Source organism: Ceratotherium simum, chromosome 26 (genome assembly GCF_057802395.1).
Source record: "Ceratotherium simum simum isolate JZ-2026a chromosome 26, ASM5780239v1, whole genome shotgun sequence".
Taxonomy (NCBI): Eukaryota; Metazoa; Chordata; class Mammalia; order Perissodactyla; family Rhinocerotidae; genus Ceratotherium; species Ceratotherium simum.
The window spans coordinates 19,827,836-19,943,305 of NC_141925.1; the positions used below are offsets into that span (position 1 = coordinate 19,827,836).

At 45.5% G+C, this 115,470-nt stretch overlaps 2 protein-coding genes, 1 non-coding gene and 1 pseudogene across 3 annotated transcripts; 3 read left to right on the top strand and 1 right to left on the bottom strand.

Annotated features, from left to right (window-relative positions):
- Positions 1–3,425: 3,425 nt before the first annotated feature.
- Positions 3,426–27,535, top strand: SCNN1B (sodium channel epithelial 1 subunit beta). The gene is made up of 12 exons (XM_004442702.3): positions 3,426–3,737; positions 6,106–6,379; positions 8,498–8,688; positions 17,930–18,033; positions 19,827–19,990; positions 20,322–20,429; positions 22,684–22,801; positions 23,886–23,961; positions 24,062–24,119; positions 24,795–24,856; positions 26,182–26,257; positions 26,525–27,535. Exons 1-12 carry the CDS (start codon positions 3,427–3,429, stop codon positions 26,903–26,905), a joined length of 1,923 nt encoding a protein of 640 aa, XP_004442759.1. The 5' UTR covers position 3,426; the 3' UTR covers positions 26,906–27,535.
- A 4,094-nt stretch (positions 27,536–31,629) lies between these two features.
- COG7 (component of oligomeric golgi complex 7) lies at positions 31,630–110,626 on the bottom strand. Its single transcript, XM_004442701.2, has 17 exons — positions 110,280–110,626; positions 106,277–106,425; positions 105,853–105,969; positions 102,081–102,249; positions 86,247–86,329; positions 85,361–85,483; positions 73,437–73,635; positions 68,008–68,135; positions 66,873–67,027; positions 62,217–62,333; positions 59,910–59,975; positions 54,657–54,843; positions 52,638–52,778; positions 46,894–46,977; positions 43,253–43,367; positions 34,958–35,101; positions 31,630–32,039 (listed from the first exon to the last, which is right to left on the bottom strand). Exons 1-17 carry the CDS (start codon positions 110,446–110,448, stop codon positions 31,873–31,875), a joined length of 2,313 nt encoding a protein of 770 aa, XP_004442758.2. The 5' UTR covers positions 110,449–110,626; the 3' UTR covers positions 31,630–31,872.
- On the top strand, positions 77,965–78,572 carry LOC101388549 (peroxiredoxin-1 pseudogene; annotated as a pseudogene).
- Positions 89,575–89,700, top strand: LOC147913604 (U6atac minor spliceosomal RNA). Its single transcript, XR_015548654.1, has one exon. It is a non-coding gene; the product is annotated as a U6atac minor spliceosomal RNA (small nuclear RNA).
- Positions 110,627–115,470: the final 4,844 nt, after the last annotated feature.

Here is a 115,470-nt window from a genome sequence, read left to right on the forward strand (position 1 = left end):
GGTCAGATGAATAGCATTTGTGTGTCTTCTGTCAAAATATTAAGTAGAGACACACGCTGGGTTCCTAATTGTCCTTCTGCCAGGAGACTGAGTCAAATCTCAGGGAAAATTCATCTCCAAAAGTGAGTGGATGTTTTCTCCTGTAAGAAAACAGCAACGGTTGTACACAACACGTATTGTTTTTGCGTTTGCTGCCAGGAACGTTTACCGTGAGTTGGAGGTCAAAGTGTAGATAGCGATCTGTGACTTCCTGAAGCGTGACGGTGTCCGTGTTTCCTGCGTCCATACGTGGACCCAGTCTCCACTTGCCTTGTTTGGGTTGGTTTGTTGGTTTAAGCTGTAAACCGACTTAGAACTTTCTACGCAAGCTGTGTATACATTCCAAACACAGACCATTTATCACCTTGGGGGTAAAATCTGACAGGAACAACATGAAGTTGTTTGGAGCATTTATTGATTTTTACTTGGCAAAAGGCCCAAGGGACCAAACTAGTTAGGAGATAAGCCAGGACTCAACAAGCTTCTGTTATTTGCCTACCATTGTCACAATTTTTGCTGCACGTAATAGTAATGTTTACTGAAGATTCTTCTTTAAATGCATCTTCTTTTTCTTTACTTAAGTGTATTTATGAGCCCAAAGCAAAGGCAAGTATCTCTTGCCGTAAACAGAAGGTCTCTCTTAAAAATAAGCCCAGTGCAAACGGAATGGTGTTAATTCTAACTAGATCCTGTTGCCTGACAAGGCTCTGGACCTGAGGCCTCATTGTTCAACTGGGACTTCAGCAGGGGTTAGGTAGACGTTAATGACCCATTGTACCAAACTGAGACTTTCTCCTTGACTGAATCAGAATGGCTGAATGAGAATGGGAAAGGGTGGACATCGGAGAGGCCCTTTGTCTGTTTCTTTCACAACTATTTATTGGAGCCTCATGTGCTGTTCATCTATTAGGCCTTCGGGTGCTGGCCAATACAAGACAGACGAAGCCCCAGTTATTTCCAAGTTTGTAGTTGTGGATAATAATGTATAAGAATGAAGTAACATATGAAGCACCTTGCAGGGCCTAGATCGTAGTACTTTGATGTAGCTCTTGTAGTTGTTATTATTATAATTATTGTTATTTTATTATCCCAGAGCAGGGAATGGGCCCTCTGGGGAACGGCGGTGGGTGGATGAGTCTGTGAATGTCCATCTTATAGCCATGATGGCCTGGGAAGGCACGTGGACCTTGATTTCCATCAGAGAGCAGAGGCATTGGAGTTAGAGGAGAAAGGCTTTAATGCTTTGGCTGGAAAGGTGAGAGATGTTACTGTGTCAGAAAATTAGGTCAGGAGTGAACACGCTTGGACAAGTTGAAGATCTCTGTTTAGATATGAAGGTCTGTAATTATGCATTTGGCTATCCAGTGGAGCTCCAGGCACTGTGCTGGGCTTGTCGGGGATACAGAGCTGCTACCCTCCAAGGGCTTATGATCTCATCAGAGTGAGAAGCCGCAGGCAGAAGTAACTATGACACAGGGTAGAAGAGGTGAATTTCTTGTTCTGTTAGGATTCTAATGGTTGCAAATGACAGGCACCCGATTTGGATAAGCAGAAGTAAGAAAGAAAATTTATTGGTTCCCATATCTGATGAGTCCAAGAATAATAGCTTCAGGAATGGCTGGATCCAGGTGTTCAAATGATGTTGTCAGAAATCTCTCTCTCCATCTTGTGGCTCTGCTTTCCTCTGTGTTGTCTTTGTTCTCAAGCCGTCTCCCCATTTGTGGTGCCAAATACCACCAGCTTAGTAGCCTTAGCTAAAAGGGAGTCTCTTCCTCAGTTATTCCAGCATAAAGTAATGGAATTGAGTCCCAGTGCTCAATTCAAATGGGGCTCATCTGAGCACCCCCCCTAGACTAGGGGTGGAGGTCAACCTGGCAACTCACACCAACTGAGGCTGGGGGAGGGGCAGTTCACCTGAGGAGACATCAGAGCCAAGGGGAGAGGATGCTGGACGAGCAGGCACCGCACTGCTCACCACAGTGCCCCCAGGAAGACAGAGGCTCCGAGAGGAAGGCGGGGGTCATTCTGGCCAGGAAGTCAGGATAGCTTCATGAGGAGGCAGCCTTTGGATAGGGCTGGGGTGCTACTGCAGCAGGTTCCTGCTCTGTATCTGGGGAGAAGCAAGGAGGAAACAGGTCTTTCCTGAGAAGCCATCCTGTGCAGGCTCTGCGGCAAGTATCTTGGTTATCTTTACGAGAACCCTGTCTGCTCGTGCAGAGGGGAAACAGGCTCAGAAAGGCTGGCCCTTCCTCAACGACCCACAGCTGGCACCGGGGACTCCCGGCCCAGCCTCCTGTGTTCCAGGCCATGTCCACAGAGCAGCTGGAGTGTTCTTTTCAGATCACAGATTTGATGGCATCACACCTCCACGCCTCCAAAGGTTCCAATTCTCTCGGGATTGAAACCCAAATCCTCATCATGGCCACGAGGCCCTGCTCACCTCTACAGGCTCCCTCCCCGCTCACAGCCTTTGCCCCTGCTGTCCCCTCCACCTGAGTGCCCCCAACTCCTTGTCACCTAATTAACGCTGCTGTCCTTTAAGTCTCTGCTTCTCCCAGGACTCTCAGACTTGTGGGTCCCCCCCTTTGTCATAGCCATGGCTGACACTGAGGTGCCAGGCACTAATCCACACACTGCACCCGTTCCTTCAGTCTTCCTGGCAACCCTGTGAGATGGAGGCCACTATTATCCTCATTTTACAGGTGAGGAAACTGAGGCACAGAGAAAGTGATGGGCTCAAAGTCACACAGTTAGAAAAAGGCAGAGCGAGATTCAAAGCTAGACGTTTCAGATGCAGCACCCCCATTCTTCACCACCACTCTTTACTGCCTCTGGGACCTCAGAACACAGGCTCCAATCCTTCCTCCCATGTTTGGGAACCATGCATCTTTGATGGGTTATTTGATCAACATCTGTCTCACCCACTAACAGCTTGTCATGACGGCAACTAACAGATTGAGCTCGTCATCTGTGCTGGGCACTGCACTTAGCACTTTTTATGCATCACCTAATTTCACCCTCTCAGCAATCCGATAAATTAGGTATAATTATCCCCGTTTTACAGGTGGAGCACCTAAGGAATTGAGAGCTTAAGTAACTCTTCCGCTAGGCTGGAAATTCCTAGAGGGCAGAAACCGTGTCGGTTTTGCTCATCATTGAGTCCAGAGGGACTCATTCAGGGCGTGGTGTACAGTAGGCACTCGATAAATGCTTTTTGTCTGTGTGGATGGATGTGTGATAGGTGGCAGGAAGGGAGGGGCGGGGGGCTGGGATGTGCAGCCCGGTCTGCCGTCTCCAGTGCCCCCGCTCTGGCCATGACTGAGACACCCTCGGACGCGAGGCTGATGTCGCGGCTGTCCCGTGTGTTTCCGTGTGGCAGGCGCCACGATGCACGTGAAGAAGTACCTGCTGAAGTGCCTGCACCGGCTGCAGAAGGGCCCCGGCTACACGTACAAGGAGCTGCTGGTGTGGTACTGCGACAACACCAACACGCACGGCCCCAAGCGCATCATCTGCGAGGGGCCCAAGAAGAAGGCCCTGTGGTTCGTGCTCACCCTGCTCTTCGCCGCCCTCGTCTGCTGGCAGTGGGGCGTCTTCATCAGGACCTACCTGAGCTGGGAGGTCAGCGTCTCCCTCTCCGTGGGCTTCAAGACCATGGACTTCCCGGCCATCACCATCTGCAACGCCAGCCCCTTCCAGTAGGTGGTCCCCGGGCGCGGCGGCCTCCGCGGGCCGCTTCTCCTCGTTTCCCTTCCCTCCTTCCTCCCCGGGCTCCCTCTCTCTTTCTCCCCCTCTTCCCTCCTTCCTCTCCTTCTCTTCTTTCTCCTTCTCTCTCTTTCTCTCTTTGCTTTCACCCCTTTGCAGCCAGTAAGATTCAAAATTCATGAACTTTCTAGGGTTAACGAGAGCATGAACATATCTGGTGGGCCCTGCCTTCAGGCACGCCGGTGCCTAATTCTTGATTCATTTCTTGAGCACCTACTGTCTGCCAGGCACTGGGACCAACCACATTAGTGAATAAAACAAACCCCGCCCTCTTCACAGCCCACCAGAGAAAACAGACGTTAATCTTTTTCCCCCGTAAATATTAATTAATTATAATTGTGATGATAAAAAAATATATAGCAACGTGCATCGCATGTCTACGAGATGCCAGGCAGTGTGTTGGGTGTTCTTTGGGTAAGTTGTGTAATTCTGATCCACAAAGCCTCCCTAGGGCTGGGCACTACTGTGATGGCCCTGATTCACAGGCCAGGAAATGGAGATTCAGAGAGGTGAGGGAACTTGCCAAGAGACTCACAGTGGGCAACGGTAAGAGTTGAACCCAGGCCCAATGTGACTCCAGAGCTGCCACTGTTTAACTGCTTGATGGCAAGGCCTATGACAGGGACACACGGTCAAGGGGACTGACTAGGGGAGGTCCCCTAATCAAGGGGACCTCAACTTTGTTGAGGAGAGGCAAGGGGTCAGTCAGAGAAAAATGCCCCAAGGAATGAGTAGACATTAACTAGGCAGAATGAAGAGAGTGTCCCAAGTGGAGGATACAGCACATGCAAAGGCCCTGGGGTGAGACAGAGCTTGGTGCATTCAAGGAATTGAGAGAAGAACCAGTGTAGCTGAGTCACAGAGAACATTCTTGTCCCATAGAAGGTCCTGGAAGGGAATTCATACTTCCTGACTACATTTCCAGTTATCAGAAAGTCCCTCCTTTCTAGTAATAGGGCTCCTGCCTGCTTGGGTGAGTCCTCAGAACTACTCAAGAGAATCCTTAATAATTATAATAACGATGCTGTTCCATCACTGTTCCAAGTGCTCTATGAGCATCACCACATTAAGTCCTCCCAGCCTCTGGGGTACATATTTCAGTCCCCCCACTCTGTAGATGAGAGAACAGAGCCTCAGAGAGGTTAACTTGCCCGAGGTTGCACAGATATTAAGTGTCATGCCAGGATTCGAACCCAGAGCCCATGCAATGACCCTCCCAAGCTTGACCGCAGCTGCTGCCCTCTAGGCTGTAATAGCAGCCCCACTTCGCAGCCCCCTACCCTTCCGAATCTTCCTGTTCCTGTGTGCACACAGGTGGTGGGTGTAACGGTCAGGCCAATGTCAGGCCGATGTCAGCCCTGGCTGCTGGGCACCTTTGTACCAGACCCTGGGCCTGTGTTCAGGGTCTGATGCTTTCACTCTAGGACGCCCCCCAGCCAGAGCTGACACACACCGCCCCAGAGGCCACACTCTGGGGCAGGCTCTGGGGTAAACTGGGTATGGAATGACTGGAGTGCAGGGCCCGGGGCCCCCACATGGCGCCTGATGGGGACGCTCCCCCGTATGGACACATTCCTGCCAGCCTGACTGGTCACCATGTCCAATATGGGAGCCTCCAGGGGCTGAGAGAAGATTCTGGAGCCCAGCTCCACAGTCCTATCCACCTTCTCCCTTCTGAAACTGGCTCCTGTTCCCAAAATCGCTGCTGAAGAATTAGGACCTCGGGATCACAGACCTGCCCTCCTCCCTACATCTTCTACCCGCTCCTGGGAGGGAGAGGTCAGAACCGCTGTGCACAGCATGCCCTCTGGAGCCCCAAACCCGGGTTCTGATCTCAGCTCTGTCCGTCGTCAGTGGGGCGAACTTGGGAAATCAGAGCAACTCCCAGAGCCTGTTTCCTTATCTATATGTTGGGATGATCATAGAATTGTGGCAAAGATTAAATAAAATAAGACACAGACAGCACCTGGCACCTGGCACATGGCCAGCGATCAATAACCATGAGCTCTTAGGATTCTTCCTCACGAGAACGTGAGTTTCGTAGGGAAAGAGACCCAGTCTGTCCCATTTGCTACTGTATCCTCTGTGCCTTGCATGGTGCCTGGCACATAGTAGGATTCATTAAATATTTAGCGGGTGGGTGGGTGGATTGACACATGGGTGCGTGGGTGGGTGGGTAGAGAGGCGGGGCATTCTCACACGTGGTGGCAGCCACCCCGGAGTAGGAGGGGATCCCAGACTGTAGTTGCTCTGCCCCACAGCTGCCCCTTGCCCCCCTGACCCGCCCTCTCCCCCACCCAGGTATTCCAAAGTCAGGCATTTGCTGAGGGACCTGGATGAACTGATGGATGCAGTTCTGGAGAGGATCCTGGCTCCCGAGCTGAGCCATGCCAATACCACCGGGGCCCTGAACTTCACCATCTGGAACCACACTCCCCTGGTCCTTATTGATGAGCAGAACCCCTACCAGCCGGTGGTCCTCGACCTCTTTGGGGGCAACCATAATGGCTCAGCAAGCAGCAGCCCAGCTGGAAGGACCTGCAATGCCCAGGGGTGCAAAGTGGCCATGAGACTGGTAAGTGGGCCTCGGGCACATGTCAAGCAATGGGCTCTACCCAGTGAGGCTGGTGGGAGTTTCTTGTCTTTGATAATCTGGGTCTTACTGGGGAAAAGGCAGGCTGGAAGCCAGTGCCTATTTTGTATGTTGGCTGAGCTCTTTGAAGAATAGAAATGGCTGGTATGTTAGTCAAGATACTTTTGGATGCAAGTGACCTAGCCCAAACTAGCTTAAGCAAAACAGGGAATTCATTGGCTCACATACTAAGAAGTCCAGGGGCATTGGGTTCAGGTATGACTGGATCCAGGTGTTCAAATGCTGTCGTCAGGACTCGATCTCTCTCCATCTCGGCTCAGCTTTTCTCTCAGTTGACTTCACTCTCTGGCAAGCTTTCCCCACATAGAGGGCCCTGACGATGCCAAATATACACCCCACCAGCACGGCACTCTCCCCAGAAACAGAGCTGCTCTTTCCCAGTAGCCCCAGCAAAAGCCCTGGGGCTGACTCATGGGGTCACATGCTCACCCCTAAATCTATCACTGTGGGATGGACAATGGGCTCTCATGATCGGCCAGTCCTGGGCCATGTGCCCTGGAGCTGGGGGTGATGTCAGCCTCCATCAGACCACATGGACTTCGTGAAGGGGAAGGGATGGTTCCCTGAAGGAGGAATTACATCTGTTATCAAAAGACAGGGGCATAAATATTGGGCAGGTGAAAAACCACAGCTGTGCAGTACCGTCAGATGCCACACTGCAGCTGCCCTGTGCTGGGATGCTGGGAGCCTGCAGCCCACAGGCGGGAAGAAGGTTCCCTGGGCCTGGATCCCCTGAGGGCTGTGTAACTATGCAGGTACCTGGGCCCCACTCCTGGGGAGTCCAAGTGGGCAGTTCTGGGCCTGGGCCCAGGAATCTGTATTGTTCACAGGCTGTCTGGTGATTCTGATGATCCCTTTTGTTGGGGACCTAGGCTGGGCCTCCCCTCACTTTGCCACACAAACCAGCAAATAGCATGAGGCTCCAGAGCCCCAGAGGCAGCTCTGACCCAGAGCCCGACTCCTTTTTGGTGCAGTTACCCAGGTTCCCGTGACTGTGTCCTCATCTGTAAAGCAGCCTGGTTGCTGGTGCTGCACCAGCTCCCAGGGTCGGGCCCATGTGTGCGTGTGTGTGTGTGTGTGTGCGTGTGGGCATGTAGTGTGTGTGCATGTGCGGCGGGCGGTCTGCTGCTGTCACGCCTTACTTAACCTCTCTTACCTCTGTGGGCCTCAGTTTCTTCATGACGGTGGCAGAGGGTTGCAGTGAGAACTGAAGGGGTTAATAAAGCCCTGAGAACAGAGTGGGCATTGAGTATTATTGTCATCTCCCTCATGGGTGACAAGGAGGCCTCCAGGACTGGCCCTGACAACAGGGCCCTGGCTGGCCCCGGGAGGGCTGTCCCACAACGTCAGGAGGAGCTTCTCCCTCTGGCTTCCTGGCTTTCGGAAGGGAGGCCCATTATGAGTCGCCAAGGCCAGAAATCAGGGCCAAGTCTGTCCTGTGTCTGTGGGGGACCTGGGCTTTGTGGTGAGCTGGCTGTGGCGAAAAGGGGTCCTTGCACCCCTCGGTGGGCTCAGGCTGACAAAGCCCAGGTCCTTCCCCCAGGGGAGGGGGAGGCAGAGCCTTGGACTCGAGTCCTTCATGGTCCACACAGCCCCAGGGAGCTGCCCCAGAAGTCCTGCGGGGCTGTCTGTTGTATACGCGCCCACGTGCGCACAAGGGAGGTGCCACTGTGGGGATCCAGGTGCATGGGCTTCGGGGGAGTATGGATACGTGTGTGCGTGGTTGTGACCATGACTTCGCGGGGCTGGGGATGTCAGAAAGTGGGCGTCTGTCTCTGTGTACATACTTGTGTATGTGTGTGCGTGGGTTCTTGGGCATACGTGTGCGTGTGTGTGTGTTCCCTGTGACCGTGCAGCTGTGTGTGAGGGGGCAGCCCCTTAGCACGGTGAGCGAGAGTGTACACGTGGTCCCCACTGGCCCCAGGGTGCAGCCAGAGGCAGGGCAGCCGGCAGAGCCCTTGCTGCCCTTGCTCTGGGGGCAGTGGCTGGGGCCCTGCCGGCGGCTCCCGCACCCACAGGAACCCCTCTTGGCCTCCACAGTGCAGCCTCAACGGGACCGTGTGCACCTTCCGGAACTTCACCAGCGCCACCCAGGCCGTGATGGAGTGGTACGTCCTGCAGGCCACCAACATCTTCTCGCAGGTGCCTCGGCAGGAGCTGGTGGCGATGGGCTACCCCGCTGAGCGGCTGATCCTGGCCTGCCTGTTCGGGGCGGAGCCCTGCAGCTTCAGGTGAGAGCCGCCTGCCGGGTTCACAGCCCCGCTCTGCACCACAATATTCTGCGCCTCGGTGTCTCCGCTCGGGTTTCCCGGAGGCAGAGCCTGAGGCAGGGATGCGTTGAAGGCCCCAGGAGGTACTGAGGGAATCACGCTAGGACAAGTCTGTAAGGGAAGCGGCATAGGGAGGGAGGGCAGAGCGAAGCGAGGATGGGCTCTCAGGAGATGTCTGGCCCGGGCCTGATCCACAGGGGGTCCTGGGGCCCGAACCACACCAGCGAGGGCCAGCCTTTGTACGTGCCCCCGTCTCTCACTCATCGGCCGCGTGCCACGCCAGGAGGATGGGTCAGGGTCCCCTGACTTCCCGGGCAAGGGGGCTGGAGAAGGGGCAGCCGTGCACTGTTAGCCTCCAACACCTAGCAGCTGGGGCCCCAGGCGGGCACCCCAGCCTCGATGGCCCTGAGTTTTCTCGTCTCTAAAACAGGGGCAAAAACTGTGCCCACCTCCTAGAGTTAGATGAGAGTGAATAAGTTGGCTCAGGTCAGCACTTACAGCAGGGCCCTGTAAGTGTTCGCTGTAACTATCCTTTTTCCCAAACAGCCCCCAGTGTGGAGAGGATGACAGAATGAGGGTAACATGGACCCTGAAAGTCTGGGTTCTCTGACAGCTGGGCCACAGATCCCCACCTTCTTCACCTCCCCAGCTCCTGACAAACCAAGCCTGGGCCTGAGAGCCAAGCTTTGTCCTGCCTCTGGGGCGGCCGGCGGACGGCTGCAGGCTCCCCTGGACGTGGCAAGGGAGGCGCCCTCCCTGGCCTCGGGGCCAGGCCTCCAGGTGTGGGGGGGGCCACACCACCTTGGCCCCGCCCCAGCCTTCGGCCAGTCCTGTTTCCCAGAGAAGCTGATGTCCTCTTGGTCTGGGGCTTCAAATTCTCATACTTTAGGCTGCTGGAGATAAGGGGCTTTTTGCTGAGTCTTGCCACTTTGGACGAGTGACAGGCTTTTGGTTTCACCCTCCTGGGGACTGTGGCCTCAGCCCAGCTCTCTCAACTCATGAACCTTTGGGAAGCTCTGCGGAGAATCTGCTGACAGCCCTGGACCCTCTGTCCCCCAAACGCACGGGCGCACACGGGCAGGCATTTTGCAGGTAGTGTCAAGGAACCAAGGCCCCCCACAGGCAGAGCTGCACACCTGGCCCATCGTGTGAATCAGAGAAGGCCAGCCCTGCAGGTGGGAGACCAGCAAGATGGCGCCCTGCTGACCGGACATGTCCTGCCTTGTGCGCTGCCGCTTGGCTGCTTGTTCAGGCTGGATCCCAACCCCTCTCTCTCGGCCAGGGGCCTTCGCTCAGGGCACCCCTGCCCAACCACTCCTGGCAGCCCTGCGTGAGGCTGGGGGTACCCAGTGGACTGGTGTCATGCCCACAAGTTCACCTTGACCCTCTCAGCTAAAAGAGAGGTGTGATACTGTCCCTTCAAATATACGGCCCATCGGCTCAGTGAGAGCACGCCCTGGAGTGCGAGGGAGGTGGGCAAGTGGGATCCGCTGTCCTATCCGTGGTGCCTGAAGTGGGCGCTTCTCCCACTGAGGGGACCCCAGTGTTCAAAGGCGTGCATTCTGCACACAGCTCGGCCCCTAAACTGAGCCACTACTCAGGGGCTGTGCCAGCCCTGGAGGCCACCGGGCTGGGCTGGACCAATTGGGGATGGTGTGCCTGTTGCCAACATGGCGCCCTCCAGAGTGAGTTCTAGAACTTTCCTTTTGGGTCATATGGACTGAGGGTGAGGGGTGATCCCGCAAAGAGAACCCAAGGAGCTGTTAGCAGGAGAAGGGGAAATTGGTGGTTGATGGGCAGCCAAACACCCAGTGTTAGCCACATAGCTTCTGAGGTATGGCTGTGGTCAGGCAGCAAGTCTAGTGAAGGGTCAAGGCTGGGCTCTCTGGTGAGTCCATTGGGTTCAATCCTTGCTCTATCTTACAAGCTGTGTGACCTTAAACAAGTTTAACCTTGATGTGCCTCAGTCTTCTTCCTCCCTAAAAGATGGTGATAACAATGTCTCTCTGTTATGAGAGGTTTGGGGATTTGATTGGAGACGTAAAAGAAACTTTCCACTCCAAACAAATGGACTGAAGGTATATTTTATTATATAGAGGATAGTAAAGGCGATAGTCCGCAAACAGATCCGAATAGGTCAAATAATAAGAGGGAAAAAACACCAGCTCGACTGGAAAGGGAAAACATCCACATCGGCTGAGATAGCAGCAGATCCGAATAGGTCATATAATAAGAGGGAAAAACATCAGATCGATAGGAAAGGGAAACACCAGATCGACTGAAGGGAAATGACACAAATCAACCGGAAAGAGAAACACCAGGTTGACCGAAAAGAGAACACATCAGATCAGTTACTTCACAGTAAATCAATTACTCACAACATCCACGCCCCACTGCCGGGAAGAGTCCTGTCAATCGACACGGCTGGCCAAGGATCACACGTCCTGGCAAGGCGTCCCTTCCACAGGTGGAACTCTCACCGGGTCTCAGTCTCCAGCAGTTTATATAAGCAGTTACAGAGTTTACAGAGCAAGCATCTAGCGTTCCCATGCACAAAATGGTTATCAGTGGCATACGTGCACTGAGCCCCTTGGCTAACGTCCCAGCCCAGTAGTTGTGTACGTGCATTGTTCTCTTTGGTTATCGTCTTAGCCCGGCACAGATGGCCAGTCCATCCCGTGCTACGATGCTCCAAGAGCCTTGAAATGTTACAGCTTGCAACTCTCTCCGTGGGAGAAGGGCCAGTTCCCACCACGCAGAAAGCAGCTTTTATATTTCTTTTTGTGCTGGTGGCTGTAGGTCAATGGAGCGGCCAAACACGGCTGTACTCATGTCAAGACACTCTCCTACAGGGTTATTTTGAATATTAAATGAGTTAATATGCATGAGGGGCTGACAATAGTGCTGGGCTCAATCAGCTGTTACCATCATTAAACCCACATTTGACAAGGAACTCATTATTTAATAATACTGCTAGCATTTATTGAGCCCTTCTGATGTGCCAGGCGTTGTTCTTAGCAGTCTACATATATAAAATTAGTTTAACCCTGGCAACAAGCCCATGAGAAAGATACTATTACTTCACCCCATTTTATATGATGCAACCGAGGCCCAGAGATGTTAAGCAATGTCTCTGAGGTCAGCTGGTGAGTGGCAGAGCTGGCAGTCCGGGCCAGGCCCGTCCCATGTGACTCTATACCACCTCATCAGAAATCGAGAGCATCACCTCCCCTCCCCACCCACCTCTCCCAAGCCTGTTGCTCCAGCCCTCAGCAGGCCTGAGCGGAAGGCGCACCGGCCACTTGGCACAGAAACCTCAGTCCATCAGTCTCTGTGCTCTCTTCACTCCCACAGCCAACTGGTCACCCGCCTCCTTGAGTCAACCTCAAACACGGTGCCAGAGGACACGGAGGACATGCGCCTCTCTGCCCTCCCAACGCTGAGCTCCAAACACCAGCTTCCTCACACTCTGTCTGACTTTATCCTCTCACCCTTGCACATGGCAACTGCTCAAGACAGCAGCTGCTGTCTTAGGAAAATATGAGCCACATTTGGACCCGACACCAAGCCGCCTGAATGTGAATGGCAGCTCTGTGTGCTCTTGGGCACGCTACTTAGCCTCTCTGGGCCTCAGTTTTCCTGTCTGGAAAGTGGGGACAGTGAAATGACCTCACAGGGCTCTCATGGGGATTAAATGAGTTAATGTAGATAAAGTACTTAGAACAGTGCTTACTTGGCTAGCACAGGGTAAGAATTATATGAGAACTTTAAAAATCAACTTTTAGTTGTGGAATAATTTTAGATTTATAGGACAGTTGCAAAGATAGCACACAGAGTTTCTTTACCCCCCTCACGCAGTTTCCCTGTTGTTAACATCTTCCGTCGCTGTGGTCATTTGTCAACGCTAAGCAACCAACATCGGCACATTACTGTTAACTAAACACTTATTCAGATTTCATCTGTTTTTCCCGGCGACCTTTTCCTGTTCCAAGACTCCATCCAGGAGACCACACGGCACTTAGTTATCCTGTCTGCTTAGTCTCCTCTGGGCTGCGGCAACTGCTCAGACGCCGGTGTTTTAAAAGGATGACTGTGACAGTTTCAGAGCACTGGTCAGGTGTTTTATAGAAAGTCCTCCCTTGTTTTTCTCAACTGGAGGCGTGGGTTCGGGGGAAGAATATACCGAAGTGAGGGGCCCTCCTCATCACATCGTATCGGGGGTCACGGTAACCACACGACACGCCCACGACGTTGCCCTTCCTCACCTGGTGAGGTTCTGTGGTCAGGTGACCTCTTCCCCTCCCCGTGCTCTGTGTGGTGGAACTGGTCTCTAAGTCCAGCCTGTACTCAGGGGGGCGGGGGTCTTTGGGAGAGAGGGGCTGAGCTTCAGCCCTCCTAAAGAGGGGCATATATACTGTTTGGAATTCTTCTGGAAGGAGGATTTGTCTCATCTCCACTTGTTTATTTATTCGATCCTTTCTTTACACCAGTGTGGACTCGTGTGTATTTGGGTTGTAATCCAATACCACATTATTTATTTTCTTACTCAGATTCTTCCAGCCTTGGCCACTGGGTGCTCCTTCAGTTGGCTCCTGTGTCCCCTTGACATGTCCCCATCTATTTATTTATTTTTTTGAGCACTTCCTTACTTTCTGGCACTACAAGATGCCCCAGCCCTGGAATGGACCATTTCTCTGAGGAGCCCTGTTCCTTTTGTTGGAGAATGGTATTTAGAAACCAAGATCTGGGCATAGATAAGCATTATTAATATTATTATTGCCTCAGGGATTGGCTAGCTAGTTTCTGCCCTGGGAAGCCTTCCCTGACCCCTACCACACAGTACCACTGTTGTTATACTGCTTCCTGCTAGGATGCTCTATTTCCCGGTCTTTTCTGGAGGCTGGCTGGTCTCTGTCTGCATGCCTGGCCCCTGTCCCAGGAAAGGTTTCTGGAGGGAAATGCCTTGGGAGCAGCCTCTCTGGGTAAAGAGCATTATCAAGGAGCAAATAGTTGGCACACACGGGAGACCAGGAGTGCAGACCCGGGCAGGAGGGATGGGGCCACACCCTGAGCAGCCTCCTGCTCCTGGGCTGCAGATGTCCCAGACAGTTTCTCGGGAACACAGCGTCCCCGCGCCTCTCGGGCGGGTCTCTCCTTCTAGAGCAGCGCCCTGCTCGAGCTGGTTTGCTCCGCTCTGTTCCTTCCTTGTGGCCACAGCCCTGATTCCACACAGAGTGCAGACTCCACAGCGCCCGCCCGGAGCTGTTTCCTCCCTCCGGGCCTTTGCCTGTGCCTCACCACCTGCCCGTGTGCCCTTTCCCTTCCCCACCCCCTAGGTTCACTACCTCTTAGAGTCTAGCTCAGGCCTCACCTCCTCCAAGAACCCTTCCTTGACCCACTCCCCACACCCCACTCCCAGGGGAATTAGGTGTCGCTCCTCCGTGCTTATCTCTCTTGATGCTCTTATCACATATTATAATTTATCCAACAAATATTTACTGAGTGTCTGTCTGCTGGGTGCCAGGCTCTGAGGACAGAGCGGTGAGTGGTGGCAGCCACTCTGTTGAGTGCTTCAGTGTGTTTGGCATCCAGCCCTCATCTCAGTCCTTTTGAGTGGGGGCTGTTATTACCCCAGTGTTACAGGAGGGGAAGACGAGGCACAGAGAGGTGCATTAACTTCCGCTAGCTCACCAGCTAGTAAATGACAGAGCCAGGATTTGAATTCAAGCAGGCCGGCTCCCAGGCTCGGGCTCTTAGCCTCCAAGTTCTTTCTCCCCAAAGACAGACAAGACCCCTGCCCGCACTGGGCTTACATTCTAAAGCAGGAGGAGCTGATAAGCAAGCAATTCAATAGAGAAGATGATTTCAGATTCTGATGGCTGCTATCAAGGGACTAGCAGGTAGAAACGATCGAGGAACTGGGTAGGCAAGTGACTTTGCATCGGGAGGTCAGGGGAGGTCTCAGAGCAGATGAAACCTGAGGGACGAGGAGAGACCAGTGATTTGAAGAACTGGTCAGAGCATATTCCAGGCACAAGGAGTAGTGGGCATCAGGGCCTTGAATTTGGAAATATGTTGGAGTTTCGCTGGAGTGTAACAAACAGGGGAGATAAGGCCAAAGTAGAGAGTTAGCATTTTATTCTGTGAGCAGCAAGGATCTTCTAGAAGGTTCTAAGCAGGGGCATGCTGTGGACTGAGTCACAATTTAAACAATCGCCCTGACCGCTGTGCAGGCGGAAGATTGTGAGAGAGCAAGAGTGGGAGCAGAGGCTCCTGCAGGAATCCAGGCCCCGGGGGCTGGTGGCTCAGACCAGGGTGGGAGCCTCAGAGATGGAGAGAGTGGACAGGCCAGAGACACACTTTGGAAGGAGAGAATTGCTGTGATGCTGCTCCATGCCCTCTGCCACGCCGCTGAGCTTCCAGGGCTGTCTTTCTGGCCTCAATAAACATTTTTGGGTGAAGAAATGTGGTTTGCTCCTGATTTCCCTTCCACTGTTGGGGAAACCAAAGCTCAGAGGCTGAGGAAGCAGCTCAAATCTGTGTGACGGGGTCAGTTCCCAGATGGGATTTCACAGCCTGCCCTAGATCCCCCTCCTTCTGCTGGTGCAGAGCGTGAGGCGAAAGATAGAGTGGCCTCCTGATCTGAACACAGGGACCAATGGCAGCTGACCTCATGGGGTTGTTTTGAGGATTAAATGAGAGAATGTATACAGAAATAGTCTGCAGGGGCATGGCCCTGTAAGAGTTGCTCAGCACATGTCGTTGTGAAATATAAGGCTCAGGGGACAAGACTGCATTTCAGCTGATGTTTCCAGAGCATTGGATGCACTTAGCCCCTTTCCTCCCCTTTTTTAATAAAATAAGAAAAACAATATAAAAACATCCAAAGACATTTTTAAAGCTAGTTCTTGTGGAGACTTGAGAACATGCAGAGAGACAGAACAGAGTATGATGAACTCACAGGGACTCACCACCCAGGTCCAACAACCATGACTCGCTTCCCCTCCTGTGCTATTTACTCTGCAGCAAATCCCAGACACCACACTCGTTCATGTGTAAAGAGTTCAGAATGTATCTGTAAAAGAGAAAGACTTTTTTTAACAGAACCACAATACCATTATCCCACCTGAAAAAGAATTAACAATAATTCCTCAATATCCTCAACTATCCAGTTGTGTTCACACTTGTAAATGTCATTTTTTTGTTTGCTTGTTTGAATCAGGATCCAATTAAAGTCTGCACACTGTGATTATAACCAAGTCTTTGAAGTTCCTTTTAACCTATAGGTTGCCTCCCTTTCCCTCTTTCACAGTTTATTTGTTGAAGAAATTGGAGTGTTTATCCTCTAGAGTTCCCCAAGGTCTGGAGTTTGGAGATTGACTTTCTGTGGTGTCTTTGAACCTGTTCTTCTGTCTCCAGTGTTTCCTGTAAATGGTAGTTGGAGACAGATGCTCCATCCTGTTCAGGGCTGATTTTTTTTTCTTTGGCAAGCCCACTTCCTTGCATGGAAGACACACAGCGTTGGTCACCACTGGTGCCTGCTGCCCAAAGTCATTCATTCGTCGGACATGCAAAATGGTGATCCACTAATTGTATCAGTGCCTCTTCAGTTATTAGCTGGATCAAACCAGAACTCTTTTTACAGCTATATTGCAAGGAAAAAAAAAGTCAGACGGAGGGAGCCATAGGTTAAAAGAGACTTAAGAGACTAACTAATCCCATGTTAACATCATTTGGATCCTGATTTAAACAAATAAATTGTAAAAATGAAATTGACATTTATGAGACAACTGGAACTTTGAACTGAATGTTTAATAATATTAAGGAATTTTGGTTAATTATTTTTAACATGGTAATAGCATTATTTTTTGAGTTCTTTTAGAGATACATATGGAAATGTTTACAAATAAAATTATGACATCTGAGATTTGCTTCAAAATGATATGGAAGGGAGGGTGGGGGGCGGGCAGAGATGAAACACAACTGGCTGTGGGGTGATGGTTGTTGAAGCTGGTGGTGGGCTTTGTTTTCTCTACTTTTTTGTGTTTGAAATGTTTCATATAAAAAAAAATTTTTAACTGAATTCTTTGAAACTACACTATGCTGTTGCTACTTGTATGCACATCTTTATGGAAACGTTTCTTATTGTTGAATTATTTCCTTAGGAAGTATTTCCAGGACATAAGAGAGAATCTCACACAAGGCTCTTCATGCCTCATTTTGAAGCTCTCTCTTTCCTTGGCCTGTGCTTCCACCCCACCCTGATTCCCCTCCCTCCCTCACCCTCCCTCTCAGTCCACTTCCCTCTTTACCTGAGTCCCCAGGTTCCCACAAGCCCACCTGTCTGGAGTCTGCCGGCTCCTTCGACCACTCACTGCCTGGCCTGGCCCCGCCCTCTCTTGTGATCTGTGTTAGTTTCCTGTGGCTGCTATAACTAAGTACCACAAACTGAGTGGCTTAAAACAACAGAAATGTATTCTTTCACAGAGGAGGCCAGAAGTCCCAAATCAAGGTGTCAGCAGGCCTGGGCTCGCTCCAAAGGCACTAGGGGAGAATCCTTCCTCGCCTCTCCCAGCTTCTGGTGGGCCCACGTGTTCCTTGGCCTGTGTCTGCATCCCTCCCATCTCTGCTTCTGTCTTCGCGTGGCCGTCTCCTCTGTATGTGTCTCCTCTTCTGTCTCTTCTAAGGACACTTGTGATTGGATTTAGGGCCCACCTGGATAAGCCAGGATAACCTCATCTCAGGACCCTTAATGACATCTGCAAAGACCCTTTTTCCAAATAAGGTCACATACACAAGGTCCCTGGGGTTAGGATGTGGACATATCTCTTTTGGGGCCACCATTCAACCCACTACATGGTCTTATAAGACCTTGTAGATGAGACAGATGAAAACATCAAAGAAATGTATTTCTCGTAATTCATGGCTAAGCAGAGAGCCTGAGCCCCGACCCCAGAGAGACTACTTGCGGCCCTCCTTCCCAAGGGAGTCTGGGAATCTCCTCTCTGGCTTGTGCACGGATGCAGGGGGCTGGATGGAATGACCTATTGCTCCCCTCTCGCTTCCTGATCCTCTCTGAGCAGTAAGTGAAGGGCGGGGAGCAGCTGCCAGCTCCCTCTGCCACGAGCCCTGGACAGCAGACTGTCCGGGCAGGCAGCGGGTGGGGTGGGCCCTGCCCCCCAGCTGATGGTGTTTCTTTTAGGAACTTCACGTCCATCTTCCACCCTGATTACGGCAACTGTTACATCTTCAACTGGGGCATGACAGAGAAGGCGCTCCCTTCAGCCAACCCCGGAGCTGAGTTTGGTAAGTCTTGGTTCCTCCTGGGGCCACAGCCTTAAGGCTTTGAACTCCCCACCACCTAGGGCCGAAAGACCAAATTTCCATCAACCATTGAGGGGCAGGACCTGGGTGAGACGACGCCTGCACAGGAGGGCGGCCAGGAGCCCCTCAGCCATCCCTCACCCAACGCTCATCAATCTTGGGCAGGGACTGGTGCCTCCACCCTGCTGATGAGCAATGCGAGGATTCAGCGGCAGGACAGCCTAGTGGTCGAGAGCTCAGGCTTCTGTGCCTGGGTGTGATCTCAGCTCCACCATTTACCCTCTGCGAAAGGCTGAGTCAAGACCCAACTTCTGGAAGCCTTGGTTTCCCCACTCAAAGATAGTCTATAGTAGCATAGCATCCAGCGTACACCTCGCTGAGTCATTGGGACGGAGTGCGGGTAAACCGCTTAGCGCAGCACCTGGCTGGTGGTAGATGCTCGCTCTGTGCCAGATTTTCTGAGAAGTCGTACAGAACTCGCCCAAGTTCACACAGTCAGCACGGGACAGAGTCCTTCCTCAGCCTCGTTGCTATGTGGTTCTTGAGAGAGAAGAGAGAGGGCCAAGGAGCGAACAGAAGTCAGGAAGTGAGAGGTGGTGATGCCAGAGGCGCTGCCTCGGCCTGTCTTGGGGGAGAGGCTGGCAGACTCAGGACGGCTGCGGCTTTCGGGCTGCAAGCCAGGCACATGTGGGAGCAAATCCTTCCCCCTCAGGTTCTGACCTCCCCAGCCACCAAGAGGCGGGTTGTCATTCAGTAACTATCAGGGCTGTTGGTCCAGAGAGGCAGGGGTGGACTGACCGCCCTTCACCCAGTCTCTGTGCCCCTGAAAACAGTGTGTATCACAGAAATGCTGGTCACTCACGTTACAGGAGGGGGATTAGGATCAAGGAGCCGGCTGCCTGTATTAGAACCCCAGCAACTTCACCTCCTTGCTGGCTGACTTCGCACAAGTCCCCTGGCCTCTCTGTGCCTCCATTTCCTCATCCATAAAATGGGGATAATAGTAGTACCATTGCTCTTGTGAGCACCAGTGAGACCATGTATAATAAAGCACTTAGTCTAGCACTCAGCAAGCAGCAAGTGCTCAATAAATGCTCCCCTTATTGTCCTAACCACCTGCATGGTCCTGTGGTGCATAAAATATTGGATCTGGTCTCTGCCCTCAAGAAGGGAACAGTCGAGTGGGGAAGGAGGACAGACAAAGAAGAATCACACGAGTGAGGCAGGTACTGGTAAGGAAAGTTCCAGAGCTAGGAGAGCATATAACAAAGACCCTGAGGCCTAGTCTAGGTAGTCAGGGAAGGCTTCTGGAGGAAGTGACACTTGGGCTGAGATGTGAAGAAAGAGCAGGAGTTTCTAGGTGAAGGGTGACAGCGAGGTCAGCATTCCAGAGTGAGGGAGCAGCATTCTCGAGGGAACAACATTGGTGAAGGCCCAGCAGCAGGAAGGAGCATGGAAGCTAAGAGGGACTGAATGGAGAGAATCAGGACCCCTGTGATTTGAGGTGGGGCTCTGCTGTACCCCTAGATCTACCTGCCATGTGGAAAAGAGATTATGGGAGGAGAGAGGGGCCCAAGTCAGACACAGTGGTGGCTTGGACTAGGATGGGGGCCTTGGAGAAGGCAAGAAGTCTGGATTTTCGCCAAGTGGAGCCAGCTTGCTGGGCAGGCCCTGGAGGCCGCTTGGCTTCGGGGAGCTTGGACAAGTGGGTGGTGGGTCTCCCCTCAGCCTTGGGGAGCGCGTTCAGGCAGCCCTTGGCCTCACCTTCCCCACAGGCCTGAAGCTGATCCTGGACATAGGCCAGGAAGACTACGTGCCCTTCCTCACGTCCACAGCCGGTGCCCGGCTGCTGCTTCACGAGCAGAGGTCGTACCCCTTCATCAAAGAGGAAGGCATCTACGCCATGTCGGGGACCGAGACGTCCATCGGGGTGCTGGTGGTATGGCCGCAGCCCAAGGGCAGCCTGAGGGAGACTGAGGGTGGAGGCCCACCTGCCCAGGACCGACCTCCCACGGTCTGAGAGGAAGGGGTCCGGGCCTCCTCAAGACCTGGCCCTCCCCCTCGGTTCACTGCTGCCTTGCTTCTGGCTGGAACCCACCAAGGCGGCCACGCTGTGGGGGAAGATGAGCACCCTCTGGCACCTGCTGGGGCCTACAGCTCTCCAACCCCTTTCAGCATCCCCTAGACCCACATGCTTGATGGGATGGGGGTCCAGAAGGGGCTTCCTAGAGGGGACCAGGGGCCCCCACGAGCCACCTCTCTGGATACAGGACAGGCTGGAGCGCAAGGGCGAGCCCTACAGCCAGTGCACCAAGAATGGCTCTGACGTCCCCATCCCAAACCTCTACAGTGACTACAACACAACCTACTCCATCCAGGTGGGAACATGGTGCAGGCCTCGTGACCCTTGGGCCCGTCCATGTCAACCTGACCTGACGCTTCAGGTCTCTGGGAGAGCTGATCCCCGCAAGGCTGGCTCTGCTGGATTTTGTGACCACAGGGTGTCCTTGGGGCTACGGAGCCAGCCCAGTCCCTAGGTTCTCACTCGGCAGGTGTGCCCTTGGGGATGCTCAGGATTATAGGGTCTCACTTGGGGTCTCCCAAGAAGAACCCTTATATGTGTGAGACACTGTGCTAAGGGCTTGCTTGTGTTACATTATCATTTGATTCTTTCAATACCCCCCCGAGGCAATACTACACTAACAATAATTATTAGTTATTGTTAGCAATTATTAATGTACTGATAATAGCAGGCTTATCATGGGCTGGGTAGGCACTGGTCCAAGTGCTTTACATATATTGACTCATGTAATTCTCACAACACCCTGAGATATGGATACTATTATTAGGAATGAGGAATAGGGATTTACAGCCCCCAGGCTGAATGCCTCATTAACGTACCTGAGAAGTCCCTCTTTGTATCTGGCCTCCATCCCCTGGAGCTGCGGGCTTCCCTCTTGCCCTGCTCTCCAGGGTCAGCCCAGGAAGGCTGTCCCCAGACCTGGCCCCAGTGGAGAAGACAGTCTGAATCTTTGCAAAAGTGACAGAAGTGACCACTGGCTGACACTTCCTCTCCCAGCCCAGTCTGCATAACACGGGGGCTGCCTAGTGCCTGCCTCCGCATCTGAGAGCCCCGAGCATGGCGTGGTTTTCCCTTTGCCTTAGTCACAGGAAATCCACCTTCCTCCGTGCCCACCCGCCTGCCCGCCCCGTCCAGCTGACCCCATCTACCCCACACTCTGACCCGGCTGGTTTGGCCACCTCCTGTCTGGAGGGGCTTCTGCCTGCGATGGAGAACGCGGGGAATCTTCCGATCCTCTGGAGGGACAGACAGACAGACAAGGCAGCGCAGCGTAGTCGGAGCATGGAGAGGGAGGCCACAGAGGCATCGGGCCCCAGCCCTAGGGACCTCCATCCAGAAAAACCTCAGTTTTGCTTCGTCCAGTGCAGTAGCCACTCTGGCTGAGACCTTGGCAAACACCCAGGCCCTGGTCAGGTGCTCTGTCGGAGCCCGTCCTGCCCCATCCCCAGGCTCAGTCTTGGCGCCTGGAGAGGACTTCTGCCTTCCGGGTGAGACAGTGAGTTCTGCAAGAATGGAAGACACAGACCCTCCCACCCCACCCCAGATCTGCTCCTTGGGCTGTGCCATTTCACCCGCCAGTGGCAGGGAGCCCACGGGTTTGTCGGGGAGGACAGAAGGACGGGACATGTGAGCCTGGGAAGGAGGAGTGGGAGAGAAGCTCGTGGCTCCTTGGCTGCTGGGAGCTGAGGACGGGCCGGGTGGGGCAGGACTGAGAGAGGTGGAGAGAGCAGGCAAGGGTTGGAGCGAGGAGTCCCCCGTAGTCAGGACTTAGCAAACTGGACAGACGGAGAGGCATGACTAACAGCCGCTTCCACTCCCCGAGCGCTTACTGAGTGCCACATGCCGAGCCGAACCTCCTGACCTTACGGGACGGGTGCGACATGAGTAAACTGAGGCTCAGAGGTTAATAACCGGCCCGGGACACATAGCTCCTTTCCGAGTGGACTGAAACCAGGTTGGAATGACCTGCAACCCCAGTCTGAGTAGAGAGTCATCACATTCATCACACCCCTGGGGGGCCTGAGGCCACTCTCGCCCTCCCCCTCCCACCAGGGGACATTCTGCTCACTTCCTCCTCTGTCGGCTCTGAGCATCAAAGATCTCCTTCCTCTCCCTGAGTGTTTCCCTCCAGGAAGGAGGAGCACAGAGCAAGCCTGCCTGGCTTCCTCAAGACTGCCCTTCTGGGGCCTTCTGTGTAAAGGGCTCGGAAGGCTGCTGGCAGCCTTGTAACAGGAGCTATCTCAGTGATGGCTTTAGTGTTTGGAACAAGCCCCCCATCCCCATGTCACCTATGGGGCCCCAGGTCTGAAGGGTGGTGGGGGCCATCCTCAGAGAGCTGGGGTGCTGGGTTCAGGCCTAAGTCCCTCCACGGGGGCCAGGGACGGGGAAGGACAGCCGCACCCCGACTGCGGGGTCAGTGGGCGCAGCTCGGCCACCTCACCACCACTTCCTAGTGGGAGGGGCACTGCCCCTGGCGCCCCCAGCTCCCTGGCCTGGACGTGAACCTCCCTGGGCCCCATCACCAGCCATGTCTGTGTCCTCTCCCCCAGGCCTGTATCCACTCCTGCTTCCAAGACCAAATGATCCGTAACTGCAGCTGCGGCCACTACCTGTACCCGCTGCCCCCTGGGGAGAAACACTGCAACAACCAGGACTTCCCAGACTGGGGTGAGTGCAGAACCCTGGCATCGGTGCCCTGGCCAGCTGGGCCACTGCCCCCAAAGGCTCCGACCATGAAGGAGGGGGCGGAGCTCCATGCCCTGAGCAGGGCCCAGGGATGTGCCGTCCACGGTCCACAGCACCCCCCTCCGGCACCCCCCCCTCCTCCAGTCCGTGAAATGCACACTCGAAATGTGCATGTGCGAGAGTGAATTTGTCCTCCTAGGCAGTGTCTCTGTGCCACGTAAACGCCCACATGTGCGTGAGCCTGGGTGTGCGGCTGCTGGAGAGTGCACGCGTGTGTGAGCATTTACGTTTTCACGTGCACGTGTGAAAGGGCATTTGTGGGTTTGTGTCAATGCACAGGAGCACTCGGGACTGCCGTGCGTGTCTGCATGTGTGTCTGTGCACGGACACGGATTGCTTCCATGTCTGCGTTTGTGCACGTTGGTGTGTGTGCACGTGTGTGTGCATGCACGCACAAGGCCATGTGTATTAGCCTCAGCACGAGTGTCTGGGTCTGTGTGGGCTCACCTGGTCTCTCTGTGGGGTGCTGGGGTGGGAGGAAAGAGTGAAGTGGCCTCTGAGGGCTTAAGACCTGATGCCACAGGGGCAGAAGCTCCTGCTGGGCTCACACCAAGCTGGTGTCCAGGCCTGGAGCCCTGGTGGCCTGGAGTCCAAACACTGACGGATGTGGGTGGCAGAGAGAGTCCCACCGCCTCTGAAAACCAACAAAATGTGTAGACAGGAAGGGAACCATTCTCCCTTCCAACCACCCATCCCTTCTACGTGACCCCATCACCCCTTCCCCGGCGAGGAATGGGGATGACAGGCAGAGGGAAGGCTGCCTGATCCTGCTGGGCTGAGTCTGGGATGTTTGGGAAGAGGGCCGGGCACAATGGCTGGAGATGGAGGGGAGGGATGGGGGCAGTTATCTCAATGCGAGAGATAACTCCCCCCACAACCTAACCACAGGACAAGGTGGCCCAGGGCCAGGAGGGCAGAGGGCAGCCAGAGGCTCAAAGGGGAGAGGCAAGCTCCTAGAATCCCCTGATCAAAGTCTCCTCCCCCACACCACCTCTCTCCTGCTCAGCCTATTGCTACTCAGACCTGCGCATAAACGTGGCCCAGAGGGAGACCTGCATCAACTTGTGCAAGGAGTCCTGCAAGTGAGTGTGAGCACAGAGACTCGGGGGGCGTGGCGGCAGGCGGGGGCGTGCAGGGGCCGTGCTGGCAGGGACAGCCACAGGGCTGCCTTCTCTCTTCCAGTGACACGCAGTACAAGATGACCATCTCCATGGCCGACTGGCCTTCCGAGTCCTCCGAGGTGAGACGGTGGAGTGGCCAAGCTCCTGGCCGCCCACCATTGGGCTGGGGGCAGCTGTGGGCATAGGTCTGCAGGCCGTTTGGGACTTTGGAGAAGGTGCTCCCTCCCTCCCTTCCTCCTTCCACCAGTGTCCCCCCAGGCACTGTGCTGGGGGCCCAGCAGTGAACGAGACGGACATAGTCCTTTGCCCTTACGGAGCTTACGTTTTCGTGGGAGAGACAGACAATATACAGAAATAAGATCATTTCACAGTGTGATAATGGCTGTGTAGGAAGTAACCTGGATGATGAGAGAGTCACCGGGGAAACCACGTTAGACAGGGTGATCAGGGAAGACCTCCCTGAAAAGGAGACATTTGAGTTAAAACCAGAGGATGGGGCTGAGCCAGCCTGGGCAGAGCTGGGGAGGAGGATCCGGGCAGAGAGACAGCAGGTGCAGAGGCCTGAGGTGGGAGACAGCTGGCACGGGATGGCTGGGCCTCCGGGGGAGGCCTTCTCTCCACAATAGCAGCCACAGTGTGCACCTTTCCCCTCCTCCCTGTGCCAACACATGGTCCCCAGGGGGCTTCAGGAAGATATGGGGCTATGGTCTCTGCCTCCCAGAGGTAGTAGGGCCCATGATCAGGAGGGAATGCTGCAGGCATCATTTTTTTTCAGCTGCCTTCTTGGTTTCCAGGACTGGATTTTCCATGTCTTGTCTCAGGAGCGGGACCAAAGCACTAATATCACCTTGAGCAGGTGAGCCTGGAGTCTGGGCAGGGCTGGGGAAGGCAGAAAAGGGGAGGAACCAGAGCCTCAGGGCAGGGGTTTGGACATAGGGCAGCTATTCAGACACTGCTCAGATCCAGGAGGAAGCCTGGGGGAGGAAGCACTGGGAGTGAGAGAGAGGCCAGCCAGGGGGACTCAGAGTCTGCTGCTTCCTAAAGGAGAGCCTGTTCCTCTGTCTGTCACCTGTTCATCCACCCACTCACTCATCCACCCATCCACCCATCCGTCATCCATCCTTCCATTCTTCTCCCTATCCATCTATCCACCCATGCATCCATCCATCACTCATCCTTCCATTCTTCTCCCTATCCATCTATCCACTCATGCATCCATCCATCACTCATCCTTCCATTCTTCTCCCTATCCATCTATCCACCCATGCATCCATCCGTCACTCATCCTATCCACCCATCCATCCATCCATTTTCCATCCTTCCATTCTTCCACTCACCCATCCTCCATCCACTCAACACAAATATGCATTCAGCACAGGAAACACACAAAGTCCAAACTATCAGGAAGCTCGAGTCTAGACGACAGAGATATGCAAACAAGGCTTATGGTGATGAGAGTCTGTACAAGGCCCTCCCTGTAGAAGCACAGCAGAGAAGGGGCCTCTGTCTGCCTGGGACATAAGGGAGGTCTGTATAGGGAGGTGGCACTTGAGCTAACCCTCCAAGGAAGAAAAGGATCTGTTCAGATAAATAAGAAGAGACAAAGGTATCCAGGCAGAAACCTGGAGGTCTGAGAGATCATAGCCTTTCTGAGGATCAGATGTAAAGAGGAAGCCCATTCAGCCACCCTTCTCTGCCCCACGGCCCCTGACAGAGAGGCAAGGTTTAGGACTTAGGACTAGGATGTCCCCAGCCAGGCTCCAGAGACCCCGGAACTCCCGCCCCTGGGAGCAGGCCACTTCCCTCCCAATGCCAGTCACCGCCTGCTCCAGAGGTGAACAGCCTCTTGCATATGGGCTGGGCCACCCTGGGGGTGGGAGAGGGGAGCTCAGAGCCAATCCTCAGTCTGTCTTGGGTCAGAGTATCCTTTAGGAAGCTGGTTCAGAAAGGGGCCCACCAGATGGGTGCTAGGCAGAGATGCCATTTGTGGCCTCAAGGCCCAGAGGAGCCAGGAAGGGCAGCATTGTTGGCTCTTGCTCAGACCTCACCCCTCATGGGAGTGGGCATGTGAGAAGCTTGAGCCACAGGAGGGCTGGGGCGGCCCCTTGGCTGCCTTTCCTGTGTGTGTGCGTGTGTGTGTGTCGGGGAGAGGGCACCAGCCCTTCTTGCTGCCTCTTGCAGGAAGGGAGTTGTCAAGCTCAACATCTACTTCCAAGAATTCAACTATCGCACCATTGAGGAATCGGCGGCCAATAACGTGAGTCTGGGGGCTCCTGACACCTCAGCCCTGCCCTGCCACCCCTCTGCCCTGCACCCTGAGGGTGGGGAGGCCTCCAGCCCAACAGAGGAATTAGGAAGACCCCTAAAGCAGTGCCAAATTGTTTCCCTGGGCCGAGATAGTCACCCTTTCCCCCTTCCCAGCCAACAACCCGCCCCACAGGAAAGTGTGAGGCTGGGGTTGAGACAGGAATCTGTGGCCTGACCCCCAGCCCCTACTAGGCCCTCAGCCCACTGCTCCCCACAGATTGTCTGGCTGCTCTCCAATCTGGGCGGCCAGTTTGGCTTCTGGATGGGGGGCTCGGTGCTGTGCCTCATCGAGTTTGGAGAGATCATCATCGACTTTGTGTGGATCACCATCATCAAGCTGGTGGCTCTCTCCAAGAGCCTGCGGCAGAGGCGGGCCCAGGCTCGCTATGCTGGCCCACCTCCCACTGTGTCTGAGCTGGTGGAGGCCCACACCAACTTTGGCTTCCAGCCTGACGTGGTCAGCCACCACCCCAACACCGATACCTACCCTGAGGAGCAGCCCGTGCCCATCCCGGGCACCCCACCCCCCAACTACGACTCCCTGCGCCTGCAGCCACTGGACGTCATCGAGTCTGACAATGAGGGCGATGCCATCTAGACCCTGCTCCTGCCCACCCTGGGCAGCCCAAGAACTTGGACCTGAGAAGCGAGATCATTCCCCAAGGCCTCATTTTATGGTGTCCTCTCCAAAGGGCCGGGACGATAGTTGACCAAGGCCGGAGTCTGTGACCCTCTACGGAGAGACCAGCAGCTCCTGGCCGGTCCCAGGCCGAGGGCGCCGTAGGGTCACGGTGCTGGTACGGATGTGCTGGTACGGATGTGGGAACTGTGTACTCATTTGGTTCCTGCCCACATCCCCAACCCGACCTGATCCTTGGCCTAGGGTGTCCCCAGCCAGGCTCCAGAGACCCCGGAACTCCCGCCCCTGGGAGCAGGCCACTTCCCTCCCAATGCCAGTCACCGCCTGCTCCAGAGGTGAACAGACGGGCCCGCCGTGCTGTCTGTCCGTGGAATCAGCGGTCTTCTCCTTCCTGGCCCTGGCTGCCCTCTGTGAACGGGCTTGGTGAGGGTGGCGGTCGTGGAGCGTTGGAAGAGCGTCAGGCATGGGGGGTGGGGCGCCTGCCAGGTGGCACGTTTTGTTCTAGAAAATAAAACTAGAAAACACGAAGTCGAGCCTGGTTCTTTGTCGGACTGGGCGGCCGGCGTGCCCTGATGCATCTGTACTGGCTTGAGAGGAAAGGCCCCCAAGCAGGTGATTTTTAAAGTCCCCTTCAAGTTGTCCCTAATGCAGTGGCCTTATGACTTTTTCAATGCCACCCAACTTAACTTCTTTGCGTTACAAGAACAGAGAGGGAGAGAAAGACAGGGAGGGAGGAAGGGAAGGAAAAATTCTCAAGCAGCTCAAAAGATGTCTCGGTCTCTCTCTGCTTTCCCAGGCAGGCTCTCCTTACATTGCAGCAAAAAAGGCCGCAGGCAACTCCAGGCTCCCTCTCTCCAGCTCAGCAACCACAGCTAGAGGAGAGCACCTCTGTCCTAATTATCACAGCAAGTTCCCAGGCTGACTCTCATTGGTCACTGATTGGGTCACATGCTTGTCTCTGAACCAATCAGCATGACCAGTGGGTAGGCTGCTCCGATTGGTCAGACCCTGCCCATCCCTGAGGCCAATTGGCCCCCAGCAGAATCACATGTTCCGAGGATGGTGGGGACGCGGCTCCTAGGGATGCCGGATAAAATACAGGCCGCCAAGTTAAGTAGGAACTTCAGATAAACAATAAATTTATTTTTTAGTAGAAGTATGTCCATGTAATATATGGGGACATATTGTATTAATAAATCATTCGTTGTTTTTCTGAAATTTACATGTAACTGAGCAGCCTGTGTTTTTAATAGCTGAATATGGCAACCCTAGTGGCTGCCCAAAGAGAGATCGGGAGCTGTTACCAAAGAAGAATGGGCCCTGCTGTCATCGGCCGGCCCCCAGAGGTGAAGGAGCTCTGGTTTTAGAGCCTGGACACCCCAGGGCCCAGCCCTGCTGGTCTGGAACACCTGGGTTCTTGGCCTGAAAGGCAAACAAGCTGGCCTCCCATTAAGTGCCCACGGTGGCACCTGTGGAGGAAGGCAGTGCCATGGACTTGCTGCCGCTCCGGCCAAAGGCAGCACTGCTAGGGAGTGAGTGGGGAGGGCCCGGGCGAGCTTGCAGGCTTGAGTCACAGTTCTTGGTGCTTACCATTCTTACTATGATGACTGCAACTTTATTATTAGCAGTAGTTGTCACCACACAAATGATCATTTGTTGTTGTTGTTGTTAAACAATGGCTACATTGTATCAAACAAACACACACCGCATGCCAGGCACCAGGCCATGTACTTTATAAGTCTTATTTCGTTTAATTCTCATAACCACTGAGAAATATTATCGTCTCATTTTACAAGTAAGTAAATTGAGACTCAGAGAGGTGAAATAAGGTCCCCAGGATCACTATTCTAGTAAGTGACAAAGGTGAGACTCCAGCCTCATCCTCTTGCTGCCAGTGGTCAGGAGCCCAGGGCTTTCATATTTATTGTCTCATCTGATGCTCTGGGGCAGGCAGAGCAATGATTGTTATCTGGCTCCTTTTGCCAGCTTGTTGGCCAAAGTTAATTTGAACTGACTTAAGCTAAAAAAAGGGAATTCATTGGTGCATGTAATAAAAGTCCAGGGATTTCAGGCATGGCTGTATCCAGGGGTTCACCTAGATCTGGTGATTTCTATAGCTACTGGCTTTATTTTCTTCTGTGTTGATGTCCCTCTCAAATTGATTCTCTCCATCTGCTCCTCTTCCCCCTACAGTTCTAGGCCCCATTCCCTCAGCTCAGCAACCACAGTGGGAAGAAAGCTCCTCCTTCACAGTGTCCCAGCAAAAGCCCCTAGAATGAGGCTCATTGATCAGCCTGGGCCACATCTTCATCCTGAACCGTGAGAGGTTCTGTTCAGAGACACTTTGAAGCAGGAGTGAGGAGAGTGCTCCCTGCCCCCAGAGCTGCCTGTAGACTGTGAGACAGGGATCAGGCTGACGGTGGGCTCAGTTGCCATCCCTGCTCTCAGGGCAGCATTGAGGGCCAAGGTGAAGATGGACGATGGCCCATCTCTGAAAGCAGGCTCTGCATCAGACAGGCATTTCTTCCGTTCCTCCAGATCTAGAAGAGACAATTGCTGTCCTCTACACTGGGGCCCCGTTGGAGCCTTTTAGGGCTCAAAAATTAGGCTGGCAGAGCCCAAACTGCCCAGAAAATGGCATTCTGTAATTCCCACCTCTACCCCAGAAGGGAAGGTAGGTTACAGATGCTGGAGGACTAGGAAATTCATGTTTATTGTGCACTTATGACATGCATTGACCCCACTGTGTTTCAGTGGCTCTTCAAATAACCCTGTGAGTTAGGTACCATTATGACCCCCATTTTCCAGATTAGGAAATGAGGCTCAGAGAGGTGAAGTGACTTTCCCAAGGTCACAGAGCTGGGAGGTGGCGAAGCCAGGAATCAAGCCCACGCCTGTCCCCTCAAAACCTAGTGGCTCTCATGGACACTGGCACAAAGGTCACCCCAAAGCGCTTTCCACTTCACAGCAGCACATTTCACCTTCCAGGTTTCCAGCTCTCACTTCTTCAGGGCAGGAGCCAGGCTCGACTGTGCCAGGGACAGTCTGTGAGAAACCAAAATATTTTTCTTGGTCTGGGTTCGCAGCAGATGCTCTTTCCGGGCCAGCAAAACTGGTTCCAAGGATGTGAGGACAGAATGTGTGGGAGCCCCTGGACGACAGACCCAGCCAGACACTCGCACTGGCAACTGGCGGGCTGGTTCACAAGAGGCCATGGGCATGGCGCTGCCACTCCAGACGGCTGGCACAAGCAGGCCGACCCGGCTGGGATTAGGTGTCGCGCTGTGTGCCTCCTGCCTGACGGTCAGGATGCGGGCGCCACAGTCCCAGGCTTGCTCTGAATGCCAGCCCTGCCACGCGGTAGCTGAGTGACTCCGGGCAAGCTCCTTAAACCCCTCCACGCCTCTGCCCCTGGGTGTGTAGAATGGGGACAATATTCCCTGCCTCCCAAGGCTGATAAGAGGCATGGGGGAGAGACAAGCAAAGCTTAGCCCGTCCAGAATGCGGTGTTCAGTGCATGCTCAGCTCCGATAAAGGAGCCCTTCCCCTCTCCTTTGCTAACAGAAACCTGGTTTGTTCAGGGCAGCAGTAAGTCCAGCCCAGACAATAAACCCCGATTGGGCTAAGCCAGGGTTTCTCTACTGGAGGTGATTTTGCCCCTCGGGCCATGTCTGGAGACATTCTTGGTTGTCACACCTAGGGGAGTACTACCGGCATCCAGCGGTAACGGCTAGGGATGCTGTTGGCCTCATAACAAACAGCTATCCAGCCCAAAACATCAGCAACGCTGGGGCCAGTGGAAGCCAGTGCTGCTTCAGCCTCCCTTGCAGCAGGGGGGGATGCCTGGGGACCAGGCCAGCGAGGCCTAGGAGAAAGTTGGTGGGGACTTCTGGGAGGGGTCCTGGCGGAAGGGACAGGATTGCCGCTCAGCCATGCCCTCTCTGCTTTCCTCCTCCCTGGCCGCGGAGGCCACACGTGCAGCTGCAGGAGTCGCCCTGCGAGGATGAGGCCTCCAGCCCACGGGGGAAAGGTCAAGACCACAGAGAGGCTGGTCCTGGTCCTGACTCCGTGCAGCCACTACATCGGCGCCCATACCCACCACCGTTTGACTTCTTGTTACTGAGAAAAATCAATTCCTATTTGTTTGCATCACTCAAATTACGTTATTCTGTTACTTGCCAAATACAATCTTAAGAGATACAGAAACTACTGGCAAAAAAACTGACAGAATCCACATCATCCCGTGAGTTTTAAAAAAGGAAAAAGGAAAAGCCCAAGTCCTTCCCTAGGCCTACGGGACCCTCGGTGATCCGGCCCCCTTCCTCTCTGACCTCACCTCCTACTTCCACGCTGCTGACCTGGGACGTGCCCCAGGGCCTGCTCTGCGCTGTTCCCTCCGTCGGAACACTCCTCCTGTGGCTCTTTGCCATACACGTCTCTCATCCTTTAGGTTTGGGGGTTGCCCACCCACCCTACCCCAGGCAGCCTTGCACCCCGACGCCCTCTTTCTCCCCAGCACTAACATCTGACACGATCTCCTCTGTTGGTTTACCTGCTGATTCTCCCCCTCCCTCCTTCCCACCGCCGGCCTACTTCCCGGCCATATCCCCAGTGGGGACAGCATACACGTGGGAAGCACCAGACACTCACTGAAGAAAGAAGGAAAGAAAACAACCTTCTCTCATTTCACAGTATTTATTAATTCCATTTTCAAGATCAGATTACTTAAAAAATCATCTGAAAATTCCTCTCTAATAAATAATAAACCCCTAATTTACAACTTTTTTCTGATTATACAAATGAACCAAGTCTTTTTGAAATAAACTGCCCCATCCCAGGCAGATTTCTAGAGCAAATCCATTCCGGAGAGTTGCTATGACCCCAGCACCCAGCCCTGAGCATCTTCTCCGTCGGACGCGTGGGGGTCAGTAGTCCACGCTCCGCATGGCAGCCACCGTGGCAGTGAGGCGGCGGGGCAGGCCTTTGCTGACCTGTCTGTAGTCCTCAGGTTTGGTCTTCAAGAGCGTCACAATGTTCTGGAGGGTGCGGGACGGCTGCAGGCCCAGGGCGTCCATCACGTTGATCAGGTAGTCTGTGGGGGTGGGGAGCAGAGAGACAGCCCGACAGGCTAAGCACAAGTGGAACAGAGCCCTAAGAGGCTGCCCCTGAGTGGGAAACAGAGACCGGCCCCCAAGCCCCCAAATGCTGGGTGCCTGCTCTGCTCTCGGCAGGCAGGCCTTTACTCAGGGGGTTTCCAAGAGCATCAAAGTTGACTGTGAGCTGGCCCGAGTCCAGGAGTTCTAATGCAATAAAAGAGTAGCCAACATCACTGCCATCCCCCCCACCCTACTACACACTCAGCTCTCCAGCTGGACCAGCTGACCTCACGCACAGCTCTACACTGGGGACCCCTGGGTTTCCAGCCCCGCCTCCACGGTGTCAGGAGACACATGAGCTTATCTGAGCAGCTACCAAAGACTCCCCAGCAGTGAAGACAAGGACGGTGTCTGAGGTGGTGGCCTGGTACAATGCAGGCTCCCACGCTCCCCGGGTAACTCCTTGGGGTACTAGTTAAATACAGATTCCTGAGCCCACCCCCCACCAAGTCCAGGAAAATCTCCAAGAGAGGGTCCGAGGAGTCCGTCCTAAAAAGCAGCCCCACGATTCTAACCACCAGGCAAGCTGGGGTGACACTGGCAGAGTGAGAAGGAGAAAACCGGGTTTCCGAGGTGGGGGTGACCTCGGGGAAGCCCTTCAACCTCTCTGAGGCCTGGCTTCCACCTGGCGATGCTGCATTGCTAAAAGGATGGACTGGGACAGGCCATGACAGCCCCTGATCTGTTGCAGGTGATCAATAAATGGGTGCTGGGGCCAGCCCAGTGGCATAGTGGTTAAGTTTGGTGCGCTCCATTTCAGCGGCCTGGGTCTGCAGGTTCAGCTCCCGGGCGCAGACCTATACCACTCATCAAGCCATGCTGCAGCAGCGTCCCATATACAAAATAGAGGAAGATGGGCACAGATGTTAGCTCAGGGCCACCCTTCCTCAAGAAAAAGAGGAAGATTGGTAACAGGCGTTAGCTCAAGGCCGATCTTCCTCACCAAACAAAAAAATAAAATAAAAAATGGGTGCTGCATCTCCTTCCTTCCTCCTTCCTGGGTGGGTCGAGCCCAACCCTAAGGGAAGCATTCCACAGCGCACTCCGGGCCCTCCCTCTTCCTGCTCTAAAGGACTGGAGTGGGCACCGCCCAGTGGGTCCCTCCTTACTTTGCGATCACCGCCCAGGTCAATCCCTTCTCCCCGACTGGACTGGAGCGCCACGCATGGCCTCTATCTTCCTTCACGTCTTCTGTGGAGGCTCAGCTCAGCGCAGGGCCATAGGAGGTGCCTGCTCTGCCCTGGCTGGCGGACTCACGTCCAGCTCAGGTGAGCTGCCTCCCAGGAGCGGCACCACCAATCAGTCAGGCACCTGTCTCCTGCACGAGTTTACCCACAAAACTGAGCTCCACTCGACTGTAAGCCAGGAGCTGCCAAGTGGTACCGCCATGGCCTACCATGGTGTTTTTCGTTTGGCCAGCAGAGTGTTTTTGGTTCTGTTTTAACGTTCAGTGTGAACATCTGTAAGGTGGCCATGCACTGCCACAGACCTCACCAGTCTACTGCGTTACACCTCGAGCTTCACGCATTAGCCTCTTCTTCCCAGCCCCTAACCACACTCCCTTCCAGTGCAAGCCCAGTAAGAGGCAGACAGGACTGTGTGCATCTCTGTTGTAGCCCACCTCCCAGCACTATGGCTGGCACACACCACATGCTCAATCAATGCTGAGTGAGGAACGATGGATCTGGAGGGGGAGCTTAACAGGGAGGGAGAAATAATGTGGACACCTGAAATCTACAGGTAATCTCCAAATCTCTCTTCACTCACTATTCCGGCTGGTTCTCTCCTCAACAATCCTGCCTATACTAACAGGGACCACCACCGAGTGCCTGAATCTCCCCATCTCTCTTCTCTGAACACTGTGTCCAGGGAGATGATGAAAAGCTGCCTGTTCCTCTGGCTGTTCACTGCTGTGAAATGAGCACAGCCCGGGAAATCAGGGCAGCTGGATTCTAGGCCTGGCTCCCTCACTAACTGCTCTGGGCCCCGGAGGAAAGCACCTCACTTCTACTCCTTCTTCAGCAAAACAAGAGGCTGGCTTGGCCCTGTGGTCACCCAGGTCAAAGCTCTGGCTGGTCCCCAGGAAGCTGATCTCTAAGGTTGCTAGAACCCTCTCCCTTGACCACCCCAAGAGCTGTCTCAGGTGAAGAACAGGCAAGTCAAGTCAATGGAATGATCCAGAGACTGGGGAGACTCCTGGCACCTGCCCATGGCACCCCCACCCTCAGAGCACCACGGGGCAGTGAGGACCTCAGGGACGGTGCCATCAGGAGCAGGTGGGCACACGCCCCTCTGACCTGGGAGGCGGCAGGTATTCTAGGTGGCCTCATGATGCAACCGCCCTGTGCCTGTTTCCTTATCAGCCGGATGGAGGTGAGGACCGACCCCACAGGGGCGTTCTGACGATTGCATAAGGCGATGGGTACGAGTGCTTGGCTCAGCGCCAGGCATGCCTGGTGCACAATAAGAGCGTAATCAACGTTAGTTTGGGTGATCTTACATAAGTGGAGCAGAAGGCAAGGCGGGGTAAGGCAGCATAACGCAAGACTGCATCACTCATTTCAGCTCAGCTCACTGAATCTCCCCTAAGGGTTCCCGGCCTCGGCAGCCTATCAGACTCCCCTGGGACATTTTCAACATACAGATGTCTGGGCTTCAACCCAGACTTATTAAGCCAGCATCTTGGGGTGCAGGGGGGGCGGGGGCTGGAGAATCTGGCTTTTTAATAAGCTTCATAGCCAAACCCAGAGTTGAAGCGAAGAGGAGACCTGGGATGAGACCCCTGGAGGGTAGGGGGACCGACAGATGCAATGGCCAGAGTGGTCCCTCCCACCGCCTGGCCCGGGGCACCCACCGATGTCAGTGGCCAGCTGCTTGGTGGAGTGTGGGGTCAGCTCAGGGATCTGCAGGATCACGTCACAGTAGGTCTGCATCGTGGCTCTGGCGATTGAGCCCAGCCAGTTGTCAGCCATGTTGTCCAGCTCGGGCAATTCATCTCCTGGAAAGGGAAAGAAGGTCGCCATAGAGACAGAATCTGCTCAGGAAAAACCAATCACCAACAGCTCTTACGGAGCCCCACTGGGTGACCTGGCCCACAGCAGGTGCTATGTGCACAAACATGCCAGGGAGCTTACAGTCTCCACGGGAAACACAGGAAACAGAGAACAATTACATCTTAGGTCAACTGGTACTAACTAGGGACAATGAGGATTCAGAAAAGGAAGCAATCAGGTGAGGCAGAACACCTTCAGAGTTCTGCAAGGCTGGGGAGTGAGTGCAGCCACGCAGGCCAGGAGGATGTCTGCACAAAGTGTGTGTGGGGGGGGGTGGGCGGGACCAGTGAGAGGGGCCATACACGAAAAGGGAGAAGGTGAGAGAGTTGGCACAGCCTCCCAGGAGACAGCCGGCAACAGTCAAGACACAGGCAGCGAAGCAGACGTGAGATCTGGGTTCAAGGCCACTCGACCTCTAATGAGCTGAGGTGACCTAACCTCCCAGGGACTGTTTTCTGCACCTGCGAAACGGAGATAACAACAGTCCCGCTTACAGGGCTGCTGTGGGACTTACACGGGGCCCTGGGCACGGCGCCTGCCACACACTCAGTGCTATACACACGGCAGCTCTTAGTGTTGGAATGATTACGTGGAGCGGGAAAGAGTACGAAGAGACAGCAGTGGGAAACAGCATTGGGGGCATAGGGCTGGTCATGGAAGGCACCCCAAGAATCATGTGGACCCCAGGTAGTAGGCGACAAGCTACAGCTGTAGGTGCCCAGCAAGGCTGCGACATGACAAGCCCTGTAGGCACAGCCAGTCAGCCTGTGGTGGGGCGAAGAAGGGAGTGGGGCAGCCGTCCAGGCAAGAGAAGGCGGGCCTGGCCTCCGAGGGAAGGAGGACACCTGACAACAGAAACAGAAAGAAGGGGAGAAATGAGAGCCACATTAAAAAGAAGTATGGGAACAAGCAGTAACAACACATTTAGGAGAAGATAAGCAAAATGCTACTACCACCACCTCCGCTAATAATAATAACACAGAACATAAAGTTACATGTCAAACACCATCTATCTGCATATAGAGCGGAGCCCGAGGGGCATGTGAGAAAACGGATATAGCAGCATGTTCAATGGCAGGATGTGGCGATTTATTCTCTTAAAACTGTGATCTTGTTTTGTATCTAGCATCTGTACAACAAATACAAACTAGAAGGTTAAGACACAAAACAGGATAAACATAAATGCGCACAAAGATAACAGTGTGTGATCTCGGGTTTCCACCTTGGAAACCGACCACTGGACCAGTGGTCGCATGGCCGGAAACGCAGCTCGGCATGGAGGCTGGTTTGGGGGATGAACCGCCTCCCCACCGACTTCGACCTGAGGGTAGAAGAGCCAGAAAGAGCTGAAGATACAGGCCAGAGCACCAACTCCCTAAATTCGGCAGCTGTCAGATAGAAACGAAAGCTGACGACTGAAAACGGATGAGAAGGAGACATGAAAATGAGTAAGAGACTGAGGCGGGCGCCTCAGGAGACACTCCAGGTCGGGGGAAGAGGCGCCACACTGGACAGACAGTGGCGGGCAGTCATTTGTTAGCTGCACGAGTCCCATTTGCTGAGGCCCTGCTGGGCCCGGCGCCGCCCTGGGCGCAGGTGCTGGTGCTGGGTGGCCCTCTCCTTCACGAACTCTCCGGCCAGGGGAGACAGAAGGCCCTCCACACAGCAAGGTCAGTGCTGCAGCAAGGGTGCCGTCAGGTGAACGGGAGCCCACAATCAGGAGCAAGTAGCTGCGCTTCACTTGGACACAGGGGCCGTTTGCCAAACACACGAGGAAAAAGAGCTTTCCCAGCAGAGAGCACAAAAGTTGTCTTTTAAAAGTGCTCAAAGGGCCGGCCCCGTGGCTTAGCAGTTAAGTGCACGCGCTCCACTGCTGGCGGCCCGGGTTCGGATCCCGGGTGTGCACCGACGCACCGCTTCTCCAGCCATGCTGAGACCGCGTCCCACGTACAGCAACTAGAAGGATGTGCACCTACGACATGCAACTGTCTACTGGGGCTTTGGGGGAAAAATAAATAAATAAATAAAAATTAAAAGTGCTCATGATAAACAGAGCATCTGTGAGATGATCTGGTTCATGAAGAAGTGTTCACGTACATCTGCAGAGAAAGGTGTGTGCGAGAACGGGTTCCTCAGATGTTACCAGGGACTATCTCAGGGCAGTAGACTTTTAATCAGAATTTTTTTTTTTTTTTAATTTAAAAAAATTTAAAAGTCCTTCTGAGTGGCTGGAATGTGAGCACGTGGGGGCACAGGAGAGAGGGAAAGGGAGGAGATGAGGCTGCAAACACTTACTGGCAGGATTGAGAAGGGGCTCCACTGCCAGGCCAGGGAAGAGCTGGATTGTATTCTGTAGGTTCTGGGGTCATCCGAGGTTTTTAAGGAGGCAGGGAATCATTAGTCAGAGGGTGAGGACAAGAACCAGGAAATGGAAGCAAAATAGACAAACTGCAGGAGAGACAAGAAATCTCTAGAAGGAGGGGTGTGAATGGCCAGGCAGATGAAGTGCTGGGCTCAGCAACACTTGAGCTTTTGAGTTTGATTTTGGGAATGGTCTGGCCACAAGCACTTTCAAGTCGGCTGAAGGCAGCTTGTTCCTGAGCTGCACTCCCCACAGGGCTAGCTCTTCCCGAGGGCCCACCACACAACAGCAGCTCAGCAGAGAAGCCGCACCTGCCCACCAGATGACCCATCCAAGGCCTGACCACCCACACCAGCCGCTGCCCCCTCTGCCCGTAATCCAGGCCCCAGAGAGTCGGGAGCATCCCCAGTGCCCAGCACCACACCTGGGCAGCACTTTCCTCCTCAACCCAGAACCACAACTCCAGCGGCCAGCCACCTCTGCCAGACCTCCCGCCCCACTGCAGCCCATACGCGGTAACTCCACTAAGGAAGAGGCCCATGACGGGCACAGAGATTCAAGTTTTCCTGCAAGTGCCTCTGCTACAACCCAGTGTGTGCGTGACCCTTGGATACATCACTTCAAAATTTCCAAGTTCAATTTCCGTGTGGGAAAAAGACTCAAAAAGATTTTTAAAACTCCCTTCTACTTATCATATTGTTTAGAAAATGCCATTTATCTAAGCCAATAAGTTCCTACTGGCTATTCACTATCTGGTTCTTAAGACCTGCATTGTTAAAATGCTAGAAATCCTCGGATTTTTATATGGGTTTTCACTGTGTGATTCTTTCCAATTTTCTGTATAGTTGAAAATTTTCAGAACAAAATGTTGAGAGAGAGAAAAAAAAAAAAAGAAATACCCAGATTGGCTTCTTGTTGTGATGGTTGTTACGTTCTCAACCATTGTTACAATTCTACTTTATGGTCGCAATCTTTTCCTTCTTAACAATACCCAACCCAGTGCCTAGCACATAGTAAACAGTTAATAAACATTTCTTGAGTGAATGAACGAAGGAGGGAGCAAGAGAAAACAATTACATGTTCACTAAATCTGTATATATTCTTTGTAGTGGAACAATAAAACATTATGTTCTTCCTGGTGTGATGCAACAGACAGCAGACAGAGCTCCACAGTTTTCTTGCCAAAGAATTTGAACCTGAATTTAATCCTTATCAACAAGAGATACATAATAAAGTATATAGGGGTGAAATAATATGACGCCTAGGATTTGATTTAAATACTCTAACAAAAAATGTGAGGGGAAGATATGAAACAAGGAGCCATTCTTGAAGCTGGATGATGAATGTCTGGGGCTTCATTGTACTATTCTCACTACTTCTGTGTGTGTGTGTGTGAAAATTTCTACAAAAAAATGTTTTCTAAATTTCTTAAACTTAAAAAGTATATTAGCAAACAGATGAAAATAAAAATCACTTACATAACCTCAAAGCCCTTCAACAACTATTATCAACATCTTGGTGTACATATATTTTTTACACACAATACAGCAACATATTCTTATAAAAAACTTTGGACAATACAGAAATGTAGTGAGTAAAAAGTAAATCTCCTTCACACCTTTCCTCCCACTCTCTGCTCAGAGGGGGCCACTGATACCAGTTTGGTATGTATTCTTCCAGACTTGTTTTCCATGCATATGTACATGTAGAAATACACGGGGTTGAGTTTTTTCAAAACATGAGTAATATTATATGTATTATTTGGCTTCTTGCTTTTTTGTTTTAACAGTATTTTTGAAGATCTCATCTGTAAGTCCAAAAAAAGAGTTCTACCTCTTTTCTTATACAGAAAATTTATACACTGTGGACACCTCACAATATACTTAACTGCTCCCCATGTAACAGACATTCGGGTTGTTTCTAATTTTTTGCCATTACAGACAATTCTGTAGTGAACCTCCTCATATGCACCTCTGTGGGCACACAAACATGGATTTCTCTAGAATGGACATCTAGAAGAGGAACTGCTGGGTCAAAAAGGATGGGTTTACTTTGACCCTTGATAGAGACTGTCCTCCAGACAGCCTTTGTCAATTTATTCTCCCATCGACAGGGTCTGATCTTTGGTTTTCTTCTTTGTTTAAATCATGAGATTTACCATATGGGAGAATGTATAAAACACATTACATTTGCTTTAGAGAACTATAAAGCCAATGCCAGTGCAACACCTCTCTGGTCAAGAAAAAGGCCACTGACAGTACCCAAAAGCTCCCACATGGCCCTCCAAGCACACGCAGCAGGCGGCCAACAGCCAGATCCCGGGTAACCTTCTCCCGCCCTGCTCTGCAGCCTCTCCCATCCCCCAGCAGGCCTTCCAGCTTTGGCTGTATGGATTCTTTTTGTCTCATTTCTTTTGCACAATAAAGTGACTGTGAGAATCATCCATGTCACGTGTGTAGCTGTAGCTCATTCATTTTTAATATTGCACACTATTTCATTGCATGACCATATCATAATGTAGGTATCCATTTTATTGCTGATGAACATTTGGGCTGCTTCCAGACTGGGGCTATTACCAAATCACCATGAATATCCTTACAGATGTATATGTATATGGAAGAGATTCTAGGGCCAAAGGGTATGTGCACTGTCACTTTCACTGGAAAATGCCAAACTGTTTCCAAAATGGATATACCAATTTACAGTGGTGGATGAAAGTTCTCCAGTCTTTTCTTCTTGCATTTATATGCACAGCAGTTTTTTAAAGGGACTCACACTGTATATACTACTTTAAAACCATTCTTCACACTTAACATGCTGAGAATATCTGTATGTTATTAAATATTCTTTTATAATATCATTTAATGGCTGTACCTTAAATTAAAGCTACATGTACAGGGGCTGGCCCTGTGGCTTAGCGGTTAGGTGCGCGCGCTCCACTACTGGCGGCCCGGGGTTCGGATCCCGGTCGCGCACCGAGGCATCGCTTCTCCGGCCATGCTGAGGCCGAGTCCCACATACAGCAACTAGAAGGATGTGCAACTATGACATACAACTATCTACTGGGGCTTTGGGGAAAAAAAAAAGGAGGAGGATTGCCAATAGATGTTAGCTCAGAGCCGGTCTTCCTCAGCAAAAAGAGGAGGATTAGCATGGATGTTAGCTCAGGGCTGATCTTCCTCACAGAAAAAAAAAAGGGGGGGTTACAGAAAAAAAAAAAAAGCTACATGTACATTTCACTACATGGATGTACCAAAATTTTTTAACCAATCTCTACAGTTTCACATTTATTTTTCTTTTCAATGTTTCACTTTTATAAACAATGCTGGGATGAACATTCATAGAGTTACACTCATGATTATTTTATTAGCATAATTATCTAGTAGTAGAATTCCTGATCTAAAAGGTATGCACACTTCTAAGGCCTTTGATCTTATGTTAAACAGGCCTTCAGAAATTCAAACTGTACAGTTTAAACTGTTTTTCTCCATCTTCCAATATTAAGTGTAAACACTTTAAAAATTTACATATATATAAAGTCAATTTGATAGGTTATAAAATGGTATATCCTACTTTCATTTGCAGTTATTTGAGAATTGTTGAAGTTAAACATTTCTTCATATGTTTTTAGGTTATTTGAATGCCTTCATATTATTTACTTATTTTTCTGTGGGGTACTCACCTTTTTCTTAGTGATTTGTAAGAACTTTTATAAAATGAAGATACTGACCATCATCAGTCATATATGTTGCTATTTTTTCCAGTTTATCATTTACCTTTCAATTTCCTTACAGTTTCTATCCTGCATTTCAAAAAGTCTTCCGTTCCCTACCCCTAACATTAATTTATATTCACTCATATTTTAGCTCAGCAGGTTTCACATTTTAAATAGAATTATTCTTTTTTTCAAAAATTATGTGAGTACCCTTAATGTTTATGATCCTATGAAACTTATAGAGGTTTTATTTGTATTATTTTCACAAATGATTTATGGAAATTTGACAACAATGCCTATTGTCTGTGGGATAAAAAGCTTGATTATTGATTCAATCAAGCGTACTGATTATACTGAGCAATTCCTCTTTTATCCTCTTTAATTTTCCTTCCTGATGTGTCAAAGCCTAAAAGAGAGGTACAAAATTTTCTCAATACTAATGTGGCTTTGTCAAATTCTCATTCTATGTCTGACTGCTTCCTTATACATTTCAGTGTTGTGTTATTTGACATACAAGGGTACCTGACTATTACAGCTTCACTGTGGAATCCACCTTTTACCAACATAAAGAATTACTTTGGGGGCCGGCCTGGTGGCGCAGCGGTTAAGTGCATGCGCACACTACTTTGGCAGCCTGGGGTCCACAGGTTCGGATCCTGGGTGTGCACTGATGCACCGCTTGTCAAGCCATGCTGTGGAGGCGTCCCATATAAAGTAAAGGAAGATGGGCACGGATGTTAGCCCAGGGCCAATCTTTCTCAGCAAAAAAGAGGAGGATTGGCATCAGATGTTAGCTCAGGGCTGATCTTCCTCACAAAAAAAATTTTAAAAAATGGGGCCAGCCCCGTGGCTTAGCGGTTAAGTGCGCGAGCTCTGCTACTGGCAGCCCGGGTTCGGATCCCGGGCGCACACCGACGCACTGCTTCTCCGGCCACGCTGAGGCCACGTCCCACATACAGCAACTAGAAGGATGTGCAACTATGACATACAACTATCTACTGGGGCTTTGGGGGAAAAAAGGAGGAGGATTGGCAATAGATGTTAGCTCAGAGTCAGTCTTCCTCAGCAAAAACGAGGAGGATTAGCATGGATGTTAGCTCAGGGCTAATCTTCCCCACAAAAAAAAAAAAAGAAAGAATTATTTTGATCCCTTTTACTATCTTTTGATTTGATTCAACTTCATCTAACAGCAATGCAGTCATCTGCTTTCTTTTTATTTGCTTTTATATAGGATGCCTTTTAGCATCCCTTTATTTTTAACCTTTTGATGTGATTTTATTTTCAGTGTGGTACCTTCTGCTGAGCTGCTGAATCTTTTATATACCAAGTGATTTTTTTCTGTTTGCTCAACCTTACAGAGGGAGGCCTATAACACCCAATATTAGGAATAACATGATTTTTGACCAGAGAGTATGTGGTCCCGGTTCAAATCTGTCAGGCCCAGATATTGAGAAAAAGGAGAAGTTTTAATTTATTGTTTTTTTACCTTGTCAGTTTAGAGATCTAGGAGCCTTGGGGAGTTGGAAGCAGCTACAGCCAGAGGCATCTGGACAGGAAATGTTACCTCTATGCTGAAGAGTTGATTTCTGCCCTAACAAGAAAAACTGTTCTTGTGAGGTGCCACTTTACTTGGCATGTGGCCCACACAGCAAGAGCACGGCCCCTTGCCCTGTGACCTCACTTCCACTACCATGAGTCCCTCGGACCCCAGGCCCACTTGCCACTGCCTCCTCGGCTGAGGGGCACTGGTGGAGCTCACTGAAGGACTCTCTGCTCTCCTCCCAGGGACGCTCTGCATACGTGAGACAAAGTCAGGACGGCTCTTTCCCTAATCCACTGTCCTGCAGAAGCTCCTCAGAGGGCGCAATGAGAGAACCCCAATCCTCCTTAGTCACTAGTTCATACTCTGACAACTATCTCAGCAGGAGTTTGGAGAGATGCGTGTGCTGAGGGTAAGGTGCTAAACTGAACACGCTGTGACATCGTGAGGCCACGTGCCCTTTCTTGCAGCTCTCTCACCTTGCTCCGGAGGAAATGGCAGCTTTCCGGCGTGCAATGCCAGCTCTAAAGCAGAGTCCTCCTGCGTCACAAATGGCTCAAGATTCAGGGGGAGGGACATGATATACTGCCCGATCTGAAACAAAAGAAAGCGCTTTCAGCCCAACATTGATGCATACAGGTAATTATTTCAGGCAGTATATTTGTGTGAAGGCAAATCGTGGGCCGAGAAAACTGCTAGACGTGGGGCAACCCAAATCTGATCTTCCTAGTGTGTGGTAATGCTGGTTATGGCAACACCTTACAAACCAGCGGTGGTTTGCATGGGGATCACAGATTCATCGTTCTCACTAATGGCCTCAGTATTTTTGGAATGCATTTAATGCAAGCTCTACCTCAAATGACGTAATAGATACTGAAGTGCTTTGTAAAATTTAATAATTTAATATAAGTTGTTATTACTGTTAGTAGATGAAAAACCAATAAGATGCCAATGTCAAGAAATGCATGGCCAAGCAAGAATTCAAATCCTGTCTTCTGGATTTGGGTCTGGGTCTCTCCGTTCTAGGTGATTTAACCAGGTGAAGGAAGGAATTTTGTTAGGAAAAAAAGCCATTTATAATTATAAATTAATTTGGAGGGAAAACTATATTGTTTTCATAATACAAAATCTAGAAAATAAAAGAGTGACAAAACCTTCTTGGCCAGTGAGGCACTGCAAAAGGTAGGGTTACGAGACATTTGGGATGAGCTCACAAATAACAGTGTTTGTCATATGCACGTGACTGTCATCGTGTATATATTTTAGACATCTATTTCTCGTATAACTCATAAATGTTTTGTTTTAAGGTAAGTATATGTTTTGTTTCAAAATAAGGTTGATTTTCAGGTTGTGACAACATAATATATATTTTTTAAAAAGTCTTTGAGCCCGTAGTTGCTTTTTTTGGCACCATATTCATTCAATATCATCATCTCAACATAGAGTTGATACTGATTCTGCAAGCTAAAAGTCCGAGGACTATCAAAGCAGGATCTTCTCAATCTGGCCTCACACACACCTACACTGTGGCAGGTCCCTCTTAGAGTGCAGTGTCCAGAAGTTGATGCAGACTCCAAAATCCACCCAGCCCAGAGGACTACAGGAGGTTGCACCCTTGCTTCCAAACCTTTAATGTGGTTTGGCTGTAGTAACTCTAAACATCCTACAGTCCATCGTGCTAACAAAAAATCATTAATTTGGTCTCCCTTTAAAGAGGTACACAGATGGTAAAATAAATTAAATCAGCATTTTTCCCTTTCATTTACTTAGTACAATCTTTCACTCAAACTAGACAAGTGGCCACTTCCCTCACTAACAATACCACATTGTACATTTCAGCTTGAAAATGGCTACAAATTCATCATTTTTCCACAAGGCTAGAGGAAGAGGAGGATGCTGATTTCTGGGGTTGGAATTTCTCCATTCTAATTCCATTCAGCAAGCACTTCCTGAACACCTACTATGTGTAAAGACCCCAGGCATAATCCTCTATTTGGTACACCTTTCGTCTGTAGTCATAAACTTTTGGCTAAATCCACAGACCCAGTTTTACTTGAAATAAAGCATCATCATCATTACACCTTGTATCGATGTCATTTTTAATTTTTCAAAGCATTTTCTCCTATTTCATCCCTTTGTAATGCTCACACCATTCTGTGTGGGTGAGGGCATGCACCAACAAGGCAAAGTGTCATTTGGTGCAAAATTTCAATAATGTGACATCTCAAACTTCAATTAATTGGCCTTAGATTGTGGGGATTGCTGTGGTTCCCGGACCGATTCCATGGCTCCTGATTTCTCAGGGGTTCCGTCTCTACTTTTTGGAAATCAATGTGGAAAGGGATGCTTATCATCATATCTGGGGATATTTGTGTTACTATTATGTTACTATTATTATGATACTATTCTCACGTATTCAATAAACACTCCTTGATATCCTGTTTGGGTAAGCTCAATGACTCAAGAGAAATAAAAAGCTTTGCGGTCAGAAGGACTTGGGTCTGAGTTCTGGCTCTCCCCTTGCGTGACCTTGGGCAACTTACTCAATCTGTCTGGGCCTTGATTTTACCATCTCTGAAATGAGGATGATCTCATACTTACTTCAAAGCGCTGTAAAGCGCCTGGCGTTCTAACAGAGCAGCTGATGGATAAATGGCTTCCCACCCCACTCCCACTCCTCAGAGCCTCGGGGCCTGCCTGCTAAACAGGACCACTGCCAATCAGCTCATGGAGTTTCGTTAACACAAATTCTGTCTAGACCGTGCACTGTCTCACGGCCCCGACAGAAGCCCAGGACCGTCCTTGCACACAGTGTGTGTTCGATCACTGTTCCCTTCCTGAGTTTGGCTCATCAGCCCCCAGGTACAATATCCACAACTCATGAGGGTCACAGCAGGTGGGAAAGGGCCCTGGCCTGGAAACTCATCCTAGCCTTCCATACTCCTCTACATCTAACTTTAAAATTAATTCAATAACCTCTCAAGTCCCTCCAGCAACATCATTTCCTGAATTAATTTAGACTGGAAGGCATATGGACTCAATTCTAAAAATAAGATTATTCCATTGGTTGTAAAGACCAACCCCCACCTTAACGGTTTCATCAGCACAGAATATTGGGTGATGCCCTGGAAAACAGAAGGAAAATGACTGCTATTTTGGACTTGACACTGCTCCCACTGAACAGAGAGCAGAAATGCCATCCTCCCTACTCACCAGTAGGATCACCACACACATCTTCTACCTGTACAATATTTACTTTTAAAATTCCTTTGTATCTATTACAACAGAGGCATAGCTTACATGGCGGTGGGTTCTAAAGTGAGAGCATAAGGCCGAAATTGCCTATCTCAAAATCCCCCCCGAGAATCCCAGAAATCTCCCACAGTGTGAGGTCCACACAGCTGGGGTACAGTACTCCCATCTAGTATTTCTTACGCACACTGATATTGCAGAGCAGCTGAGCTGGGCTGCAGGGAGGAATGGAAGGAAAGGCCATGTGCAGACGTCTGGGTGACTCTCAACTCCCAGGGGTGAATGGAGAAGGAGGAAGGGACTCTGAGTGTCCCTGTTCTCCTGCAGGGCTTATTCTATCCTTTTTTTAATATTAAGCCTCTATAACCACAATTCTTGTTAAGAGATTTATTTGCTGCTGTGAAATTAAACATGAGAGCATTCAGCACAGGGCCTGGCACACAGTAGGTGCTCACTAAAAAGTTTGCTGAATTTGACTTCAGAACTATATACACATTGTTCTGAAAAGTCATAGAGAAGAATCCGGCCATCTGCTTCCTGTTCTCCCAAGTCAGAATTTCCTCCTGGACTCACGCTCCGATGCCCTCAGGTACCAGCCACACCTCATACTGCAGAGAGCGGGGAGGGGTGGGAACGTGCTAGGTTCTGATTTCACCAGCTGATTTCAGGAAATCAGTGCATTTCCTGAAAATCCTGGATCTTGATGTAGACTATCCAAGAGCAAAGATCCAGATAGCACTGATGCGGTAATGACTGCTTTACCCAGAAGGGCTGGAATCAAAAGACAGGGCGAGGGCTGGAATCAAAAGACAGGGCGAGGGCTGAAATGCTATGACCACCACAGAGAAAAGTGCACAGAAACTCTTACGTTACTGATGTACTCGAGAGGGGTGAGACTGAAGGTGGGCAGGTCGTCCGTCAGGGTTTCTCCAATGCCGGCTGTGTTCCAGCTCTAGGGAAGGAAGGAGAGGAAGCAATCAGTGTCATGGCAACAGGCAGCACGGGAAAGCGTCACATGCTGGAAAATACACGAAGAATGCAGCATTCTCAAAGGTGTCGCCCTCGCTCAGAGCTGGCCTTTGGAATCACCACCACTTGGCCGACCAGGGATTTCTCTTCTTGAAATCATCACCTTGAAGCCTGCCACAGAGAACGTAATCCTTTCTCTCTCTCTGCTTTCCTGCAGATCCATAAAATAGGAACTCCCGCTTTCTCAACTGACCTATTCTCTGGGAACCAATCCTTTTTGTTTATCTCACTCAGAATGCGAAATGAAGAGAGCTGGATATCCTTTGGTCTGAGTTTCCCTACTGGGTGGGGCCAAAAAGTAAAAAGGTGCTGGGTGCAGGGAGCCTCACTAACTCTTGGACCTTCAGCTCTCTGAAGAGACCAGGACCCCCACAACCCTCCACAGAGCCCATACGTAAATCTCATATCTTGAGGGAGACTTGGGAAGCCCTCTCTGGCTGCACATTCACCAATACTACTTTACCAAGTTAAAACTGCTGCTTTCATTTCTACCTGCCTTCTGGATCTAGTTCTCATCTGATTCAGAGCTCAGAGGGGAAGGGAAGGGAAGGAGCTTCCAAACCCCACCCACTGCCCCTTTGTCCTCTTTGTGACCCCTCTGTCTGGGGAGACTCTCAGCACCAACATGTCTGCTCCCATCATTTAAAGTGCAAATGTCTGCGATATCACTGTGTGAGCCTTGTCAGAGTTCGCTGTAAGAAGTAGACCAATTACCGGCACACACATGGTTACAGGGGTCACATTGTAGGGGTTCTCTGCAGCCACCTGAGGCCTGATCTCGTTGCTTGATCCTTTAAGTAGCGTTCTGGGAATGCAATGACCACATCACTCCTGGGCTTCTAGCCCAGGCTAAGCCTCAGCCGTCCTTCCCACGCTCTCTAGCACCAATGCAGTTCTGTCGAATTTTCTTTGCTCTAGACAAGTTCTTTTCTTCCCCACTCCTGCCCCTACAGTTTTCTAAACTTGTTCTAGCTTGAGAATCCTCTTTCATTGGAAAATGGGCTAGTTGCTTTCAGTTCACTCCCACCTCACTGAGAAGGAACACTCCCATCATCCACATGTACCGAGGGCCCATGATGTACAGCATCTTGTGCTGCGCCTTGGAGGGAGGAGACAAGGAAATTTAAGACGTGGTCCTTGCTCTCCAGAAGCTCCTTGGGGAACCAAGACCCCCTGACACACTCCCACCCTATAACCCCCACCCCTCCCTGTGTGTGCCCACGCGCGCACGCACGCGCGCACACACACACACGCAGACTTCCACTTCAAGAGTTCTCAGAGGCAGGTGCAAGGTTTTATACAATCAGAGCTCACAGGAGCAAGAGCTCAGGATGATTCGGGAAGGGGCTGACCACAGGACGCATGAGGTGTTGAGACGGAAGGCTGGAAAGAGAAGACGTGGCTTTGAAGACTAGACTAAGGAAAGGCTTTATCTTCAACAAATAAATTGCAAGGGAAAGTGAGAGAGAGGAAGAGATGGAAGGGCAACCATGGGTCAAAAGAGACAGGAAGGACTTATCAATCAATCTCAACGTGCAACACTCACCTGGATCCTGCTTCAAACAGTTAAATTATGACACTTATAAGACAATTGGAAATTTGAACACTGATTGACGACATTGAGGAGTTATTTTTAATTTTCTTTTTTAGGGGTGATGATGGTATTGTGATTATTTTTAGAGTTCTTATATTTTAGACAAGGGGGTATATATGAAACAGGATGGCCAGGAGCTGGTTGTCATTGAAGCAGGGTGACGAGGACATAGAGTTCATTATTTTCTTCTCTCTACTCTTCCATATGAATGAAAATTTCCGTAATAAAAAAGTTTTTAGGGGTGGCCCCGTGGCTTAGCGGTTAGGTGCACGCGCTCCGCTGCTGGCGGCCCGGGTTCAGATCCTGGGCGCGCACCGACGCACCGCTTCTCCAGCCATGCTGAGGCCGCGTCCCACATACAGCAACTAGAAGGATGTGCAGCTATGACATACAGCTATCTACTGGGGCTTTGGGGGAAAAATAAATAAATAAAATTCTAAAAAAAAAAGTTTTTAAAAATAGACTATCATACTGGCCCTGGGAAGCCAGGTAAGGGTTTTGAATGAGGAGAGACAAAATCAGAGCGACAGTTTATGAAGATTAATGCAACAACTCTGTGGAGGATTGAGGGTGAGGAGGCAGATGAAAAGGAGGCCGGAGAAACAGAGGAGAAACATATTGAAAAAGAAGGAACAATACAACTTGGTGGTGAAGGCATTGGCAAAGAGGGGTGCAGCGAGGAGCAGAGACGCTGTAGGTCAGAGAAGTAGAGAGGTGGGAGGAGCAACATCGCGGGCAGGAGCCGGGGCCCAGTTCTGGGGAAGACCAGCGTCACGGGAGTGCATGTGAGGGACCAGCAACGTGGGCTGGAGGCCCTGGGAAAGGCTTCAGAGAGGAGAGGGGAGGAGCGGTGTCAGAGGTGATCAGGCGAGGGGAGAGGAAAGGAGAGCCAGAGTGGAAGAGTGGTTTGGAATAAGAGTGAGACAGAGTGCGCCGGGTTAGGGAGGGGCTTAAACAGCAGGCAGAGAAGGGGCATTTGAAGAGGGCAACAGGGAAATGCTGTAGATTATTTTCCAATTGTTCAAAGTTTATTTCGACTTTCCTTTGAACGGGTTTTTCTATCCATCTGTCACCAGATAATGTAGGTAAACTTCAACAATCTATTTTGAAATGGAATATACTGTTGGTTTATATTCTTGTAATATAAAAGAGCAATACAATTTGCCAGCAAACATTAAAAACAAACATTTAATGACCAGGGTTTAATTTTCAAATCCTCAAGGCCGAAGTGTTTGCCTTTGTATTGTGTGCTTTCACCCTGGCAGAGAACTCCTCCTCATCTCCAAACCCGCCTGCGTCCATTCCCAAGAACCGAGGCGTGGTGGTGAGGCCTGGATGAGACCTGAGCCACCAAGGACGGAGTCATAATAAGGAGCTCTGGAATGCAGAAGTAGAGGCGAAAGGACAGGTGGGAAGCACCAAACCCGTTTCAATGTAGAACTAAGACGAAATAACGGGGAGAATTAAGGTTTTAAAACAGAAGATCAAGATTTTAAGCTTTGACAAAATAAAAATAAGAGCAACCCAATCTGGCAGTTGGGGAAGGGGGAGGAGAGATGTAAGGAATGGTAATCCCTTCATCTTTCAGAGCAGGTGAATCAGTATCAGTATCTATCTAAAATGGAAACGTGATTAACAAAAAACAATGACTCCAATCTCTTAACAGTTTTCATAATCTCTTTTTCCTAATCTTGGAGAGATCTTCTGGGAACTAATATCTTTTGTGGTGAAGAAATTATTATCTTAAGTTCAACAATTCCTTTGGTTTCATTTAGTTTATCCTCTGTTTCTAGTTAAATTCAAATAAAATTTATGTTGTATACATTTCATTTGTTTTAAAAATAGCATGGGTAGTCCAATTCCACTTCTTCCTATGGATCTAACTATTGATGCCCGTCCAGCCTTCAACATGTGAGTGGGCAGGAAGTGAAGTCTGGGTTGATTATTTCTAGATGGTGGGATTTTTTTTTTTTTTTGTGAGGAAGATCAGCCCTGAGCTAACATCCATGCTAATCCTCGTCTTTTTGCTGAGGGAGACCAGCTCTGAGGAACATTTATTGCGAATCCTCCTCCTTTTTTTTCCCCAAAGCCCCAGTAGATAGTTGTGTGTCATAGCTGCACATCCTTCTAGTTGCTGTATGTGGGACACGGCCTCAGCATGGCTGGAGAAGCAGTGCGTCGGTGCGCGCCTGGGATCCGAACCCGGGCCGCCAGTAGCGGAGTGTGCGCACTTAACCGCTAAGCCACGGGGTCGGCCCTAGATGGTGAGATTTTGAAGGGATTTATTGCTTTTTTTCTTTGCACTTTCCTGTATTGGTGAATTTCTGAAAACGAATATATGTAATTTTTATTTTAAAAAATTGTCATTCCTCTTAAAAATGAGAATCACAGAAAGGAAGAAAACCATCCCTTATTAAGCCATCTACTCTGTGGCACCTGCTGTGCTAAATTCTATCATATAGAAACTCTCCTTTAATCCTCACAGTCATATGGTGAGAATTACCATAACCCCATTTTAAAGATGAAGAGGGGCCGGCCCCGTGGCGTAGTGGTTAAGTGCGCGAGCTCCGCTGCTGGCGGCCCAGATTTGGATCCCGGGTGCGCACTGAGGCATCACTTGTCAAGCCATGCTGTGGCGGCGTCCCAAATAAAGTGGAGGAAGATGGGCACAGATGTTAGCCCAGGGCCAGTCTTCCTCAGCAAAAAGAGGAAGATCGACATGGATGTTAGCTCAGGGCTGATCTTCCTCACAAAAAAACATAAAAATAAAAAAATAAATAAATAAAGATGAAGAGATGGGGCTCACAGAAGAAGTAATAACCTCAGCCACGTGATCCACTGAGACCACATACAGGCGGTGCTCAGGCACAGCCACGGGTCATCAACATCACTTCTGCTACGTTGTGATAGCAGTGGCTCTCCTCCAGTTTTACCTCCCCTCTTGACCCATGCTGGAAATGCAAAATCTGGTGGGAGTAGATCTCATGGCATTTTGCACAGAAAAATCATAGACAATGAAAATCACAGAATTTCAGGGGTAGAAAGAACCTTGAAATCGTGTAGTTCAACCATGTCATTTTACGGATGAAGATTCTGAGATCCAGAGAGGGGCTGAGACTTGACCAAGATCATACAAGTGTGCTTTCCGGAGGGCAGCAGAAAGCAAAGAACTTGTCATTATACCACACAAGTTCTTGTTGCTTCCTGAAAGGATCTCTTGGTTATTAAAGGCTCATAACTGGATCTTTCCCAAAAGACTATCTTTAAAAAAACACCAAATCCAGAGAGACTTGAGGAGAAAGACTAACCAGGGGACTGTCCAAGAAATCCAAAAGGAAGTGATGAGATCCAAACCCGGGGAAGAAAGAGCCAGCAGAGAAAATATGACTGACAGGCAATTCCTTGAAAAGGTATCAGGACAACCAGAAAAGAGAAGAGGGTGAGAGGCAAGGAAAGTGAGACGCCAAGAAGAGCCAAATAGAAAAGGCATCAAGGACAGAAAAGAGCAGAACCCTTCAAACCTCCTCAAAAACACCAGAGCAAACCTGGTAAGGCAGTCCCTGAGTAAAGTTCCAGAACCAATGCTCCAGAAATGTTTGTGGCACAAAAACAATGGAACTTCACAAGATAATTAGCTCCTCTGACCTGCCCCCACCTAACCAGTGGCACATAATCTCCCTTCTCAGGCACTTCTCCCTGAGAGGGCACAGCTCTGCTGCTCCAAATGGTGAAAGTTAATCAAGCAATAGTAATGATCCCAAGAAACAGTCTGAAAATAAAATCACAGTAACTACAATTAAGATAAGAAATTCTTGCTAAGCAATAAGTTGCAAGGGAACAGTGACTCTGAATGGCGGGACTTTTAGCCTAAGAAAGTCAAAGTGGGCTCCTCCTAAAGCTCTTGGGTTGGGGGGCGTTAAGCCCACACTCAATAAGCTTGAGAAGGAGGCAGGGCCCAGGGGGATCTCTGTGGTCAGTGGGAAACTCACATCCATCTTGGAAATGAGGAGCAGCTGCTGTTTGATGCGCAGGAAAACCGAATCAAAAGCCAGCTGGTGGGCCTGCTGGTTAAGCCGAGTCAGGGCCGCCCGAGACGCAGACAGCAGGTTGTGGTTACTTGATCCTTTTTCCTAGTACGAGAAAATGGAAAAGACAGGTTGTTAGGCCCTGAATCCAATCAAGGTATTAGCGAGTTAAACATTTTGAAAAGCCACTGAGAGAAAAATAGTGAGGGGGGGTTCTACACAATAGAGGTTCCCAAACCTGGCTGTGCCCCAGGACCCCCTGGGGAACGTGCTGAATTAGATACACAGGCTCGCCCCCAGAACTACTGAATTGGAATCCAGCAGGGTTCTGGAGCCTGGGAACCTATATATATATATATATATATATATATATATATATATATATATATATTTTGTGTGTGTGTGTGTGAGGAAGATCAGCCCTGAGCTAACATCCACGCCAAACCTCCTCTTTTTTTTTGCTGAGGAAGACTAGCCCTGAGCTAAAATCCATGCCTGTCTTCCCCCACTTTATGCGCATCGGTGCTCGCCCGGGATCCGAACCCCGGGCCGCCAGCAGCACAGCGCGCGCACTTAACTGCTGTGCCACAGGGACGGCCCCTGGGAACCTATATTTTTAATTCACTTTCCCAGGTGATTCTGATGCATTTTGAGCTAACACAAGCTCATGGATTGGCAGTTCAGGAAAAATTAACTTGTGACTGTCCCTCAGGGATAGAGGAGGAAGGAAAAAATGATCAGAAGTATCCTGTATAAACAAGAGTGATGGAGAGAGCCCTGATCCCAGCGAGGTCAGGTCAATTACACTTGGCTGTATGCCAGAGTACGCACAACCTGTGTGAGTCTCAAGGAATTCCAAACACCCTGAGAAAATACATAGATGGAAAATGTACCTTAGTTTTGCTATGAACCGATAACAGCAAACAGACATAAATCAGATTAGCAATAAAGATAAACAGAGTTGCTTTAACCTAGTCACAGAAGCATGGATGAATGAACTTGCAGAATTGCTTAGGAAGTGTTTGTCAAGCCAGTTGGTGGGCCAAGCTGCAGACGGATAGGGGAGAGCCTGCAAGGGCAATGCTGAGGCTCAGACATGTGCAGAGGCACACTGTACAGTCACCCCCAGAGCTCAAGGCCCATCAGGATGATTTTATATTGTATTTAGTGCTATGGGAACAGTAATGTCTCCTCTGCCTATCATTAAGAGAGTAAGGTTCAACTCGGACCAGGGGGATAAGGGAATGGTTCTGGAAAGGATGCTTAGGGCCCTCTTAGAACCCTGGGGCCATTCCCAGGGAGAAACGTGGCTCATTCCATTCGTTGGGAGGTTTTCCTGTCCCTGGGCCCAAATATCAAAGTCAAGGGCAGCTTTATGGTAGACAAACTAAGAGTTTAAACTAAGGGAACAGCTAGGAGAGAACACTTACCCCAAGTCCTCATGTTGCCATGTGGAGGAATTTGCACTAGAGGCGTGCTCCTGGCTTCTCTCCACCCTCCTTCCTCCCCTGGGGAAGAGGAGCGACTTCTCTGACTGCTGGGGTGGGGGCCTCCTTCACAGGTTCTGCCCAGCTGTAGGCAGTACCTGTTCTGGTCCCCTCTCTGCCACTCAGTAAAAGGGGACTGACTCTGCATAGGAGCCAGGGGCTATCCAGCTCTGCTCATCCTGTTGACAAGTTGAACTCTGGAGTAAAGTACAGCAAACCCATTTGGCAGCAGATTGAAAGCCACATTCTCCAACCTACCTTTTGTCAGTAATAAAGCTCCATTTGTCTGACTCCTACATCTATATTTCAATTGGTTCCAACCCAGTTTAGTTTATTAGCACCTTAAAACCCCAAGACAAATGAGACAGAGACGTGGCAGCAGGACACACCACAGCCCAGGGCCCCCGCACAGGGCCAGAAAGCCTGGCTCAGGGCAAGGGTGAGGGACAAGGGAAAAGCTTTCATTTGCAAGAATGCCATCGGTCTGGTCTCTTACCTTGAGGGTGTAAAGTATTTCCATTAAACTGGCATATTCAGCAGGGTTATCTTTCTGGAGGTAATTATATTCGTGCCATGGGTTCTTGGCAGAGCTCTTCTTGTCTGTCAAGATGCTATCCTGAAAACCGGTCAGGCTCCGAGGGCTGTAGGAGTCCGAGAGATACTTCCCAGCTGTGGACAAAATCCTGTAATGAAAGTGATGGCCATTATGCCCAGAGCTATTGCATGGAACTTTCTTCTTGGAGCGTTCAGATTGCTCCTTACTAAATCCCAGGATATCCTCATGAGGCAGATTGATTTAAGGTCCATTTTATAAGGAAAGGAGGACATCTTTCACCATTTAGAAGTGAGCTGGACCTCAGGTGCACAATAAACACCAGGCATTTTTATTTCCTATTTAATACTCAAGCCACCAGAAGATGCCATCCTCCTGATATGGCGTACAGCCTACACAGGACAGCTGTCAGTTTACTAGAGCTGGAATACTGTGCACTCTCTATGGAGACCTTTTCTGCAGTAGGAGCATCACTGTTTGGAATAGTCAAAGCCATGCGCAGCCAGGAGCACCTCTACTTACAGAGGCACTAGACTCGGCAGCAGGACAGATGGACCCTGGAGAACAGTGACAGCGGCTCGCTGCATGCCTCTACCCACAGGACTCACACTGTCAGGCACACTGGGCGTTTGTGTTCATCAGCACTGTAAAGTTTACTTTTGTGGTTTACGTGCTACGGTGAGATCTACTGAAAGAAGCTGGCACTTTCCAATTCCTCTGAGAAAGAAAAACGCCCGGAGGAGGTTCTGTGTGATGATCACCTCTAGTGCTGCTGGGGAAGGTGACTCTCTACTTCCAACAAGGATGAGCGCTCCCTGATGGATGCTGAAAATCCCCAGTTTTTCCTTAGCCCAACTTTGCCGTTCAGCCTACACATGTCAATGTGTACAGAATGATACAAACCCATGTAACCAGGACAATAGACATTATAGCATATCCCAAGTGTGGCTAAGCCTGACCCCTCCTTTACCGTAATTTCTCATGAAAGAAATTGCTTTGGACGCGGCAGCTTTTAGGCTGCACTCACTTTTTCAAAAACAAATCCCATGAGTTTGCCAAGGAATGCCTCTGTTTGTAAACAAATCCTGGAGACAAGGGGCTTCCTCAGGAACCCTGGCCGACACAAGCAGCCACATGCTTCTGCCATTAAGGTGAAGTTACAGTTTTCTCTGTTGCTTAAGCCTACAGGTAATTTTGGTTGGGGCTTTTATCTGCCAAACTGGCCTGTCCCTGCCACCGCCTTACTTCCAAATCTTGGCTATTTCTTGTCTAGATCACAGTAGACTTCCCTTCCTCTAGTCCTTCCACACTCCACTTAATCTGTCCTCCTAAGGGTTAACAGAATGATCTTTCCAAAACGTGAAACTGATTTTGCCCTTTCCCAAAGATCCCTCAGTGCCCCCAAGATAAAACTAAAAATGTCTAGGTGTGGCACCCAAGGCCCTCCATCACTAGAGCCCTCATATCCTTACAAATGTTCCCTCTGCTCACGCCAACTGCCCCCCACCCCACCCCACACACGGTGCTTTCCACGCTTGCGTGCCTTGCTCACGTGCTCCCTTAATCTGAAACGCTCTCCCCGCCTCTGTGCACCTGGGGAAATCCTACTTCTTCAAGGACTGCTCCTAGGGGCTTCTCCTCTGCCAAGTCTTTCCTAACGTGCCTCCCAGGCACTCAGTGTTCTGCTCACATCAGCCTCTCACCTCCCTTACGGCATTTATCACATGTTGTCTCATCTCTCTCCCACTAGATGGTAAGGATGAAACACTGAGTGGCCTCCGTCTCTGAATTCCTAGCACCTAGCACAGTGCCTGGCCCCTGGCAGGTGCTCACTAATTATTTCTTGAATGATAGGGAACCCTGCGTTTAGTGAGCAGGATGCTGGGAGCTGAGCTTCCGTCTTTGGCCTCTGGGAAGTCAGCTCTCCTTTGCAGGATTACTGCACTATGTATCTCAGTCTCAGTCAGCTAGGGGAAATTGTCATCAGTCTGCCATCCAAGTTGAAGAAAAATATTAAAGATTACAGTTTAAATGTCAGAACAGTGTGCTCTACAATGAAAACCAAATCTAATATTAAAAAAAGTCAGAACAAATATAACTCCAACCCCAGGGATCTAATGGCATCTTTCCCCTAGTCTCCTCTTCATCCAGACAGACACCATTAGATGCTCTGATCATTAGAATCTGATTTTCTATTATATTTACTAGTATTGTGAAAACCATACTGAAAAGAACACTTGATTCTTCCTTCATCACAGAAACAGTTTCTCATCATTGTAATGAGCTCTGAGCTAGGTCTTGGGGATATCAGATGATTAAACATAGTCCTTGCCCTCACCAAGCTCAGAGATGAACCGGGGAGTCCAACATGTGCCAACTGCTGTGCCAGGAGAATGCAGTAAGGACGTGCAGAGGAGGGAGGGACTAACTACAATTCCATCTATTTCCTCAACTCATTTCCTTTCCTTGAAAAGTTGTACCCACTCCTCAGCCATGGACATTTGTATACTGGATCCCCCAAACCTGACTGTCCCATTGAACCGTCCCACTAACAGCTTATCCTGGTAAAAACACCACCATTCCAAAGGTAAGTGGCAGCCACCAGGAAAGTACACAGGAGCCGCGGCAATCTCCATGTGTCTCACCCAACTCGCCCAGTATAAGAGAAATCCCTCAGGTAACACCCAACTCGGCCCTGCTTTACTCTATGAGGAGGTAATATTAAGAGCCTGATAGCCAATGTCATTCATGTTGCTGAAGTAACCTGGAGTGTTTCGAGCAATTGCCTCTGCCACCCAGGGGGAGTGGTCCTTGGTAGGAGTCTGGGTTCTGCAGGTGAGATTTACAGGGAGATAAGATAAGCTTTATAGGCAGTTGCACACGCGTGGCCTCCCTGATGGGAACACAGATGGTGACTTTCACTCTTTTTCCTTTCCAGGCTCAGTGCTTCCAGAATGACATCACCTCTTTAAAAAGGCTCCTCTGGATACACCCAGTCTGTTCTCCTCTCACACCAAAGTTCAAGCCAGGCCTTTAGCCTCTCTGGGTTGAAAAATGCAGTTAGAGAGGCTCATCCTTTATCTGCCATGTCCCCATTCACCTTCCTAACTAGATCCTTCCTCACTCTTTAAAAAGTACTATTTGTCTTCATTAAAAGATTAAGGAAAGTGTGTATGTTCTGATATGGAAGATGTCTGACACATATATATACAGAGAAACCCAAGTCTAAGGCCAGACACTAACCTGTGAGAAAGGACAGTGTGGGGGGGACACTCACACGCTCTGGATGACTCAGCTCATGTCCAGGTTCAGATCACTGCCTCGTAGCTGTATCACCTCAGACACAGCTCTTTCTACAAACAATTTCTTTTACCTAAAAAGTTATTACCTGTGCCCAATTCTATGCCTCAATGTCCCTTCATCTGTAAACAGGAGTAAGAATAGTACCTACTTCTTTGGCCACTGGGAGGATTCATAGTTAATTCATGTAAAGTCCTTAATGCAGGGCTCAATAAATGTCATAAAGTAGGAGGGAGGGGAACTGTTAACAATGTTTCTTCTGGAGAGAAGAACTTTTAGGGTGAGTAGATTTTCAGTTTTCATTTTGTATACTTGTGAACTGTTTTAATTTTTGTAATGTGCTGGGGCCAGGCTATAATTACTACTGTAATTAAGAAAATAATAAGCTACATGCCATTCTTTTATTTTTTTTATTTTTATTTTTTTTGCTGAGGAAGATTGTCCCTGAGCTAACATCTGTGCCCTTCTTCCTCTATTTTGTATGTGGGATGCCTCCACAGCATGGCTTGATGAGCAGTGTGTAGGTCCACACCCAGGATCCGAACCTGTGAACCCTGGGCCACTGAAGCAGAGCACACGAACCCAACCACTATACCACCTGGCCCGCCCCGATGCTTTTCTTTTAAATACGTAAATGTTAAAATTTTACGTCTTCCTAGGAGTCCTCTGTGAACCCAGACCTACTCACCCTTCCACCACAGGCTCCCCTCACCAAGGGTGTGTGCACACATGAGCACAGGTGTGTGTGAAAAGGGGAGGGAAGGGGCATTTACTTCATCATTCATATTATTTACACACATTCCATCGTATACCTGTGGTGCTTTGGTTTTATTCATTCCAGGAAGTCACATAATTTCTGTGCTGGGCCGTTTGGGAGTTATGGACAGCAACAGTTACCCATTCTATCCCACTGCAAGACTTTCCCCATAACGAGAACCATGGTGAAAAATCTTGGGGCTTGAAGACAATCCGTGGGTTCAGAAATGAAAGAAGACAAAAAGAAGAAATAGCCAACTCAGAGCACTGACTCCATGGCCAGTTTGACCTCTGACCTCCTTCCTTAGCAACTCATCCCTCTCTCCCATCTGGTCCCCGGAAGCCTCAGCTTTCATTCCACTGTGTACCACTGCCAGAAATTCCCTCTCGCAGAGATTATGGAAGACAATCAAGAATTATCCCAGAAAGAGGTGAAGGGATTGCTGCTAGCCCCTCATACAATTGTATGAAACACACTTCTTCCCCCAGACTCGTGGAGACTAGAGAAATCAGCTGTATCAAGGGAATGAGAGATTTAGCTGAAAGGAAGAAAGAAGGAAATTTGGGAGACTGGAGCACTTTGAGGGGAAAAGCTTTGTGAACGGGGCCACTTCAGGGCAATGTAAAGTCCTGGCAGGTATCAGAATAGAGAAAGGCAGTAGAAGGGACTTTTCCCAGGGCCAACCTCAGAAATCCTGCTTTGACACACACTCCCTTGAACAACACAGAATTCTGCTGCAGAACCCAGAAGGTGGACTGGCCCAGGAGACCTCACCACCACTTATAACACCGTTTCTATGGGGAAATTTATTTTGGTCCCAATAACTGACTTACAAACAAGCAGTGGGAACCCAGCCCATTCGTAATTTGGAGACAATATGTACTGTTTCCTCATTTAGGCTGAAACTCCATAGCTAACCAAAATTATATGACCATTGCCAAGTAGGTCAGAGCCTTGCCCTTTTTAGGTGCTCAATAAATGTTTAATGATGACAATAATGACACCTCGTATCTTGGTACAGACAGTCCTCGAGCTCTGTGGCTTTCAGATTTGACTATATGCTGTCACGGCTGTGCTGTGTACTGTAACAAGTTCTTCCTGGTGGAGAACCCAGGGACGCCCCCACAGCTGTCTCCTACCTGTTTGCTAGCTGCTGCTCGAAGTCCCCACATTGTCTTAAGAGCTCTCCACAGGTGGCTATTATCCTAAACAAAACAAAAAGCACTTCAGGTTCAAGTATCTGGAATGCCTGCATTTGCAGGACAAACATTGTCTCATTCATAAAAATTCTAACTATTCACTCCTTTTGGTGGTGTGCTGGGTTCTGGGAAAGCAATTAACCATTTGATGGCCTACCTGAAATGTTTCATTAATTAGTAATTAATGCAAAAAGTAAATGCTAGTCCCTTCTAATATCCTCATGTCACAGGCCTCTCTGCTATGAATCACAATTCTGTTCAACATGATCTCAAATAATTTTACATTTCCAAAATTCGGAGGTGCTTTTGAGCTTTGTCCTTGAGAAAATGGGTTGGAAATACTATGTATCTAAAATTTAAAAACCAAAATTCACTACTTAGTATTTGTTAGATGTCTGCTATTTGCTAGGCAAAGAAAAGAAAACTGTTTTGATACTAGAATTCTCTCTCTCTGATCACACGAAAGGCAGATGAGGACTAATCCATCTGTCTCTCAGAGATAAGCCTGAATGATCATCGTATCTTATCTAATAATCCTTTAATTTTTAGGTAATTTTATGCTTGCCTCAAACTGCAGCAACTGCATCCTTCAACACCAACCTATAATGTCAGGACAAATCCAAGGATTAAAAACATCTTAAGTCTAGTTAACTTTTAACTTTCTCTGAAAGCGCCTATCATCACCAGGGTATCTAGGCATTCCATCATAAGAAAGGTTTATGAGAAAATGAAATATTCCACTCACTTCAGGTACAACAGAACAAACTTGTGCATAATATTTTCTAGTACACCAAGTCAGTACAGATGATAGGGGATATAGTTAGCATCTAGAACATTAAATTTCATCAAAAAATAAAAGTCCAGATCAGAGCCCATGAGGAGATACTCCAAATGGTCCTGGATTTACCCTAATTAAAGACAGCCTTCAGAGGGTCTGGATCTGCCCTGGCGTGGGATACTGCACTGAGACTTGCATGTGTCATGGGCACCCTGCACACACCACCTAGGCCAGGAGTCAGGCAAGAAATCTAAGTGAGTGAAGAACAGCATCTCTTTTCAGAATGTATATCCATGAAGAATGGCTTTAAGGAAAAGAAATTTCTAGATTGCTTTTTCGCTCAGCCTAATAGGATAGTTGTTAGACCACATGGGAGTAGAACCACAGCACAACAGAGAACATATACCCAGCCTACTGGGGACTTTGGCTACCAGCCCCACTAGGTCATGGCCTTGGGACAATGCAGGCCCAGTGCTTTCAGAAGTTCCAATTTTTAAGTGATGTTAGAAATCTGGATTATGTTAAATCTGGTTTTTAAATGTTGGCAACTAATCCAAAAATTTTTAAATGCTGTGATCAAACAAAACATGTACATAGGTCAGATCTGGCCACAGGCCAGCAGTCTGTGCTCTCTGTCTGGACATACCAAGAGCCAAACTTCTCAGGCCACTGCTGTTCACACTTCCACCAGACCTCAGGGCTTGGGGCAACAGCGTGTCTACCTATTGGCCCACCATCACACAGGTTACCCCAGAATCTGGCTGTCAACAACCCCTGGGAGGGGTACCTCAGTGCCTTTCATGGAACTCTTACATGGACCTTTCCAAGCCAAACAGCACTGTTTTACCACTTAGCACTAATGCGTTTAGATCCAGAAACAGGATCGAATCAGCTGCGCATTTTCTAAAACATAAGCTCTAAGTTACTTTAGGTCTGTAAAAACTATAAGCTAAGATGGAAAAATCTTGACGCAAATACGAAAAATTTAACTCACCAAAAAAGATGAGGCATTCATAAAGAACTTATAAAAATATTTTAAGAGCAAGGGGGATCTTTTTGGTGTTTGTTTGGTTTGGTTTGGTTTTTTGTTTATTGGCTTGTTTTTAGATTCCAGAGTATTTGCTTTTAAAAAAAAAACAGTGAAAGACAGGAAAAAAATGAATCCCTTACACACACATTTATCTTATTCTTCTTGTTTTTTTTTGATGAGGAAGATTGGCCCTGAGCTAACTTCTGTGCCTATCTTCCTCTATCTTGTATGTGGGACGCCTGCCACAGCATGGCTGACGAGTGGTGTGTAGGTCTGCACCTGGATTCCAAACCCACAAACCCCAGGCCGCCGAAGCGGAGCGTGCGCACTTAACCACTATGCCACCAGGTCGGCCCCCTTTATCATTTTTATATATTATATTATGCATGTTTATGCTTATTACATTAGGCATATGCTGAAATCACAACCCCCACTTCACCTAACGGAGTTCTGAAAAGCCGTCCAATCTTCCTGAAAAAGGGAGTTGGGAGGAACATCCTCCAGCTTGCACTTCTTTCGTACTGAGTGGAGAGTACTGGTGAAATCAGACACGTACCTGTGGGGAAGGACAAAAACCGAGAGGGGTGTCATCATAAACTCCTCAGACCTAAAGACACCTGGAATGACACAGATTTGGATAAATTGCTAATGACCTTGAGAGTGTCTTTAGAGACTCCTACAGAGAGGTGAGACTACTTATAAAGCTCTGACCACTAAAAGGTCTTCTCTGTGTGGCAAGACCATTTTTTTCACCTGGCAGAGCAACTTTAAGAGAGATGCTCAAGATGAGGGGGAAGGAGGTGGCCACTAAGACTGAGACTCTGGTGACCAACCAGGCAAGAGATGACGCTGGTAAATTACTCCCTCATCATAACAGACGCATTTCTTTGGGAGCTGGTTCAAAGAACTGTTTAAAAACATCATGGTCCCTCTATAAGACCAGACTGTCACCTGGGATACTACAAGTGGTTCACTGATATCCAGGGTACTGCTGCATCATCCTAAACCCCTGAATTTAGATTAAACAGCCAAGCTCCGTGGCAGCCAAGAGCCCGACTTTAATGGCACAGGAGCATGAAACCGGATTCAGAGCCGACAACCCTCCCTCCCAGACTATGCTGCTTGCTCCAGCCGTACACCACACACCTTCCCTCACAGCACCTAACACAAGCACAATTAAACAGCTTATTTAATGTCCGTGTTTCATGTTCATTGCTGTAGACAGACCAGAAGCTCTGGGAGAACAGAGACTATCTCTCTGCAGCTCACAATCATCCCCAGGAATTAGCACAGGACTGAGTGTGAAGAAGACAGCCAGAAATAGGTCCTGAACGAATGAAAGACTTGCACTGCAGGCTCGGGGAAGTATCGAGGTGTTTGGGGGCCTCAAGTTTCCTCATCTTTAAAACAGACTTAATGATGTCTTCTATATTGCCTCACAGAGTTGTCATGATGATAAAATAAAATAAATGAAATAATATATACAAAAGTTCTCTGAAAAGTATAAAATGAAAGCTGATGGGGGGGCTATTGTTTTTAAGGATGTAAAGTTCTTATAACATGAATAAGTGCATGTCCTTGGGAGGGTGACGTGAGAAGGACGAAGGTGGGGGGTCATGTTCTCTGGAAGCCAAGAGACTCCCTGAAAACCTTATGACATTCGTGTACATCACAAGAGGTCTTCCCTCGCTCCCTTCCCAAACCCTACACTCTAAGCGAGGAGAGCGCAATGTGATGACCCAGGGCACAGCCCTGAGGAGTAAGTCTGTGTGCTGGAGAGAAAGGCCGTTCAAAGAACCAAGTGGAAGAAACTGCTCCAGACCACTCCACTAACCACAAACGATACTGCCGTTCCCTTTACGCCGGACTTTCGCTTTAAAGTGCAAAGCTACGAGACCAAAATCCCAATGACAGCACCTTCTCTTTGCACCAAGAGAGGTGACAGCTTTCTTGGGGAATTAGTCCCTGGGGGAGGGAGAGGGGCCTCAAGGACAAATTGACCAGGGAATGTCGAGGAACATAACTGTGCTTTAGCTGTAGGAGATTAAACAACTGTGTCACCACCCTGCAAATATGACAAATAAGTATGAGAAGAATACACTATGCAACAGTGCACGTGCTCTGCAGAAGCTCATAGGACAGAGCTCCCCGGGGTGGGGACCAGGCCCCCGAACACTTGGGTGTGGAAGGGAGGCTTGTTTAGCCACAGCGTGTATCGCGTGTGATGTGCGTATCGCCATCACATTTTTATCACATTTGTCCCAAAACCTTCCAATTCTCTCACAATAAACGTTTCCAAGTGTCTCTACCATGTGAGAACTGCTGCATTAGGGGCTTTAATTACATGTTTTCACTTAATATTCACAACCAGCATGGAGAGGAGATATTACCACCATCAGTTTACTCAGAGCAAAAGCACCAAGACTCCGAGAGGAGTACTAACCCACCCAACGTCCCAACTAATGAGTCAGAGCCAGGATCTGAGCTCGGGTGGCTCCAGAGCCCACGTTCCCGTCACAGCTGTGTAACACCTTGTCAGCTGCTATCTTCTACGGCTTCACCCTAGCTCAAGTTGGGCCAGTCTCCTCCTGCCCCCCACCGAGAGCTCCATCCTCCCTGCCCCTGCCTTCCTTAATGCTCTCCCCAAACCCTCCCTGCTACTGAACAACACCCCGTTGGGACCCTGCTCCAGTTAGCTTCACAGTAACTTCCCTGACTGATTTTATAAACATCAGCAGTTGTGGTAGCTTCACAATATTCCCTTCTAGAGCAGCTGACCTGGTTTCATCACATATCCTTTTGTACAATTTGAAATTTTTAATATGGATTTGTATTATTTTCAAAAACGAAGTAATCAAAATAACTAAGAGAAGAACTAACAGTAAAAATATAACTAACAAGAGCTGGGAGAAGCAGGGGATGAGAGAGCACTGGCCTTAAGTAAGCTCGGTTCCTTACCTTTCAGAGTTGAGAGTCAAGATATAATCAAGTTGATAAACAAAAAGTCTTTAAAGTATGGAAGGAAGATTAGAAGACTAAAAGCAAAATGTTCAAAACTGAGCATTTCTGAGGAGAAGCCCTAAGGGTGGGCAGGAAGGGAGGAAGACTTCCACTTTCTTATACCTTTTTGTATTTTAAAAAGTTATTTCTGAAAGCACTATTTTTATTTTATAACAAAATTTTTAGATCTCAAAAAAAATTTTTTTTCCATCCACCAAATTTAGCTGGTGGCAGAGAGAGAAAGAGGTAAATTTTACTTGATTAAAGTTGTTGCTGATGTTTCTCTTTCTATGGGCTCATCTGATTACTCCTCTGTCTGCGAGCAGGGCAGCCCTGAGTGCCCACACGGGGAGCTGCCCTCAGGAGGTGCTGACTGCCCATGGCAGTGACCGAGAGCACAGGGTCCAAGGACCCTCGGAGCTCACAGGGGCATGCTCAGTATTTCTGGAATGACAAGAGCTCCCTAAGCTTACTACAGCAAAACAGCGTTCAGTCCAATCAAAAGAACTTCTTGCGCCTCAAGCCAACTTCATTCTAGAACAAGCTACCGAGGGAAGGTCTCTCGGAGAGCCTAAGAATGTATTTGTCTACAAGCCAGAGACTGGAGCATCTAACCATCTAATCTAACTGGAGCACGTAACTTTATTTACAAAAACAGACGGGCCCTTACACCTCAATCGCTCAAGTCAAAGAATCCGGCCTCATATTGCTTTCTTTCTTTTTGTCTAACTAAACTTAATTTTAGTTTCCCCTTCTTTCTTTCTTTTAACAGCTTTATTGTGATATAATTCACATACTACACAATTCACTCACGTAAAGAGACAATTCAGCGGTTTTTAGTGCAGTTACCGAGTTGTACAACCATCACTACAATCAACTTTAGAACATGTCATCAACCCAAACAGAAACCCCATACCTTTTAGCAGCCATTCTCCATCTCCTCCAAATGCTCCCCTCTCTCCAGACCTAAGCAAGCACTAATCTGTTTTCCGTCTCTATAGATTTGCCTGTTCTGGACATTTTGATAGATGAAATCACATAATGTGGTCTTTTGCAACTGGCTTCTTTCACTTAGCATGATAGTCAAAAGAAACATGTGAATTTATGTTCCTTTTTTAAAAAAATCAGAAAATAACAAATAAAGCTAAATTCCCTATGACCGTCATCCTAGTCCTTCCCCAACTTCCCAAAGATAACCAATGTTTTGAGTTTGTTGCCCAACCTTCCACATCAGAGCTCAGCAAACTTCTTCTGTTAAGGTCCAGATATTTTCGGCTTTGAGAGTCACAAAGTTTCTGCCCTAACTACTCAACTCGACCTTCATAGTGTGAAGGAGTCACAGGCCATAGGTACGTGTATGGGCATGGCTGTGTTCCAATATAACTTTATTTACAAAAACAGATGGCAGGCCAGATTCAGCTCATGAGCTAGAATTTGCTGACTCCTATTCTGTAGAAACATGTAATTCATTTCAAAGTATTAAAAAAGATCCAGAACAAGGGTCGGTGCTCCTGGTTTTTTGTAAATGAAGTTTTACTGGAACACGGCCACACCCATTCATTTACATGTTGTCTACAGTTGCTTTTGTGCTGCTAAAGCAGACTGCTACAAAAGTCTCTATTGACCATCAGGCCCACAAAGCCTAAAATATTTACCATCTGGCCCTTTGCAGAAACAGTTTGCCGAACCCTGCTACAGAAAATATACTCTATTTTTTGTATGCTCTTTTCACATCCTGTATGAGACTCTATATATGATTCTGCAACTTGTTTTTATTCACTCAACAATATATTTTTGAGATCTATCCATGTTGGTATGTGTAGATCTAATTAACACCTTAACTGCCCCATAGAGTTCCTTTGAATGAATAGACCATATCTTATTTAGCCATTTCCAAACAGACAGACATTTAGGTTGCTTCAATGCTCCACCAGTACAAACAGTGCCCCCATGAACATCCTTCAGCACGCCCCCTTGGGCTCAGGTGCCAGTGCTTCTCCAGGGTTCATAGCAGGAAGACAGAACACGCTCATTTTTCATTGGAATAGACATCGCCCTCCAATGTAGCCAGCCACATCCCCACCCCTAGCCTTACTTGGTAAAGAGGGATTTCAGGGCTGTCAGCAGGCCACAGGTCCCCAGGCCGTTGGTGAATCTGACGCATCTGTCAACAGCTGCAGACGCCAGGCCAAAGAGCTTGTTCACTGAGTGGCTCAGCTCCTGCACACAGTCAATGACCTCCCCGTGCTCCTGGGCAGCAAATACAGACAAACAAAAGGCGCCTCAGACTCGAGAACAAGTGAAGAGACAACACGAAGATGGGGAGACCTCCAAGCCTCCTGACAGTAAAATCTCTTAATAGGGACATCAGCGACGCAGACTCAAACTGTGACAGCTCTTCAAAAGCCTGACCCAGGGAAGAACGGTCTCAGCACCCAGTGAGACACAGACATTAACTCCTGGATGAAAGCATGATCAAATCCTGATATGCATCCCTATATTTTTCATTTCTTTCCTCTTTTTCTGTGACTACAACGGCATCTCTCCCTCTGGCACTCAAGCTAGGATTCAAATTCTTCATATCAAAAAGAATGCAGTACTCATAGTCCAAAAGAATGGAGTACTTCATACTCCAAAAGAATGTAGTAACAGGAAAATGCTTCCTTCAGGGGCAAGAATTAACTGAAGTGGAACAACTTTCTAGGTACGTCTCTAGAAAATGGAAAAATGGCAGGAGGCAGCAGACTTTAACTACTGTAAGATCAGTTCTTAAATGTTAACTCTCCTCATGCTAGACAACCTTAATGTCTGCCATGGAAATGACCTCTGTTCCCCCCTGGTGCCCACATGGTGAACCTGCCCCCATAGCACTGTCCATGAATGCCCCACTCCCGTGCCCATTTGCACATCTGCCTTAAACAAAAGAATGCCAAAATAAGAAATTACTAAATCAGGGAGATAATCAACTTATCCCGAGAATATCTAAGCCCCTTGTTTTGCTAGACCTTTATTGGAGATTTAAACAGAAAACTGGTAGCACGTCTGTGGTCTCGTTTTACATTTGGATTGCAAGAGCCCATGAGGCACTTAGAGCCCATTTTTTGCACACCTGTTCCCACTCTTGGCACATCGGATGCCACCTCACACCTTCTCGAGTGCATCTCACCCCCAACTCTCTGCCTGACAAACAGAATGATTCCTAATGGCCACGGGCAGTATGATGACATTACCAAAGGCACTGCACTGATCTGGATGAGGAGGTTCTTTTCTTCCATGTCGCCATACTTCAGTTGGTAGGGTTTGTACGGACCATACACAGCATCCACCAGTTCCATGACTTTCACCAAGTTATGCTCATCTTCAGGGAACCGGAAATTAAAGGCAATAATGAACAAAGAATTGGAAATTAATTGTTGGAAAACAACAGGTGAAAGGTATTCTTCTGGAACTTTTCGTGTTTCATCTCAGGGGCAACTACATTTTGTTAATCTGCTTTTATCGTTTATGGAATCTTCAATAATCATGTCAGTAAATATTCTGATAAATTCGGGCTTTGTGTATTATTTGCCTAAAGCACTACCAAAGACACCAGCCCCCATAATCCCACAACCCATCATAGTCAAGAATCTCTTCAAATGATAACCTTCCTCAAGGTCAAGTTCGAGAACTGCTACAGAGAAAAGGTTCTGCAGGAAGAACATTTTTCCATCCCGAGCCTTCCCGGGACTTTATAAAACAGGATACCCCATACACTCAGAATTCCAAAAATTCCTATATTCAACTACATAGAAATTTAAATGTGCATATTCTAAGGCACAGCAATTCAACTCCTAAGAACTCTGTCTTCAGTTGGAATCTAAAATCTTTTCCATAGCCTACAAGGTCCTGTAGGTGAAAGGAGGTGTAGGTGTAGGAGGTGAAAGAGGGTGGTAGTTGAGTGAAGGCTCTTCTACCAAAGCTCTACTGCTCCCCAGTTATGTGACTGTGTGCAAATGACTTATCTCTTCTATGCCTGTTTCCTCGACTACAAAATGAGGTTAACAATGGCATCAATTTTATAAGGTTTTGGTGGACATGACATAAAATAATACATGTCTAGCACGCGGTAAGCACTCAATAAACACCAGCTATTTTTATTATTATTTCTACAGCCTCATCCTCCTTCCCAATCCCCCTAGCTTCCAGCCTTCTCTCATTTCCTCAAAAGCACCAGGCTCCCTTCTAGTCACATGCTGCTCCTTCTGTCTAGAAGGATCTTGTTCTTCCCTACCCCTCTTCATCTGGTCAACTCCTATTCTTCCTTCAATACTCGCTCAGCTCAAGTCAGCCAGTCTCAATCATCTTTGTTTGTTTATGTACTCTCCTAGAACCATTTTGCTTTTCTTCCAAGTTCTCATCTCACTTTGCAATTATACATCCATCAGTGTGATCATTTGGTTATCTCCCACTGAAAAATACTTATACGAGAGCAGGGACTGAGCACAGCATCCTCAGCATCCAGCACTCCAGTACCAGTCCATTTGTAGTCGAATGAACAAATTAAATACGTGTAACCTATCCATAATGCAGTCATGAAAAAGAACTGCATGAGTATATGTAAAACACAGACACTCAAACACAAACACTGTTGGGAACCAGGATTCTCACTGGAAGAGAAAAGAGATACAACTGGGAATGGCAAGAGGTGAAAATCTTGCGGTGCTGGATTTGATTTGGAAGTATCAGTATAAACTGGTAATTTTTAAAAAATATGTATTCCCTAGTTCTGTCCACCATAAAGGCCTAGAAGTAGCGATAGCCCAGCAAAAATGAGAATCCCTGGTGCCTAGATCTTAGTTTCTAAATACAATTTCCCACTAGAAGAAACCAAGCTCCTTGGGAAAATGGCTGATTCCAAGTTTGAGGCATGGAAGGTACATGTTCCTGGAATAGTTTGTGCCAAAAAGCAAGAAAGCACTCAAAGATTGAAAGATACAAGTGCCAGCCTGAAGGGGCAACCACTGACCAAATGTGAAATAATCTGAGCCTCAAAATGAGTAATGACAATAACGGATCGCAACACAATGAATAAAAAAATAGTCCATGAGTTCATAGTGATATTAAAGAGAAAGAAAGGAAAATCACTTCTTTACAAAAGAATGCCAGCAAATAAATGTAGAAGGAATCAGAGAATTAGGAAATCACCATTTTATAATCAGCAATGTAAAAGTTTATTCAGGCAAGGATTATCAGTGGATGCTAAAGTCACTAGGTAAATGTTTCTTGAGGAACAGTATATTCCTATGGGCTCAAAGCATCACCCCACAGATTACTTATTAATTACAGAGAGGAATAGATAACTTGACAGTGGAGAGATCTGGCAGATACATTTACCAAGTGACTGATCCAACTCATCACTGATAAGCAGATATTATGTGTCTCCTGATGTGATGCCATAGGAAGTACACATCATTATCAATGCAGAATTCTTTCCAAAAATGTTTAATCTAAATCTAATCATGAGGAAACAATGAGACAATTCCAGAACATGGGACATTCTACAAGAATGTCCCTATATTCTTCTATCCTGTATACTTCAAAGATATCAATGTCATGAAAGACAAAAGAAAGATGAGATGACTGTCTCAGAGTAAGAGATTAAAGAGATAGGACAACCAAATACAAGATGTGTACATTGACTGGATCTTAATGGGAAGGAGAGGTGGGGAAGCAGCTACAAAGACTTTTATGGAACAACTGGGAAAATTTGAATACAGATTGTATATTAAGAGACAATATTAAATCAATATGAAATTTCTTGGGTTTGACAATGGTAATAAAATATTCTATTAAAGACACATTTACACACACACACTCATATGCAAAATCTACATATGTATATAATTCAAAATACTGTTTCTGGATGGTAAGTTAAGAATGATCTTTTTCCTTCCTTGTATTTTCTGGGTTTTCCTATAATGAATACATATTGCTTATTAATTATAGAGTCAACTTAAATTATTTATAAGATTTACTTTTATTTAAAAGATTTACTGTATAATCTTTTATATATTTTTAATTATACCATGTACATGTATTAATTATTAAAATAGAAATATGTTAAAGGCAAAATATAAAGTTAGAAAATATATCTGCAACATACTTGATAAACAATGGGAAAAAACTCTTTACTATGTAAGGATAAATTTTTATTTTATTTTATTTTTTTTAAGATTTTATTTATTTATTTATTTCCCCCCCAAAGCCCCAGTAGATAGTTGTATGTCACAGCTGTACATCCTTCTAGTTGCTGCATGTGGGACACGGCCTCAGCATGGCTGGAGAAGCGGTGAGTCGGTGCACACCCGGGATCCGAACCCGGGCTGCCAGCAGCGGAATGCGCGCACCCAACCGCTAAGCCACGGGGCCAGCCCAAGGATAAATTTTTAGCAATTGTTGTTTCTAGCAAGTGGGATTATAAGAGACTTTCATTTTGTGTTATGGATTTCTATATCATGAACTTTTATAATGTACTTTGTTGCTTTTTATAATGTATTTAATAATACAATATTTTAAATAAATTGCTCTTATAAATTAACCAGAAATAAACTCTCACACAGAAAAATAGGCATAAAAACAAGCAATTCAAAAGAGAAAAAAATATAATTTTGATACTAAATTTTCAAACTCGCTAGTAATCAATGAAATAAAAAATTAAAATGATATATCATTAATTGTCTAAGAACCTGGCAATGACGGGGAAGAAAAAAAAAAGACAGTCTAGTGCTGGTGAGGGCACGGGGGAATGGGCACCCTCATTCCCTACTGATAGACATGAAAATAGGTAGAAACCTTTTAAAGAATAAAATATGATAAATATCTTTAAAATGTTCATTTATTAGCAACTGTAATTTTTAAACTTATCCTAAGGAATAATCAGAGTTGGGCTCAAAAATTAATGTGTAAAATTGTTCATAATAGTTTTATTTACAATAGTGAATAAAAAAATTAAAGTAAGCCATAGTTATCACAGTTATCATTAAAAACCATGTCTTAGGAAAACATTTAATGACATAAAAAATGCTCATTATATTATTTTAAGCACAAAAAGAGAATATAAGATTGTATACAACCAATATTTTAAAGTATGCATATGTGTGTATATGTGTTTATATGGAAAATGTATATTTTTATTTTAATTACTAGGAGAAAATAGAATGTTGCCAGCAGCTCTCTCTGAGTGATAAAGTTATGGATCGTTTTTATTTTCTTTTATTTTTATGTTTGAGTGTGTTTCCAAAGTATTCTTAAATTAAAAAAATACTTTTTGAAAACCTCAATAGAGTGCTCACTTTGGCAGCACATATACTGAAAACCTCAATGGGAATCATTAAAAATCTAAACTTCCATGGCTGACTAACAAAGCCCTCTGTATCTGAGTCTTCAGAGGGTGGTTCTCTCTTCTTCAATAATGTCCAGCACCAGTGGGAGGAAGGCAACCTGTTCCTTGCCCTACCTTCATTCTACTCTGCTCCAGCAGGATGTACAGCCTAAACACTCTTTAGCCACTTGGACAACGGCATCCTGGTCCCCTGGAAGCTAATCACATCCTCCGTGCCTCTCTCATAACCAAGGCCTGACCGGTGAGCGTGCCAAAAACACCTATGAATCATCAGGAACCCGAACAATAAACACACTCCCTGGAATGTACAAGGTAATTATATGTGAATGTAATTAAAGAGAATAACTATTAAATAAACCACGCTAGTGACACGCAGCAGCCAAATGATAGAACAAGGCCTTCCTGAAGTGATTTCCTGATTTGACAGCAGCATGCGTCAGGAGGTCTGTGTTACTTAAAAGTTTATGATGCTTTTAACATAGATGGAAAACAGCTGGAGAAACGTCACCCCTGCATTGTTTGCCCAAATGGGAATAAGGAGTCCTCTGCTCTCAGGTGCAGCTGGCGAAAGCCCATTTTCCCCATAGCCACCCTTAGTCCTAACATAGCATCCCTGCCCTTAAAAACTTGCTGTTAGGGCCGGCCTGATGGTATAGTGGTTAAGTTCAGCGTGCTCTGTTTCAGCAGCCCGGGGTTCGTTGTTTGGATCCCAGGTGCGGACATACACCACTCGTCAAGCCATACTGTGGCAGGGACCCACATACACACTAGAGGAAGACTGCCATAGATGTTAGCTCAGGGACGGTCTTCCTCATCAAAAAAAAACAAAACAAAAACTTGCTGTTGCCCCATCAAAAAGCTCCTCTAACCCATCTGTTCTCTTAAACTTACTCTTTAGGTTGAATTGTCTAAGGTTTTATGATGACTTGAAATGGAAGAGGACACTACCCTCCCAATGTAACTTGCTGCCAACTTGTTGCCACTAATACCTACCTGTCTCTTTTACATTCTAAGCCCCTGCAGAAGTGTCCATCACTTTCCCAGAGTGTGTAAAGCACCTAGGCAGCACTGGTGCTGGGTAAACATATTAAGCAACAACTATTTCCATAATGGCAGTGTTTGCATGGAAAAGGCTTCTATATCTGTTGAGAAGGAAAACACTGATCCTTTTCATTTCTGTAAAATCAGTCACCTGAAAAGGCAAACAAACCCAGGCCCCAGAAGCTTCAAAAAGAGCAAGTAAAGACAAGCAGGAGAGCTGGGAAGAGGAATGTTTACATGCGTGGGGAAGCAGTGCCATCTCCAACCCCTTGGCAAAGTGGGCGGTGGCCTCGTAGAACTCCAGCAGTTTGGTGAGCTCCAGCTCAGGTGCCGCCCTCTCCACACTGGAGCTGAGGCAGATGGGCAGAGAGGGCACCAAGGCCCCCAGGGTCTGAATGAGCAGCACGGTCACCACCTCGTGGGGATTCTTGAAAACCTGCAGTGGGAGAGAGGGACCTGCATCAGCACGGGGACCAAACAGGAGCATACCCTTTAAAGCAGCAGTCCCCTGGATCGCTCAAAGGAATCCCTCCAATAGCTGCAAAGTGGTCTAGTCAAGAGCTTTAAGCCCCAAGTTTTCCTCACTGCAAATGTGAACATGCTCAGAAAGCCAAGTAAACTGGCAGGACTTGCAATTTGTCCAGAACAACTGGCTACTTCATGTCTACCACTGGCACCAAGTGCCTCACTATTTTCAAATCAATCAAATGTAGTATTTAGATGGTCACCAAAAATTGGCTAGAGAGAGGACTGTGAAGATGACAATGCAGAAATTGGGAACAAATAGAATTAAAGAAGAGTGACTCGTGCCGGCCCCGTGGCTTAGCGGTTAAGTGCGTGAGCTCCGCTACTGGCGGCCCGGGTTCGGATCCCGGACGCGCACCGACGCACCGCTTCTCCGGCCATGCTGAGGCCGCGTCCCACACACAGCAACTAGAAGCATGTGCAACTATGACATACAACTATCTACTGGGGCTTTGGGGGGGAGAAAAAAAAGGAGGAGGATTGGCAATAGATGTTAGCGCAGAGCTGGTCTTCCTCAGCAAAAAGAGGAGGATTAGCATGGATGTTAGCTCAGGGTTGATCTTCCTCACAAAAAAAAAAGAAAAAAAAAAAAAAGAAGAGTGATTCACTGAATCAGAGCTGGAGGACCTCTGAGCAGATTTGCAGACCAGCCTGTAGCCACCTCTCCTCTCGACACAGGTCTTCAGTGAAGGTGGATTTACCTTTTATTCATAAGGACCACCAGGAATAGTGTATCCAGAGCTTTTTAGATTCTAGATTCACTTATTCATTGAGGCTTTTTTCTAATTCTATATAGTATAGATATTTTCGACAAAACTTGAATAATGTACACAGTGAATTTAGACAGAGACTCTCACAGACCCCCCCACTGTTGATTAAATACTTTTTTATAACATAACTTAAATATGCAAAAACATGAAATAAGATATGACTATTCTTATGACAAAAAAGGTATAAGTTTAAAAACTGTACAATCAATAAATTCAAAATTTTATTAGAAAATATCTTAAGATGAATGAAAATGAAAACACTACATAGCAAAACTTATGGGATACCACAAAAGCAGAGCTAAGAGGTAAATTTATAACTGTAAATGCACACATTAAAAAGAAGAGATAAATTAATTACCTAACTGTACACATTAAGGAACTAGAAGAAGAAGAACAAACTAAACCCAATGATAGCAGAAGAATGGAAATAATAAAGATTAGAGCATAGACAAATGAAGCAGAGAATAGAAAATCAATAAAGCAAATCAACAAAACTAGAAGTTGGTTCATTGGAAAGATCAACAAAATGGACAAATCTTTACCTAAATTGACTAAGAAAAAAAGAAAGAAGACGCAAATCACTAAAATCAGATATGAAAGTGGGTATTACTACCAATTTTACAGAAATAAAAAGGATTATAAGAGAATATTATGAACAATTGTATGTCAATAAATTAGATAACCTAGATGAAATGGACAAATTCCTAGAAATACAATTTACCAAAACTGACTCAAGAAGAATATAGACCTATAACTAGTAAGGAGATTGAATTGGTAATGGAAAACCTCCCAACAAAGGAAAACCCAGAACCAGATGGCTTCACTGGAAAATTCCACCAAACATTTAAAGAAAAATTAACACCAGTCCTTCTCAAACTTTCTCCAAAAACTGAAGAGGAAGGAGCATGTTATGGTCTGAACTGTGTCCCCCTCAAATTCACTCAAATTCATATATTGAAGTCCAAACCCCCCCAGTACATCAGAATGTGACTGTATGTGGAGGTAGGGCCTTTAAAGAGGCAATTAAGGTAAAATGAGGTGATCTGGGTGGGCCCTAATCCAATCTGATTTGTGTCCTTATAAGAAGAGGAGATTAGGACGCAGACACACAGAGGAAAGACCATGTGAGGAGACAGGGAGAAGCAGCCATCTGCAAACCAAGGAGACGGGCCTCAGAAGACACCAACCCTGCCGATACCTTGATCTTGGACTTCCCGCCTCCAGAATTGTGAGAATATAAATTTCTGAGCCAGCCCTGATTGCCTAGTGGTTAGAGCTCTGTGCGCTCTGCTTCAGCGGCCCAGGTTCAGTTCCCAGGCATGGAACCACACCACTCATCTGTCAGTAGCCATGCTGTGGCAGTGGCTCTGGAAGAACTAGAAGGACCTACAACTAGAATATACAACTATGTACTGGGGCTTTGGGGAGGAAAAAAAAAAAAGAGACAAAGATTGGCAACAGATATTAGCTCAGGGCGAATCTTTCCCAGAAAAAAGAAAGAAAGAAAGAAAGAAAGAAAGAAAAATTTCTGTTGTTTAAGCCACCCAGCCTATGGTACTTTATTATAGCAGCCCTAGCAAACTAACACAGAACACTTCCCAACTCATTCTATGAGGCCAGCATTACCCTGATATCAAAGCCAGATAGATACAAAAAGAGAAGAAAATTATATATCAATATCTCTTATGAATACACATTCAAAAATCCTAAACAAAATACTGGTAAGCCCAATTCAGCAGTGTATTAAAAGGATTATGCACCATGACCAAGTGATCTCCAGAATGCAAGGATGGTTCAACATATAAAAATCAATCAATGTAACATACCACATTAACAGAATGAAGGGAAAAACACAGGATCATTTCAATTAATGCAGAAAGAGCCTTTGACAAAATTCAACACCGTTTCATGAAAAAAAAAATTCAGTAAACTTGTAATAGACAGGAATCTCCTCAATATGATAAAGACCACACCTGAAAAACCCACAGTTAACATAATACTCGATGGTGGAAGAATGAAAGCTCTTCCCCTGAGATCGGGAATAAGACAAGGATGACTGCTTTTGCCACTTCTATTCAACATATTGCTCTAGCCAGAGCAACTGGACAAGAAAAAGAAATAAAAGGCATCCAAATTGGAAAGGAAGAAGTAAAGTTCTCTCTATTCACAAATGACACAATCGTATATGTAGAAAACCCTAAAGAATTCACATACACCAAAAAAAACTGTTAAAGAGTTAAACAAATTCAGCAAAGTTGCAGGATATAAAATCAACATGCAAAAATCAGCTGCCTTTCCATACACTAGCAATGAACAATTGAAAAGTAAATTAAGAAAACAATTCCACTTATAATAGCATTAAAAAGAATAAAATAATTAGGAATAAATGTAACCAAGGAGCTGAAAGACTTGTACACTGAAAACAACAAAACACTGCTGAAAGAAATTAAAGAAGACACAAATAAAATGGAAAACATTCCATGTTCATGAATTAGAAGACTCAATATTGTTAAGATGGTACCGCTACCCAAAGCAATCCACAGCTTCAAAGCAATCCCAATGACATTTTCTGGAGAAATAGGAAAACTCATCCTAAAATTCATACGGAATTTCAGGGGACCCCAAATAGCCAAAACAATCTTGAAAAAGAAGAACAACATTGGTAGTCTCACACTCTTCGATTTCAAAACTTACTACAAAACTACAATAATCAAAACAGTGTGGTACTGGCATAAGGACAGACAAATAGCCTAATGGAATAGAATAAAGAGCCCAGAAATAAACTCTCACATGCATGGTCAAATGACTTTCAACAAGGGTGCCAAAACCATTCAGTGGGGGAAAGGATAGTCTTTTCAACAAATGGTGCTCAGAAAACTGGATATCCACATGCAAATGAAAGAAGCTGAACCCTTACCTTACACCATATACAAAAATTAACTCAAAATTAAACAGATGTAAACATTAAGAGCTAAACTATAAAACTCTTAGAGGAAAGCATAGGGAAAAATTCTCATGACCTGGGATTGAGCAATAGTTTCTTAAGTATGACACCAAAAGCCTGGGCAACAAAAGAAATTGGACTACATCAAACTTTAAAAATTTTGTGCATCAAAAGATACTACAAGAAAGTAAAACAACAACCCACAGAAAGGGAGAAAATATTTGCAAATCATATATCTGATAAAAGATTGCTATCCAGAATATATAAAGAACTCCTACAACTCAACAACATAAAAACAAACAGCCCAACTCAAAATGGACAAAAGACTTTAACAGACATTTCTAAAAAGAAGATAATACAAATGGCCAACAAGCACATGAATAGATTATAACATCATTAGTCATTAGGGAAATACAAATCAAAACCACAATGAGATACCACTGCACACCTACTAGGATGGCTATTATAAAAAAAGTGGAGATCTTCTTCCTGAGTGGTCTTGGTGGTTTTTGTGTAATTGCTGCTGATAGCAAGATGTCTTCAGGAAACGCCAAAATTGGGCACCCTGCCCCCAACTTCAAAGCCACAGATGTTATGCCAGATGGTCAGTTCAAAGATATCAGCCTGTCTGACTACAAAGGAAAATATGTTGTGTTCTTTTACCCTCTAGACTTCACCTTTGTGTGCCCCACAGAAATCACTGCTTTCAGTGATAGGGCAGAAGAATTTAAGAAACTCTACTGCCAAGTGATTGGTGCTTCTCTGGATTCTCACTTCTGTCATCTGGCATGGATCAACATACATAAGAAACAAGAAGGACGGGACCCACGAATATTCCCTTGGTATCAGACCCAAAGCTCACCATTGCTCAGGACTATGGGGTCTTAAAGGCAGATGAAGGCATCTCGTTCAGGGGCCTCTTTATCATTGACGATAAAGGTATCCTTCGGCAGATAACTGTAAACGACCTCCGTGTTGGCCGCTCGGTGGATGAGACTCTGAGACTACTTCAGGCCTTCCAGTTCACTGACAAACATGGGGAAGTGTGCCCAGCTGGCTGGAAGCCTGGCAGTGATACCATCAAGCCTGATGTCTAGAAGAGCAAAGAATATTTCTCTAAGCAGAAATGAGCACTGGGCCATTTTAGGGCCAGGCTGCAGTGGGCAGCCATGAGAACAAAACTTCTTTTGTTGTACTATTGTCCTGCTTAAAATACAAGACCTTAGACTCAACCCTGATACAGTATGGGACAGGACAGACTTTTCCAGCAGGGGTTGGGGAGGCCAGCCTTCCTTCCTCTGGAGGGAATGGCCTGAGCTGTGCTGTGGCGCAGGCCAACTGACGTGTATAGTAGTGGGACATCACTTTTGATCTTTTGTAGTTTCTATTAAACTTGAACTGAGGAAAAAAAATGGAAAATGACAAGTGTTGACAAGGATGTAGAGAAACTGGAACCCTCATGCATTGCTAGTGGGAATGTAAAATAGTGCAGCTGTTGTGGAAAACAGTTTGGCAGCTCCTCAAAACATTAAAGAATTACAACACGATCCAGCAATTCCATTCCTAGTTATATACCCAAAAGAATTGAAAACAGGGACACAAAAAGATACGTGTGCACCTATGTTCACAGTAGCATTATTTACAATAGCCAAAAGGTAGAAGCAATCCAAGTCTATCAACAGATTAATGGATAAACAAAATGTGGTATATACATACAATGGAATATTATTCAGCCTTAAAAAGGAATGAAATTCTGATACATGTTACAACATGGATGATGCCTGAAAACATTTTGCTTAATGAAATAAGCCAGACACAAAATTCAAATATTGTATGATTCTACTTATATGAGGTATCTAGAATAGGAAAATTTATAGACAGTAGAATAGAGGTCACAGGGTTCGAGGGAGGGGGGAATGGAGAGTTATTGCTTAATGGGTACAAAGTTTGTTTGGGATGATGTAAAAGTTCTATAAACAGACAGTGGTGATAGTTAATCAACTTGTGAATATACTTAACGACACTTAACTGTACACTTAAAAATAGCTAAAGTGGTAAATTTTATGTTATATATATTTTACTACAATAAAAAATTTTTTAACTATAAAACCAATAAAATTCAAAATAATAGGAGAGATGAAGATGATATTCTACTGCAACTAAACTGCCTTTTTCATCATTAATTTGATCTGACTGCCAGAGCACAGGTTGTTTTGAGTCCAGCATTGTGGTGTGTGATGAGAATTCTCACACTGCTTCTATTTCCATTCAAACATTAAGAAGACATTAAGACGGCTATGGCATTAAACAGCACTCAGTTGACACCACCACTTATATCATATAAGTATTCAGTTTGTTTCTGTTCTTTCCTCATTGGCCCCCAAAAGAATAGGGGTACCAATGTGACTATCGACACAAACGCACCCACCGACATCACACAGCAGCAATTAGTTATAAGGTGGTCACGTGAATGATCCAAAATATGCTTATATTTTTTCTTAGATTATTACCAAAATGGAAAACAAATTTTTAAAATTCTCATAGATAACTCACAAAACTTCAATGAACACCTGTTTAGTTTGATAAACCTCCCTGCTAGAGTCTGAGAGAAAGAAAGAAAGAACCAAACAAACCCAACAGATAACAAAACAACCAATTAATATTTCCTGAGCAACAGTCTTCCAACGATCTACTGGATGTCACCATTAGGCTGAGCCACTCTCACGTGGAATTTAGAAGTATCAAAAATGGGAATTCATTATTTCCTCACTGACCTCCCCAGACTTGTTCCCCTCAACTTCTCTATTTCTCTCAGTAGCATCTCCAGTCAACCAGAATACAAAATCTCCCTTTCGACTTTCCTTTCTTTCATCATTTGCCACGTCCTAACAACTGTTCACTCTTGAACTGGATGCCTTGCACTCCACTACCATCACCATCCTAGACCAGACAAAGCTTCTTACCTTGTCTCTAATCTTTCCTCATCAATTCACTGTATACACTACCACCCAATTCATTATTTTTAAATGTTATTTTAAAATTTTACTTACATTTTAAATGTTTAAATATTGTAAGAATTATAAATTATTAACATTTTGCCACATTTGCTTTATTTCTAGCACGGACATCATGACACATCACCTCAGCACGTATCTCTTAAAAACAAGGGTATCCTCCTACGTTACAACACTACAACTAATCAAACGCAACCTTGATGTAACACCTTTACCTACCTTACTCCACGTTCAAATTTCCCCAGTTGTCCCTTTAATGCCCTGGATGGTTTTTTTGTCATCATGCAGAATCCAATCAAGGATCATGCGATTACATTTAGTTGTTATATTTTTTTGTCTTCTTTAATCTAAAAACAATTCCCCAACTTTTTTCTTTCATGGCACTGACATTTTTGAAGAGTCCAGGACAGTTGTTTTGCAAAACTGTCTTTAATTTGAATTTGTCTGTGTGTTTCCTCAGGACAGCATTAGGGTTAAGCCTTTTTGGCAGAGAAAATATATAGGTGATGTTTTGACACTAAAATCATTCTTTATTTCTTCTTCTTCTTTTTTTTTTTTTTGTGAGGAAGATTAGCCCTGTGCTAACATCTGCCAATCCTCCTCTTTTTGCTGAGGAAGACTGGCCCTGGGCTAACATCCGTGCCCATCTTCCTCCACTTTACCTGGGACGCCGCTACAGCATGGCTTGCCAAGCGGTGGGTTGGTGTGCGCCCGGGATCCAAACTGGTGAACCCCGGGCCAGCCCCCTAAAGTCATTCTTAAAATAGTAATGTCATCATTCACTTATTGCTCCAGAGTCTCATTATTTTCTAGAGAAAGCCAAACTCCGGTGGCTTGATTTCAAAGCTTCTCCATTGTATGTTCCCACTCCCTACACACATAGCCGTGCAATACAAACCCTCCTCTCCAGCCAACGCATACCCCTCACCATCCCCCGAACATGCTCATGTGAGAGAATCACAAAGACCTTCAGATATCACCCAGTCCGACTGCCTCATTTGACAGAAGAAACATTTTACTACAAGAAAGGAAGGGATCAAAGGAAGAGATGAAAATTATTCTTGTCCAGAAAAGGAAATCCTGACTCCACTCTATATACAGTAAGAAAGGACTGAGCAATGAATATCTACTTCACTCTTTTCTCCTACTTAAATAACCTGGGGGCAGGGGGAAGAATTAGACTAAATGACTCTATTCCAAAGAGTTCTAATTGGTTGGTCAGCTGAAACTATAAAGTTATATCCTAGACCTTCAGTGGCATTTTTTTAATGCTTGTTTCAATTAAAACATGCTGGGTCCTTTACGCTCAATGGTGTCTTCTTTCCTTTAAAGTGACCTGGCAAAAGGGATTTTCTGGCGATCGGCCAAAGAGCAACCAAAAAGTTCACAGACTCTAAGACCAAACTTATCAAGTAGGACTACAGAATTAACCTAAATAGCCCACACAAAAACAATCTGACTCTACCTTATATTATATACAAAAATTAATTTAAGATGGACCATAGACCTAACTGTAAAAGCTAAACAAGCTTCTAGAAGAAAACACAGAAGAATATCTTTGCAACTTGGGGGTTGGTTATGGTTTCTTAGGATATAGAAAGCAATAACCACAAAAGAAAAAATTGAAAAATTAGGTTTCATCAAAATCAATATCTCTGCTCAAGCCACAGGCTGAAAGAAAATATCTACAAAACATATCTGACAAACGACTTGTATCTGGAATATACAAAGAACTCCTACAACTCAATAAAAAAAGGCAAATAACTCAATTTCTTTAAATGGGTAAAAGACCTGGGGGCCGGCCCCGTGGCTTAGTGGTTAAGTGCTCATGCTCCGCTGCTGGCGGCCCGGGTTCGGATCCCGGGCGCGCACCATCGCACTGCTTCTCCAGCCATGCTGAGGCCGCGTCCCACACACAGCAACTAGAAGGACGTGCAACTATGACATACAACTATCTACTGGGGCCTTGGGGAAAAAAAGGAGGAAGATTGGCAATAGATGTTAGCTCAGAGCCGGTCTTCCTCAGCAAAAAGAAGAGGATTAGCATGGATGTTAGCTCAGGGCTGATCTTCCTCACAAAAAAAAAAAAAAAAAAAGACCTGAAGAGACACTTCACAAAGGAAGATATAAGCACGTGACAAGGTGCTCGACATCCTTAGTCATCAGGGAAATGCAAATTAAAACCACAATGAGATTCTATAACACACCCACCAGAATGGCTAAGATTAAAAAAGACCTGACAACATCCAATGTTGGCAAGGATGTGGAGCAATCAGAACTCTCACACACTTGTGTTGTGGGAGTGTAAAAAGTACAACCAGTTTGGAAAAATGTCTGGCAGTTTCTTATAAATTTAAATATGCACTGGGCCGGCCCCATGGCTTAGCGGTTGAGTGCGCGCGCTCCCCTGCTGGCGGCCCGGGTTCGGATTCCGGGCGTGCACTGACGCACCGCTTCTCCGGCCATGCTGGGGCCACGTCCCACATACAGCAACTAGAAGGATGTGCAACTATGACATACAACTATCTACTGGGGCTTTGGGGGAAAATAAATAAATAAATAAATGAAATTTAAATAAATAAATAAATTTAAATATGCACCTACCCTATAACCCAGCAATTCCGTTCCTAGGTATCTACCCAAGAGATATGAACACATGTATCAACAAAAAGAATTTTAGAACAATGTTCAGAGCAACTTTATGCATAATAGCCCAAAACTGGAAATAGCCCAAGTGTCCATCAATAAGAGAATGAATAAACACACTGTGGTATATTCATGCCATATAATAGCATTCAGCAATAAAAAGGAAGAAACTACTAATACACACAACATGAACAAATCTCAAAAATATGCCGAATGCAAGAAGCCTTACCAAAAGAACACACACTGTATGATTCCATTTATATGAAATTCTAAAACAGGCTCAACTAATTTATGATGGAAAAAAAATCAGAACAGTGGTTGCCTTCAGGGGTGTTGAAATAAAGATTGAGAAGGAGCATGAGAGAACTTTCTGGGGTGATGGTATTGTTCTGTATCTTGACAGGGGATTAGGTTACATAGGTATCTGTATTTGTCAAAACTAATCAAATGGCATATTTAAGACCATTGCATTTCACAATTTCACCTCAAAAAACCTGTAAACAAATATTAGCTAGTTAATATGTATGTTCTGAAGTGACTAATGTTTGCAACTTACTTTGAAATGTATCAAAAAAACAAGATGGGTCAATGAATGGATAGACACCGATAGACGGATAAATCTGTGATAAAGCAAGTACAGCAAAATGTTCACTGCAGAACCTAGGAGGTGGGTATATGGGTGTTCACTGCACAATTCTTTCAATTTTTTTATATGTTGGAAAATTTTCATATTAAAATACTGGGAATAAAATTCTGAAAGAGACACATTTACCCCGGCGCCTTTGGTTTTCTTTTGCACTATACTGAGCTTCAGGAGATGACAGCCACCTATCGTGCTTACATCTGAAAAGAAAATGGGCCATTGGCCAAAAGCATAAATTAGCACAAACTCATGTCTTACAAAATTTGGGATGAGACCCAAATACAAGTCTGAGAAGTCAAAACTCTTTTTCTTAAATGATGAATAAGGACATCTGTACGCATGGATATGAACTGTTTTTATCCCCATGATACAAGCAGTAGAAGAGGCAAGGACACATAAATGAGTGCAGACGGACAGGGTCACTGAAAATTGATGATTACTGGGGTCGGCCGGGTGGCGTAGCGGTTAAGTTCGCGCATTCTGGTTCGGCAGCAGCCTGGGGTTCGCCAGTTTGGATCCTGGGCACGGACTTACTCACCACTCATCAAGCCACGCTGAGGCAGCATCCCACATAGAAGAGCTACAAATCTACAGCTAGGATATACAACTATGTACTGGGGCTTTGGGGAGAAAAAAAGAAAAAGAGGAAGATTGGCAACAGATGTCAGCTCAGGGCCAATTTTCCTCAAAAGAAGAAGAAAATTTATGATTACATAAAAACCGTGAAACTTCTACTTCATTTGGGGGGCTTTTGTTTGCTTGTTTTGTTTTGTTTTTTAAGTCTGAATGAGGTTGCTTCAACGAGAAAGAAATGAGGATAGAGAAGAGTCCTTTAACCACCTTGACTGACAAGACCCTGTACAAGGAATTCTCTCCAACTACAGTTGAGTTCATTCCAGCAAATGACTGATGAACATCTGAAGGGCGATTCACAAATCATCTTGAAAAAAATATAATAAGCCACACCACAAACAGACCAGTTAGTCATTGCTCAGAAGTAAGATAGCCTTTTCCCCTTCTAAAAGAGGAGCCAGTGCACCTTCCGGCATCAACACAAGAGAAAACAGTTTGTATCCTTCATGGCTGACAATACCCAGAGACTTTGGGATAGTGAGTGATGCAAAGCTTCCATTTGAAGTGAAGTTGCCCCGTCTCCACCTCTCCCCTACGTCAGAGGATGCCTTTAAAATTATCCTCTTCCTCTAACTCTTGGTGTACTGTGAGAACAAGGGAACTAACTTTAGGCCAGGTAAATTTTACCTGAAGTTAAGATAAAAACAATCTTGTTCACTCAAACACCACCTGACTAAGGACCTCCTGCTTTCAGATCAGAAGATAATGGCCTTCAGGAATTCCAGGCTCCCTCGCGGAACAACAAGCAACATTGTCACATTAGATTCTATTTAAGATATAGATAAGAGTGATAAGAAGAGTTTTAACGGAGACCTAAAGATTTTACTGCCTTGTGTTTTGAAGCATATCTTTTAACCCCTTTGGTGACGGCAGCAAATTGGGAGGTTCTTCCAGCGAGGCTCTTCTGCTCTGCATTTGAAAGAGACCACACCCATTCCCTTGTCACCACGGGCTTTGTTCTCCCTAGAATCCAAAGGAGCTGTTACCTGCGTAGCCCACTGGATTTGCGTGTGCCAAGCACCCAGCAAGGCGTCGTAGAGCCCAGTGAGCTGCCGGTCCAGGGGTAGGTCACTCTGACACAGCTCTTGCCAGGCTGCTAAAAGCGGCACCTGCAGAGACGGAACAAAGAGGGCCTTATGGGTACACCAGGCCATGCTGCCTGCTAAAACTGCCCTGCCCTTCTACGAAGGCAAGTGTTTTACCTCTGCCTACTATCCTGAGCAATCTGGTACCCACTGATGACCATTCACTTCAAAAAAAGGCTGGAAAAAAGTCCCAAAACACCTGCGCTGATCATCAATCACAGCTTGAATCTGCTGCCCTCTAAGTGATCCTTTCTCCTTTTATCTTGCCCCCAAAGCATGCCAATATACTTCTATTCAGCATGCTACCACTCTTCTGAATAGACCTTAGAGGTGTGTGTTTTAGTTTCACGTCCTAACACTACTGCTTAAAAGACAGATGAGGACTTGAAGGAATTAGGTTAGCCCAAGAAGCTGTCAAGTTTTTGAGTAACCTAACTTCAACAACCCTTGAAAATATGTAAAATTCTTACAGCTTGCTGAGGGCATATTAAAGCTTAAGACATGAATCTCCCTTAAAAGACAAAAATAGGAAAAATTAAAACAACTTTTCAGTCTGTAAATGGAATCCAGTTATAAATACAAATGAGGCTAAAACTGATTATTCTTTTTCCAACTGGCAATTAAATGAATCTATAGAGGCTGGACCAAGAGCACCCCCTACTGGCTAATTAAAAGAAAAAGACCTGAGGGTGAGGAGGCAAATATTTTTAACTTTGAGTATGAAACTGGGATTCTGTTGCCCAGTGTTATAAGCATTCCACAATCATAATCACTCAAGAGTTCTCACCTTGTGACACTTGTAGTAATACGCAAGAAGCTGGGGCATCCGGTCAATTTCAGTAAAAACCTTCACAAACACTTTGGACTGATCTAAAGGAGAACATAAAACATGTCCATACTGTTAGCAGGTTTCTGTTGCAGCCAAGATAAGGAATTCACCAGGGTAAGTGTGGATATATGTAAGCTAGGATTCAGAAGTTCCCACCTAGACAACGAATTAACTCACGCATGGAGATCATAAATATGAAAAATAAGTAAAGTTAAGGGCAGAACAGATGACTCAATCAGACACCACACGCTCTGGCTTGTTTAGAATAATGCATCAATAAGCATCATTAATACAGCTAAGATTATACATGTGAATAGCAAAGTGAGTTCGAGTCAGGATGGGGACGGGGGTGGGAGGAGCTGGGCTGTAACACTGGAGGCAGCTCTCACTCTCCGGTTGGGCAACGGCAGGGGGAGCGCCTCCTTCACTTCTGTGCTTTAGGCAACTCACCTGCCTCATGTCATCCTGGCCTGACTAGAATCAGAGAATGTCAGCAACAGAAAGGTATCTTAAATAACCATTAATCGACCTCATTTGACAGGTGAGGACACCATAGCCCAGAGAGCTTCAGTCACCTGCAGCTCGATGGCAGGACTGCTAAACATAGTACAGGTCGAAGGACATGAAACTTCTGCTACTCAATTTCTGACCTACAAAGGCAGCCATTTCATATGACTCGATCTAATATTTATATGAACTAAAAAATATTCACACAAGCAGACCTTCTCTCAGGTGCCAAGAAATCATGCTCTTTACTGCCCCAGGGCCTTTGTACTTACTATGTCTTGGAATGATATTCTGGCTCTCTGTGTGGCTGTCGCCTTATCAGAAGGGCCTTTCCCAATCAGCCCACCTATATTAGGTTCCCCTTGCTATTCCCTATCACATCTTCCCCTTCATAGAACTAATCACAATCCATATTATTCTATTTAGTTACTTGTATAACAGCTTATTGTCTTTCTCACTCTTGGAAATAAAAGCTCCATGAGGGCCATGACCCTTCCTGTCTTGTTTCACTGTTCCTAGAAATCAGCACAGCACACAGCAGGCACTCAAAAAAACACAGTAAGTTAATGATGTTTTTAAATAGCACTGTTTTTCAGCATTATAAGTAGCATGTTCAAGGTGGAAAAAATGGAAAACAATAAGTAAGAAGAAAAATCTGCTATAATCCTATCACACTCTGTTAAACACTATCAACATTTGGGTGTATATTCAAAGAATACCTTTAGAAAGAAACTGTTATAATGTGTACTGCTCTAAATATATAATCATAATTTAAAAAATTTCTACCCAACAAAGTAGAATTTGTTATTTCTTAAAGCAAATAATAAAGCAGAATTTGCCAATATAGCAAACCCATTTAGTAAAAGCATTGTAAAACTTCAAAGTAATAATATGTAGGTCTTTAGCTCCCATAGAGGAATGCCAGTTTTTCAAGACTAGTACATTAAATTAAACAGATAAATTGGTAAAACTGGGGGAAGTTCCTCACTTGGACAACAGAAAGAAATAGGAAACCTACTTTGAAAACCATGGAAGGACTTCCAGGCTCCTGTCAATATAACCAATTCAATTCAAAAACACCACTGCACACCTGCTGGGGCAGGGCCACCTGCCAGGTACGGCAGGGTCTTGTGGTGGACTTGTTATTTTTGCAACCCCACATCTACTGCCCTTCTTCTCCTACTAGAATTTTGGTTTTTCTCTGGGGAACCGTGCCCCTGCCTCCCCTTCTCCATCCAAATGATTCCAGTGGAGCTGACTCCACTCGTGGCTCTAGGATGTGACCCAGGCCTGGGCAAAGAGGGCCCCAAATCTGATCAAAGTAATTGATTCAGAAGTGCAAAAGCCTGCCCATCAGAAGCAATTAAGATTAATTCTGGAACCTCTTCTTGAGCTGTAAGAATGGAAGCCTAGAACTGCAATGGCCACCACATGAAGAGTGTGCCTGGAAGTAAAGCCAACACATAGACAGAGCCAAGAAATGACGAGAGAGAGAGACTGGGTTCTAATGACATACTTTGTGCTCTTGGATCAAGCTAGGCCTGCAGCAAGTCTACCCCTGAGCGTCTCAGTTCCATAAGCCAATGTATTCTCTCTCGTTTTTTTCCTTTATGCCAGTTTGAGTTGGGTTTCTGTCACTTGCAACCAAAAGTATCCCAAACTGATACAGGTCTCATTCGACTAGATGTGGTCCCTAGTATCCATCTCATGTACCCAAAGTGTAATACATGGCCAACAGGTTCTTATCATTTCATATTAACAACTGATTTTTAAATAAAAACAAACAACATAACAGTCTTATAGCATCAATAGGAAGCAGCATGGACACTGACAATAAAAAATAAAGGAGTCTCCCAAAATTCACTTATGTTGCTCTTGTATATGACTACACATTCTACTTAGACATAAGGAAGTATTTGTCACAAAGTGCCCTGCACATAGGAGATATGTCATAATTATCCATTAAATAAAATAAATACATAGAAGAAAATGCTCTTAAATCTCTCCCTAAAATATTTCCCTAAAATATTGCACTGTATCAGTCTGCACAACTTCACCCTGTTTCCTCCTAGGTACAGACAGCAGGCAGCACCCCCTTAGGCATGTGCCTGAGAGAGCTGCCCTTCACCCTTCTCCCACTCTCTGCTGCTCATTTTCCCTGGAGAAAGACAGTATCTGGTTGAACGTATGAGTAAATACAAACAGAGGTGAGGATAATATCAAAGGCCTTCATTATGCGGAATAGGTGATAACATGAAAAAATTCACTGTGGATAAGCTAGCTGTCCCACTTCCATCCACAGAACTTCTTCCAAAGCTTTCCCACTCATGTCCTCACTGTAATCTCAGTGCAACCCTAGGAGGTAAGAAGATGGAGAAACTGCCAACAGAATAAATAAGCCAGTCTAGGTCACACAACCAGAGGAGCCAAGACCCTGGTCAGCTTCCTGAGACATCATCTAACTCCTATGACTCGTCCAAAATGACAACTGACAGACAAGATTTTAAATCTCAGATCTAGCAAAGAATCCCAGGAGCTGTGCTGGTCCAGAGCAGAGAAGAAGAGAGTTCCAGAAGAAAAACCTCTAGGGAAAAGGGGGAACTCAGAAGAAGGCTTTACTCCCATGATACAGCATTTGGAAAAAAATTAAGGAGCATGGAAGGCAGGAAGAATGAGAGGGAAGAAAAAGGTGATCAGAAACTTCAGCATTAACACAAAGCTCAATAGGAAAGGAATTAAAATCACAGTGTATGACCTGACTCTGCAAAAATGAAGTACTGTGTTGTATGAAAGGAGAGAAGGTTAGCACATCCCTTGACAAGCACAGAAGAGGGCCTCAGGCCTGACAACACACATATGGTTAAGGCATTGCCACCTACTTTGTCGCATCTAACCATTGTTTTTTGTTCAGTATGGTGACTATAGTTAACAATACTGTATTGCATATTTGAAAGTTGCTAATAGAGCAGATCTTAAAAGTTCTCACCACAAGAAAAAAAAATGTTTAACTGTGTGAGGTGATGGATGTTAACTAGACTTACTGGGGTGATCATTTCACAATATATACAAATATCGAATCATTATGTTGTACGCCTGAAATGAATATAATGTTATATGTCAATTATACCTCAATAAAAAAGAAGCATTTATAAAGTTATGATAATATAAACACTATTTATTGATTTAATTAAAAGTAATGGTGTGGGGGAAAATGGGGAGGGGAGGGAGAAGCGGTATGACACCTACATCCTTAGATATAACAATAAAAAAATCAATAGATAATGCCCAAAATTGATAAACGAGGAAATAAAATAACAAATTTGTTACGCAGAAATATAAAGTGAAATACCAGAGAAAAACAGCTCTAAGGATTTTAAATGGTGGCCTCTTGGGATCAGGACTGGGGAATGAGGGGGTAGAGGAGAAGAACACTATTTTTCCCATAAGACCTTCAGTACTATTTAACTTTTCAACACTGTAAGTGATGGGGAAAAAATTAACTGAATTCAAGAAAAAAGAAAATGAAACCAATTAACTCATGTGTAGGTCTGGACTTCCAATCCGTAGTTTAGCTGAATCTGCTGAGCTGCAGGGCTGTTTAGAAATGAGGCCGCTCTCATTCAAACAGACCCTTCGCAAGTTCCTTCTTGGCCTCTTGGGAATTAGTCCCTTCAGACTACTACAAGGGCTACAGAGTCTCGAATGAGAGGTCCAAGAGAAAGGAAGCAAGGTTCACTGAATGCTCCTCTGGACCAGGAGTACTCTACTGTCTCCTTAATCCTCCCAAGAATCATATGATGCGTATTCCATACCCATTTTACTGAGGAGGAAATTGAGGTCTCGTTGCTAACGTGTAGCAGCCCAAAGATTTAAAACTAGGTCTGTCCAAAGCCAACAACTCCTTCCACTCTGTCACACCTCAGCAGACTTACTAATAAACTGTTAACAACAATGAAATCATTCCCTGAATAGAAATTCCTTAATCTATTCAAGGGAAACTATGCTCTCCCCTCAACCTTCCTCTCTAGCATCATCTCTGACCATTTCGTGACATTCTCTCCACTAAAATGGGTTTAATTATTATTCCCAAAACATTATTCCGAGTTTTCCCATTTCTATACCATTCAAATGTATGTTGTTCCCTCTGCCCCAAATGCTTTGCTTCACCTATCACAATCTTACATCCATGGCAAAATGCTCATGCTATATTGCTAACTGGGGCCAAAAAAAGACGCAAAATTGTATATACTCAATGTATATACTTTCCTTAAAAGTTACATGTACACAAAGGGAAAAAAACTCGAAGAAAATGCTAATAGTAATCTCTGGGTGGTGAGTTTACTGGTAAATCATTTTCTTCTTTATATTTTTCTATACTTTTGAAATTTTCAATAACCTGTTTGTATTACTTTTATAATCAAACATAATTTAAGTAGTTTTTAAGTTCATGTACCTTTCAAGGTTCTCCACATATACTAGCTCTTTCATAAAAGCTTCCTCGATTTTCCTCCATCCTTTTTTTCATCATGTGGAGGCCTAAGGCAATTTTCACATTCCATCTTGTACTAAAATTATTTGTGTACTTTTTCTCTCCTAGCCTCACCCTCAATCAAGCTATAAGGTCCTTGGGATAGCAACCATATCTTCTTCATCTTTGTATTTCCTGCTGTGTCTCACATAATTAATATTTTTAAATAATATTTACAAATTAGTTATTGCATTGAAAATTCCTACTTTGATTATACCAGATGGGAACTATAAAAAAGCAAACAAACTGAACTCCTACATGTTCACATATTTGGCGGTTTGAGGAGTAAGTAAATAATTTGGTAAATATCAGCACTCCACACATAGCAATGGACTCTTAAGAGCCAAGTTATGGGTCTAATATCATGTAGTTTCTTACATATTTCCCTAAGGGCAGAGGAAATGACTAAACCAAGCACTTTCAGCTTACTGCTCAGAAGAGATGGAGGTAGTTTCAGTGTGGTCCCCCAACACACTGCAGCCCCACCTCTAGCTCTCATCTGCCCCCTTCTGGCCAAAATGTAGATGCCATGGTCTTAGAATTAAATTAAAAAGAAGGAAAGAAAAAAAAAAACCTGAGCTAACAGGTGCCCAACCTTTTTATATCTGCTTTGTTCCCCTTCATCTCTTAGAAGCCCATTAAGGAAAAGCCGTAATAGCAACTACCGCAGCGATAACCCAGCTAAACTTCGGAGACCTCCCAGCAGATCTCAATTTAATGGGCAGGAATTCATGTTAGAAAATGGCTATTTGCCTTTAAAATGTTTATTTTCATAAGATCACTTAAATAAATGAATCCTCCCGCTACATGTAAAATTATACTACAAAAAGTTGCTTCAGCCTATCGACTGAATTCATTGGTTGTATAAAATGCAGTAGGCATGTGTACTTGGAGACTGGCACTCTGGGAGAGAGAGAGAGAGAGGGAAATGTGCTGGGGATGTACTAATTTATCAGGGATTTCTCTTTAAAAACTGTTAGGTAAAGAAGCACCTTGGCCTTCCAGGAAAGATGGCTGATTAAAGAGCACATTACTTTTGGAGGGGAGGAGGGGCCCTTCCTGCTACTCACCAAAATTAACCACCAAAAGAAAAACACAATACCATTCATCTGTGTTGAAGCAAGGAAAATATCTGTACTGCAAACTTCAAAGGATGCCAATCAAATATTCAGTCATTTTGGTCCAAGATGAGGGGGAGGCTGGGAGAACTCCGGACGTAAGCACGGAGCAGCATGGTAGACAGGTAAAGGCCGGGAGCAAAGGGAGGCCTGGGCAATACGTGGGAAGAAGGCCTGGTTCTGCGTCAGCCCAGCAGTGGGGACAGCCCACAGGGCTGGAAAATGCCATTTTCCCCCTTCTGAATCGGCATCCTGCCTACAGAGAGTCAGGTCTGGAATCAAGCCTGATTCAAATTTGTGAACGAAAGCTGTCATATACAGCTTACCCCAAAAACCAAAGCCCATGATCCTGACCCAGAGGGCATCATTCCAACCTGATGTCAGCTCCAAGTAGCCAAGTCACCCAGAAGGAAAGGAAAACCACTTGAATTCATGGAGCCCCCACCTCCCCGCCCCACTCCTACTTCCCCAACCCCCCCACAACTGGATGTATACCCCAATCACACAAGTGAGCTCCAGGGGTCTGCAGTTGCAACAAATTCATGAGAAAATGTGAGGAACAAAGCTGCCAGATGGTGACTTTCGAAAAGCCCAGCTCCTGTCCTAGAATCCTGCTAATGAGGAGAAACTCAAAATAGAGAACCGACAAATGGGGAAGATATGGAACGAAAAGGCTGAAGATGAGTATCGAATCCCTTCACTTTAGGCAACTGAAGAGGACAACAGAGAATGGAGCATTGAAATCAAGGGCAAGACGAAAGTTCTCGATAAAGCCCAGGAAACAAGGAGGAGCCTCCAAGGAGATCCCATGCCCACTATTTTTCAGTAAATAGCAGGCCCAGAAAAAAGCACCCATATACAAATGTGAACAAACAAAAAATTCCACGATGGGACCTATGCAAAAGTACCACATTGGGGGAAAAAGAAAAAGAACAGACAGGCAGAAGGTGCATCAAGAGAGTACTTTGAGAACAACCAGAGAGAAGATAACAAGGAAGCAGAGGAAACACCACTATAAACCAATCAGACCTAAAAGACAGAACACTCCACCCAACAACAGCAGAATACACATTTTTCTCAAGTGTCCATGGTATATTCTTCAAGACAGACCATACCTTAGGCCAGAAAACAAGTCTAAATAAATTTTAAAACACTGAAATCATATAGATCATATAGTATCTTCCGATCACAATGGAATAAAACTAGAAATCAACAGAAGAAAGAAAATTGGAAAATTCACAAACGTGGAAATTAAACAACACACTCTTAAGCAACCAATGGGTCAAAGAAAGCAACCAATGGGTCAAAGAAGATACTACAAGGGAAAGTGTAAAATATCTTGAGACAAATGAAAACAAAAATGCAGCATACCAAAACTTACGGGATGCCACAAAAGCAGCGCTAAGAGCTAATTTACAGCTGTAAATGCTTACATTAAAAAGAAGAAAGATCTCAAATCAACAATTTAAATTTTACTTCCTAAAGAACTAGGAAAAAACAGAACAAACTAAACCCAAAGCTAGCAGAAGGGAAGAAATAATAAAGATTAGAGCAGAGATAAATAAAATAGAGAATATAGAAAGAAAAGAGAAAAGTCAATGGAACTAAGAGTTGGTTCTCTGAAAAGATGAACAAAACTGAAAAACCTGTATTTAAATTCACTAAGAAAAAGAGAAAAGACTCACATAAATAAAATCAGAAATGAAAGAGGGGACATTACTACCAATGTTACAGAAATAAAAAGGATTATAAGAAAGTACTATGAACAATTATACATCAACAAAATGGATAAACTAGATGAAATGGACAAATTTTTGCAAACACACAACCTTCCAAGACTGAATCATGAAGAAACAGGAACTCTGAATAGACCTAAAACTAGACAATAAATCAGTCACCAAAAACCACTCAACAAAGAAAAGCACACCAGATGGCTTCATTGATGAATTTTACTAAACACTTAAAGAAGAACTAATGCCAATGCTTTTCAAACTCCTCCAAAAAACTGAAGAGGAGAGAATACTTAATTCATTCTATGAGGCCAGCATTAACTTGATACCAAAGCCAGACAAAGACACCACAAGAAAAGAAACCTACAGACCAATATCCCTGATGAATATTGATGCAAAAATCCTCAACAAAATACTAGTAAACCAAATTCAACAGCTCATTAAAAGGATTATAGGGCCGGCCCCGTGGCTTAGCGGTTAAGTGCTGGCACTCCGCTGCTGGCAGCCCAGGTTCGGATCCTGGGCGTGCACCGGCACACCGCTTGTCCGGCCATGCTGAGGCCGCGTCCCACATACAGCAACTAGAAGGATGTGCAGCTATGACATACAACTATCTACTGGGGCTTTGGGGGAAAAAATAAATAAATAAAATTATTAAAAAAAAAAAAAAAAAGGATTATACACCATGACCAAGTAGGATTTATTCCTAGGATGCAAGGATGGTTCAACATATGAAAATCAATGAGTATAATACACCACATTAACAGAATGAAGGAAAAAAATCTACATGATCATCCCAACTGATGCAGAAAACCATTTGAAAAATTCAACACTCTTTCATGATATAAACACTCAACAAACTAGGAATAAAAGCAGACTACCTCAACATTACAAAGGCCATATATGAAAAGCCCCCAGCTAATGTAATACTGAATGGTGGAAGACCATTTCAAACTTTTCCTCTGAGATCAGCAACAAGACAAGGATGCCTACTTCTGCCACTTCTATTCAGCTTAGTACTGGAAGTCCTAGACAGAGTAAGTAGGCAAGAAAAAGAAATAAAAGCATTCAAATAGGAAAGGAAGAAGGAAAATTATCTTTGTTTGCAGATGGTATGATCTTGTATATAGAAAACTCTAAAGATTCAACAAAAAAACCTGTTAGAACTAATAAGCAAATTCAGCAAAGTTGCTGAACACAAAACCAACACACAAAAATCAATTGTGTTTCTATACACTAAAAATGAACCACCTGAAAAGGAAATTAAGAAAACAATTCCATTTACAATAGCATCAAAAAGAATGAAATATGTAGGAATAAACATAACCAAGGAGCTGAAAGATCTATACAATGAAAACAATAAAACACTGCTGAAAAATTAAAGACGACGCAAATAAATGGAAAGACATCCTATGTTCATGGATTAGAAGATTTAATATTGTTAAGATGGTAATACCAGCCAAAGCAATCTACAGATTCAATGCAATCCCTATCAAAACCCCAATGTGTTTTCTGGAGAAACAGAAAAATCTATCCTAAAATTCATATGGAATTTCAAGGGACCCTAAATAGCCAAAATATTCTTGAAAAGGAAGGACAACATTGGTGGTCTCATACTTCATGATTTCAAAACTCACTACAAAGCTACCATAATCAAAACAGTGTGGTACTGGCATAAGGATAGACAAATAGCACAATGGAACAGAAGATTGAGCCCAGGAATAAACCTTCACAAACATGGTCAAATGACTTTCAACAAGGGTGCCAAGACCATTCAGTGGGAAACAGACAGTCTTTTCAACAAATGGTGCTCAGAAAACTGGATATCCACATGCAAATGAAAGAAGTTGGACCTTTACCTTACACCATATACAAAAATTAACTAAAAATAGATCAAAGACCTAAATGTAAGAGGTAAAACAGGAAAAGCCTCATGACTTTGGATTTGGCAATAGTGTCTTAAGCATGAAACCAAAAGCACAGGCAACAAAAGAAAAAACATTCAAATTAGACTACATCGAAATTAAAAACTTGTGCATCAAAGAACACTATAAATAGAGTGAAAAGACAACCCAGAGAACAGGAGAAAATATTGCAAATCATATATCCAATCAGGGATTAATAGCCAAAATATAAAACAAACTCCTACAACTCAATAACAAAAAAACAAATAGTTAGCCTTCCGTACAGGGGATAGGAAGGGATGACTGTATTCATTGTATTACGCCATTTTATATAAGGGGCCTGAGCATCCATGGATTTTTGTACTCGTGGGGTTCCTGGAACCAATCCCCTGCAGATACCAAGGGACAACTGTAACCCAATTTTAAAATGGGCACAGGACTTGAATAGACATTTCTCCAAAGATATACAAACGGCCAATAAGGATATGAAAATACATTCAACATCATTAATCATTAGGAAAATGCAAATCAAAATCAGAATGAGATACCACTAGATACCCACTAGGACAGCTATTATCAAAAAAACAGAAAATGACGGGTTAGGAAGGAGGTGGAGAAACTGGAACTCTTGTACATCGCCAGTGGGAATGTAAAAGGGTGCAACTCCTATGGGAATCATAATTTCTCAAAAAATTAAAAGTAGAATTATCTTACAATCCAAGAATTCCACTTCTGGGTATATACCCAAAAGAACCGAAAGCTGGGATTCAAACAGGTATTTGTACACTTACATTCATAGTATATTTATTCACAACAGTCAAAAGGTGGAAGCAACTCAAGTGACTATTGATGGACAAATAGATAAACAAAAGGTAGTATATACATGCAATGGAATATTATTCAGCCTTGAAAAGGAAGGAAATTCTGACAAGGTTCATCAACATGGATGAACCATGCTTCAAGGTTTCAAGTGAAATAAGCCAATCACAAAATGACAAACACTGTATGACTCCACTTATATGAGATACCTAGAGTAGTCAAATTCATAGAGACAGAAAATAGAATGGTGGTTGCCAGGAACTAGGGGGAGGGAGGAATGGGGAGTTAGTGTATAATGGGTACAGAGTCTCAGTTGAGGAAGATGAAAAGAGATCTGGAGATGGTTGGTGGTTACAGTTGCACAACAATATGAATGTATTTACTGCCACTGAACTGTACACTTAGAAATGGTTATGGTAAATTTTATGTTATGTGTATTTTACCACAATTTTAAAAAACTTTTTTTAAAAGAGAGAGCACTTCAAAGATTTACCCCAAGAAAGAGAAGAAAATTTTAGGCTACAGCTGCTTCACACTCTCAAGGAAATTACACAAGGTATGTGTTTTCTTTACTAAGATCTAAAGTATCACAATGAGATATAAAGGGAGGCTGGTAGAGCTAAGGGAAAAAAAATAGAAGCAAATAATGATATCACAAAAATTAAAAATAATCAGAAGAACAAAGCACAGAACAGATACTTTAGAAAATGCTATTGGTCATTTTGGAAGACAAACTTTTGAAAAATAAAGGGACTATGGTGAGGTGCGGGGATAGTTGGCAAAGAGCCAAAATAGAACAGTGAGAAAATGACATATATGGAGCCGGGGGAAAGGAGAGCTAATGAACAGATAGCTGATATTTTCAATGATGGAAAAGAAGACAAACGGAATAAGAAAAAAATTTTTAAGAAAGAAATTTTCCAGAAACAAAGAAAGATATGAACCGGCAGATAAAAAGGGCTCATATTATGTTCCAGAAAAAAATTAAAATTTTCAAAACTGAAAAAAAACATAGTGAATTAACTAAACTACAAGGTAAAAGGAAGAATCTTATAAACCAGAAGTCAGCACACTATGAGCCAGCAGGCCACATTACCATCTGTTTTTGTAAATAAAGTTTTATTAGAACACAGAGAAGCCCACTCATTTACATACGGGCTTTCAGGCTACAAGTGCAGAGTCAGGTATTTGGGAGAGATCATATGGCCCACAAAGCCCAAAATATTTACTATCTGGCCCTGTTGGAAAACAGAAAATGTTTTCCAACCCCTGTTTTAACTTTTCAAGGAAAAGGCAGAAACCACCTACAAGGCCTGTCTCACACTTATCAGCAGAACATACAGGGCATAAAACAATGATGCAAGGTTTCTAGAATTCTGAAGGACAAAGAGTGTGACCCAAGAATTCCAAAGCAGTTATTGTTTTCTACACATAAAAACAATAGAAAGACATTCTGTACTATATAAATACCAAGGATATGCATATAATCCCCAAGCCCTTCCTGAGGGGAAAAAAAAACCTACTTGAAAACAGAATCCTACTAACGAAGAAAAGCCTCAAAATAAAGGATTAACAAATGGGGAAGATGTGGGATGAAAAGTCTGGAAGTGAGTACCAAATCCATTTAAACATGATATGAAACATAAATAAGCATAGCAAATATTGGTTATAAAACATTACAAATTAGGGGCCGGCCCCGTGGCTTAGCGGTTAAGTACGCGCGCTCCGCTGCTGGCGGCCCGGGTTCGGATCCCGGGTGCGCACCGACGCACCGCTTCTCCGGCCATGCTGAGGCCACGTCCCACGTACAGCAACTAGAAGGATGTGCAGCTATGACATACAACTATCTACTGGGGCTTTGGGGGAAAAAATAAATAAATAAAATTATAAAAAAAAAAAATTACAAATTATAAAAATTTTATAATGCTTAAAATTTTAGAGAGAAAAGCTACATGTAAAAAAATTAATAATTTGATAGTATATCATGATAAAAATTCTGGACTATGCAATACTCTAGAATGTAGTGTTGGGGGCAAGGGGGGCAGGCAGGAAGAGGAGTGTAAATGCACTAATCAGGGAAGTCAGATATTGTTTCATTTATGAGGTTGATAAACTGAGAAAGAAGTTTAGTTTATTATTTGAAGTCATAAATCACTAGTAAAACTAAAATCAAGTTATGTATCTTTTAAATTATCTGTGAGAAAAAAACATAAAGAAAACATATATAGCAAAATACAGAGATCAAAAGAAACAGAACATTAAAGCAGAAATACACAAATAGAAACATAAAAATCTGAAAATTTCTGTTAAAAAAAAAAACCTAAATGGGATAAAGTCACTTATTAAAAAAGAAATACGAGGGGGCTGGCCCGGTGGTACAGTGGTTAAGTTCACGGGCTCTGCTTGGGCATCCTGGGATTGGCACGTTCGGATACCGGGCGGGGACCATGCTGTGAAGGCGTCCCATATACAAAATGGAGGAGAATGGGCACGGATGGTGGCTCAGGGTCAGTCTTCCTCAGCAAAAAGAGGAAGACTGGCATGGATGTTAGCTCAAGGCCAAGCTTCTTCACAAAAAAAAATAATAAAAATAAAAGTAAAAAAGAAATATGAGAATTAGATCAAAAAACAAAGTTCAGCTATATGCCATCTCCAGTAGAGAAGTCTAAAATAAAACATTTCAGAAAGTTTGAAGGTAAAAAGAAAATGGGCAAAGACATACTAAAGCAAATACAAACAAAAAGGAAGGCAGAGGTTGTAATATTCATACCCAAGTTGAACCGCAGACAGCAAGCACTCGATGGGGCCACGGCAATATTTGATAAAAACGCTATTTAAATCCTAACAGAGGAGTAAGAAAGAATGAAAACTTCCCAGTTGTTTTTATGAAGCCAACACAATCATGATACTAAAACCTGATAAAGATATTCACTTACAGGATCTCAATGAAAAAATTCTAAATAAAATATCAGCAAGTATCCAGTAGTACATTAACATACACACACACACACACACACACACACACCCCGTGAACAAGTAGGATTTGTTCTTGAACTGCAAGAATAATATAACATTAGGAACGCTATTAATATGATTTGCCATATTAGTAGGTCAGAGGAAATAATACATTCAATCTTGATAGATGCTGAAGGGCATTTAATAAAATTTGACAATAATATTTATTTTTTTTAAATTACCTAACATGATAATATCAAGTGCCAACTGAGATTTGTTTCTGCCTCTGGAGTTAGTGAACAGCACAGGGATTACAGTACAGATGATTCTGCTGGGAGCAGAGGTATACAGCTCTCCAGGGCTGAGTTCCAGCAAGGCCCATTTTGATGTGGCTTCACCACCAGGGCAAGGGAGTCCAAAACTTTGCAGGCTTTGACTGTGGAGAGAACTGGAGTGGGGAGAAATCATCTTTGGAGGGAGAACAGTGTTACTGTTTGGCATGAGGAAGTTAAGCTGCTCTCACCCACGCTGAAAACTCAACTATCCAGAGGGTCATTCTCCAAGGGTTGTATACTACATGGGTACAGGGGTGGCCCAGCTGGCCCAGGACAGTCTTGGTTTACACCTGTTATTCCAGCTTCATTAGTAAAAGCACTCTCTTTTCCTCTCAAAATTGTCCTAGTTCAATAATAAATTATATGGTCATACTCAGTATACTGAAATTTTAAAATGTTTATACATATGATAAGAGTTTACATGTGTACATGTCTGCATAGTCATATATATAATTATCTAGCTATACATTTCCCAAAAAATAACTATTAAAGCCTGGTCTCAGCATACCCACCCATCCTAAAACAAATTAAAACATCAAATAGAACTCTTAAGCTGTAAGAACTTCTCCCTGTTTGCAAAATGGATGGACCTTAAGGGTATGATGTTAAGCGAAATAAGCCAGACAGAGAAAGACAAACACCATATAATTTCACTCACACGTGGAAGATGAAAAAAACACAATCGATAAAGAGAACAGATTAGTGGTTACCAGAGGGGAAGGGGGTGGGGGGTGGGTAAAGGTATAAAGGGGCACATATATATCATGATGGATAAAAATTAGACTATTGGTGGTAAGTACAATGCAGTCTATACAGAAACTGATAACTAATAATGTACAACTGAAATTACACAATGTTATAAACCATTATTACCTCAATAAAATAATTGAAAAAAATAAAAAGTGAAAAAATAAAAGTAATGCAGCAAAAGTGCCAAAGCGAAAAAAAAAAGATATTAGAACTTCTTACGATTTAATTTCATCACTGGAAATTTACACCATATAAACAAAACTGCTGTTGCATTTCAAGAGCCAAAGGAGGAAAGCATTCTCAGACACGAGGGAGCGAAAACATCGTGAGCTGTTGTTGACAATGAAAAACAGAACAGTATAAACTGATATCAGGCCTTCGAGTCTGGTGATGACAGCGTTGTTGGAGCCCTTCAACAGAACAGATTCAGGAGAACATAAACCCAGAGTAGAAGGGCCTGCATGATATATAAGCAGGAGTCAGGAAGCAGGAGCAGTGGACACAGACTATATTCTGTCCACTATAAACAGCTGTGAAGGTAAGAAAAGAACTTTATTGCTGCTGCTTCCTGTTTAACCAATGGTCTTGTGGATGAAAGGAAGAGGGAGAGTTAGATAAACATATTTGTTGGAAAACCACTGAAAAATAACATAGCAACCTAATGTTCTTGACAAGGCTCAAAACTCATCAAATGGTACACTTAAGATTTGTACATTTCTCGAAATGTAAATTTTACCTCACAAAAAGAAAAAATCATAAACCAACACTGAACTCTAGTTACGGATATGAATGTAAAGTGTTTAGGAGTGAAGTTGACTGATGTCTGCAACTTACTCTGAAATGCATCCAAAAAATAAGATGGATGGATAGAGATAGACAGATGGGTGGATATGTGATAAAGCAAAGGTGGCAAAATGCTAACACTAGGCACTAGATAGTGGGTTCATTGCACGATTATTTCAACTTTTCTATATGTTGAAAAATTTCATATAAAATGCTGAAAAAAAGGCAACCACTATAAAGTTACAGATTTACTCCCAATCTACATAATTTAATTAACATTAAGACATTCTAAAGACTGAAAACTCAGAAAGCCTTATCTTTGGAAAAAGGTTGACACGGAGATGAGAAACAGCCAGCACTCACCTACAGACTGTGAGGTGAAGGCAGCTACAATCTGGGGGCTGGCCAAGGCCTCCAGCCTGTTCTTCAGAGCCTCCAAGTGCACACATTTCTCTGAGTAGTCTGGTGTATCGACAAGCATCATTAAGCTGTTCTGCATACCTGTTAGCTTAGCAGAAATCACAGCTATGTCCTAAAAAAGACCAGAATAGAGGATATTTATTTTAAAAGACCCCTGCTACTTCAATTAAGAATGGACAAGGGCCAGCCCTGTGGCTTAGCGGTTAAGTGCACGCGCTCCACTACTGGCGGCCCGGGTTCCGATCCCGGGCACACCCCGACGCACCGCTTCTCCGGCCATGCTGAGGCCGCGTCCCACATACAGCAACTAGAAGGATGTGTAACTATCACATACAACTATCTACTGGGGCTTTGGGGGAAAAAAAAAAAAGGAGGAGGATTGGCAATAGATGTTAGCTGAGAGCCAGTCTTCCTCAGCAAAAAGAGGAGGATTGGCATGGATGTTAGCTCAGGGCTGATCTTCCTCACACACACACAAAAAAAAAGAATGGACAAAATACATGAACAAGCAATTCATAAGATAAGAAGATGGCCCATAGATATATTATGTTCAATATTATTAGTATTCAAATAAATGCAAATTAAAACAAGGAAGTGCCCTTTTCCTCCTAACAAATTGGAAAAACTTTTGAAAAATAATATAGCTATTGTTGGTGAGGGTGCAAAGAACAAGTCTATCTTGTACCATAAATTTTTTTTTTTTTAAATCAGTGGAGCGTACACTTTATTTATTTATTTTTTTCCCCAAAGCCCCAGTAGATAGTTGTACATCATAGTTGCACATCCTTCCAGTTGCTGTATGTGGGACGCGGCCTCAGCATGGCCCGAGAAGCGGTGCATCGTTGCGCGCCCGGGATCCGAACCCAGGCCGCCAGTAGCGGAGCGCGCGCACTTAACCACTAAGCCACGGGGCCGGCCCTCTGGTACCATAAATTTATACTGTCTTTCTGGAAGGCAATTTAGCAATATGCATCAGGAGCTTTAAGAATATTCACATTTTTTGACCTGGTATTTCCTCTTCTAGAAATTTGTCCTAAGGAAATAATCAGAGGGACACAGAGATATTAATGTATTATAATTAATTAATGTGATTTCAGTGTTGTAATAACAAAAACATGAAAGCAAGCTAAATCTTCCATAATAACAAATAAAATATAAATTACGGATCACTCATAATGGCATGTGGAATATCGTGCAGCCACTAAAAATTATATTTTTGAAAAGTATTAATTACACAGAAAAATACTTACAACTTACCATTAAGTGAAATAAACAAGACAAAAAAGCATATAGACATTAGAATATGTAAATGCATACATATCTGTAATATATGCATACATACATAAGTACAAATACATAGAAAAATACCTACTAGACATAAAAAACATATTACTAGGGAATAGGAATGAGGATCATTTTGCTTTCTTCCTTGTATTTTTCTGAATTTTCCAAATCTTCTAAGACACACATAAATTATGTTTATAATTAGAAAAATAAATGCTATTTTTAAAAAAGAATTAAGAGGGTCCAGCCCGGTGGCGCAAGCGGTTACGTGCGCATGCTCTGCTGCAGCGGCCCAGAGTTTGACGGTTCGGATCCCGGGCGTGCACCGACGCACTACTTGGCAAGCCATGCTGTGGCAGCATCCAATATAAAGTGCAGGAAAATGGGCATGGATGTTAGCCCTGGGCCAGTCATCCTCAGCAAAAAGAGGAGGATTGGCAGATGTTAGCACAGGGCTGATCTCCTCACAAAAAAAAAAAAAGAGAATTAAGAGTGTAATAACTAATTGTATTTCATTTCAGCATTCAACAGGTGCCTGCGATGTGTCAGACACTGTATTAGATGTCTGAGACACAAAGATGAGGAAGGTCACACTGCAGCCCTGGAGTTTACAATGTATTGGGATAGAAAGATTACGATACAATTTGAGAAGTATGGCTCAAGTGTTATAGGGACATAGGTGAGGGAGCAATGAATTTTGCCTGTGAGAGGCAAGGAGCCAGCAGGGAGAACTATGAAAGGAGGTGACACTTTAGCTGGACCTGAGGGACGAGTGTACTGTACTGTAACGAAAATAAGAGGAAGGACAGTTCAGGCAGGGAACTAAGGCATGAAAGAGGATGGTGTGTTAACAGTCTGGAGCAGTGACAAAGTGGAAATCACATGGAGAGAGCGGCCAGAGAAAAAGCTGGAAAGGCAGGCCACACGCAACGCTGTTGTGAAACACAGGCCTTGTGAGCCGGCTTAGAATTTATCTGGTAGAAAATAGTGAATCGTTCAAGCTTAAAATGGGAGGGCGAGGGACAGGGAAGGCCATGTGCCAATCTACTCTTTAGAAGATCCCCTGGACGCATGTGGAAGATAAAGTGGAGTGTGGGAGGGACTTGGCAGCAAGAAGACCAATGGATGGCTGTTGCGCTCCTCCAGGAGTAAAAGGATTGCAAAGCATGACTAGGTGGTGGCAGAAGGATAAAAAGAACAGAGAACTGAAGAGAAAGATGGGAGAGACGGGGAGGAGGGAGCAGTTAAGGACTGTTGATGTTTCTAGCTTAGATACCACATGGAAAACGATGCCATTAACCAAGACAGGGAGGCCAAGAGAAAGAGCAAATGGGGAATGGCTTTGGACAGAAATAATGAACTCAGTGTTTGCAGTGCCTAGAAGGAGTCCACCAGATGCATGTGGTCTTGTGGGCAGTTAGTTCTGAATATTAGGATAGTTGGGAAGAGAAAATCAAGATTTATAACTTTCAGCTAATTAACATGAGCAGTTTACTCCTGTTAAAATCAGAGACCGTATTTAAATCCATTCTCTCTCATACACATGTGCTAAGAATAAGATTTACAACTTTCATCTAGGAAGCCTGGATCAATTAAACTTGTCAAGCGCCCTGAGGGGCTCTGAAATGGAATGGGAAGGAGTATGGCTCTATTCTACTTAAGGATAATGATAATTGATATAGAATAATAGATGGTGAAAGAACAAAGTGCAAAGCAGTGTTTACAATGCACCACCATTTGTGGAAAACAAGGGCAAGGAACATATATGTGTGTGTACATCTGGAAGGACAGGCATAAAGGCGATAACAGGGTTGGTATGTAGAGGGGAATTTAGGGGATCAGGAGGGTCAGGATTACGAGAAAGACTTATTTTCCACCGCTTATTTCTGTTTACTAAATTTTTTACCACGTGCATTTATAACTTTGCAAAAAAGTTTTAAAAGTTTTTAAAAACAGCAAAAGAGATGATAAATAATTCATTTTGCTTTACAATTGAAAAAGAGTTTTTCATAAGACATCATCTCACTCATCCTTTTAACCAGGTACCAAAGGCATATCTATTTTCCCCACTTCGCAGCCCAGGAGGGGTTAAGTAACTTGCCAAGGCCCCACTGTGTGTCAGGCCCCTCTGCCTATCTTCCACGCTCTCGTCTAATCCGTTCTCTCCGCCTTTTTTATTGAGGCTTCTCCTGAACTCACTCTCCGTGACTAAAAGGCTTCAGTCAAGCAGAGGGTACAAACTAAAGAGGGTGGAAATCCTCAAAGCTGTTTCAGCTCTTCCCCACCCCGTGTCTGAATGTTTCCATATGTGCCTATTTACTATCCCTTATGATTTTGAGTGGAATAGCTCACTCATTTGTTTCTCCAAAACTTAAGTTCCTGTTGAAATTCCTGGTTAAGATTTCACAACATCCCTTAAACAAGAACCTACTTGAGTCTTAAATGTCTCCTCAATATCAGCACTCAACGTGCTCCACTTGTCTGCTTCTTGAAGAGATTCTGCGGCAAGCTGCATTCTGGACTTGACCTGGTCGATTTCTACCAACACCTAAAAGAAAAATAAGCAGTGAAAACGAAGGAAGTGGCAGTTCCATTGTCTCTACCTCCACCAGTGACATGAAACATAAGTATTAGGGCATGTTCCTGTCTTTAGAGAGCCTCTGTACCTCTTACAACACCAATCACAGGGCTACATTTGTTCAGTGAGCGCTGGAGAGAGATGAATAAGCTGAGAGAACTTAGCAAAAGCATCATTTGAGTGCTTGGTAGGATTCTGAGTTAAGGCTGGCCTCCCACTATGAGAGTGAACACCTTCCAGAAACAAGAATTGACATTTAGGACGGGGGCCAAAATACCTGCATCGACTGAGACGTGTCCTCTTCAAATTTTTTAATGTCCTCCTTGACAAGAATCATTTGTTCTTTCAGGAAAGACGCCTCCTGTTTAAGGGCTTCGACATCACGGAGCACTTTGGGCATGTTCTGAAGGGCCTGGTGACTTGTTTCTGTAGCAAGAACCCAAGAAAAGCAATATGCACCAAATGTGAAAATCAGACCAGTTACCAAGGAATAATATGAATAAATCAGATGACGGGAAGGAAATTTTCCCTAAAGCACTACTAACCACACAGTTTTCCGAGCCTGTGGAAAATGGAGGGTGGGAGGGGAGGGGAGTGGGGAGGTGGCCTCTGCCAGGACCATGTTCACCCCAGACTGATGGCAAGGGTCCTGTGACTTAACACGGAATGAACCATCAAACTGACCCAACATCAACTGTTTTCCACCACTGAGTTAAACTGAACTCCCTTTCCAAGGAAAGAGAATGAAGGAATCTGACAGATGAATGCCAGCTATGCGCCACGTGCAATACACACATTATATCACTTAATGTTCATGGCAATCATTAGCAGCCACCTCTTACAGATAAGAAAACTAAGGCTCAGAGAAGTTAAGTGACTTGCTCAAGATTTCACAGAGTTGAAATCAAGTCTTAACGTGTGTCTGGACCCAACATCTGCTTTCCATGGTCTTTTCAAAATGTAGTCCACGGACCACCAGCACCAGCTGGAGTACAGTTAACATGCAGATCCCTAGACCACCTTCCAGAGATTCTTATTTAGTAAGTCTGGTAGGAGATCAAGTGTGATCAAGGAATCTGCATTTAACAGACTTCCCAATGTAGAATAAAATTTGAAAATCTTTGCAGACCATGATGTGCCATCTGGAACTGGTAGGGCTAACAGCATAACCCTTTAATGCTTTAAAGGGCAAGTCACTGGGGAATCAAGCAAAGAAGCCCAGAGTCTTCTGCTCCACCAGTGTGCTGAATGGAACCTTAACATCTTGAAGATGCACTTCAGGAACCTGTTCATCCAGCTCTGCCATAAAATAACATTCTGTTTCCAGCACTGACTCCAGGTAAGGTTCTCAGAGTAAGAACACAAAGGCAGAACACACACAGATTTCTTCAATGCACAGACTTCACTGACTTTTACCAGCACTGTTCTGGCCCCAGCCTGGTCTCCCGCCTGCGAAACCTCAGAGTCACTCTTCAGGCCTGGCTGGTTCCCTGTGTACCTCCTTTTCTCTCTCTACAGCCCCCCCCAAATTTAGTCCACTCTTGTATCCATTTTAAAACTACCACTTGCAGTGGTTGCCTCTGGGGGAGTAAGGACCAGATTTCACTGCGAAGGGGCAAGGGGCCCTTTCTTGGTTGATGGTGACATTCTGTATCTTGATGGAGGTTTGAGTTATACTAGCTGTATACATTTGTCAAAACTCATCAAACTTATCAGATAAGATCCACGCATGTCACCTTATGTAAATTATATCTAGTAAAAAAGAGCTACAAACAAGTATTGAACTATATAATATTTAGGGTTCTAACTGAAATGTTTGGGGGAGAAGTGTGCTGATGCCTGCAACTTATTTTGAAATACATCAAAAAATAAGATGGAGGGATGGATAAATGGATAGATTTGTGATAAAGCAAGAAACTGTTAATTGTAGAATCTAGGTGGTGGGTATATGGATGTTCACTACAAATGCTCTCAACATTACTATATCTTTGGCACCTCCATCCACAGCTGTTCAGGTCAAGAATCTGCCATCATTCTTGATTTTCTCCCCCTCTCATTCCTCATTCCAATCCATCAGCAAGTTCTCCCCTTTCTTCCTCCTAAATATACCTTAAATCTACCCATTTCTCACCAACGCCACTGCCATAACCCAGGTTGAAGCCGCTATCATCTCTCTTCTGAACTACAGTAACAGCCTCCTGAATGGGGACACAGCGAACCATGTCACTCCCCTGCTTAAAAATCCTCCAGTGCCTTCCTATTACACTTGATTTAAATCAAATCCAAACTCTTTAATGTGACATTGAAACCCTGCATGATCTGGCCACTGCCGACTCTCTAACCTAAGACTGGGTCTTGTTCAACATTGTCTCTCTGGACCCTGGAGAACAGTTTGTGCCCAATAAATATTTGCTGACTGACTGAAGGAACAAATCAGTCCTCCAGTTTGCGGCCCTCACCATCTCCCACCTGAACCTCTGCAATAACTCCTCTTCACGGCAGACTTGGGCCCTTGTCTCATCTTCCATAAAAATAACGCTTTAAACCTCCGAAGGCTTCTCACTGCCTATGGGATGAAATCCAAAGTCCTTAGGATGGCCAAAAAGGCCTTTCACAGTTTGATCCCAATGTACTTTTCCGCATTATCTCCAGCAGAAGTTTCCCCCCATGAAAGCGTGATCTGCCAATAGTAATAACACCAATGATTAATATTTATTGACGTTATTGATGAAGGTCTGTTTGAACTCACCCTTCTCTGGGCTGGCTAGGCCTTTTTATATCCACATACCTCTGCATGTGTTGTACCCTCCCCTTTAATACTATATTAACACTTTAATATAATAAAGTATAATGGATAAGAGCCTGGGCTCTGAAATCAATTGCGTGGTTCAAATCCAGGCTCCCCGTTTATTAGCAACACGATCCTGGGCAAGTTACTTCTCTCAGCCGCAGAGTCTACAACTATAAAGTGGGAATAATAACTGTGCCTACCTCTAAGGATTGTCAGGTTTAAATTAGACAATCACGCCAAAAATGGGGCACTATTAACATTTGGGCCAGGACATTTCTTCATTGTGCAGCTGTGCCAAGTATTGCAGGACATTAAGCATCGCTGGGTCCTTCCACTAAACGTCCATCATTGTGACATTCACTGCAACAACTAAAAAAATTCCCACGCACTTCCAAATATTCTGGGGGGCAGGGAGAGGCAGCATTACCACCCTTGGTTGAGGACTACTTAGTTAACACATATAAAGCACTTAAAACAGGGCCTGACACATACCAAGGACACAAATATTTGCTTTTATATTATTATTAATATTCTCCCCGTCATTGCCCTATGAAGTCTTCCTTCAAGGCTTAACACAGGGAAAGCCTTTTATGATTCCCCAGACAAGAGGTAAGTGCACCCTTCCTCCAGCCCAGCTCTCACAGCTCCTGGTTCTACTCTCAGTAAAGCCACCCCTCATTGTAATTTAACTGTTTATATATCTTCCCCACAAGGCAGCAAGCTCCAGAAAGGTAATCTTTTTATCCCCAGTGCCCATTTCTTGACACATGCATAGCAGATGCTCAATAATTAGTAAAAGATGCAAAGTACAATAAAGAAACTACAGTGAAATAAAGTGCCCCTCCCACCCGCCTTTTCTTAAACACTGGACATCTCTATAAAACAAAGTTCAATTTACTTGGCCATAAGCTTCCAGTGGACAATCTCTTTGACCCGTCTATCCCACAGAGCCTAGCAGAGAGACCGGCGTGCAGAATGTACTGAATAAACACACAATGAACAAAAATCAAGTCGAGGAGTTAATGAAATGGTTGCTGGTGTGTATTATTTTTTATAATTAACTGTCCTTAAAAGATGGTGCAAGTTTCCCTTCAGGCCAGCCCATCTTCCTCGCTGACATGAAGATCCACTAAAACAATGTTTCCCAGATTTGTGTCATTCCCATACACCTTCAACAAGCTTTTGCCAAATGTATGGATCAGTTGACTATTATTTAATAGTCTTAATATTCACTCTTTTAAAAGTTTTAAAAGGAAACTTGATGGCACCGCCAGAGGTGGAAAACCAAGATCCCAAATCAGCGAGCGTTCAAGACAGCCGAGCAGCGGCTGAGCGCTTCTCCTCGACGTCCCCAGAGGGGCTGAGGAGAATCGGCCCGCGGCTCGCTCTGCGTCACGGGACGCGCGACATTTACTGCCCACTAGGTGACCCCCCGGGCGCCCCAGGCCCAGTCTGGGGGGCTCCCCGCCGCGCGGACGGCGCCGCTCACCCTCCACGGCGTGGTTCACCTCTTGGATGAACAGCTGCAGCTTCATCACCAGCGTGGCCGCGTGGCCGTCCGCCTTCCCGGCCGCCGCCTCCTTGGGGCCAGCCCTGAAGGCCGCGTTGATCCACTCCTTCACGTCGAAGTCTTCGGCCAGGAACTTGGAGAAGTCCATGGCCGCACCGCCTCAGCCCTGGCCTCCAGGCCTTAACGGCTGTCTTCGGGCGGCAACGAGGCTGCCGATGCGGGCGGCCCTGCAAGAGCACCCAGACTGGCTCGGGACGCTGACGCCGGAACCCACAGCCCGGGTAACTGGCCCCTCCACGACCCCTCTGTCAACTCGCTGACGTACACGGCTGGGAGTGACCCTCGCCGCGCGCCGTACTTCTTCCGGAAGTAGGTGGCTGTTACCATAGTGACTGCCGCTGTTCCGGGCGCCCTGGTGAGCTAGGTTTAGGAGAAACGCCAGGGCTAAGGAGTGGTAGGCGGGTGCTAGCATCCCGCTTCTTCTGCTAACTTAAGTGCTTGTTGAACACTTAAAGGCCTTACAGGGCCGGCCCTGTGGCTTGGTGGTTAAGTGCGCGCGCTGTGATGCTGGTGGCCCGGGTTCGGATCCCGGGTGTGCATCGAGGCACCACTTCTCCGTTCATCCTGAGGCCGGGTCCCACATGCAGCAACTAGAAGGATGTGCGGCTACGACATACGGCTATCCACTGGGGCTTTGGGGGGAGAAAATAAAATAAATAAAATCTTTAAAAAAAAAAAAAAAAGGCCTTACATAGATTAGCGCATTTAGTCCTCACAGTCCTACGAGACTATTATTGTCCCCAACGTAAAGATGAAGAACTGAGGCGGTTGAGCAACTGGTTCCAAGTCACATAGCTAGAAAGTGGCTCTGTGGGGATTTGAACTCAGGCAAGCCTGCCCCTGTAGCCTGACTCTTTATTGCCCTCCTAAAGGGGGCAGATGAACCTACCTGATCTGGCCTCTGCCCCCAACTCTTCCCGCTCCTGTCTCAAAGTTCTAGCCACATTGGCCTCCTGTCCTTTCCTGAAAGCCGCCACGCTGGAAATCACCACTCTGCACTTACTGTTTCCTCTGGATAAAAACAATGTGACACCTCAGAAAAGAGAGACTATCTGGGAGAGCCTCCTTTGTCATGGGAACCAAAATTTTAAAAAACAAAAACATTATGTAGAGTTGTGAATAATTTTGCCTTTTATCCGTTCTCACTCTAGGCATACTCTGATCCGCTGCATACGGTACTTCTTGAAGACTATATATCTAAGAACTTAAGTCCACAAATTAGGAAAGCTAGTACACTAGCCTTGGTAGGAGCAAATTGATCAGGTCCCGTGGCATGCTCTGAAGCCTTAGGTGCCTCTACAATATGCCCCTCCTCGCCCCGATGATCTGACACTTTTTAAAAACAGCTTTATTGATTAATTTACAGGACATAAAGTTCACCCATTGTAAGTATACAATTCAATGTTTTTTAGTAAATTTAGAGAGTTGTGCTATCTCCACAAGCACATTTCCGTCAGCCAAAAATGTTCCTTCCTGTCCATTTGCACTTGTTCTCTGCCCCCACACCCAGCCCTAGAAAACCATGAATCTGCTTTCTGTCTCTATAAATTTATCTTTTCTGGACATTTCAGATACATGGAATTATACACTGTATAGTCTTTTGCATCTGGCTTCTTTCACTGAGCATAATGTTTTTGAGGTCCATCCGTGTTGTACCATGTATCAGTAGTTTGTTCCTTTATGTTGCTGAATAGTATTCCATCATGTGGGTATGACGTATTTTATTTATGCATTCACCAGTTGATGGACATTTATGCTGTTTCTAGTTTAAGGCCATTATGAATAATGCTGCTATGAATGCTTAGTACAGGTGTTTGTGTGGACCCATGTTTTCCTTACTTTTGGATAGATTTCTAGGAGCGGAATTGCTAAGTTGTAAGATAAATTTATGTTTAACTTTTTAAGAAACTTCTAAATAACACTTTACATTACCATCAATAATGTATGAGGGTTCCAGTATCTCTATAGCCTCACCAATACTTGGTATGTAGTGGTAAGTCATGTTGCTTTAATTTGCATTTCCCTAATAACCAATGATATTGAACATCTTTTCATGTGCTTACTAGCCATACTTATATCTTCTTTGGTGAAATGTCTATTCAAATCTTTTGCCCATTTTCACACAGGCTTTCTTGTCTTCATATTATTGTGTTGTCTAAGTTCTTTACATATTCTGTATATAATTCCTTTATTAGAGATGTGGTTTGCAAATATTTCCTCCCAATCTGTAGCTTGTCTTTTCATTTTCTTAATGATGTATTTTGAGGTGCAAAAGTTTTTAATTTTGGTAAAGTCCATTATCAATTTTTCTCTTTTATGGATCATACTTTTGGTGTTGTATCTAAGAAATCTTTGCCTAACCCAAAATCATGAAGAACTTTTTCCTAGATTTTAAAGTTTTAGCTCTTACATTTAGGTCTGTGATCCACTGTGAGTTCATTTTTTGTGTATGGTGAGAGGTAAAGCTCTAAGTTCATTTTTTTTTCTTTTTGCATGCAGATATACAATTATCCCATGCCATTTGTTGAAAAGATTTTCCTTTCTCCCCTGAATTGCCGTTAGATCTTTGTCAGAAATCAAGTGACATAAATGTAAGGGTTTCTGGACTCAATTCTATTCCATTATCTATATGCCTATTCTTATACTAATACCAAACTGTCTTGATTACTGTAGTTTATAGTCAGTTTTGAAATCTGGTAGTGTAAGTCCTCCCACTTTGTTCTCTTAAAAAATTGTTTTGTGGGGCCAGCCCGCTGGTGTAATGGGTGAGTTCGCGCACTCTGCTTCAGCGGCCCTGGGGTCGCAGGTTCAGATTCCGGGCACAGACATATGCACTGCTCATCAAGCCATGCTACAGCAGCATCCCATGTACAAAGTAGAGGAAGATGGACACGGATGTTAGCTTGGGCTGATCTTCCTCAGCAAAAAGAGGAAGATTGGCAATGGACGTTAGCTCAGGGCTGATCTTCCTCACCAAAAAAAAAAAAAAAAAATGTTCTGTTACTCCATACCCTTTGAACTTCCATATACATCTTAAGATCAGCTTATCCATTTCTACAAAAAAAATGCTGCTGGAATAGGGATTATATTGAATTTATAAATCAGTTTGAGAATTGGCATCTTGACAATACTGGTCTTCCAATCTATGAACATGAAATGCCTCTCTATTTATTTAGATCTGGATTTTCAACCTTGGTGCTATTGACATTTGGGGCTGGATAACTTTTTGCTGTGGGGGCTGTCCTATGCATTGTATGATGTTTAGCTGTATCCCTGGCCTCTACCCACTAGATGCCAATAGCATCGCCTCCCCCAGTTGTGACAACCAAAAATGTCTCCACACATTGCCAAATGTCCCCTAGTGGGAACAATCACCCTGGTTGAGAACTTCTAATTTAGATCTTAGTTTCTTTCAGCAATATCTTGCAGTTGTACATGTACATTGCAAATGTCTTGCACTTCTTTTGTTAAATTCATTGCAAAGTATTGTATTCATTTTAATCCTATTGTGAATGGGATTTTAATTTGATTTTCATATTAGTTTTTGTTATAGAAATACAATTGATTTTTGTATATTTATTTTGTGAACATTTATTAGTTCTAGTATTTGTGTGCGTGTATGTATTCCCCGGGATTTGTACATGTACAGGATCATGACATCTGCGAAACAGATGCTTTCCTTTTTCCTCTCAAGTTTGGGTGCCTTTCTTTCTTCCCTCTACTAACTGCACTGGTTAGAAGCTTGAGTACAATGTTGAATAGAAGTGGCAAGAACAGACATCCTTGCCTTGTTTTAGATCTTAAGCATCTATCTTTAGCATTCAATCTTTAACCATTAAGTTCGATGCTAGCTGTAGATTTTTCATAAATGCCCCTATTCAAATTGAGGAAGTTCCCTTCTATTCCTAGTTTGAGTTTGTTAAAATGTTGGACTTTATAAATGTTCTTTTCTGTGCCTATTGAGGTAATTGTGTGGGTTTTGTCCTTTATTCTATTCATATGTTTTAGATAGTAATGATTTTTGGATGGTAAAGCAATCTTGCATTTCTGGGATAAATTCTACTTGGTCATGGTGTATAATGATTTCATGTTACTGGATTTGCTGTGCTAATATTTTGTTGAGGGTTTTTGTGTCTGTGTTCATAGCGGAAATTAGTTTGTAATATTTTTTGTGATCTCTCTCTAATTTTAAGGGTAATAATACTGGTCTCATAGAATGAGTTGGGAAGTGAAAGACTGGCAATGCCTCTTCTTTAAATATTCAACAGAATTCAAAGTGAAGCCATCTAGGCCTGGACATTTCTTTGTGGGAACATTTTAAATTACTAAATCAATTTCTTTACTTGTTATAGATCTATTCAGATTTTTCTATTCCTTCTTAAATCAGTTGGTAATTTGGGCCTTTCTAGAAATTTGTCCATTTCATCTAAGCTATGAAATTTGATGGCATAAAATTGTTCATAATATTCCCTTATAATCTTTTTTAATTTCTATAGAATCTGTAGTGATGTCCCCTCTTTCCTGACTTTGGTAATTTGTGTCTTTTTCTGTTGTTGGTCAGTCTAGGTGAGATTTGTTAATTTTATTGATCTTTTCAAAGAACCAACTTCTGACTTGACTTTTTTTGTTTCTATCATTGATTTCTGCACTAATCAGTTTCCTTTCTTCTGCTTGCTTTGAGTTTAGTTTGCTTTTCTGTATTTAGTATATTAAAGTAGAATCTTAGGGTATTCATTTTAAACTATTCTTCTTTTCTAATATAGGCATTTTTTAAAAAAATTTATTTATTTATGTTTCCCCCAAAGCCCCAGTAGATAGTTGTATGTCATAGTTGCACAGCCTTCTAGTTGCTGTATGTGGGACGCGGCCTCAGCATGGCCTGACAAGTGGTGCATCAGTGCGCACCCGGGATCCGAATCTGGGCCGACAGCAGCAGAGCGCACGCACCTAACCGCTACGCCATGGGGCCGGCCCCTTGAGTTAAACATTTTTAAATGTACAATTTTTATTCCTTTGTTGATTTCTTGTTTATACTGTATTTTTTAAGTTATTTTCTCAGTGGTTGATCTAGAAATTACAATATGCATCTTAATTTATAATAAACTACATC

What these genes read in the sequence shown, in the direction of transcription:
- COG7 (XM_004442701.2), bottom strand. Translation starts at nt 110,448, where the DNA reads ATGGACTTCTCCAAGTTCCTGGCCGAAGACTTCGACGTGAAGGAGTGG. An exon ending in CTGAAATCCCTCTTTACCAA is followed by an intron (nt 62,334 to 66,872) that starts GTAAGGCTAGGG and finishes CCTTCCCCACAG; the next exon opens with GTACGTGTCTGATTTCACCA. An exon ending in AAATACTTTACACCCTCAAG is followed by an intron (nt 52,779 to 54,656) that starts GTAAGAGACCAG and finishes TTCTCGTACTAG; the next exon opens with GAAAAAGGATCAAGTAACCA.
- SCNN1B (XM_004442702.3), top strand. Translation starts at nt 3,427, where the DNA reads ATGCACGTGAAGAAGTACCTGCTGAAGTGCCTGCACCGGCTGCAGAAG. An exon ending in TGCAACGCCAGCCCCTTCCA is followed by an intron (nt 3,738 to 6,105) that starts GTAGGTGGTCCC and finishes TCCCCCACCCAG; the next exon opens with GTATTCCAAAGTCAGGCATT. An exon ending in CCAGGACTTCCCAGACTGGG is followed by an intron (nt 22,802 to 23,885) that starts GTGAGTGCAGAA and finishes TCTCCTGCTCAG; the next exon opens with CCTATTGCTACTCAGACCTG.